This window comes from Desmodus rotundus, chromosome 6 (assembly GCF_022682495.2).
Source record: "Desmodus rotundus isolate HL8 chromosome 6, HLdesRot8A.1, whole genome shotgun sequence".
NCBI lineage: Eukaryota > Metazoa > Chordata > Mammalia > Chiroptera > Phyllostomidae > Desmodus > Desmodus rotundus.
In genome coordinates, this window is record NC_071392.1 from 89,557,724 (window position 1) to 89,665,672 (window position 107,949).

At 56.6% G+C, this 107,949-nt stretch overlaps 6 protein-coding genes, 1 long non-coding RNA gene and 1 other non-coding gene across 36 annotated transcripts; 5 read left to right on the forward strand and 3 right to left on the reverse strand.

Annotated features, from left to right (window-relative positions):
* Positions 1–265: 265 nt before the first annotated feature.
* TRNAC-GCA (transfer RNA cysteine (anticodon GCA)) lies at positions 266–337 on the reverse strand. The gene has a single exon. It is a non-coding gene; the product is annotated as a tRNA-Cys (tRNA).
* A 7,417-nt stretch (positions 338–7,754) lies between these two features.
* On the forward strand, positions 7,755–28,018 carry KRBA1 (KRAB-A domain containing 1). Its single transcript, XM_045198778.3, has 18 exons — positions 7,755–8,028; positions 12,225–12,351; positions 12,825–12,902; positions 13,437–13,571; positions 14,182–14,367; positions 15,275–15,406; positions 15,616–15,795; positions 16,611–16,766; positions 17,431–17,634; positions 18,118–18,291; positions 18,659–18,898; positions 20,580–20,732; positions 21,326–21,499; positions 22,147–22,347; positions 22,429–22,539; positions 23,643–23,747; positions 24,205–24,366; positions 25,828–28,018. The coding sequence occupies exons 1-18, from the start codon at positions 8,017–8,019 to the stop codon at positions 26,748–26,750; spliced, it is 3,453 nt and encodes a 1,150-aa protein (XP_045054713.2). The 5' UTR covers positions 7,755–8,016; the 3' UTR covers positions 26,751–28,018.
* Positions 28,019–32,851: 4,833 nt separating this feature from the next.
* ZNF467 (zinc finger protein 467) lies at positions 32,852–40,991 on the reverse strand. Of its 16 annotated transcripts, none has more exons than XM_045198754.3 (6): positions 40,864–40,987; positions 39,079–39,231; positions 38,752–38,827; positions 38,121–38,237; positions 37,216–37,329; positions 32,852–34,702 (listed from the first exon to the last, which is right to left on the reverse strand). In XM_045198754.3, exons 2-6 carry the CDS (start codon positions 39,109–39,111, stop codon positions 33,195–33,197), a joined length of 1,848 nt encoding a protein of 615 aa, XP_045054689.2. In that variant the 5' UTR covers positions 39,112–39,231; positions 40,864–40,987; the 3' UTR covers positions 32,852–33,194. The 16 variants fall into 16 exon arrangements, with proteins under 16 accessions (XP_045054689.2, XP_053782247.1, XP_053782246.1 ...); XM_053926272.1 differs by lacking the exon at positions 40,864–40,987 and adding an exon at positions 40,767–40,787; XM_053926271.1 differs by lacking the exon at positions 40,864–40,987 and adding an exon at positions 40,411–40,550.
* Positions 40,992–56,437: 15,446 nt separating this feature from the next.
* Positions 56,438–57,006, forward strand: LOC123480203 (uncharacterized). Its single transcript, XR_008427189.1, has 3 exons — positions 56,438–56,463; positions 56,606–56,666; positions 56,888–57,006. It is a non-coding gene; the product is annotated as an uncharacterized lncRNA (long non-coding RNA).
* Positions 57,007–58,591: 1,585 nt separating this feature from the next.
* Positions 58,592–64,641, forward strand: ATP6V0E2 (ATPase H+ transporting V0 subunit e2). Its single transcript, XM_024564542.3, has 4 exons — positions 58,592–58,803; positions 60,144–60,191; positions 62,591–62,704; positions 63,093–64,641. The coding sequence occupies exons 1-3, from the start codon at positions 58,700–58,702 to the stop codon at positions 62,682–62,684; spliced, it is 246 nt and encodes an 81-aa protein (XP_024420310.1). The 5' UTR covers positions 58,592–58,699; the 3' UTR covers positions 62,685–62,704; positions 63,093–64,641.
* Positions 64,642–72,051: 7,410 nt separating this feature from the next.
* Positions 72,052–87,021, forward strand: LRRC61 (leucine rich repeat containing 61). Of its 4 annotated transcripts, XM_045198720.2 has the most exons (5): positions 72,052–72,320; positions 74,642–74,768; positions 75,149–75,322; positions 77,064–78,615; positions 85,493–85,662. In XM_045198720.2, the coding sequence occupies exons 4-5, from the start codon at positions 77,101–77,103 to the stop codon at positions 85,508–85,510; spliced, it is 1,533 nt and encodes a 510-aa protein (XP_045054655.2). In that variant the 5' UTR covers positions 72,052–72,320; positions 74,642–74,768; positions 75,149–75,322; positions 77,064–77,100; the 3' UTR covers positions 85,511–85,662. The 4 variants fall into 4 exon arrangements, with proteins under 4 accessions (XP_045054655.2, XP_024420304.2, XP_045054654.2 ...); XM_024564536.3 differs by lacking the exon at positions 77,064–78,615 and having other exon boundaries at positions 85,493–87,021; XM_045198719.2 differs by lacking the exon at positions 85,493–85,662 and having other exon boundaries at positions 74,622–74,768; positions 77,064–82,441.
* Positions 87,022–87,246: 225 nt separating this feature from the next.
* RARRES2 (retinoic acid receptor responder 2) lies at positions 87,247–90,463 on the reverse strand. 4 transcript variants are annotated; one of them, XM_024564539.3, is made up of 6 exons: positions 90,327–90,463; positions 89,296–89,492; positions 88,948–89,052; positions 87,946–88,041; positions 87,573–87,700; positions 87,247–87,384 (listed from the first exon to the last, which is right to left on the reverse strand). In XM_024564539.3, the coding sequence occupies exons 2-5, from the start codon at positions 89,467–89,469 to the stop codon at positions 87,584–87,586; spliced, it is 492 nt and encodes a 163-aa protein (XP_024420307.2). In that variant the 5' UTR covers positions 89,470–89,492; positions 90,327–90,463; the 3' UTR covers positions 87,247–87,384; positions 87,573–87,583. The 4 variants fall into 4 exon arrangements, with proteins under 4 accessions (XP_024420307.2, XP_024420308.2, XP_045054597.2 ...); XM_024564540.3 differs by having other exon boundaries at positions 89,296–89,501; XM_045198662.2 differs by lacking the exon at positions 90,327–90,463 and adding an exon at positions 90,120–90,219.
* A 7,233-nt stretch (positions 90,464–97,696) lies between these two features.
* Positions 97,697–104,440, forward strand: REPIN1 (replication initiator 1). 8 transcript variants are annotated; one of them, XM_045198731.3, is made up of 3 exons: positions 97,697–97,828; positions 100,192–100,389; positions 101,749–104,440. In XM_045198731.3, the coding sequence occupies exons 2-3, from the start codon at positions 100,233–100,235 to the stop codon at positions 103,449–103,451; spliced, it is 1,860 nt and encodes a 619-aa protein (XP_045054666.2). In that variant the 5' UTR covers positions 97,697–97,828; positions 100,192–100,232; the 3' UTR covers positions 103,452–104,440. The 8 variants fall into 8 exon arrangements, with proteins under 8 accessions (XP_045054666.2, XP_045054669.2, XP_045054667.2 ...); XM_045198734.3 differs by having other exon boundaries at positions 100,263–100,389; XM_045198732.2 differs by lacking the exon at positions 97,697–97,828 and adding an exon at positions 98,959–99,076.
* The last annotated feature ends 3,509 nt before the right edge of the window (positions 104,441–107,949 follow it).

Consider the following 107,949-nt stretch of genomic DNA (forward strand, 5'->3'; position numbering starts at 1 on the left):
GAGACAATTGTGAATTCCCGAAATGGAGTTCAGAGGGTTCAGATGCTGGACAAAAGAAGAATCATTTGTCCACCCCAAACCTAGCAGAACTGACTCAACCTTGGAGAAACTGAATTTATCTACAGAGAAACTAGATTTGTCAGGGGGGCTTTCTGATAAAGCCCAGACCTTCCTATCTTCTCTCTCCCCCTTGCAGGCAGAAATGATGTGGTGGGCAAAGGGTAAGGAGCATATTATGTCCCATGGATAAAAACTGAGTGTGGGCAGGGGGCACCTGGACTTGAACCAGGGACCTCTTGATCTGCAGTCAAATGCTCTACCACTGAGCTATACCCCCACCTGTTTACCTGAGCTTAATAAGTACTCTAAACCTACAAAGCCACACCCTGGCTGTCACCACATCAAGATGTGTTCTTGCTAGTGCTCCATCACCATGTACCCTGCAAGCTGATGCCCTTCCTACTGTGCCCAGCCCATATCCTCCCTCCACCTTCTACACACTTGATTGTCACCTCTACTTATAACCAGTGTCCTTGCTTCCCTCAGTCCCTGAGGGTGTCCCGTGAGATGTGGTGGGACTGAGTGGGGACTGAAGAGCTGGTCTGGAGAGGTCATGGTGGGCTACAGCCGTCTAGGGACAGCGTGACCCACCTTGCCTCTGGATTGGAACCTGGGACCTCGGCATTGTCAGTCGAATGCTTTGCTCAGAAACAACCAGTGCAGGGAGTCGAGTCATTACCTATGAGCCGTCACAACTCTGCCACACCTGTGCCTTTCTCACCTTTCCCGAGTTTTCTACCTCTGCACACATGGCCTCGGTCTAGGCCTACAGCCCAGCATCCTAGCTTCCCTCAGTCCTGGGCTGAAGGCACTAGCTTGAAGACCATGGTGTTGACCTCCAGAATGCTGTTTAGGATTATGTAATGTTGTAAAGTTCAAAATAATTTCCAAGCCACTTAGGGTCACTGGATGGGGGGATCCAGGCTAGCAGAAGAGTGTGCCCCCACTAAAACAAAGTTCCCAGGCCCCTCTTCAGTCCCACTAAGCCAAAATCTGTGTTTTCAGTAAGGTCATGAGTAATTGTGGCACAGGTTGGGTAACTCCTGATTCAGTGAGTTCCTCCACAACATTGGCTTCAAAGAGCACCTAATGAAGAACTTCTGAAACACACAGGTCCTTAACGACAGCATCGTGACTTGTGCCAGAAAACAGAATCACTTGAAAAGCTGACAGACCAAGGAAGAGTGGGCATAGGGCTAACTTTAAGTAGGAAGTTAAATCAGGAAGGTTTTGGTCTTCCCGAAAGCAGCCAGAGGTGACCTCTGAACATAGTCCACTATTCACTTGACTCAGAAAACCTTACAAAATCACACAACTCAAGAGGTTCAAATCTTTGCATTCACCTAAGAACACTCGTGAAACTGCCCAGGCCATCAAGGGTACACATATCCAAAAAGCCACCGAGGATCTGAAGGATGTTACCTTACAGAAGCAAAGTGTGCCACGCCGTCGATACAAGGGTGGCGTCGGTGGGTGAGCCCAGGCCAAAGAGTGGGGCTGGACACAGGGTTGGTGGCCCAAAAAGAATGCTGAATTTCTGCTGCACATGCTTAAAAGTGCAGAGGTAGTGCTGACCTTAAGGGTTTGGATGTAGATTCTCCGAGCGCACCCAGATGAATAAAGCTCCCAAAATGCGGCACAGAACTTACACAGCTTGCGGGTGGATTAACCCACACACAGGCTCTCTCCTCCGCCCTGAAATGATCCTACTGAAAAAGAGCAGGTTGTACCTAACCCAGAAGAGGAGGCTGCACGGAAGACAAAGATATGCCAGAAGAAACTGAAGAAACAAAAACGGATGGCCTGGGAGTAAATTCGGCATAAAATAAATACTAATAAAAGAAAAAAAAAAAAATCAGGACGGTCTTTTAACTGTACTCGGCAATAAAACAAGCCGCCAGCAGAGGGCACCCGTTTTTGAACCAGGGACCTGTTGCTCTGCAGTCAAACGCTCCACCCCTGAGCTATACCCCCACGCCTGAGTCCTCCTCAGCAGATTTCACCTGTGTCACCACACACAAGGATTCCAAAGCATACTGTGAATTCTGTCTATTCCTGACCAGCCTGTGCAAACTGGCAGGCCCATCCCAGACTGACTAGAGACTACTCATCTGGCCCTGAGTTCACCTTCCATTGCCTTGAAACAGCCTACCCCCAACTCTACAAGTTCAAGCACATTTGCCGCCTTCCAGGTTATCAGGAGCCTCTGTTTTTCCTGTTCTTGCTGTTTTCTCAGCTGACAGTCACAGCTTCCTTGCCACCCACTGCTTTGTCATGAAGCCGTTATGTGTATTTTAGGCTTTTGTTACAGCAGGAGCTCCTTCCACATATCAATTTCAGTATTTGTCAGTCTTATTCACAATAACGTTGCATAATAAGCCACCCCCCAACCGGTGGCACACAACGGTAAGTATTTATTCTCATGCCCATGGGTTTGCGGGTTGAATGGAAATCGGCTGGCAAGGATTGGGCTTGGCTGGATGGGCCGGCTGCAGGCTGCAGGGCTAAGTGGCCTTGGCTCCTCTCGGGGAGCTGGGCTCTGGGTGGAGCTGTGTTCCACGCTGGGCCCCAGGCTGAAGGGGAACAGCGTACAAGGTAAGCACATCCCATGGTGATGGTAGGAGTGTCGGAGAGCAAATCCAACCCTGCACCCAGATCCCACGCTCCTGCTCGCATCACGCCTGCTAGCATCCTGTTGGCCAGCACCTGTCACGTAGTATGCGGGTTATCAGTGTGTTGACTCCCAGCTCTAAGCTCGCCCTTTCATTGTGGCCCTGGGATAGGCCTGATTTAGCATTTCTCCTTTAAGCGAACACAATGTTAACAGTTGTCAGTAGAGGGCGATAGAAGAATGTTGCAGGGAAAATGGGGCTTCTCCTCCAGTTCCGGCTGCTTGTTCTTGCCTGTTTTCCTCTGGCTCCTGCTGCATGCTTGGCCAGTGGTGTGGGTGTGTGAGGACACCTGGTGGTGCTCTGTCCCAGGCCCGCACCCAGAGATGAAGCCCCTCTGTGGCCTTGCAGGCACAGCTGGACCTCTGACCACTCCCCTGCTCCCCACCCTAACTACCTCTATGCACCCACCTGCCAGGCTGGGCTTGCCTCTGCCCCGGTCTGGTTCCCACACCCTCCAGGTGTGGACACCACATACTCCAGTCCTCATGCTTCCAAGTGACTCACCTGCGTTTCTGAAGGCCACTTCCTGCTTGCCCAACAATGTGGACAGGTCTGGATGGGACCACTCAATGGGTGGGCTGCAACCATACTTGCCCCCAATGAGGTCTGAATCCTAGCTTTGGGGAAAGGTCCCCCTTCCAAATTTGCTCTTGCTTGGGTCCCTCACCTCAGGGGTACCTTCAGAGTTTTCTTTGAACCTTTGTAATTACTCTCTTCTTATAGCACAATAATTCTTTATATTAAACTTTCCCTGGTTACGGACTGTGTGGCTTCTGTCTTCTGGCCCAGACTGATATGGCCCAGCCCGGAGCAAAGGGGTTCAGAGCACATGAAAACCACCAAAGACATTGCTATTTAGTAGAATGCGGAATCAAGGCCATTTGGCAATACATTCAAGGTATTTGGCAATAAAGCAGGTGACCGCCAGCTCCAAACCAGGGACCCGTTGATCTGCAGTCAAACACTACCCCTGAGCAATATATACTCTCTCCTGTAGTAAAAGCTCCTCCTTACCTTATTTCACCTGTGTAACCCACACATGCCACAGGGTACAGGAAGTTCTGTGTATTCCTGGTTGGCCGATGAAACTGGCAGAGCCATCACAGGCTGACTGGAGACCCATCTCAGGCCAGCAGTTCACCCTTCCACTCTCAGGACCCCTCCGTTGTCTTAATAGGCAAGCCTTCACTCCGTTTCAGGTAGAGCAGCACCAGGCGTGAGATCCCCAATCCCCCCACCCCCCCTCCCTCCTTCCTTCTTTCCTTCCTTCCTCCCCTCCTCCTCAGCTCTGCCCACTCCTCCCTGTAAAATGTGATATTTTAAACGCAGTAATAGTTGTTCCTCAATAGTGAGAGATATTCCACTTGAGCCCTGCCTCTCAGTGTTACAGAAGAAATAGTTTTATCTTCTCGCTGATTTCCACAAAACTAATGCAAACACTCTTAATAGCCAATATACGTAAGCGTGGAAAGTTTTACTCTTATAAAACACACATCTGAAACATAAATATATAGAAAGTTTGAAAGTAAAAAGATGATAAAAATATAGCAAATACTAACCAAAATAATGTGAGTGTAGCCATATCAGTATCAGATAAAGTGGACTACAGAGTGAAAGTATTATTAGGGTAATGAGTATTCATGATAATAAAATAAACCCTTCCCCAGGAAAATACAATTCGAAACCTATACACACAGTCTCAAAATATCTAAAGCAAAAATTATGAGAAATATAGAGAGAAATCTGATTAATGCGCAATCCTGATAGATCTTAGTACATCTTTCTCAGTAACTGATAGATCAAAACGGCAAAAAATGGTAAGATATAGAAGACATAAATCACAGAATCAATAAGCTTGATTCAGTCGACCTAACTAGATCCCCACAATCAACACTAGAATATACTCTTTTGAAGCAAACATGGAACATTTTCAAACATTTTTTGCATACTTGGCCACAAAGCAAGTCTCAGAAAATCTTTAACAAGAAAAAATCAGCATCCCATACTACATTCTCTTACTGCAAGGCAAAACTCAATAACAAAAAGATAACTTTTTAAAAGACCCATACATTTGAAACCTGAAAAGTACTTTTAAATAACCAGTTGAATATAAAAAGAAATAATGAAAATCAGTTACGTATTTTTAAATATTTAGCTACTTTAAGTAATTGACTCAATTGCAGCCGTTTTCACATGGAAGAGTGCATAGTACCAGTTTCTTCAGAGGAAGCTCATCTGGAAAAACTGTAGCTGCCTGGTTCACCGAAAGCCAATTCATAGAATGACCATGATAGCCAAAGCCAAATATAATGAAAGTTAAACCAGTGAATATCAATTGACTGAAAAACCAATTTGAATTATTGAAAAAATTTTAAAAATTTGTTCCATCTGCACTCCTGCCTTTGTCCCTATCTTTGTCCCCAGAACTGCCAAATAAACACTTTAAACTGAATTACAGAGGCGGGGATGGATGCATGAATGGGTCAGAGGTGCCACTAAGTCTTGAGGGGTACAGGAGTAGAAAAGAGGTTTGTCAAAAACTGGGGGGAATTGGTCACTCAGCAAATAGGATGTTTTGCTCTTAGCAACTGCTGACCCAAGTCAATGAATAGACCCCAATCCTGGTCAGGGATGGGGAGGTTGAGTCAAAGAGGTATCAACATGTTGCACATGATAAAATAAAGCTGTGGCTTTCTTGAATAAAGATACTACTTTTTTTTTTTTTTTTTTTTAAGTTAAGGGATCCTGAGGCCAAAGGTGGGGTATGGGGCAGAGCCAGGAGTAGGAACAAATTCAGCAAGGAGGAAGCCCACATCAGTAAGGAAGTGGGACACCGGGGTCAAAGCACAGGCAAGGGACTTACCATGAGGTTCCAGGGCCTTTAGGGATCCTGAGATCAGATGTTGAATTTTAAGTTTTACTTTTCCATGCTGTGAAACTGTTGTGATCTCTTCAAATCGTCCAACAGCTGAGCACGTGTACACACACCCGTCCTGTGTCAGGGATTCCTTAGGCATTGCCAACAAAAGTCCGATGCTACCAATAATCTGGAGTGTGGGAAGAGAAGAAACTTAATTCAGATGAACAGTTAGCAAACTGGGGGAATAGCCTCAGGAAAAATCCACAGACACAAAGGGAGGGCTGTCTTCATAACACAAGTTCCCACCCTGGTACCCAATTTTTCTATTTTTATGCAAATGAGAAATTCAAATTTGCAGTGATTGGTCCAAATAGCACTATCCTGATTGGTTGGTTTCACAGGTTGGACTGACTCTAATGGATGATCAGTACAGATGCAAATAAGAACACAGCAAAAGCAAACAAAGTATAACCAGAGACATTGAAGTTAAGAGCAATCTAACAATAGCCAGAGGGAAGTGGGGAGGGGACAGTGGGGAGAGGGGTTTACAGGAACTACTATAAAGGACAGGTGGACAAAATCAAGGGGGAGGGTGGAGGCGGGGGAGGGAGGTGGGTTCGGCTGGGGTGGGGTGGAGGGATGGGGAGAAAATGCAGACAACTGTAATTGAATAACAATAAAAAAATTTTAATAATAAAATTCTATAGAGATGCAAAAAAAAAAAACCCAAAATAAGAATATAGCAGCACAGATCTGATTGGATGGAGCAGGTCTCAGCCCATTGGTCAGAGAGGATTCCAGGAACTCCTTTATCAGGGACCCACTCAGAGGGCAGGAACACAGTGAAAGAGTTTGGCAGTTCAGTCTATGTAACTTCCCTGAAATGCTAGATGTGAAGGAAGGGGCTTTGCCCAGGTATGGGGCTGGGCAGTGATTGAGAGTAGGCTCCTCTCAGCCTTTGCTGGAGGCCAGGCCAAAGCAATGTCAATATTGTACCCCAGGGTTCTGGGAGGTGACCAGCAGCAAGCCAACAGAGATCCATGGCAGGCCAGAGCTACTACAAGGACCAACACTGGGACTGCTGGGCCAGAAATTCTCTTTCCCAAGTATTCCAGAGGAAAACAACCAGTACCGGAGACGGGGCGGGGAAGAGGGCTCTCTAGACCGCAAGTCGCTTCCTCTGCCCTGGCAAACTTCTGCGTTTCAGAGCAGGTTGAGCCCCTCAGGCCCGCCTTCTCTGGGCTGGGTTCTCCTCCAGACCTGGAATAAGGCTGCCTCTGCTCACCCAGGGTCCTCTCCAACACCCCGCCCCACCCCCACAACTCACCACTCCTCCAGCCCCCGCAGAGTCCTGCCTGACAGAATGACGGAGCCCACACTTAGTCATTCACCACATTTTTAAAAAAAGATTTTTTTTTTTTAATTTCTAGAAAGAGCGGTCGGGAGAAAGATCAATGCGTGGTTTCCTCTCACACGCCCTCTACTGGGGACCTGGCCCATAACCCAGGCATGTGCCCTGACTGGGAATCGAACTGGCAACACTTTAGTTCACAGGCCAGCACTCAACCCACTGAGCTACACCAGCCAGGGGTCATTCCCCACATTTATGTGAGGGCCTACTATGTGCTAGGAACTTCTCAGGATACCACAATCAACCAAATAGGTCAACAGTCACCCATGATACGACACGCGGGTCAATGCTGTGGTGAGCGAGGGAGCGGGCAGCGACTTCCGCCCACCCATGACCTCGGCCCGCGCCGCCGGCCTGCAGTCCCTCTCCACCCCTGGGGCCACTCGCTATCCCCACGCCCTGTCCCCCGGGGGCCTCGGTTACTGTCGGTTTAACAAATGCGCCGTCTGGGAGAGGCCGGTTCCGTTTCATCCGAGCATCCTCACCTTGCATAGAGGATGCGCTCAGTAACTGTTGAATGCAAGAATGGATGGATGCATGGATGGACAGACGGAAGGATGCGTACACTCGGGCAAGCACACCGTAAGCTGGCCACCAGGAGGGTCACAGCGCCCAGCCACTCCTAGCAGCTTCGCGGGGTCAGAGGATAAGGCGGTGAGGAGTGGGATACTCCACGTCTTCAGGGATTCACACAGCCCCCGGCCGGCACCGCGGCGCCCTCTGGGAAGTGTAGTTCGCGCCTGCGCCCCGCAGGCCGCCGAGGCCCAGGGTCTCCAGGCGGAAGCGGGACCACCCTTCTTGGGAAGCGGGGCGTTGGGCTGGCTGCAGTGCGCCCTCCGGTTCTCTGCGACCCACTTATCTGTTCTCCGCGCCCCCGGCCCCGCCTACTCCCGCACCTACCTCTGGATCTCTGCAGCCGGCGTCGCGGAGGGTCGCGCCACAACCTGCGGGCGAGGGAGCGAGGGGACGGGAACCGCGCCGGAAGAAGCTCGGAGCGAAGGCAAGAGTCCGGGATGGAGAACCAGGTGAGGCGCGTCGGGACCCCGCCGTGAGCCAGACGGGGGCTGGGGACGGAAACCATTAATGCATTCCTTGGCCAGTCTGCTCCCCGAGCTCGGCACGGCCCCTGGGGGCAGTGGGTAGAGCCTGGGACCCTCCAACTTTGGAATCGGGGCCGCGCGGGCCGGGTGCGCAGGATGTCGTGCGCTATAGTACAGTCCTCGGGCGACCCCTTCCCACTCCTCGCCCCCAGTAAACCCCTACTAGGAGCGTCTCTCCACCTTTGGAAACTCGGTCCTTTGGGGTAATCATTTTCCCTCGGCTTGGCTTCTTAATTTTAATTAATTGTAAGTTACCCTGGGAGAGGTGGGCAGGAAGGCCTCAGGAGAATGAGTAAATATGATACCTTTATTATTGAACAGACACCTCCCCTCTGCTCGGGGGCGGGGGAGACATATTACTACTAGGTCCATGCCCACCACTCCCAGCTTTTATCCTTTAGGTAAGGTGTGCAGCTCCGGGAGCTGAAGGGAAAGCCCCATCTGTCATGGCCTGGGTACAGTTCGGACAAGTTATGTAAGGGTGCTAGGAAAACAGGGTGATACCAGTGGGGAGTTGCCACACGTTCTTCTTGGTAGGCTCCTGGAGCAAGTTCTGTAATCAGGGTGGTGCCTGAGCTTGGGCCAATCTCAGGCAGCTGTAGCCTCCATGGCTGGGGGTGTACACCCTGCGTGGGGACTGGGTCTGGGGCAGGCTGTGTCCAGGCAGACCAGTCACTGTGCCAGGACCTCAGTGTCATTAATGCCCCACAAACTAGAGAGGAAGGAGCAGCCAGGCATGTTGGGCATTGTGGGAGCAGGGGCCGTCTCCCTTGCAGCTCTAGCGATCCAGGGACACCCCTACTTGGATATGCCCACTGGCCCCATGCTAGGGCCTCCTCATCCCACAGTTTCCTCTTCTATAAAATGAGGGATTGGACCACCCATCTTTCAGATCTGATGTTCTGGGAGCGGTGTGGGCTCACTGCATAGCTCCGTGGAGAAGGTGGTCAGGAGTGGCCTTGGAGAGCAGTAGGGCACAGTCAGATGGAGAGGAACAGGGAGGGCCTCCTAGCGCCACTCCCAAAAGCCCAGGGATGTGTGAGCGGGCCCACAGGTGGGGGGCAGCAGGGTGCAGGGTGTGATCTGGGAGCCCGAGCCTGAGGCATGCTTGGGGAGTGGGTCAGGCTGGGAAGGACAGGTCCTGTGGACATGGAAGCTGCGGTTTTCAGGCTGGGCTAGTAGCCCCATGGAGGGATGTCTTAGGAGGACCAGCATGGCAGCAGTGAGCCAGTAGGCTGCTTAGTTACAGCAATCCTGGATCAGCCCAGAACGCTTCTCTCCCATTGGTTGAGGGAGGACGGTGGTCTGAGAGCCCAGAGGGTGAAGTAGGCCGCAGGGAGGGTGGTGGGCCTAGACTGCAAGTCAGAGGTGGGTTTCTTTTGCATTTTCACCCTCATTCTTGCCCACTCCCTTGCACACACACTCCTCATTTCTCTGCTTTTGGGGGGGCAGAGGGAGGCCACTGATGGGACCGCCTACTCTGGCCACACTCCATTTTCATTCCTATTTTGTAAGAACTTCATCATAGAAGAGTTGGTTTTGAGGCTGAGGTGGTGAAAGGCCTGGGAACCATGCCTTCCGGGTGTCTAGAAGAGCTGGGTATATTAGCTGGGAGATGAAGAGGCACTTGGAGTATGTGGGGGAGAGCCCATGCTGTGTAAGCTGGAGGTGGCAGGCTGTGACCCGCAGCTGGGCGTTAAGCAGGCGGATTTGGCAGCAGTAACACTCATCATAGCACTTACGACATCCCAGCATCTGTTCCGGGCCCTTTTCCTGTATTAACTCATGTAATCTTCACAGCATCCCTGTGATGTAGGTTGTTGTGATCCCAGTCTTAGAGATGAATTTGGTGAGGTGCCACAGCCAATCTGAAGCAGAGCAGGAACTGGAAGGCCTGCAGCCTTGGCTCCTGAGGGTGAGCCCCACCCCTGTGCTGTCCCCTGTCTGTGCCCAGAACTTTGTAACTGCCCGATCATGGCTAGCGATAGCACCAGCAACTAGGAGTGGGATAGGCACCCACTTCTGAAGGCACTGAAGGAGCAATTGACGAGCCACCCTATTTCCGGTGGAAATCGGTATGAAATGTTCACTGCTCCTTCGAGGTCCACAGCAGCCATCTGTGATTTCTAGTTTGCAAACGTGCTGCCTTGGACTGCCGGTGCTTGGGGAGAGGGGAGAGGAGAGGGGCCGAGAGGCCAAGGGGCCAAGGGGCTGGTTCGCCAGGGAAGTTTTCGTTCTCAGGGACTGGGCACGTGCCACCTGGTCTCTAGCCTGTGACTGGATGGCATGTTGGAATCACCTGGGAAGTTTGAAAACGCCTATCCCTAAGTGCAGAAAGCACTAAACCATGGATTAGTGGATCTAGGGTGAGGAGGGAAATCCGAAACGGTGAAGTGCGTCATTGGAACCTCCAAGCCCTTTGTTTTGTCGGTTCTGTTGCAAAGAGCAGCTGATGGGAGAGGCTGAGGGTACGGATTATTTTCCTCCTGGCTCACTGCGCAGGTGCTGTGTGCTGGCTTGAGCTAGCTCTCCAGCAGCACCTCTGCTCCGCCCTGCCCGGCCCTTGCTCCCCGTTCCCACTCCAGCCAGGGCCGTGCCGTGTTGCAGAGGCCACAGGAGCCTTCCTTGTGCTCAGGACTCTTACCCATCACCACCTCGAACAAATCTGTTTAAATATTCAGCTTTTATCAAGAGGGGTGGTGTCAGATTACAGAGGACCCCATGTCTATCCCTTCAGACTTGACCAGAGAATAATCGTTTAGAAAATTGGATGTTAGATGCTTGGTTTCTTGAGGTTTACTGACCTGGTGTTACTGGTTGTGGTCACTGTCACACACAGTGGAAGGGACACCACAGTTTCAGTCCGAAGACCCCAAGCCCTCGTCTTGGCCCCGAGGCTGTCTGCCCACTCAGCTTGCTGCTTCGCCCGTCCGCGCTTCGGACCCTTCGCCCCTCACGCAGGACAAACGTGCCACCAGCGTAGGGCCGCTTTGTTAATCAGATGGGAGATCTGAAGTGCTCTTAAACACGTCAGAATCACGCCTCTGCTGACCTGTGGGCCCCTCGAGGACAGAGCCTGTTTATGACACATGTCGCTTAGTAGCCAGCATGTAGGTGTTAAAGTTAGAGAGGGCAGGGGAGAGAGGCAGCCAGAGCTGAGGGGCTGGCTGGGTGGCTGATGCCCCCGGTACACATGTAAATGGGCGTGTTGGGGAAACCGCATGTGCAGAGAAGCAGCCACGTGCCCACGAGCCCCAGTTCTCGTCCTCAGATAGGGAGGTGTCCAGGCTGGCTGCCATTCAGAGCATGGCCCGCATTGCACAGAGAGGGGCCCAGGAGGGGGACAGCTAATGTCCCTGGTCTGGGAAGTGGTTTTGCTAGAAAGGTGGACCCTGCATAATTCAGTATGTTTTGTGCTATCAGCCTGTTCCCTGGATCAGCTCAGACCTGCTGAGCCAGCTCTGTGTTGAGCTTCAGAAGGTGGAGCAGAACTGAGCCTCCAAGTCCATCCTGAGGGCGGGGCGGGTGTCTTGGGTGGAACTCTTGTTTGGCAGGAGCAGAGCCTGATGTTGGTCCTTACATCCCGGGTTATAGTCCTTATGGGAGTTGACTTATACTAACCACACGCACAGGGGACAGATAGGTTAGTCAGCGTGGCCAATTCCTTCACATACAGTGGTTTCTCCTCATCCCCGGTGTCACGTTTTGCAGATTCAGTTACTCAGCTTCTGGTGGCCCCAGGTGTCCTTGGCTCTCGGCTGCGTCACTCCAGTCTCTGCCTCTGTTGTCATGTCTCTTGTGTCCGTGTGTCTCTGTTTTTCTTACAAGGACACTAGTCATACTGGGTGAAGCCCCCCCCCCCCTCCAGTATGACCTTATTTTAACTACGGACATCTGCGATGACCCTATTTCCAAATAAGACCACATTCACAGGTACTGGGGTGAGGACTCTGGCATCTCATTCCGGGACGCAGCTGACTCCCGTCATTGTCCCGGGAGCGTGAATCTCCCTGTTGCTCCTTCGCCTGGTCCTTTGCATTGGGTGCCCACCCCACATTCGCTGCATGTGCACCTGGCCTCGGGAATGGAGCCAGCCAACTCCCCGGGGATTGTGCCCACAGGTGCCCATCGCCTTCCAGGACCTGGCCGTGCGGTTCTCTGAGGAGGAGTGGCAGCTGCTGGGGGAGGGGCAGCGGGAGCTCTACAGGGACGTGATGCAGGAGAACTACGAGGCGCTGGTCTCCCTGGGTAAGGAGCTGGCAGTGCCCTGTGGGGCCTCTCTGGGGAGGTGTGGTGTGAGCCCCTGCTGAAAGTGGAAGGGGGGCTCGGTCCAGCACCAAGCGCATCCAGAATCTCTGGATGGAGGGGGGGCACCCCTCCACCCCCTGCCCCCAGGCCTTTAGTCTTCATTTACAAAAGGAACATCATTCCAGGTGGCTTTCAGCTGAGCTGGCAGCCTCACTGATCTTTTATGCCATTGCCATCTCTCTGAACTACACTAGGGTTCAGGTTACATTGTGGTAGGCGCACTAAAAAGCTGGGGAGACACTGAGCAAGGTGGCCTTGCAGGCCCTGGCGCTCTGCGGTCCTTGGGGTTTGGGCCACAGGAAGACGTGTAAGCAGGTGCGTGGATATGTGGCACCGGGGCCGCCTGCACACTCACACTTGGGGAACAGAGGTGAGCTTCCGTTCTAGGGGGACTGTCCCTCTTTTATTCTCAGGGACAGCTGAGCTGGTCCCCCTCTCTGCCTTCCTGTCTCCTGTTGAGCCTGGTGGAGCCACGAGCAGCAACAAAGCAGGTGAGGGACAGGTGCTTGCTGGGGGAGGTGTCCTAGGTAAGTAACCTTGTAGACAAAGGCCAGACCCCTCTGAGTGTCCTGGTCCCCCTGGGCAGCCTGGGCCCGGGGGGACTCACTCTTGTCCCTTCCACCATGGGGTCCTTAGCCCCCAGCCCCTCTTCTCACTGGACACTGTAATATCAACCCTCCCCACCTTGCCAAGCTGCTGGCCCCAACCCCACCCTGACCTGTCACCCCTTGTCCCTCTGGGCTGGTACACTTGCCTGTGGCTTGACCTGCTCAGAGAAACATGGGGTCGCTGTTGGACCGTATCACTTCAGGGGGCCCCTCTCTTGCCACCCCCCATGCAGAGTCCTCCTGCAGTCCCTGAAGGTGCCCCCAGGCCTGAGCCCAGGGCCACTTTATCTCCTGGCCACGGGTCTCCCTTTTGCTGCGGCTCACGTGGTAGGAGGACCACATGAGGTGCTGGTGTGAGGACGATGCAGCGTGCTGAGCTGCCGTGGGGCGTGGAGGCTCACTGTGGCCTCTTGGCAGGAGGAGCACCTCAGCACAGCCTGCACCTCACTGCGCTGGTGCAGCTGGTGAAGGAGATCCCGGGGTTCCTGTTTGGGGAAGTCAGCCCTGAGAGTGGGGGAGCCAGCCTGGACGGGGAGCAGCCGAGTCCCGAGGGTAAGTTGGACAGCAGGGCAGCCTCTGCCGTCCGCAAGGTGAAGTTCAAGCTGTGGCAGCACCCTGTGCCCTGTGCCTGCCTGCTGCTGCCAGGCCCCAGGTGGAGTCGCCTCGTTTCGTGGGTGCCCCGGCGGCGTGCCTGACTCTGGCACATGGGTAGGCGGTACGACAGCAGCTTCTGACTTTTCTCTTAGTGGTTTCTACACAGCTTCATCCACGCCCTTGTGGCCCTGTCCCTGTGTGCCCTGTGTAGCCGGTGAGGCCAGTGCCTGTTCTGTAGGTGAGGAGGGGCAAGCTGTGCCTCATCTGAGTGGCCAGTGGGGACAAAGACCCCCCTCCAGGCCTGTGCTCTTCCCGCCTCCCCATTCTGTCTTTCTGGCCCCATGCCCTGCTCACTGGCCCTCTCTTCTCAGGCCTCACCTCCTCAGGGGTCTGTGCCCACCAGCCTGAGCCTCTAGGGTTCCTTCAAGACTGTGAACTGGCCTTTTAGAGCTCCGGGTGATAAGGCGGAGCTTACTGCTGTCCTGGTGGTTGTTGGTGGAACCCTGTGAGGAAGGACTGGAATGGGACAGTTAGGAGCATTTTACCCGCTGCTGGGCTTCCATTTCAGCTTCCGGTGTCCCCTCCCTCCTCCCGGCAGCAGCTGTCACAGTGGAGACTTGTCCTCTCCAAGGCCTGCTCAGCTGCCTTCCAGACCCTCCCTCCAGCCGGCCCAGTCTGGCCAGCACGCCCAGCAGTAGCTCATCATCCAGCGGGTCGCCTGGAGCCAGGGGGCAGGGAAGTCCCCTCCTCATCAGTGAGTATGACCCAGGGGGGCAGGGCCCCAACCCCGAAGTCAGGGTGTCTGGACCCCATGCCCTGTTCATTTTCTCTACGACTCTGTTTCCCTCATTGCTAATGGGTACGAGCTCCCTGGGGAGTAGGACCAATGCTGGGCCCCCTACCGTCTGTCGACCAGAGAGGTGGCGATGCTCAGTGCCCGTGGAGCCCTGCTTGTGGAGCGCCGCACGCGCACGCAGCGGACGTGGGGGCAATGCTGACATGCAGGCCCACCAGCAGATAACACGCCTGTGTGCACCTGGTCAGGTTCTCAGACCTGCCCATCGAGGCAGCCCTAGGAGCAGGGGAGGGCGAGGGTAGCCATTGGACTTTCTCTGGGGTCTCACTTCATTTTGTAAAGTTCTTGCAAAGTTTGCATTTGCTTGAATGTCTGTTTTTATTAAAAAATACTTTAAACTACTGTGGGATAAAATTGGCACTCCTGAAAAACACGCCCCATTTAGCCTGTGGATTTGGGTGTCACCCGGCAGACCCGCTCTGGGGTTCCATGTCCCCACATTTGAGGAGCGTGAGTGCAGGACGAGGGCCTGCACGTTGAGGTTGCTGCTGTCACTTGCTGAGCCCAAGTCCGAGGTTGGAGTTGGGGGAGGGTCCCAGGCATTGAGACCACAGTCTTGGTATTTACAGTCACTGGGAAGAGACAGAGGATGGGCACCCTGCCTCTCCCCACCTTCCCTAGGCAGCACCTGCAGAATAAGCCTCAAAGGAGCTGGCTCTACAACCAGTTGAGGTTCCCATGACTTGGTGCCCCCTGGGGGCTTGGGGGCGGGAGAGGCCTCTCCCTCTGTGGGCACCAGACCTGGGCACCCCCCCAGGGGTCAGGAGCCAGGGCTAGAAAGACCTTCCTGTCTCTCTTGCTGCAGAAACTGCAGGCACACCAGGGTCTGCAGAGCAGGAAGGCCCTGGAGCCCCCAGCGGAGAGCTCAGCGCTTCCACCAGCAGCCCTGGCAGAAGGAAGGGCCACAGGAAACAGCAGAGGGGGACTTCCGGGGCAGGTGAGAGGCTGGAGAGCAGGGCCCGTGCTGGAGCTGAGTGGGCTGGGGAAAGGGAGGCACTCGGAGTCCTCTGCCATCCCGGCTTCCTGACAACCTGACGGCACAGGCACCATCCCTCCCATTCTCAGGGGCAGGTGGGGAATCTCCGATGCCCTGTCCTCCCTTGGCAGCCACCCTCGGGGCTGCGCTGACCCTGGCTGATCTTGCAGGTCCCACGGGAACCTCTCCTGGGAGCAGCCCCTTGCAAGGCCTCATCAACTGCCTGAAGGAAATCCTTGTGCCCAGGCCCCAGCAGCCGGAGGCAGCCCCGCTCCTGCCTCCCGGCCCTGGCCTGGGCCTGGCCCGGCTAACCGGGGTGGGGCCTGGGCCCGGGAGCCTGCCCAGTGGAGGTGAGTCCTGGGGATGCGTCTCAGGCTGAGGTCACCGAAGCCCCTGAAGCCCGAATTGGCTTTCTCTAGATCCTTCCCTCTAAACAAAGCGTCCTCCCGAAGGGTCATCCCCAGCTTGGCTGCTCCTGCACCCACAGGGTCATATTTCTGGGGCCAGGCGGCTTTCTGACAACACCAGTGAAGAAAACTCAAACGCATACCCTGGGCCCTTCTGTGTTCTTTACTCGCCCCAGTGTGGGACCTAGGAGGAGGAGGTGCTGCTTGACACTTCACCTGGACACTGAGTGGGGGCACTTAGTGTGCACTTGGGGGATCGGGGCAGCGTGGGGGGGCCTGCGCACCTGTCCTGGAGTCTGATACCTGTCAGCTGTGTGGACTGAAGGCTCCTGGAGCCTGGCAGCCTCCGTCTCCCCATCTGTAAGATATGGGAGTTACTATTCCCACCTGAGAGGCCTGCGTGAGGCCTAGGCACAGTGTGTGCATGTGTGTGCAAAGCCTGGGCCTCCTCAGTGTTACGTCCCATTTGGGGTCTACAAGCCACAGCCCTGCGGCCCGCCGCTCCCCATTTGCGCTTAGAGTCACACCTTGTGCTCTGCCTTTGTGTCCCATTCCTTCTCTGACCGGTCTGGGAGGCATGGAGACAGGTAGCTTTAAGCCTGCCACCAAGACGACAGTGGCCTGTGCAAGGTGACCCAGCCCTCCAGATTTCTGGCCCTGACCTCTTTAAGCCACCTGCCTGGGTTGTCCGCTTCTTATTTGTCCCCGAGACGGAGGACACCCAGCTCAGGGTGAAAACATGTTGCTGTTTCCCGTAGTGAAGACAGAGGCAGCGTCTGGGGGTTGTCCCATCCAGGGTCTGCTGAACTGCCTGAAGGAGATCCCAGTGGCCCAGGACATGCACCCCAGCCCTTCGGGAGTGGGGGACCCACGGCTGCCAGAGGATCCAGGGGCCTGGAAGAGGACTTCTGGAGGTAAAGGCCACTGGCTGGGCTGCGAGGGCCCCAGACATTGTCCGTTCCTTCCGCTGCTCCAAGCAGGGCTATGGGTGACCCTCCACAGTGCAACACGCAGGCCACACATCTGTGTGTTGCTCAGAGTGGCCAGGTGTTGGGGACTGTCACCATAAATGGAGCTGGTCACACAGGAGGTGCCGCATCAGTTATCATTTCCCAGACTGGCTCTTAAAGTAGGAGCCAGGAATTCCGGGAGGAGGAGGGTGTAGAGGGAGGGAGGTGGGAGACGGAGAGCAGAAGAGGGAGCTCCAGCCTGTCTGGGCGTTAATCCTGACGTTGGGGTTCTCGTCAGTGTGGGCTGGGGCAGGATTTCCACGCATGGCAGCTCACCTGTGCTCAGTGGCTTCTCAAGAGAAAAAGTTGAGTTGAGACAGGTGTGCTGCCTTGGGGGGAGGAGCCTGATTTGGGGCTGCCTGGGGAGTGCTGGCTTGGCTCCTTCTGTGGAAACCTGTGGAAACCTCTGGAGGCGCCTGGGGGTAAGGGGGAGGTGGAAGGCTGGTGGGGGACAGGGAGTAAGAGTTGGTCCATCTGCTGGTGGCTGAGCTGTGACTGCCTCAGAGGTGAGGCTACTGTGGGGACCAGCATCCTAACCCCTGAGGGCTGCGTGTGGGGCTTCCCGCAGGGCCCAGACCCCTGCAGACCCCTCCTCCCTGCCCTGGCCGAGTGCTCTCTGTGAAGATGGAGGACAGCTGGACCCAGAGCCCCCCAGCACCTGCATCCTGTCAGCTTCACAAGCCGCCCCGTAGCCCCTGTGCCACCGGCAGCCAGGGCAGCGATGGAGACACCAGTGGGGTCCAAGTACCTAGCTGGGGCCCTGCAGCTCGAGGTGAGGCCCGATTCGTCTGCTTGAGTCCTGAGGGGGTCCTCAGCCCCCCAACAAGGTTCTGCCCACCTGCAGTGGAAGGAGCAGGTCCAGGGGATGGGGGGAGAACCTGGCTGTCCTCCCCAAACAGTTAACCTAGTCCTTTCACCCACGCCCTCCTCAGCCTGGCCTTGCCCAGGGAGGGAGGCCCCTTCCCTCCATTGGAAGGGCCTTCATCTGCAGAGGTTCCCTTGCTGTCCGGGTGCTGGCCACTGCACACAAGTGGGTCTCCCCACCCACCCCAGGACCTGGGAGTATAGTTGCTGTCGTTCCCCCTGTACAAACAGAGAGCAGATCTGCGTCCCCACAGGAGGGTGTCCTGTCTGGCAGGCTCCCATCCCTGGTGCAGGACTTGTCTCCCCAGTAGGAGGTGGGTGGGGCTGCCAGCCGGGTGCCAAGCCAGGGGACCTGCCAGAGATGGTGAAAGGGCCGTCTCCCCTGTCCCAGCCAGCAGTGCCTCGAGCTCGCCCCTGGAAGCCCTGGAGGCCTGTCTGAAGGGCATTCCCCTGAGTGGGTCGTTGCCTCCCCAGCCGCCGGCCTCCTCTTGGTTCCGGAGCCCCCAGCCGGGAGACGCCAGGTCTCCGAAGCCTGAGCTGCAGCCCCGAGGGTCGCACAGTCAAGGTGGACCTGGCCCTGGGCTAGGGTGGCCTTTATCCCTGCATACGCGTGGGGACGATGCCGAGGACACTGATGGGTCTCCCCTCCTCATCCTGGGCCCCTTAAAGTGCACATCCTTCTCCCTTCCCACCCCTGCCGCCTGTCATGCCTGACCCCAAACAGCTGCTGAGTTGGGTGGAAGCCAGTTAAGCTGTCCCTGCCCATTGCCTCCTCTAAGAGCTCTTCCTCACCCTCCAGCCCCAGGAGACCAGTGGCTGGGTCGGGGTAATGCGCTGTGGTATGTTAATAAGCGCTATGAGTGCCCTAACCAAAGGGGAGGCCCCAGTGGAAGATCCCTGGGGCAGGTCTCAGGGCCCCTGCCTGCCCACAGCTCAGGGCCCAGGGGGCCTCTTCTCTAGCCGCTGTCCCGTGGTGCCAGCTGTGCTGTTTCCTGCAGAAGCTACGGCAGGGCCTCTTCTGCCTCTGGGCCTGCAGGGCTTCGTCAGGGATGGCTCTGCCCTCCCCCCAGGGCCCCGCAGCACCCCCACCAGCTGCTCGTCGTCCAGCAGTACTGACGGGGACCTCGATTTCCAGAGCCCCGACAGCAGCCAGGGGCGCAGGCCTGGAAAAGGTGAGCTGGCTGGCCTGAGGCTCAGGGTTGACCCCGGGGAAGGATGGAGGCAGCCCGTCCACTGTGGCATCCAGCGCACCCTGTTGGGTCCCCCGTGCACAGTGCTGGCAGCAGAGCCGGGGTGCCCAGATAGAAGAGACACAGGACTTGTTTCCGGTGGGGGCACCTGTCTTAGCAACTTGGCTCCAAAGAGGACAACATCTAAGATCTCTTAAAAACAAAAAGCGGTCTTTTTTAGCGTCAAATCCTTCCCCCGGCCACAAAGGAGTAAGTGCCTGTGACATCAGACTGACCTCTGACTTAGGAAAAGAACCACGTGGGGTTCACGTGAAACCACATTAAAGAGCATGTTGGGTGACCCGCGTCTCCCAAGGTCCCTCTGCATTGAGGTACCCATGGTGAGCTGTCACCCTCTAGAATCTTGCAAGATTCTCTCCAGGGTCCCTCCTTGACCCTTTTCTCCCCAAAAGAGTAACACAGGCCTTGGTCTGCCATGTCCACAGAGCCCAGTCCCCCAGGGCTCCTGTGTCCTGGCCTCGCTCCCTGCTGGGGCCCATGGGACAGTCCTGGGGCCCTCCGGTGTCTGGTGGCCTGTATTCCTGCACCCTACCAGGGAGCAGCCCCTTGGGTGTGGGGGCTTTTTCCTCCCGAAATGTAGCTGACCTTTGTTTGAATTTTTTGGTTTTAAATAGGTAATAGAATCACGTGGTCTTGTTCAGAAGCCACAGCAGGTTATGTAGGAAAGGTGACGTCACCCTCCCGCCCTCCCCTGCCCTCCAGCACCTGCGGCCCTCCCTGAGCCACTGCTGCTGTGGGCTCTCACCTCCAGAGTCGTTGCGTGGCCACACTGCTTGTCCCCTCACGCAGGTGGTGGCGTCCTGCACACCGCTTTGCCACCTTGCTCTTTGTCTCAGCATCAGTCTCTGATGTCTTGTTCCGTCTTGGCGCTCCTCGGACGCTAGCAGCGCCCCTGCGTTTCAGCAGCTGCGTGGTCTTCCCTTGTGGGGTTAGCACATCTCTTTCTCGTGCCTCCTCTGTGGATGGGCCTTGTCTTCTAAGCAGCCCAGGCCGCAAGGGGATTTCACGCTGCCTTCCAGAAGCTTCCAGCCCAGCTCCCCAGCTCTCTCTGTTGCCCCAGAACTCAGCAGTGCCCCGTGGGGAGCACCACACTTGGGGTTCCCCTAATTGACACCAGGCTGTCCCAACCCCATGTGCTGGCCAGCGCTCTGTTGCTTCCACAGCCATCACTAAAAATGTGACTTTTACAGCTTGGTTTTGTTTCCTAGTTGAACTGTATTAGTGTTGGTCTTCCTCGACCTCCCCCATCATATCCAAGAGGGTGTCCTTAGCGTTCCCTTTGGTTCTCAGGGCCATTCAAAGTCGGGTGGCAGCATCTGTCACGGGGGTGGCACTGGGTGTCCTGACGCCATGCCCGTGGCCAGTCTCCCTCATCACAGCCCAGTGACCTGACTTCCAAGCAGGCGGTGAGACGGGTTGGCCCAGCCAGAGCAGAACCGACAGGCTGGGCGTCGGGTCTCTGCTCAGGGGCCTGGTACTGCCACCACGGGTCTAGCGCTCTGCCTCCATCCGTGGGCCCAGCTGCCCTGGACACCGTGCAGGCGAGCCCCGGGGTACATAGAGTCCAAGCTCCGACTAAGACTGCAAGCATTGGTTTTCACAGGGATCCCAGTCGGAAGCGCCTCCCTCCAGGGCCTGGAAAATTGTCTCAGAGAGATACCTGTGCCCAGGTCACAATCTGCCTGGTCCTGGTCCTTGGCAGGGGACAGAGAGCCCCGGAGAATGGAGCCCAAGAACTGGATGGCAGACAAGGAAGGTAAGGCATGGTTGGCCCAGGGGTCTGGAAGCAGGAAAAGGTGTCCCATACTGACACCTGGGTGCTGCCACCCCCAGCCGCCAGTGGGCCCACATCCACCCCGGAGATGTAAACAGACTGATTCAGAGTGTACTAGAATCTTGTAGTCCCAACTCCAGACACGTAGGATATGGATGCTGATTGGCTCAGAGTGACCGACACGTTCCCATAGTTGTCCGGGAACAACCTGAGCAGAGGCTAGTGTGCGGCTGGAAAGCCAGGGGCTACCCGCCTCTGCAAGGGCAGGGCCCTCAGCTGCAGAGTCCAGGCCTGAACCTGGCCTTGGCCTGGGAAGAGTGTCTTCCCGTCATGGCTGTGCTGGCCCCATGTGCCTTGGTGTCTGGCGAGTCACGAAGCTGCAGGGCCCCCAGGAATCCAGGGGATGGGTCTGAGGAGATCCCAGAGGGTCTGCAGGGCTGGTGTATGTGCCACTCCCGGTGCTCGCGCGCCCGAGGACGCAGCCAGGGCGGTTCTTTGTCCATTAGCTTCCTTTCCTTGGTGCAGACACAGGGCCCCGTGGGGCTGACGGGCCTCCTGCCCTCTCGTTTAAACAGGACTGCGGAGCGAGGCCTGTGAGCCAGTCCACCTCAGGGGGGACGCGCCCCCCAGGAGCCCATGGCCGGCCAGCCCACAGGCACTCTCCTCCAGCAGCATCCCTGCCTGCTGCCAGCGAGGGCTCAAAGACCATGTGGCCACCCGGCCGGGACCGTGGAGGTGGCTCCAAGACGGTGAGCTGACACCTGCCCCCGGCCCCCGGCCCCCGGCATTTCCTGGCATGTGTCCCTCCAGATAAAGTCTGTGATGAGGAACTAGGTTCCCCTCCCCTCTCTGCCTCTGTTCCTCCCCATCACACACCCTGTACCCTTTCCCCAGGCTGCTGCTGAGCACAGGAGCTGGAGGGGCAGGCAGGGCCCCTGCTGCTCCGGCACTTAATCTAACCTGCTGTGGAACCCTGCCTGCGGCCGGCCGAAGTGCTGGGCGGCTGTGACCTGTGCAGGTCTGAGTGGGGTTTCTAGTGACCCCACTGGGCAAGAGCTACCTTTGGGGGCCTCCTGTGGGCTCACCTGAGCCTTTGCTGTTGGACAGCCCTACCTGGGGGAGCAGGGTAGGAGGGCCTGGGGCCTGGCTGGACCGACTGCTAGCAGCTTCCAGGGCCTTCAGACTTCTGGAAAGTTCCCCAGCTGGCTTTCCAGAGGGGCCAGGGCCTAGCTGGGCTATGGCTTCACTCTGTCCACTATCATGGCAGAGAGCATGTTCTGGGCCACCAGCGATTATCTGTGGCCATTGACTGGGCTGTGCCTGCCTGTTCATTCAGGCAGGGGGTCCTCCTCCCTGTCAGGCTGATCCATGGAAGGGTCTCTTGTCATTTGCCCAGGGGCAGCCACCACGCCCTCCCCACTTCACTGCCTGGAGAACTCTCTGAAGGGGATCCTGCCTGGGCGGCCCCTGCGCTTTGCCTGCTTGGCTGGCCCCAGCCCCAGCCCCAGCACTGGCTCCATCTCCAGCTCCAGCTTCAGCAGCTCAGAAGGAGAAGACCCAAGGCTAGAGCCTGAGCTCTGGCAGCCGCTCCTGCAGGGTAAGCTTTGTAGGGAGGGAAGAAGCAGGGAGCTGTGCCTGAGGCTGGGGCCTCCACCCTGACACCAGCTTTGTGATGCAGAGAGGGACCCTCTTCCCAGCAGCAAGAGCCCTGGTGGCCCCCCAATGGGCAGCAGCCCTGGTGAAGGCCCAAGGACAGCAGAGCCCAGGGAGCGCTTTGGTCTCAGTGCAGGTGAGCCTGGGGTCTCCTGGGAGGGGCCTGTCCCCAAGAGGCTGGGTTCTCTGAGTCTCACCTGTCACTTTGCCCAGCTCTTGCCAGAAAGTTCTCTACTTTTGTCATGCTCAAGTTCCCCATGAGATGAGTCACATCTGAGAGAGCAGGTGGGGCTGTTGAGGCACGGAGGATTCCAGAAGCGTTAAGTGAATGTGTTTAATTAGAAAGCCTTGCAATGAACTTGATGTGTATGGGTTATAATGTTACGTATATAATATGCACACACTGTGTACACTTAACGACGTTTGTACATACAGACACACTCTCTGTTGCATGGCCCTGGCCTCTGGACAGTGGTGATGCTGTCAGCCAGGAAGGCCTGGGCACCCCCCACCCCGACCCTGCCCTCACCCTTCTCAGAGCAAGCCCCACAGACGCTCCCCACCCCAACCCTCCTTCCGGGCAGGTCCGGGCCAGGCCGCCCTCTGCCTCTTCTTACGACCACAGGATGCGCTTCAGCCAACCCCCCAGAGCACTTTGAGGGCAGGACTTGGCACTCACGCTGTGCACTTGCAGGGCGTGCGGCGAGGTCACGGGTGGAGAGAGAAAGTGGGCAAGGACCCGGGCCCCTGTGTCTGTCACCGTCATATGGGGGTGTCCAGGGCTTGGCAGGTTCACTCTTTATTGGCTAATTTAAAATGTAACAGCAGGAATCAGGACACAGGAAGGGAGAAGTGGGGGTCACTCAAGACGGCCAGGTATCTAGGTCACGCAAGGCTTTCTGAATGAGGGACCTCCTCGGGGTTGGGGTGGCCTGGCTCCTTCCCAGCCACTGGCTAGTAGCACTCACACCCTGGCCGTGTGTTTACCCCAGGTGGCTATCTCTGGAAACGGAGGCCTCAGCCATCCAAAGCGTAATGTCAGGGACTTAGTATGTATGTGTATGTACATATGATGATAACAATATAATTGTTGAAGTTTGGCAATAAACAAAGTGTCAAACGTGAGATTCCTCCACCCGGGAGAGCTTAGAAGTTGTCCTGTCAAGAGAGCTGGAAACGCTGCCTGCTACCCAGGCTGCCTCGCTTCTCAGGCCAAACCTGACCTAGCTGTTGACCCAGCAGGAAAAGCAGAGGAGAGGATGGGAGGCGGGGCCCGGCTGTCCAGGAGAGAAGCGTGCTTGGAGACCCCGTGCTGGCCTGATGCCCTGGGCAGCACCCGAGGAGGTAGGGTGGGGTGATTGGTCAGGGAAGGGGTCTCCCTTTGTTTTCAGGCGGGTGGCCCCATGCTGTCCTTGGCCTCTCTGCTGGCCCAGGCTGTACCCACATTCCTCAGGGCCCCATGGGGCTGCTGGGAAAAGGCCCAGTGGGCTGGGCACGGTCCATATAGGCCCCCAGGGCGCTCCCAGCCTGTCCCTGTGGAGCCTCGCTGGCAGGATCTGCACATCACAGCCCTCTCCACCTGCTGTCCCCGGCCCAGCCTGTCACACAGGCCCTCCTGGGCTGTTTGGCCAGAGTCGGGTTCCCCTATGGACCAAGTGTGCCCATCTTGCATCTCATTTAACTGTTATTTGAGAGTTGAAAGTTCCATTTCTTAAAGCCGTGTCCAGATCGTCCTGTATTAGAATGACTCTGTCAAAACAACACATGCATACACCCGACACATTCTGTGCTCTCTCTGCAGGGGCGGCTGGGAGTCTCTGCCCTGCCCCTCGGCCGGAGAAAAGGCCCGGGCCGGGGCCCTGCCCGCCTCCAGGGTCAGCCCCTCAGCCCCCATCCCGGAAGCCCAGGGTTAGCGAAGAATCTGGAGGCCCAGGGCCTGGACACAGAGGATCCAGTGCTGCAGGTGAACTGCTAGGCTCCCCTCAAGCCGTCAGGAGCCCTGCGGGCACAGGGGCGGGCAGGGGTCAGCATCTGCATGGCCACCCAGCCCCTGCCCGCTGCTCAGCCCCTTGCTGTGAGGGCAGAGCTGGGGGAAGGGGGCAGGTTATTCTTCACGCCCTTCCGGCTTGTCTGGGTCACAGGTAGGAAGAGTCTCACCTTGCACTCACCTCAGGTTGCTTATTTTATTTCAGTGTTTTCTTACAGAAATGTCTGGCTTTCTCATAAAAGCAAAGACGCCTTTCAGAGGCAGAACAGATTGAGACTCGTACCAGAACAGATACCCCCAGAATCAGTGTTTGGAGTTTGAGCGGACCTCAGAGAACAGATGAGGACATGGAAGCCTGGTCACGCTGTGTGACCTGGCCAAGGGCGTCCTGAAAGCTGTGAGAGGTGGCTCCACGTGAACCCTGACCTGGAGGAAGCTCCTCCCTAACCGCGTTAGAGACGTGGTCTCGGCCCCCTGGTCCGCTCTGGGACATGCACCAGGACCCTCATACCAGACAGTGAGAGTGGCCCACAGAGGCCCATTCGCTGTAGGTGTGGCTGGTCTATTAAGAGTGAGGCTGGCAGGCGTGTGCCTCTCCCTCAGACGGAAATGTGCCCACCACAGCAGTGAGGTCGCTTGCGCTTAGCCAGGTCCTTTTTGAACGTACCCAGGTGGCAGTGGGCTCCTGCAGCCCCTCCAGCTCCACTGTTTCCTCTGATTGAAGTCCTGAAGGGCGGATGGGAGGAGCCAGGCTTGGGACAGGGGGACAGGGGAACATCGGGTCTGTCCCGCCAGCCTGAGGTGGTCCCAGGATTTTCTCGGGAGATTTGCCTGAGGCGGAGACCAGTTTCAAAAGTACTCAGGGTGAAGGATTAGGTGATTTTTTAAAAAGTAATTTAAGACATAACACCCTCTGGATCTATAGCTGCTGAATATGAAGGACTAAAGTCGGGGTGAGAGGAGCCCTAGTGCTTTGCTTTTGACCAATCGCACCAGGCCCCAGGTCAGACCGGCCCCACCCCCGGGCCGTCTTCCAACCACTGCCCTTGGCCTCATGCCCTCTGCTGAGGCTTCTCCAGGCCCTGCCCACTGACTCCCCAGGGCATGTTTAAGTGCCATTTGGTCCCCAAAATGGCACAAGAACCTACTGACCATTTTCTTAGAAAGTCCAGTGTCCTAGGAAATCTTAGTTACCATGGAGACCAAATCTGTGGTTTATCCTGCCTTGAATTTGGGCAGCAGTGGGGAGACGTGGCCACTATTGACGTTGTGAGCGTTGTCATCAATATTCTGAAGCCTGAGTCGGTTCCTTCCCATGTAATGCCAGGTCTTAGGGAGGCAGGGTGCTGAATGCACTGATTCAGGGGGCCCCCTGGGGGGAGAGAAAGGACCTGGCAGCCTGAGAACGCTCACCTTGCATCCCTACCTTGGTTTTAGCCCGGAAGGAAGAGAGGCCACTTCCCAGAGGCCTGCCTGAGCCACCCCCCATGGCCACCATTTCCCCTGCTTTGCCACCCGCCTTCCCACGACCACCATGTCCCTGCGGGAGTTCCCTTCAGCAGGAGCTCCACAGCCTCAGTGCTGCCCTCTCGGAGAAGCTGGATCGGCTTGCCACGGCTCTGGCAGGCCTGACTCAGGAAGTGGCCATGGTGAGGACCCAAGTGGATCGGCTGGGGAGGCGCCCGCGGGGCCCTGGGCCAAAGAGCCAGACTTCCTGGCCCTGGGCCCTCCCCCGGGGACCTCACTGGGCTCAGGGCCCTGCTCGAAGGCACCTGCTGTACCGGAGGCAGAAGGGCCCCACCAGGCCAAAACCGAAGATCCTGCGCGGCCAGGCGGAAGGCTGCAGGGCTGGCGACGCCTCAGGCCTCTCCCGGGGGACGCTGCACCTGGTGCCTCAGCTGCCTCTAGAGGCCCCCCGGGCAGAACCTTCTGGAACCAGCTCCAGCCCTTCCCAGCAGCCACCATCCTCAGCATGCAGCCGTGCTGGGCTCATTGTGCACCCCCCACTTAGACACACAGGGGGCCCCCAGAGTCCCCCTGTCCCCTCTGTGCCTGCTGCATTCCCTCCGCAGATAGCCTCTCCTGCCTCCAGTGTAGATGCAGAACCGAGGGCTGCAGTGGCTGTGCCGACAGAGACTCAAAACTGGCCCAAGGACCCGAACGGCCCGTTAGCAGGGTTCCAGAGAGCCCTCAAAGAGGAACTGTGGGGTGGAGAACTTAGGGACCCGAAGTGGACAATCCCTAACCGGCTTCTTCATCAGCTCAGCCCTGAGGGCACCCTGTGCCCAGTTGCCTCTCCTAGAGGCCAGCCAGTCCCCACTTGCTGCTCCAGCCACGCCTTCCCCACTTCAGGGCTGTGAACAGCTGGGCGGCCCCCTTGGCCTGACCGCCCCAGACTCCCAAGACGGGCTTGCCCAGTGGGGCCACTGCTTGGGGTGCGTTCCTCAGCCACATCTCTGCCCCACTCGGCTCAGGTTTGTTCAGATGTTGCTTCTGTCCTGTCTTTGCCGCCAGGACTCAGAGACCGGTGGTGGCGTACACACCTGTGCACAGCACGCATGCCTGGCAGGGCCATAAGGGCCCTTCTTCCTAACACCTGCCCTCCCTGCTCTCAGTGCCGGGAAGGGAGCGGCTCTCACCCTCCTGGCAGATATGAGCAGAGATTTCACTTGGGGAGAGCTCCACTCCTCGGTCTAAGTTCGATTCGCCCATGCGGATTCTAAAAATTGCAAAGGTGGTTGCTAAGGGAAGGGCCCTTGGCAAAGAGGGGTTCAGCAGGTCCACACCAGTGTGTAGCCGATCGGTCACCAGTCCTGAAACAAGCTGACGTGGCAGGCAAGGACACTTGGGGCCAGTCCAGTCCCAGTGGTCCAGATCCAATCAGCCTACAGGAAGTTCGGATTTTTTTTTTTTTAAGAATGTAAATTATAAAGTGACGCTTCGTGGTCTGCAGCCACACTCATCCCACAGGTCCAGCGCCACTCGAACCAAAAACGTTGGCGGTTGTTTGCCGAAAGCCTTCCAGAATCACTGGGGTGAAGAATCTGTGCAATTTAGGGATTTGGGGGGTGTCCCACACTTTCACCCACTGTATGAGGAAATGTCACTTTGGTGCGAGAAACTGAGGGCCTTTCTGAACTCAGGAATTCCAAGGGTTTGGAGGTGGAGGGCAGAGAAGGTTCTAGCTCTGCCTGTCACCATCCTGGCTAGTAGCCCAAGGACGGTCCCTGGCTGACCTGGGCACCGGCCTTCCCTCCATCCGCCACCCGCCAGCCTGAGGCCACTAGGCAGGGAAGGGAAGGTCCCGCTTCCATCTGTCAGAATCAGCAGGGTCCCACAGGCTCCAGGCCACTCCTGAGGAGTCCAATGGAAGGGAGTCCGCAATGGGTGTAAGAGGGGTGCAGGGACCACAGTGTGGTGTCTGTGACACCCCATGATGTCACAGCTGCCTCCAAAAGGAGTTGGCTCATCGACTTGACTCAACTTTCTGTGTCTGTGTTTCAGATGTGGCTTCTGTAAACAGCCTGTAGTGGGATTTTATTCTTTAATCCAGCTTGACAAGATTTTTTCTTCCTTACTTAGAGCCCTGAATCCATTTACATGTAATAAAGTTACTGACATACTTGGATTTGAATATGCCATCTTACTTTCTGCAGGTGTTTGTGCCCCTGGTTCTGGGGGGTTTTCCCTTCTTTCTTGCTGTCTCTTGTAGCCACAGCGTCGAGGGTTTTGTTTTCATGCATTCCATTTCCCCCTGCTGACCTCAATGTTTAAAGAACTGAAAGGAAAACACCCAAGTTTACAGTCATATTTGGGAGATTTTAGCACACCATTTCCAGGGATTGATGGGATGACGTTGGGAAGGCTACAGATTTGAACAATCCAACAAAACGGGCGCGATTGGTCAATGTATAAAACACCGTTCCACAGGACTACAGGAAGTATATTCCCTTCAGGTAGATGCAGAATAGTCACAAAAATTGATCACATAGTAAACCCTGGAGTAAGACTGAACAAATTTGAAAGTATTTTACTGACTGTGTTCTCTGACCATACTGTAGCTTTTAAGCTAGAAGCCAATTTTTTTTAAAAAGACGTTTTCATATAAGAATGATGCTCCTGAGTGGCGGGTAGCACCCTGCGGCACCACATTTGCCCACAGATAAACCGGACTAACGGCGGGCAGCGAAGCAGACCACGCAACCCAGGGCTCCAAAAACCTCAAACCTCTGGTTGAAAGCGCCCCTGGGGGTTGGGGCGGCAGCAGGAGAGACTCCCAGCCTCACAGGAGAGGTTGGTGGAGAGACCCACAGGGGCCTAGAGTGTGCACAGGCCCACTTACTCGGGAACCAGCACCAGAGTGGCCCAGTTTGATTGTGGGTATCGGAGTGAAAGATTGAAATCCGGAGGAGAGTGAGGCGGGCGCCATTGCTCCCACTCGGCCCCTCCCCCACGTACAGCATCACAGCGCAGCCACCAGCATTACCCCGCCCCGGTGAACACCTAAGGCTCCGCCCCTTAAAGTAACAGACGCGCCAAGACAAACAAACAAACAAACAAACGAACAAAATGGCCCAAATGACAGAACACTTCAAAGCTCCAGAAAAAATACAACTAAGCGACGAAGAGATAGCCAACCTATCGGATGCACAGTTCAAAGCACTGGTTATCAATATGCTCACAGACTTGGTTGAATCTGTTTGAAAAACAGATGAAAAAATGAAGCCTATGCTAAGAGAAACAAAGGAAAATGTACAGGGAACCAATAGTGACGAGAAGGAAACTGGGACTCAAATCAATGGTGTGGACCAGAAGGAAGAAACAAACATCCAACCAGAAAAGAATGAAGAAACAAGAACTTGGAAAAATGAGGAGAGGCTTAGGAACCTCCCGGACACCTTGAAACGTTCCAACATCCGAATGATAGGGGTGCCAGAAGGAGAAGAGGAAGAACAAAAAATTGAAAACTTATTTGAACAAATAATGGAGAACTTCCCCGATCTGGCAAAGGAAATAGACTTCCGGGAAGTCCAGGAAGCTCAGAGAGTCCCAAAGAAGCTGGACCCAAGGAGGAACACAACAAGGCACATCATAATTACATTACCCAAGATTAAACGCAAGGACCTACATCCAAGATTACTGTATCCAGCAAAGCTATCATTTAGAATGGAAGGGAAGATAAAGTGCTTCTCAGATAAGGTCAAGTTAAAGATGCTCATCATCACCAAGCCCTTATTATATGAAATGTTAAAGGGAGTTACCTAAGAAAGAGAAGATAAAAAATAGGAACAGTAAAAATGACAGCAAACTCACAGTTATTAACGACCACACCTAAAACAAAAACGAGAGCAAACTAGGCAAACAACTAGAACATGAGGGTTGTCAATAGGGGAGTGGGAGGGAGAGGGGGGGAAAGGTACAGAGAATAAGTAGCATAGATGACAGGTAGAAAATAGACAGGGGGAGGGTAAAAATAGTGTAGGAAATGTAGAAGCCAAAGAACTTATAAGTATGACCCATGGACATGAACTATGGGGGAGGAATGTGGGAGGGAGGGGGGTGGGCAGGATGGAGTGGAGTGGGGGGGTAATGGGACAACTGTAATAGCATAATCAATAAATATATTTAAAAAAAAGAATGATGCTCCTAAATAATCCATGTGTCAATGAAGAAAGGAAATAGTTTGAACTGAACTACAAGAAAGTACCACATATCAAACTTGGAGGATAAAGCGAAACCAGTACTTAGAAACGTGTGGGCATAAATGAGTGTGTGAAAAAGAAAGCCACAAGGAGGCACGAAAAGGACAGCAAAGGAAATCCAGAAAAAGTTGAGGGGATGTAAGGATAAGAGCAAAAATTTGTGAGATAGCATCCATATATTAGATATAATCAAGAAAGCCGAAAAGTATTTAACGAAAAATGGAATTGACCCCCTTGTGGTGTAACTCACCAACTTTTTTTGAAAAGCACAAATGATTGATCTCAGGAACAAAGAGGTGACCACGTGCTGCTAAGGACCATATAAAAATTAAAAAGATATTTTGAGCAATTTTGCCCAAAGAAATTGTCTTTATCCTCACCTGGGAACATGCTTATTGATCTCAGAGAGGGGAAGGGATTGGGGGAGAGAGAGAGAGAGACATCAATCAGCTGCCTCTCACATGTGCCCCAAGTGGGACCGAACCGATAGCCCAGGCATGTGCTCTGACCAGGAATCAAACCAGCGACCTTTTGCTCTGGAGGACAACACTCCAACTGAGCCACACCAACCAGGGTATCATTGGTATATTTTTAAGTTTCCAAGAGATTCTGTGCTGAGAACTACTTTTGTTGGCAAAACTGTAAAACAGTTTATTTGGGGGCTTTTCCCCATTTCCCTTCCACCTTTCTCCTTACCACAAAGAGCCTTTCCTGCATCCACCCAGGACCGGCAATATCTCATGTATTTATTTCATTCCACAGAGACATACAGAGTGTGGTGCCCATGCCCGGAGCCGCAGGTGGGCTCCCACACCCTCACGGGCTAACGGAAGTTCACCGTTGAGGGTGGCATGGAGAGGAACAACAGAACCCTAAAGAAAGGGAAGTGGGGCCATCAGCGGAGTCGCAGGAGGCTGCAATTCTAGAATTCTGGTTCGGGAAGGACAAGCTGGGATCTGAGAAGAAAGGAGATTCAGTTCCAGCCTGGGTGCCATATGCAATTACATTTCTAAGCAACACCTGGTATCTTACAGGGGCTGAAAGGAAAGCTGAGAAGCCCTGAACTTGGCCCCTCCCATTCCTCAACACAACTTTAAGGACCTCCTCAAAGGTTCTCGCACATGGAGTCCTTCTGTGAGTGGTTCCTGGATAGGGAATGAATACGTACATGTCTATCACCAGATTTCTCCTCCTCAAGCCGAGCTCGCTGTGGGGAAGGGCGTGGGGGCGGCATCCTTCGGAGATGCACCTGAGACTTCGATGGGCTGGCCTCGGCCTCGCTGAACAGCCTCACCACACACTGCTCTCTCTCACGGCACTTAGGTCACCACACTGGACTTCCCGCTACTGCTGTGCCCACCTGAGCCCATGCATTTTTCTTGCTGTTCCTCCTACCAGAAACACCCTTCCTCAATTTTCACATTTTATTTGACAAAGTCCATTTGAACAGCAAAGTCCAAAGCTGGTGCCTCCTCCCAAATTCCTGCAGTTAGAAGTCGTGAAGTAACAATGACAGCTACTATGTATTAAGCACCTACTATGCCCAGGAACTGTCCAAAAAATTCAAGTGAATGGGAAATCCCGAAAATAGCTGACACACAGTAGGTCTCACTGAGTACACGGCAGGATCTAAAAGCTGTTCTTACACAAGAATTCCAGAACATTTAGAGAAACAGAAACGTTGGTACAACCCCCATCAGTGTTGCTTTTGTGTGAATCGCAAACGGAGTGCTGAAGAGGCCAAGCAGCACCTTCAGAGGGAAACCAAGGGAGCGGCGAGGGCTGTGGGCTCAGGCCCGGCACTCCTGCCCCTACCCCTTAGTCTAATGAGACCAATGTCTGCTCAGCCCAGCTACAAGCTGCCGGATCTTCTGACTTTTCACAAGAGAAGCTGGAAGTCCAGATTTTTATGTGAAATGCCCAAGAATTTAAAATATGGCTGGGGCAACACAGTGGCCCCTGTTTGTGGCCACACTGTCACATTCATTGGGACCACCTACTCATCCGTAGCCAGGAAACTCAGAACTCACTGCATTCACGGCCCCTTCCCACCCCCTCCCTGGCCTCTCATCGACATCAACAATCTTATTGTAATGAGAAAGCACAGGCCTAGGAAATGAATGCCCTGCCCCAAGTCCTCCTCCAAGGGCTCAAACCCAAGACTTCTCACTTCTCACTCCAGGTTCAGCTCAGTCCCCATCACCGCACACGTCCCCTTCACTGCCAGCCAGCGAGCTCTCCCAGCTGCCTGCGCTGAGGAGGCCCATCCACAGAGAAACATCTGGATCAAGCACCCATCGTGAAGATACAACTTATGGGAAAGAAATGTCATATGCCATTAATATCCTCCCTCATGGTGCCAGGCAAAGTGGCAGGTGGGCTGCTTTACCAAGGTCCCCTCAGGAGAGCTACAGAGGTGGAAGCTCTCCAGCTCCAGGGCCCTCCTGTGGCAGGTGGAATGTGTCTCCATGGGAACGGCAAAAGGGTACCTACCTGCCCCCTCCCTGTGCATTCCCCACAGTTCCAGCCTTCAAAACCTGACACAAGAAATGTATATGCTAATGTTTCTTCCTTGTCAAATTTCTGAGCAAGGAGCAGGGAGCAGGGGAGAGGTTGGCAATTCGCTGTATTATATTTTGATTTGGTAGAGTGATTACCAGCCGCTAGCTAAGTGCAACTCACCCAGATAGGAAAGGAAAGGCCCTCTGTGTATGGATCAGAGTCAGGGGTTCCCTTCCCCAGCTCAATGACCAGCCCTAGAGCCTTCAAATGTTTATTTTAATGACACTGTAGGGACACAGATGACCACTGTTCCCCTCCCCCGTAGAGGTTCCTAACTTCTACACCCAGGGAGGGCCCAGGAAACATCTACTTTCCAGTGGGGTTTTCTTGGTAGGAGCCTCCCAAAGACTCAGGCCCAAACAGTCCCAGCAAGGGTGCACTCAGCACTGTCTTTATCACAGAACGTCAAAGCTGGTGTATCCTTCCCAGACTTCTTCCTGGCCAGATGGAGAGGGAAGGACAATGCCCTGCAGAGTCTTGGACCTGGGTCTCTCCAACCAGGGAACAGAAGGCAACGGAAGGGCCAGACGAGAACAAGACTCAGAAGAAGAGTGGGGAAGCTGCCACCTCCGTGGGAGCGCTCCAGGCTGGGGTGGGGAGGTCAGGGCCACAGGCCAGGTGGGCCACTTCGCCGTGGATGCGCTGGTGCCGCACCAGATGGGTCTTGCGGCTAAAGCTCTTGCCGCACTGAGGGCAGGAGAAGGGGCGAGAGCCTGTGTGGATGGCCTGATGGCGGGCCAAGTTGGTTTTGGAGCTGAAGCTGCGGGCGCAGATGGCACAAGCGTGGGGCCGACTGCCCGTGTGCACCGTCTGGTGGCGGCCCAGGTGAGACTTGCGGCTGAAGCGGCGGCCGCACTGCGCACAAGCGAAAGGCCTGGCGCCGCTATGGGCCCTAGAATGGGCGACCAGATTGGGCCGCGAGCCAAAGCGACGGCCACACTGCGGGCAGGCGAAGGGCCGTTCGCCCGTGTGCACCCGCCGATGTCGCGCCAGGTGCTGCCCGTGGGCGAAGCCGCGCCCGCAGTCCGGGCAGGAGTAAGACCGCTCGCTGGCGGGAGCGTTCTGGGGCGCCGCTGTGCTTCGAGGCGCGCATGCCAGGGGCTCGGCGGCTGCGGGGTCCGCGGCGGCGCCCAGTGCGCACTCATCGCATCCAAAGGGGCTCTCCTCGCTGCGGTGCAGACGCTGGTGCGTGGCGAGGTTCTTCTTCCAGCCGAAGCCCAGGCCGCAGTCAGAACAGGCGAAAGGCTTAGGTCCGGGAGGGGACAGGGTCGGGGACGGAGCAGGAGCAGGAGAACCCGGAGAGGACTGAGCGTCGGGGGACAGCCCGGAGCGGCAGGCCGCCTCGTGCACCCTTTGGTGCCGCACCAAGTGCTGCTTGTGCGTGAAGCTGCGTGCGCACTGCGCGCACTGGTAGGGCCTCTCACCCGTGTGGATGCGCTGGTGGCGGATCAGGTGTGTCTTTTTGCGAAAGCGCTTCTCGCACTCGGTGCAGGGGAAGGGCCGCTCGCCGGTGTGCGTCTTCTGGTGCGAGCCCAGGTGTATCTTCTGGCTGAAGCGCTTGCCGCACTCGGCGCACGGGTACGGCCGCTCGCCCGTGTGCGTGCGCAGGTGGCGGGTCAGGTGGGCCTTCTTGCTGAAGCGCTTGTCGCACTCGGAGCACGCGAACGGCCGCTCGCCGCGGTGGCTGCGTTGGTGCAGCAGCATGTGCGCGCGCTGCGAGAAGCTGCGGCCGCAGTCCGGACAGGCGCAGGGACCCTCGCCGCGGTGCAGCCTCTGATGCAGCCGCAAGGTCAGCTGGTCCCGGAACCGCCGCTCGCACTCCCCGCAGCCGTAGGGCTTCTCTGCGGCCTGAGTCCACTCGGCCAGCGCAAGCCCACCCAGTGCTCCTGGGGCTCCCGGTTCCAGCTTATACGCCGCGGCCAGAGGCCCCAGATCAGGTGCGGGAAAGGGGCTGGCGAGTAATGACAGATGCTGCGGCCACTCGACCTCCTCTTCTGCCTCCTGATCCTCCTCCTCCACCTTCACCTTCCGAATCATCCACTCGTCTCCTGCAAAGTCAGAACAAGACGTCTGTTAAGCCCCACGATTATTTCTGCAACGTTTACTTACCAGTGGACCACCCCTTCCTGGAGCCCTGCAGTCTGGCTTCTGCTCTGTCCACTCTACTGGAAGGTTCCTGGAAGTGACCAAATCGGAAGATCACCGCTCAGTCCTCCTCCTTCCCTCTGGGCAGGCAAGATGCTGGGGAGCCGCCCTCCTGGGGGAGCTTTCTCCCAAGCTCACCCTAGTCTCGGAGAGCGTGTTCCCTGCATCTGAATATGAATGTTGCTCAAGTTTCGATCCTCAGGCTTCACTCTGGGTTCCGCGGCCGCCCCAGATCTTTCTGTCCAGCAGGCAGACTCTTTTCTGGAACCACAGCCTCTGATCTTCACTTAGGCAGCCGCCCTCCGGAGTCCTGAAAACTGGCTGCAGCTCAGCCTGCTAATCACCAAACACCTCCCGTTCCCAGACCTCCCTGCTTTCTTTAGTGTGAGGTCCGCAGCCTCCTCCTCCCAACTGCTGGGCTCACTACCTTGGAACCTTGACCCTCACCTTTGAGCTTCCCCTGCTCTCAGGCTTTCCACAAGGGGGCCTTTGTGTTCCTTCCTGCGGTCTCTCCAGCCCCCTCCCCTCCAGCTCTTCCGTCTACAGCCAGGTGAAAAATCCCAGTTCAGAAGGAGGAGGGGATGTCATGTACAGGGAACCAGTGAACAGTGCTCACCTCCAGAGAAGCAGCGGGACCTTTGGGGGAGTGTGTTTGAAGTGGGTTTTCCTGGAGCTTGGCCCCCCTTGGGCACTGGAATGGCCCAGCCGAGAGGAAGGGGCTGAAGGCCCAGACCCAGAGTGTCCCCTTGGGGTGTCCTCTGTCACTAACCAGCAGCCTGACCTTGGTTAACTTACCTCTTTGAGCTAAGTTTGTTAGTTTGCTTAAGTGTAAGGCTTGGGACTAGTTCATGGTTCCCAAACCTGGTGCCACATTGTAATCTCCTGGGGAACTCTACAAAACGCATCGATGGGAGCGGGGCACACGATTCTGTTCTTTCTTTAAAACTCCCTGGGTGGCTCGTTTTTGAGACCCACTGAAACAGATGATCCGAGTTCCTGTCTGGTCCAAAAAGTCTGTAACAGCCTGAGCCTTCGCTGCATGACCCCGGGGCTATCACAATTACAGCTATTCCCAGTCTCTGTCCCCGACCCATCGGTCCCAAACAACTGGAATGGCCCTATTGTGGTACTGCTTTCATTCTTGCCACCCTTCTACTCAAGAACCATCCGTAGCTCCCTATTAACGGGATAAAGTAAGTTCTAGCTGCTTCTGAGGTGCACCCCAACCCGGCCCAACTTTCTTACTGCTCCCAGGCATAAGCCCTTCACTGTCGCCAGGCTGATCTGCTCTGACTCCAGTCACACATCAACTTTCCTGCCTTGAAGTCTTCTCAGCCTAGAATGTCTTCCCATCCTGCACTGCACCCTCGTCAGCGCTGAAGTCTGTATTTTTCTCAAGAGGCAGCACAAAGCAAAATCTTTGACAAATCCAATGCACGACGATCTCTTATATAATGCCTGGAGCGCTTACTGTGAACACTTACTTGTGGCCCGGGCTTTACTATGATTTATGGACTCTTTACTCCGGCTCGTGTTAGTGTGCACTAGAGTTTAGCTTCTGGAGGGCAGACATCTTGTGTTCTATTTCCTTCTGTATCTAATAAAAATGTCTTTACGTGTCTAATAAAAACGAGGACGGCCACCCTGTACTGAGGCCAACTATGGATGACGTCCTGTGTACACGTCACCACCAACCTTCACAGAAGGCAGGACATGGCCATTTCCAGGTGGACAGACTGAAGTTCCTGGAGGTAAGGTGGCATTCAAGATCACTCAGCGAGGGAACGTGGAACCAGGGTTCAAACAGCTCTGTGTCGCTTTAAAGCCCATCTCTTTCCAATCTACCTAACAGACTGGGCCCAGTGTCACCAAAGAAGTCCTTGTGGAATAAATGACATCGCTCAGGCAAAAGATGATAAGGTTGGTGGTAGTGGAAGGAAGTGATGGGCAGGCCTGTGGAGAGAGAATCAACTGCTGGCTGGCCCTGGGGTGGGGGGGAGGAGTCAGAGGACTGACGGGGAACATTTGGGTACCGCTGAGATGGGTGGAGATGTAGGGGAGGGGCATGTCTGGGGAGGGCCAATGAAAAGGTTGATCCAACACCCTGTAATTCAAGCCATGGACAAGTCTGTACTTAGACTGTGGGAGTGGAGGGCAAAGTCAGGACTTCGAGAGGATGTGGCCATGTTGGTGTGATGGTGTTTCTCTGGGTGACCAGCCTCTCTGATTGCAGTCGCCGGTGGATGCAGAATTCCCTCCAGGTACTGAAGCTCCACGAGCAGAAAGTCGCCAGGGCCTGATTCACCTTGTGGTGGAAGGGCCTGGAGTGGCTGCAACATGAGCAGCTCTGGAGCTTGCAGGGCCCCTGTCCCCTCCGCCTGGTCCCCTGCTGGGACAGAGCACTGGGAAGACTCACCTGGGCAGGCACCCGCAGGCTCAACCTTCCCTGGTGGGCAGTCCTGGCTTCCTCTACAGGGGGCCTCAGCCTGTTCCGTGGGGGCACCTTCTTCCAGTCTGGGGGCCTCGTGCCCTGGCAGAGAACAGGCCACTTCAGGCTACTGCAGATGTCACAGATGGACAGAGGCCCCCACTGGTACTAGGAAGCAGGGGAGCTTGAAACCACACTCCCAGCCCCACAAGCAAGGACGGCACCCAGCTCACAGCATACCTGCACAGAGGGAATTCGCAGCCCCCCAGGAAAGCCGCAGGCTCCTTCAAGTAGGGCCCCTACTTAGGCCCTGCACGGTTGCTAAAGCCACAACTGTGAGCAGTTTCTGGAATCTGTGGGCGTAAGCAAGGACAGGCCCTGCCCCTAGGCTTACATGGGGCTCCTTGGAGCAGGGCTGGGGACCATCCAGCCACCAGACTGATTGCAGCTCCACGGCAAGTCCCTGGAGGAGGTCGGGGTGTCAGAAAGCCTGGCACACCCCTCTCTTAGATGTCTTCTCCTGGCATCTGTTTAGCCACCTCCCTGTTTCAAATCTTGCTCAGACCTTACCTTCCCAGCGAGGCTGCTCTCACCGCCCTGTTTAGGCTTATTCTGCTCCATCCTCACCTACAGGAGTCTGAGGCCCCCTCCCTGCCCCAGCAGCATCCTCTTCTAACAGGTTTATAAGTGTACTTCGTTTTTACATTGGTTGCTTGTTGATTCCCTGCCCTCACTAGGATTACGCTGGAAGGCAGGGGTCTTCGCCTGTTCGGTTACTGAGGTATTCCAAATATCTGGAATGGCGCTGGGCACTTAGCAGGTGCTCAATAAACATTGGACAAAGGAAGGAAGACTCTGTCCTGAGCCACCAGGCAGGGTCCCCGCTCACTTACCAGAACAGGAGCCCAGTGCTCTCTCTTGCTTGGGAGGGCACATCTGCTCCTGGGCATTATGGGACCCATCCCCAAGCTCACTTTGGGGGGTCAACTCCCGCTGTGCCACAGAGAAGCCTGTTACAGGAAGAAGCATGGGTCCAAGTAAAGCATCTGGGACAGAAGGGATGATAGAAGGCCGGGGCTCTTCCCCTTCCCAGCCCACCCAAGGGCCTTTTCCCAACCTGCTTAGGAAGGAAGGGTCTCTGGTCAGCATGGACAAGGGACAGCCAGGCTCCCCAGCAGTCTGGCCAGGAGTCAACCTCAGCCCCTCTGTGTTGAGTCAGGGACAGGTAAAGGAAGGATAGAGTGGATTAAATATCCTGGTGCCCCGTGAGTACACATGTGCATGCACAGTCTAGCACAACCTCTGGCGTGGGACAGGCATTCACAAACACCAGGATAAGACCCAAAAGGATGCTGCCTGAGAGGCTCCAGGGGTCTCAGGAGTCTTGAGGCTGGGGTCTCGGGAGTCTTGAGGCTGCAGTCTCTGAAGATGGCTCTGCCTTCTTTATTGCAGAGAATCAACAAGCCCAGCGGGCCCCTGAGTCTCCACACCCCACCCCAGGTTCCTGCAGTTCTGCTGGCTCACCCAGGGAGCTGAGGGCCTCCAGGGTCTCTCTCATGGCACCCCCAGGTAGCTCCTTCTGGGGACCCGGCCACACACCCTAAGGAGAGAACACATCCTTGCTCAAATATGCTTCTCCTGGCACTTTCCCGTGGGCCCTGACCCTGCCCGACCTCTCCCTATCAGCTCTCCCCAGGAGCTCCAAAGGTGATGTCCCCAGGTACAGATGAGGGAAATGAGGAAAGGAGGATTTCAAACAGCAAAGAGATCTTTGCAGGTGGCCCAAGGAGAAGACCTTGAAGCCATTTCTGCAGGCTCTGGTCAGCTCCAGAAGTCAGCAGCTCCCCTCACCTGGCAGGTCTCCCGGAGCCAGCCCCTGCCCATCAGGGCTCCTGCCCTGGGGGTGTCAGGAATGAATCAATTCTCTGGGCAGAGGGTGGAGGGTGGGAGACCAGGGTGGGGAGCAACAGCTTCATCTAGGCCCTCCAGCTGTCACTGCGGGAGCTGGTGAAATAGGAGCCAGCGGAGGGGCGGAGGTGAGTGTCACCATTGGGCAACTGGTGGGGGAGGCTCTCCAAGGAGGGTCCTCGCCGCCGGCAGGAAATGGCTCTTGCTTCCTCTCCCCAAAACCCTACCTCGAAACCAACTCGCTTCCCTCGCGGAGTATCCCCGCCACCACCACCCCCCGCGCAGCGCCATCCAGCCCAATGCTCACCGCCCCCCCCCCCCCCACCGCCTCGATCCTCCTCCAGCGTCCTGCCCCGCCCCTCTCCCAGCGGACTCCCCTCCCCCCAAAATCTCTCTGGCAGCCTTCCCTCTGCCCTCCCTTCTCCCGCTCCCTCTGCCTTCCGCCCTCTCTCCCCGCTGGATCTGGCTGGCTCCCCAGCTCCGCCTCAGCCTCGCCCCTTCAGCTCCGCCCCTGCCCGCAGCCAGCGGGCGCTCCCCGCCCCACCCCCCTGCCCCCCGACCCCCGCTCCCGGCTGCGTCCGCCACAGCCCTCCCCTCCCCCTCCCCAGGCTCCCCGCGCCTTTCCCTCCCCTTCGGTTCCCCCCCCCCCCCCGCTCCGTCCCCTCCCCAGTGCGCACCCTCTCCCTTCCTTTCCCCTCCTCCTTTCCTTCCTCCCCACGCCGGCCCCCTTCCGCTGTTCTCCCCCACTCCGATCTCCTCCCCCCCCCCCCGCCCTCTCCTCCCCCACTCCGTTTTCCCTTCCTTCTCCTCCCTCTCTGCACCTCAGTCCCCTCCCTCCTCGCGTCTCCCCACACCACCCCCGCCCCCTCCCTCCTGCGGCTCTCCTTCCCCTCCGAGGCCCCCGAGTCCCTTCCCCCTCTGCCTCCCCGGCAGGCTCTCGTTTCCCCTCCCTCCGGGTCCCCGGTCCCCAGAACCGCTGTGCCCCTCCCCCTCCCAGTCCGCTCCCGGAGCTCCCCGGAGACCCGGGCCCCTCTAGCCCCTAGCTCTGGTTCTCCTCGGCCCTGCCCACCCCGGCCTCCAACTCACCTCTGTCTCCCCTCCCCTCCCATCCGTGGCTCCCTTCCCCATTTCTGGTCCCCACTGGCTTCTCCACCCCCCTCCCAAGTTTGCCCGTGGGCCCGATCCCTCCGGGCCCACCTCCCCGCCTTGCGCGTCCGGAGTGGCTGCGCCCCGAGCGCACTGCACACCCCCGCCCCTCCCGGCTCCCGGGCTCACCTGTCAACACCCTCTCCCCCCTCCCCACGGGCCGGTCCCCGCGCCGCGTTGTCTTTTCCCCGCTTCCTCCGACACTCCCTTTCCCCTCTCTGGAGCCTCCTCATTCTCGCCCCTCGGAGCTTCTCATCCTTTTCCCACCGGAGTAACCCCCCCCAACCCGCCCCTGTCCCCAGCGCCTGCCCTTTCCTTCAGCTCCCTGTCCGTCACTTCTCGTGACAACCTTACCCCCCCACCCGCCTGGTCCTCCCCCTCCAGTCCCATCCCCTCCTCTCTCCAGCCCGCGCCCCTCATCGGTGCTTTCTTTCCCCTCCACCTCTCCCCACCCCCTTCCTTGCGCCCCCACCCCGGGCTGTCACCTGTGCGGGGCGGGCCTTGACTGAGTGCCGGGGTGGCGGGGGGGGGGGGGGTGAGCGGGCGGGGCTGCCGGCCGCTGGGCGGCTCCGGGGCTCGTACCTGGCGGACGGACGGCTGGGTCTCCCCACTGCTGACGGTACCCCAGCGGTCCCGGACAGTTCTGCTCGCAATGGCGCCCGCAGCCCGCAGCTCCGGTGCGGACGGCCCGAAAGACTGACTGACTGACAGCCCCGAAACTTCGCAGGGAGGGGAGAGGAAAAGACGCCGGGGGAGCAGGAGAGGGGAAGGGCGCCCGGCTGGGGGAGGGGAGCGAGGAAGCGGGAGGGGAACCGCGGAGCGCGGGTGGGGGAGGCCGGGGCAGGGGCGTCCAGGAGTGGGCTCGCAGGCGGGCGCACAGCGGGTGACAGCGGGCAGGTGACGGTCGGGAGGGAAGAGGGCCGGGTAGGTGATGGGAAGGGGGAACTAAGGATCGGGGGAAGGGGCGAGGGGGCAGGGAAGGGAAGACTGTGCGGGGAGGTGGAGGAGGGAGAGTAGGCTGGGAGGGCGAGCACTCGGGCTGCTAAGGGGGTGCTTGCGGGCGCTGTGGGAGGAGCCAGGGGAAAGGTGGAGCGCGGGGCGGGGTAGGGGGTGAGGAGTTGGGGGGACGAAGAGGGGACGTGCTCGGGGAGGGGAGCCAGGGTCTGCGTTGCTGTCTTTGAATCGCGAATACCCGTGGGAGTGTGTCTGCGCCGCGCTCCCGCGGTGGGATCGTCTCCACTGTCGGTTTGGGGGGTCGGTCTGGGGAACTCCGACCCCACCCAGCTCTCCACCTTGATCCCACCGAGATCCACCCGATCCACACCCTTCCGCCTCGAGTCCAGCGATCTGAGACCTGCCTCGGGAGCCGGGTCCCTTGGTGCCCTGCGGTGAAGCAGGGCTGGCCCTTGTGCTGGCCATGAGTGGACTCTCCGAAGTAGAAGTTGGGGGTGGGGTGGGGGCTTTGGGCTCGGTGACCGGAGAGAAGACAGGGCTGGAGAGGAGGCCCCAGGGAGTGAGGTGAGAGTCCAGCTGGGCGGAGACTCTGAGGGCGGGGTCCAGGTGAGGGGGCTGCGGGGAGGAAGAGTTCCCTGCGAGCGGTGGGGGGCGGGTCCTCCTAAGGCGCTGGAAAACTCTTCAAGTCAGGTGTGCGGGGGCGTCCTTAGCCCCCAGATCCGGCTTCTTGTCCCATCAGGGGTTATGATTTTTCTCTTCTGCCTTACCTCCTGGGCAGCCAAACTCGTTCTTGAGAGCTCCCCAGGTCTTGTCTTCCAGAGCTGAAAGGGGGGCTGGTTATTCCAGGCCCCCCACCCTCCCTAATCTCTTCCTCCAATTTCCCCTAGATTCCAGCTTCCTCCCTCCTGCTCCCTTTAGGGGAAAGGGCACTCCTGCCTCGAGTTTCTCCCAGTCCAAGGGCTGCCCTATCAGCAGTGGTTGGGATCCAGTGCTGGGGGGCCACGTGGATGGCCCTGGAGCACACAGCAAGGAGCCCTTCCCTGCCTCATCCCAGAGTGGGTGCCAGGGGACAGAGAAGCATGGCGAACAGGGGTGGGCACCGTCGGCATTGGTTGATGTTTAGGGTAGGAAGAGGGGCTCTGGAGCAGGTGTCCCTAGGAATCAGCTGTGAAAGGCTTTTTTGCCTCCCGGATGGTCTGTTTCAGGGAGTCGGTGCCCAGCCTTCTGGCGCTGGGAGCAGAGTGTGTGGCTGTGCTGGGGTGGGGCGCCCGCTCCTGGGTCTCTCTCTGTGAGACCTGCAGTGGGAGTGGGTGGAGCCGTTGAGGGAGAGAGAGTCTGGTGTGCACGTGATGGCCTGGACACTGTCCCCGCCCTTTCTGAGGACCCCTTTGGAGAACTCCCTGAGGAACTCACAGCACCCTCTGTTGGTCCCAGGACTCGAGGTGGGCCCGGAAGAAATGCCTAGTGAGACTGGTTCCCCACAGCCTCTTCGCCCCAGGTGGGGTGACTATGTGCGATGCTCGGAAGGACATCAGGTTTAGGGGAGGGAGGGTTGTGGAATAGGAGACCCAGGCCACATTCAAACCTGGCTGTCCCAGGAGCTGGTAACCAGGACATAACCAGGATTCCCCTGGGCCATCTGCTGCTGCCCCTCCCAACCAAACGGATGCTGGGGATTATCCCATCCGGCTGCCTGGCCCCCAGGGCCCTTGGTCTCCTGCCACCCCACCCCCCACTTCCCACCCTGGGCACTCCTCCCTGAGGCTTGCTCATTCCCTGGCCAAGTCTTCCTGGTTCTGGACCCCAGGGACCCTAGGAGACTCTCTCAGAAGGAGACCAAGGTGGACCCAGGCAGCTGCACATAATCACCCGTTAGAAGTGGGGCCACAGAGGAAAGGACACAGGCCATTTCTCTGTGTCTACACAGTCCAACCTCCCTGGAAAGGGCTCCGCCTGCACCCTGGCCCTCACCTCCAAGGTGCCTGGTGGCAGAGTGGGCCAGCAGGCAGCAAGAAAGGGAGGGGGAGTGGGGAGAATCGTGAAGTCAGAATTGTAGGGCTGGAAGGCCAGAGCCATCCTTTGGTCCTGTGACTCTTAAACATTTTGTGGGGCCTCGGCCCCCTGGTAACCTAATAAAGGTTATGGAACTGTCAGAAAAATGAGCACGCAATCTCGAACAATATGTGGGGCTCGAGTCTCACCTGTCCGTCCCCGGGAGACCCCTGGAGTTTTTACTGGTGAGGAAATCAAAGCCCAGAGAGGAGGGGGCTTGCCCAGAGGTCGAGTGCAGAAATATCCGAGGCCGAGGCTCCATGTCTGGCTGTGGCCTGAGATGCTCGCACCCCTCCCGATTACATACACCCACACACAGTAGCCCCACAGGAAGGGGACTGTTTCCAGGGAGAGTGGCCTCTGAGGCAGAGGTTCGAGGGGCAGGCAGATCCAATCCAGTTCCGGGCAGCTGGTGCCCCGGGGTATGGGGCTGAGATAAAGCCTCCCAGCTCCAGCTCCAGGCCCTTCAGCTCTGAGGCCGCCTGCACACTTGACTTTGCGGCTGGGCTGCAGTTAACTACCATACAGTGCAGGCAGGCCCCTGCTGGCCTCTGTGCTCACCTGCTGCAATTGCCTCCCCCAAGTCCCCTGTGGGGTGAGCTGTGGGTGCACCATGCTGCTCCCTACTCTCCTCTTTGGGGTGGCATGGGCACTAACCAACGGGTAAGCAGCCCATCCCATGGCTGGGACCCTCTGGGGCAGCTGACTCCCCGCCCAACCTCAGCCGCCTCCTCAGTTCACTCACTTCCCTGGGAGTTGGCTCTTTCAAGAGCAGGGTCACAGGACAGGCTTCTGGGTGACGGGGGACAGTGGCAGCAGCTCTCATTCCCACCCACGGGCAGGCGGTGTTGTGAGCAGATGGAGACCCTCCTGGTGGAGGAGGAAGTGACCCCCTGTCAGGAGGACCTGGGGCCCTGCTTCTACCATTACCTGTCCCCGGGTGGTGTTGCAGGGCTCTGTCATCTACAAGTAAGTGAGGGTCAGAGTCTGGGCTTCTGAGCAAAGGGGCCATGTCCTGAGGGGGGGGGTGACCTGGCAGTGACCTGGACAGTAGGCATTTGGGAGGCAGGTCTGGGTGGACTCTCAAAGGGCAGAGTAGAGATGCCCGTTGCCTCCTGCGTGTGCCTACCTTTCCATTGGCCCCCCAAGCTCATCTCATGGGGAAGTGAAGACCAAGAAGGGAAATTACATGAGAGATTCACTCAGAGAGTAGGTGACCCAATTGAATGACTGTCCCAGGCCATTCCCAGGGATGGGGCTGAGCTGACCACCAGTGTCTTATCCCTTCTCCTGCTCGGTGGACACAGGCCCCCAGCAGCCCAGCCTGTTGCATGGAACCAGACAGTGAGGGCCTGCTGCCCAGGCTGGGGGGCCCCCACTGCACCCTGGGTAAGTGCCTGAGATTAGCCCAGATCTGTGGTTTCACAGAGGAGGCTGCCTGGCAGAGTCTACCCCATTCTCCCCCTGTACCCACCGCAGTCCTTGCAAACGCCAACCCCGAGGGTCACTGCTTTGCCACGTGGCAGGGCCAGCCTCAGGCAAGCTCGGCTAATGGTTCTGCAGGAAGCCTGGATGGAGGAGTGCTGTGCCCAGCCCTGGGGACACAGCTGGCAGGATGGCTGCTCCCAGACCTGCCTCAGCTGCCCCAGCCAACAGCTCCCAGAGGGGTCCCCAGCCTGCCAACAGGCACGACCCCAGCTGTCACCGGCTGCCCCCATAGGCGCCCCCACATGGAGTTCTGGAAACCTGGGCCTTTCCCCACACCCCATGCCCATTCCCCTGTCCTCTCAGAGTCGCCTCCCATCCCCTGCCCAGCAGAGGGACCGTAACTGTCCACCTGCTTCCTCCGTCCTCCCCTCCCACATTCGGAGGCTCACAGTGATACATCTTCCCCAGGGAGCGCCCCCTCTCCAGCCCCCCTGTAGCCCCTGGCAGGGGCTATGGCCCAACTCTGGAGCCAGCGCAGGCAACCCTCGGCCCCCTGTGCCACCTGGTCTGGCTTCCACTGCCGCACCTTTGATGGGTGCCACTACCACTTCCTGGGCCACTGCACTTACCTGCTGACGGGTGCAGCTGACTCTACCTGGGCCGTCCACCTGAGGCCCGGGGGCCATTGTCTCCAGCCTGGGCACTGTCAGCTGGTGAGAGAGGGAGAAGAGGATGGAGACAGGGACGGAGCTGGATGGGGAGGAGGAGGACGCTGACCACCTTACCCACTGCTGTCTCCCCCTAGGCCTGGGTGCTGATGGGCTGGAGGAAGTGCTGATTCAAGGCGGAAACATCTCTGTTAATGGGCAACTGGTACCTGATGGGGAGTCTCAGCTGCTCCCTGGTAAGGGACAGTCTGCTCCCCCCAGGTTGGGACTCAGCAGGGCAGCTGGGGACTGAGCTTGCTGCTCCCTCCTCGACCCCCAGTGCTGCTGGGAGGCATTTGGAAATGAGGGAGCCAGCTGAGGAGCCAGAGGTCCCCTGCCCCACCCTTGCAACTCACCCTCAATAGCCCCCTCACAGGGTGTCCTTGAGCGAGCCCCTGTCCTTAATCACTTAACCTTTCAGAGCCTCAGTTTCCCCACCTGCCTCCCACAGTGCTGTGGAGAAGGGTTTGGTGCTAGTAGATGGGACACTCTGCTATCCTGGTTGGGCTCTACGGAGTGAGGCGGGAGTGGAGCTCTGCGTGCCTGCCCGTCACTCAGGAGGACGTCCAGAGCGGTCACGAGCTTCTCAAGGAGGGCTGTGTTGGGAAACCAGTGAGGGCCCCGTTAAAGGGTGTAAGACACAGAATGTCCATCCCCTCTCCTCCCTTCCCTGGGCGGTCTGAGCCCCAGTGTGCTGCTGGGAGGGGTGGGAGTGTGACCCCACTTCCCCTGCCCAGGGCTAAGCTTGCAGTGGCAAGGGGACTGGCTGGTGCTGTCAGGGGTCCTGGGGGGTCATGGTGTGGCTGGATAGCTCCGGTTTGGTCTCCGTTTCTGTGGACCATGAGCTCCAGGGACAGACTTGAGGCCTCTGTGGAGTCTACAGTGGTCAGCGTGAAGGTAAGTGGGGTGCAGTGGTGGTGGTGGTGTAGGAGGGAAGGGGAAACTGAGATCTCAGACACAGCATCTCCGCCTCCCCCTCCCCCAGATGACTTCTTGGAGCCAGGAGGGGGCCTGGCTGCATTGGCGGCCACCTTTGGGAATTCCTGGAGGCTCCCTGACTCAGAGGTGAGATGCAGCCCCCAGTGCCTGGGCCTGCTTGCTCACCGCCTACACAGCCAACACCTAGCTTCTCTGACACCTTCAAGCCTGTTCCGTCTCCTGCAAGTGACAGGTGCTGTCCCTCTCCCAGATCCTCAGAGGAGGAAAGGCAAGCGCAGGGTCCCACAGGAGCTCACATAGCCCAGCTGCCTGTGTGAACTGACCACTGGGGGGACACACACTGACCTGGTCGCCAACCAGCTTTGGTTAACAAGCTAGTTATCAAAGCTTCTGCCTCCGGGGTGACAGTGACCCCTAACTCCCCTGCGCCCTGCCCCCCCCCAAGCCCCAGGATGATGTCTGGGCTGCTGGTCGTGACAATGGAGCTTTTAGGCAGCTATGAGAGCAGTGGCTATTTTTCTGGTGTCCTTGTTCTTTTTTTTTTAATTTTAATTTTTTATTGTTATTCAGTTACAGTTGTGTGCCTTTTCTCCCCATCCCTCTGGTGTCCTTGTTCATGTACCCCATCCCCACCCCCTGGCCTGACTCCAATTGTCTGCAGCCTGGGTGTCTGGATGCAGTGGAGGCAGCCCAGGGCTGCGAGGAACCCGAGGGGCCTGGAAGCAGGCATGGAGGCTGGCAGGCTGAAGCCCAGGATGTGTGCCACCAGCTGCTGGATGGCCCATTCAGAGATTGCCATGTCCAGGTATGGGTGGGGGTGCAGCTGGTGGTGCCTGGCACCGGAGGGGCCCAAACGAGGGGGTGCTAGGGAGATGCCAATCAGGGAATGTGGTTCTGCCACTAGATTGCTTTGGGCCATTAGTAAAGCCATCTTCCTCTCTGTCCTGGGGTTTTTGGGGGGGAGGGAGAAAGAGAGGGAGAAAAACATCGATGTATGGTTGCCTCTAGCATGCCCCTCCCCCCTCCCCCAGGTGGACCTGGCCAGAAACCCAGGCATGTGCCCTCAGGGGGAATCAAACCAGCAACCCTTTGGTTTGCAGGCCAGCACTCAATCCACTGTCCGGGGTTTTATCTCTGGGAAATGAGGTGGCTCATGTGGATGATCTCTGAGGTCCCTTCCAGCCCTCATCTGTTTGATCATAACCCAGAGCACAAGAAGCAAGAGTAGGAGGTGGGGGTGCTGGAGGTGAAGCAGGGGGCTGGCTGGCTGAGGGGCTGCCCTTTCTCCGAAGGTCTCCCCTGCCAACTACCACGAGGCCTGCCTCTTTGCCTACTGTGCCGCGGTCCCAGCGGGCACTGGCAGGGAGGGCCGCAGGCAGGCTGTATGTGCCACCTTGGCCAACTACGCCCGGACTGTGCCAAGCGGCACACCCATGTGCTCTGGAGGAAGCCGGGCTGCTGTGGCAGGCCTCCTCACCCTGCAGGGTTGGGACTTCAGGGAGGTCCCTCGTGTGACCCCTACTTCTGAGTGCTCTAAGCTCCCAGCGTGGCCTCCGAGCTCCTCCGGGGCAGTGGGGTCCGGCCTGGGGGACAGGGGCGCCCGCGCCTCACAGCTGGCTCCTGCGCCTCGGGGGAGGGGGTACGGGGGCCGGGGAGCGGGGAGCGGAGGTGTCCAGCGGAGAAGAATGCGTGAGCAGCTGCGAGTGCCCGCCCGGCCTCTTCCGGGATGGCGCCCTCCGTGCGCTGGCCGCCTGCTGCCCCTGCTTCCACCGACGCCAGCACTACGCCCGCGGGGACACGGTGCGCCAGAGGTGCAACCCGTGGTGGGTCCCAGGTCCCTGGCGGTCCTCTTGCTGGGGTTAGCGACTGCCAGGTCCCCTCTGACCCCTCCCTTATGCTATCTGCTCAACCTGCCTTCCCTTCTGGGGACCCCTCACGAGTGGTATGTGACCTGTCATGGCTTAACTGGTGGCCCTGCTTGAACATCTAGCAGGTGACCTACACCCACTGATCTCTAACCCTAACCGGAGGAAGGAGTGCCGGGGGAGGCACCAGGGCGTGTTGGGAGGCAGGAGGCCATCTCCAGCTTAGCAGCCCCCTCCCCCAGGGGGCTGACCCAGAGGGCGCCCTCTCACCCCGTGTGCCCACGACGTGTGCCGGGATCGCGGCTGGCTCTGCGCGCAGGCGCCGTGCTCCGCTGAGTGCGCGGTGGGCGGTGACGGGCACTACATCATCTTTGATGGGCGGAGCTGCTTCCGTGGCAGCCCAGGTTGCTGCTCCATCTTGGTGCAGGTGGGCAGAAGACTAACTGGGGGCGGGGGTGGGGGGTGGGGGGTGGGGAGGTTCTTGCCCGAACAGGGGCCCTCCTAGGGCTGCTGTGGGGGAGAAATGACCGTAAAGAAACCACTGAATCAGTGAATAAAACACACACAGTCATCCAGAGAAAAGCCGAGGGAGAAGGGGTTCTGGAGGGAGGATGGCTGGGTTCTCACCTTTTCCTCAGGTTCCGGTGATGTCATCGCCACCCCCGCCCAGGGGCACAAAACAAAGCCCATCCTCACAGTCCTTTCCCACAGAAGGGACAGGTTGGGTGTGTCACAGGTAACTTCGTGCAAAATAATCCCATGGCCAATAAGGGAGCTTCTTGTTCCCCTAGTAAAATTAGGTGACATCCCAAGTTGTGGCCTATGCAGGTTCTTACACACACAAACTCAAACAGGCGTGCGTGTGACATGTGCTCGTGCATGGGTGTGTAGATTTAGCATGTGGGTATGTACAGACACAGGTGTGAGCATACATACTCAGGGGGAGGAGAGAAGGGAGCCATCTCACCCCAACATGTAGACACACATAATATACACACATGTGCACTTACATACACGTGTGAGTCTGGCAGGCTGGAAGGTGGTCAGCACCCACCACGTGGGAGCTGCCTCCAGGTGTGTGCTGCAGGTGTCTCGTAGAACACCTGTTCTCAGGTTTGCCCCGCCCCGTATTCCTCACTTTCTGCCCCAGGACTTGGCCAAGGGGCAGCTGCTGATTGTGCTGCAGCACGGGCCTGCGACTCTGGGAGCTGCCACAACACCACCTCGGTCTCCCTGGGGGACACCCACGTGCAGCTCAGGGACTCAGGTAGCCTTGGCTCTCGGGGTACCTACCTACTAGGCCTTCTGTCCCGGCAGCCCTGGGGACTGTGGCTCAGACCCTAGCAGCCTCCTGTTACCACTCCTCTCCCTGCAGATTCTGTCGTGTTCCAGCACCTTCTGTCCACATGGTCCTGAGGTTGCTGAGCCCCAAACCTCCCCTAAAACCCCCCAAACCAAACTCGCCGCCTCTATTTCCCCAACCTCCCCACCTCTGAAGCAGATGCACAATCCTTTGGAAAACTTCCAAGGCATCCTCTGCCCCATCCTCGGGGGTGGGGGGGGCAAGTTCTAAGCACTCCGATACTGGGCCAGGAAGGCCCCTCCCCATTCTGGGTGCTGAGTCCAGTCCCTTCACCTCTCTTCCCTGCATCTGCTCTTCCTGTACACTGACTTCAAAGGCAAAGTAGATGCAAAGTGTGGTCCTTAGTCCATGGTGGGGGATGCTCGACAGGAATGGGTGACTTCCCAGGGCTCACACTGGCTCCCTTTACTCAGTGTGGGCAGTCCACTGTGACACAGGCCCTCCCAACTCCTTCCCTTCTTGCAGCCCCATCCTGCCATGTGCCATCCTCCTACCCTCCTCAGCCCAGCCCAGCCCAGCCCTGCAGGGCGGCTGCTCACAGGCCCCCTATTCCAGGAGCCGTCCTGCCCAGCTTCAGCATATCCCAAGCCTCCTCCACCTTCCTACTGCTGCTCTGGCCTGGAGCCCAGGTCCTCTGGGGGGGTGTCTGACCCTGCAGCCTACACCACCCTGCACCCCCGCCATGCCCACCAGGTGTGCCAGGAGTCAGGTGAGTGGCTGGGCGAGGCCACAGTAGGCCCAGATTTGACAATTTCATGCCCACTCTGGTGGCCCAGGTGCAGGGGCTATGCGGCACCTTCACCTGGAACCAGCAGGAAGACTTCCTGACACCTGCTAGCGACATGGAGACCAGCATTGCTGCCTTTGCTAGCAAGTTCCAGCTGGCAGGCGAGGGAAGGTGCCCCTCGGAGGACAGCACCCTGCTTTCCCTCTGCAGCACCTACACACAGCACCATGATTTTGCGGAGATGACCTGTGCCATTCTGAATGGGCCGGCCTTCCAGGTAGCCAGTTGGGGCCTCTCCTCTTGTTCACACCCATAAGACGTGGTCAAAACCTGCCCTGCCCTCCACCCAGGCTATTGGGAAGGCCCTGCTCCCTGCTGTGGCGGGGCTGCTGTACAAAGGGAAGTGGCAGCGGGGACAAGAGGAGATGGGGACCCCGTGGGGGAGGAGCTGATTCATTTCCTCATCTTTCCCCGAGGAGTCCCACGGGCTGGTGGACAGGGAGCTGTTCCACCGTCGCTGCTGGGCAGCCGTGTGTGGCTGTGCCCTCGTCAGGGACTGCCTGTGCTCGCTGCTTATGCTTGCCACTGTGCCCAGGAAGGTGCCCCATCTCCCTGGAGGAACCAGACACTCTGCTGAGTCAGCTCAGCCAGGCCCCCAACCCCCTGTCTCCGCCTCCCAGCTTGGAGGGAATCCAAGAACTTTGCAGGGGAGTGGGAGGGGGGGAGGGACCCCAGGAGGACCTCTGATCTTGGCAGATTGTTGGCATAGGGGGTGGGGGTCCAGAGGGATGGGCTGAGCAGCAGTGGCTATACCCGTGACCTGTTTGTGTCTCTGTGCCCAGCTGTCCTGTGTCCTGGGGGCCAGGAGTACGAGGAGCATGCCCCTGTGTGTGGTTGAAACTTCGGGGAGCCAGAAGACTGCGGGGAGCCGGGTGGCTGTGTGGCCCGTTGTAACTTCCCCCCGGGGCTGCTGTGGGACCCCGAGGGCCAGTGTGTGCCCCCCAGCTTGTGCTCCTGCCCACTTGGAACCCATCGCTAAGTGCCTGGCAGTGCCACCATGCAGGACTGCAACCGCTGGTGAGGGCAGCCACCTTTGAGGGGTCAAAGAGCCTGGGGTGAGGAGTGGGACAGGGGTGTCAGCGCGGCATGCACATTGAAGGTGACGAAGCACTGGTAACTCCTCCCCAGCTGTGGAGCACTTCCATTATCTTACTTAATTTTACTTAATTCTTACAATAACCTAGTAAAACAGTAAATGGAAGAGTTGTTCCCATTTTGCAGATGAGGAAACCGAGACTCAGATAGGCTAATTAGCTTGCAGCCACACAGCTTGTTAATGATTAAGGCCTAGAGCCCAGACCTCTCAATTCCAGCTGAGTGTGGTCCAGAGGCTCTTCCAAGGGTTTGGGAAGAGCAAAGGTGAGTTGCAGAACTGTGGAGGCGGGGCCTGGGGCCAGGGGGCAAGGCTGGATGGGCGAATGTGAGACTTCAATGAAATCGCCCACCTACCTGCGCTGGGAGTGGGGTGGCTCACTATCTCTGCCCCTCCCCAGAGCCCAGAGAATGGCCCCCTTGGGGCTGGGGTAGGAAGGGGTGACAAAGGTACTTCTTTTCTTTTATCACCACCAATCATCCCCCCAACCAAAAAAAAAAAAAAGAGGTAAGCCAGCGCCCCCTACTGGATGAATACCCACGCTGATGGCCAGGCACCCACTCAATAGCGCCCTTGGTCTTCTTGGGCGATGACGAAGGCTAGCAGATCATTTCTCCACAGAATCCGACCCCTGCTGCCCTCTCTGCAGGCACTCGGGTGCTGGTGCACCTGTCCCCGCAGTTCCGTGGCCGTGGTGCTGGGTTGTGTGGAGACTTTGATTGGGGATGCCAGTAACGACCTGCGGAGCCGCCAGGGAGTCCTGGAGCCCACGGCTGAGCTGGCGGCCCACTCCTGGCGCCTCAGCCCTCTCTGCCCCAAGCCCGGGGACCTGCCACATCCCTGCACCTTGAGCAAGGGCGGGAAATGGGCAAGGGAGTGTGGGGCAGCTGCAAAAACCTGCGGGGGTGGGGAGGCCTGGTGCTGCGGAGGGATCTGGCTGGTCCGTGGTCACGTGCCTACAGGTGAACGCCCACCAGGCCGCCTGGCCTCGCACCCGCTTCGGGGTGCTGCTGCAGCAGCTCCTTGCCCAGTGCCACGCCGAGGTGCTCCCGCAGCAGCACTACGAGTGGTGCGTGTACGACGCCTGCGGGGGAGAGGGGCAGGCCTGGGGACAGGGTGGAGGGATGTGTGGTGGTGGAGAAGGGCTATGGGGGCTGACTGAAGCCTCCCACAGCTGTGACTCAGGGGGCGACTGCGAGTGTATCTGCTCCGCCATTGCCACTTACGCAGCCGAATGTTCCCGGCATGGGCTCCACTTGCGCTGGCGCAGCCAGGGACTCTGCCGTGAGTGTCCCCTGCCCTCGATCTTCGATGCCCCATCCCACCACGCTCAGCTAAACATGCCAAGTGTGCCGCCCTGCAGAACTTGCACGTTGCAAACAGCCTTGGGAAGGGCTCAGCAGGAGTTTCCTCTTTGCCTCCCGTGACCTTCAGGCGTGTCACCTCAGGTTGGCTCACCTGCCCTTTTGCATCCTGATGCCCTTGCACCTTGGGTGACCCAAGCCTCTCTCCTCTCCACCTAACTCTGCAATGTGAAGGGGGCCAGGTGTATGAGGCCTGTGGCCCCACGTGTCCCCCCACCTGCCATGACCATGGTCTTGAAGCCAGGTGGCACTGCCAGGCTGTCACCTGTGTGAAGGGCTGCTTCTGCCCTGAGGGCACCCTGCTGCATGGTGGGTAGGGTCAGAATGGGCAGGAGGGGGCACTGGGGAAGGGACCACAAGGCCACAGTGACAGGCTGGCGTGAGGGCCACTCTGTCCTTTGCTTCAAGCCCTGCCCTCTGTGATCTCAGGAGGAGTCTATTCTCTAACCCTGCCCCTGTGAATGGTGGGGGCAGCTTCTTCCCACCAGACACAGAGCTAAAAAGGACTGTGGGAACTGGTGAGTAGAGGACTTTGGGGGAGCCCCAGGCCCCCTGGGCTGGCCCAGAGCTGTGGCTGATCCCAGGACACCATGTGTTCAGCATGTGCCAGGACAGCCAGTGGCTTTGTGGGGGTGACAGTGCCCGCTGTGAGGAGCCCGGGGCCTGACTGTGCAGAAGGAGAGGCCCCATGCCAGGAGAGTGGGTACTGTGTACCCCACAAGTGGCTTTGTGACAACCAGGACAACTGTGGCAATGGCTCAGATGAGGAGGGTGAGTGTCCTCTCCTGTGGGGGGCAGTGGCTAAGGGACAGGTCAGTCCTCACATATGTCCTAGGGCCGTGTCCCAAGCGGCTGCTTCCATTACCAGCAGCAATGACATGTAGGCAGGGGTGTCCTGGTCTTTCTGGGGTGAGGGACTTCTCCGGGGCTTTTGTTGGCATCCTGAGCCTGCCTACCTGCCCCACACCAGGCTGAGCCACTCCGGGCTGTGGGGAGGGGCAGATGTCTTGCAGCTCTGGCCGCTGCCTATTCCTCACCCTGCTCTGTGACGGACACCCTGACTGCCCAGACGCTGCTGACAAGGAGTCCTGTCTGGGTGGGTGATCCCCGCCAGGCCTCCTGCCCACCAGGCCTGTCTTGTGAGCCCCAAGCTGCCTGCCTCCCCTCCTTTCCCAAGCCAGGCTCCCCCTGGGAAGTTGGCACACATGGGTGTGTGAGCGGGAGCACCCCAAACAGTGGGGATAAGGCACAGCGCCCTGGGGCCAGCTCCTCCTTTCTCCAGCTGCAGGGCCTATAAGCTGCACCCCTGGGGAGGTGCCCTGCATCAATGGCACCTGTGTGGGAGCCATCCAGCTGTGTGATGGGATCTGGGACCGCCCAGATGGAGCAGATGAGGAGCCCAGCACTGCCCCCTCCCCTCCCTGCCCACGCCCCCTGCTGGCACCTTGCCCAGCCCCTCTGCTGGCTCCCTGGCCTCTGCTCCCGCTCCCCTGGCCAGCACCAGCCCTGGTGAGGCTCCTGGGGGAACAGAGGTCAGAAACCTGGGGTGTGGCGGCTGGAGCAGGGGGCAGGAGGGCGTATCCGAGGACTTGGGGCAGGTGCTGGGGCAGGGAGGAGCAGGGCACGGACCCCAGCTTCCTGAAGACAGCAGAATGCAAGGAGTGGTGGGGTTTGAGGGGGTCTGGGAGAGTCCAAACCTTATTTCCTGACGTTCAGGGCCCCTCTGAGCTGAGGGGAGGCTAATGGAAAGTCCTGGACGAGGGGGACGGCTTTTGGAAAACCAACAGGGCGGCAAAATGCAGAGCGACTGGTCTTGGGGTGGGGTCGAAGGTGGGGCAGGGCCGGGTTCAGGTCAGGGACAGGACGGGCCTGGCACTGGAGCTGAGCGGTGGCGGAGAAAGAAGGGCTAAGCCGGCCGGAGATCCCAGTCTACCCCCGGGGTCTAGCGCGGTGCCCACGGCGCTGCAGCGCCGCCCTGCAGGATCTTGGAATTCCCGTCCGGCAGCGGCGAGCGCACCCCGCGGGGCTGGCGCTGCTACGGCGAGGAAGACTTCGCAGACGGCTGCGACGAGCGAGGCTGCGGCGCGCCCTGTGCGCACCCCCACGTGCACTGCGCCCCGCGGCCCGCACTGCGTGGCCCCCAAGCAGCTGGGCGACGGCGTGCCCCACTGCCCCGATGGCTTGGACGAGGGCCCAGGCACCTGCGGTGAGCCGGACCGCCTGTGCAGCCCCGCCTGCGCTGTCTCTTCCACCTCCATCCCCCACCCCTAGTGGACCTTCGCTCCCAGCGGCTGGGGTGGTGCGCGAGCTAGAGAGTGACTTAGGTCTGGGGCATCAGAGTATCCTTTGATCTTTTTCCTGAAGCTGCCTTTGAAGAGTCTTGCCCTTCCGCTCAGGCCCAGGAGAGGGAAGAAAAGGGCTTTTGTCTTTGCTTACATTTGGGAAAGAAAGGATAAGGGGGGGGCGGCTCTCTGGGCAAGGGAAGTGGGCCTTTTTGGAGGGCTAACCCCCCAAGTCCCCACCAGACTTGGGGGTTCCCTTTGTGCCCCTGAAAATCAGCCCTTCATGTCCAGCCGCCTCCTCGGGGGGCGGGGCAGTGGCTGTCCACAGGCCCTTCCCCTCTTGGGCCCCTCTCCAAAGCATCTCTGAGCCAGGTTCGGGTCCCACGTTGCTCTGCCTCCTTCTCACCCCACTTACCTCCCAGTTCCTGCCAGTCCCTCGCAGGGAAAGGGCGGGCGCGGTAGGTAGGAGCACCGCAGGACACTTACTGTGCCTGCAGGCTCCACCCAGCTGCCCCCTTGTGGGGACCTCTTCTGTCGTTTGGCTCCCCAGCTGTGCCTGAACCTTGAGCGGCTCTGTGATGGGGTCTCCGACTGTTCCTAGGCCAAGGACGAGCTGGCCTGTGGTATGGAACTTGGTTTCCCTGATGGAGCCCAAGGCTGATGGGGGCGGCTGGGCAGGTGGTGGCCTTCATTCCCCACCTGACTGTGTTTTCTCTCCACTTCCCCTCAGAGGAGCTGCCAGCCCCGGGAGTCCCCAATAGGACAGGGGTTCCCTGCCCTGAATACTCCTGCCCGGATGGCCTCTGCATCAGTTTCCAGCTGGTGAGGGTGGGGGGTGGTAGTGCAGGGGACAGAGCCATTGTGCCACCCAACAAGAAAGGGGCCCTGACCCATTCCTTCCCCAGGTGTGCGATGGGAAGCCTCCCTGTGAAGTGTCAGGAGAGGCCGCGGTCTCCCTGGAGAGGCCAGGATGGGCAGCCCCAGAGCTGCCAGCCCAACCCAGACTGTGCCGGTGAGGCCTCATCCTTGGCCTTGCCTGAGGAGTTCCCCCTAGCCAGACACCCACCTCTCCTCTGGCCCCTGACTCTTGGTTCTTTCTCAGTGAACTGTGGCTGGTCATCCTGGTCCCCCTGGGCTGAGTGCCTGGGTCCCTGGCTAGGCCCCCAGGCCGGGTTGAAGGATGGGTAGTGTTACAGAAAAGTCTACAAGCTGAGAGATGGAGATCGAGGGAGCATGTCCGCCCCTCTCTCCAGCCTGGAGCCAAATGGCAGGAGGCCTGTGAGAGCTGTCGCTGCCTCAGTGTGGGGAACGTCTGCACCCGGCTCTGGCCCTCCTCATCTGTTCCCAGGTACCTGCTGGTAGCTGTAGCCTGCCTACCCTCTCAAAGTGGCCCTCCGGGCTTCTCCCCGGCTCTCTCCCCAGGGGCTGGTCTCAGGGCTCACACAGGCAGGGCCAAGCTCCTGAGTGGACTGGGGCCTCTCCTTCTGCAGGGCGAGGTGACCATGCAGGAGCCAGGGAGCTGCTGTCCCACATGCCACCGGGAGACTCTGGGTATGGAGGGAACTGGGGCACTGCCAGCTGCTCCTCTCCCTGTTCTGGGCCCTTCTCCCAAACTTCCCCTGTGCCCCACCCTGGCCACACGGGAATGAGCAGAGCGAGGACCCCAGTGCGGCACCGTAGCACCAGGCCCCCACCTGGACATGCCCCACTCAGATCCACGCTTGCCTTGCACACAGTCCCAGAGTCCTTTTCTGTCTGCCTCGACCCCCCAGAGGAGCAGTCAGCTTCCAGCCAGCACCTCATTGAGCTTCGGAACCTCACCGAGAGTACCTGCTACCTGGTGGAAGCGAGGTACTGAGGTGGGCACTGCCCACCCAGCACCAGCGTCCTGCCTGAGGTCAGCAAGGGGGCCACACATTCTCACCCCACCCTCCCGTATCCCCTGCCAACCACACCTGCTTTCTAAGGTTAATTTTATTGGGACCTCTACAATAATGACTTCTTCACTTTCTGTAGTTTTACCTCTAAGTATGCATGCTGGGAGGGCCACGGCAGAGCTTTCTGGAGCCCTGGAAATTACGGGTCTGATCCGTGTGGCAGCTACATGGCACACGTGTAAAGACACATCGAGTTGCACACTTAAGAGTTCTGCATGATATCGTACATTATTTGTACTATTACTATTGTACACATTACATCCATATATAAACAACTAAACAATGCATTGTTATAAGTATTACTTTATATAATTTTAAAGAACAGGAGAGAAGAAAGCAGAGCAACTATATATTTATAAAGTTCGGTCTTCTCTCTTCTAGTCTTTTCCTCTCTAAATTCACCTTTTACTCTGCAATAGGACTGATCCAACTAAAGTGCAAATTTCCCTACACCGTTCACCAGCCTGAAACTCATTTCAAACTCCTAATGTAGCCAGCCTCCCCTCAGCCTCTACTGCCGCTGCCCTCCTCCTCAGGTGTTTGGCACCGCTGGCCTGTGAGAGTGTTACTTTGTGTATCTCAGGCAGTAACTTGTTGGCTAGTGGCTACTGCTCATACTTCTGTGCCTCCCTTCTTTCGGAGGCTCACGAGCACGGATGGGTGTTTAACCTCATTTCAGTGTGGTGCCTCGGAAGAGGATTAAAGCCACAGCTTTGTCCAGTAGCATCTCTAGCCAAGGTGGTTAACTGAGCTTATGAGTAGCTGGTGTCACATGACCCCGGGGCACTGTGCGGGTATAGGAGGAAGCTGAAGAACCCACAGGGATTAGCCAACAGCTCTTAGGGAGCCAGATGGACTTCCACAGATAATAACAGGGAAGCCACCAGTGATTTCTGGAAAGGGGGATCACATTCGTTACCTCCACTTCGCGCACCAGGGCTGCTTCTGGAATCGAGGTGTCTTAGCTGATAGGAGATGGCTGAGTTCTGGGCAGCGAGAACAAGCACAGTTTGACTTGCTCCCAAGGGAAAAAGAAGGTGGTGGGTGTGGGGGAGGCAGACACAGGGGCCTTGGCTGTGGAATCTGCGTTGTTTCCAGCTCCTGCTGAGCCATAGCTTCTCTCTCAAGCCCAGGTTGGGCTTCTGGCCTGTGTGTTTAGCAGGACAGTGTGAAGATTGGTCAGGTCCCTCCTCCAGGTGTCTGTCAGCCGAGGACACTCGGGAAGCGGGGAGGGGTGGCCCAGGATGTCCTCTCCACTTCTGGTTTCAAAGATGTGCACATCAGGTTTATAAAACCACGACTGACGCTCAGCGTTTTGCTATTTGAATAAAGCAGATTTTATCTCGATACATGCCTCTGCCCTGTAAATTATTTTAGTCAAAACTAGGAAACTGGAGAAGCTGACCAAAGCTAACTACGCCTGGATCCCCGGAAAACTCCTCCTTAGCCCCTCGCCCCTGCCCCTGCCCCCTGAGGACGCGCGTGCGCGCGCGCGCGCGCGCCTGCGCCGATCGGACACGGAACGCGCTCCCGCGGGCGGCCCGCTTCTGCTGCGCATGCTCGGCGCCCACTGCCCGGCCAGGACCCGCGCGTCCCCAAACATCTGCCTCTGGTCCTGCACCCAGGTCTGGGCGCCCGCGCCCCGCCATGACGGCGCACTCCTTCGCCCTCCCGGTCATCATCTTCACCACGTTCTGGGGCCTCATCGGCATCGCCGGGCCCTGGTTCGTGCCGAAAGGACCCAACCGCGGGTAAGGGACACGCGCGCGGGCCCAGCCTCCCTGCGGACCCCTCCCGGGGCGAGCGCATGAGATGCCCAGCGCCCGCTTCTCCTCCGGTTCGCCGGGAAACTGGCCAGCAGTAGGGGCCAAAGGCAGAGAGGCCTTTAGAAAGGCCGAGAGCTGACCGATGCGGGCGACGGTCGAGGGTCACCCCCTCCGGCCAGTCACGGCTGTAGCTAGCCACTGGGTGCAATTGGTTCACACTGCACCGGCTGTGGCCTAGAGCGAATGTGACCCCACTCCAGCCTCCCTTTCTTCATAGATAAAATGGGGATGATGATGATGATGATGATGGCCGCCTTTAAGGGTGCCGTGAGAATTACGTGAAATAACACATATAAAACTCTTAATGGTGTGGGACTCGTGTTAGGTGTTGGACCATGTTCTAGGCGGTGTCACTGGCCTGTGGAGGTCCCCAAGCGGATTTCTGCGCCTGCTGCACCCTCGACCAGTTTGCGCTTCACATTATCCCCAGTTGTCAGGTGCTTTCTCCCCTTGATTGCAAGTTCCTGCAGGCCCCAGAGGGGTTTGTTGTAGACGCCAGTGGCCAGCACAGGACGGGCCCACCGTGCTTGGTAATGTTGAACGAATGGATCAGGTGCTAATTTCTCTGGTGCATTCCTCAAGTGCGGTTGGTCAGAAGTCCTAGGGCCTGGTTTGGATTCAGTTTAGCTCTGGCTGCAGCCCTTCAAGATCTGCAGGGCCCAGGACCCCCGCTGCACCGTGTAAATCATGTTAGTGTCTCAGCTCTCCTGCAAACCATGGTGAGTTCTTCCTCCTGTCTAACTGAAGTCTCCCCTGCTGCATTGTAACATTCTGTCTCCAGTCGCCTGAGTGGACACGAGGTAGCCAGTCCCTGTGCTCTCTGCAGCCACTCGCTCTGCCCCAGAGATGGCTCACAGTCTCCTGCTTCTTGCCCTGTCATCCGGGCCTCTGTGTTCCTTCCCCTTGCCCAATGAATTTTGAATTCTAGAGACCCCTCCAGGGTGGGCTGCTGCAAATGCATTTCCGTGAGTGTCTTTTCCCTACATGGCTGCCTTAGATGGAGACCAGAGGGTGATAGAGGAAGGAGGTGGAGGGAGTGGATCGTAGTGTGACTTGGATATGGTCAAGGTCAGCCTCCCCATGAGGTGACACTGAGCATTTTTATTTTTCATCCGACGACAACTCGGCCTCCTGTGCTCTGATGGCACGGGGTAGGCCAACAGGAAAGGGACTGACCCCGGGAGCTCCTTCTGCGGCCCCGGCCGGGCCTCCTGAGGGTGCCAGTTCCACCTGTGACCCTGACCCGACACCCTCTCCCATTGCAGGGTGATCATCACCATGCTGGTGGCCACTGCTGTGTGCTGTTACCTCTTGTAAGTACCTCTCTCCCAGCGCAAAACCAGCCAGCGCCCGTCCTCTCCTCCCTTCCTCCCTCCACTCCCTCGCCCTGCCCTCGCACCTGTCCCTGTGGTGACAGGTCGGTTCCCGAAAGGCTGAGTCTGTAAAATGCAGGAGAGGAGGTGGTTTGGAATGGCAGAGAGAGTGATGGGCTGGAAGTCAGCAACTCCCGGTTCTGGTTCTAAAGGGGTCACTGGACGTGCTTCGTGACGTCCACAGGCTGCCGCTTGCTCATCTGTGACATGAGCGAGTGTGGCTGGCTCAGTGCTTTTTGTGCCCAACTTGGCATCAGAATCACCTGGAGGGACTGAGCCACATCTCTGAGGGCTGTGCCTTCCACCCGCTAAATCACGGTGCACTTGGGAATCTGTATTTATAACACACACCAGTGAGAGCCGCCCGATGGGCGGTCTTTAAACTTGAAAAGGGACCCTGGGGACATCGGAGAGTGTTCTGAGGGATTCGAGAACCTGGACAAGACGAGGGCATCCATTTCCAGGTCCTCAGAGTCTAGATGGTCTCTTTTCTAAAAGTGCCATTCAGGATAGCCCTCCCCCTTTACAGAAGAAGGCAGCCCACCCCTCCGCCCATCCCCAGTCCTTCTGTGTCTCATCGCTCCATGTGGGAATCATCCTGCCGGCCAAACCGAGGAGCAGGTCCTCGTTCTGGTGTTAGGGAGGCCCCCCTCCTGATTATTGAAGCCCATGTGAGGCCTGTCTGGTTTCGCATCTTCCTGGGTCTCAGACACCATTTTTATGGGTTGAGTTGGGTGTAGGTGGGTGTTCTGAATTCAGAACAATCAAGATAGGACAGGTAACATGATGAAATACTGATTATTTGAAAAGAAGATTTTATTTATTTAGAGAGAGGGGAAGAGAGGGAGAAAGAGAGGAAGAGAAACACCAATGTGTGAGAGATACATCGATCAGTTGCCTCTTGCACGTCCCCTTTTGGGGACCTGTCGTGTAACCCAGGCATGTGCCCTGACTGGGAATTGAACCAGCAACCTTTGGGTTGGCAGGCCCGTGCTCATTCCACCGAGCGACACCAGCCAGGGCAAAATGCTGATATTTTAAAAAGTAACAGAGTCTTTTGAAAGTAACTGGAATAATTCTCAGGGCTGCCAAATTTTTCAAATACATAGGCTAATACCCACTTTTTTAAAAAAATTCATGATTGATTTCAGATTTGGTGCCTGTTATGTAGTTAATACCGGTTTTACTTAATTAGACCGTGAACTATTTATTCCTATTAGTCAATCCTAATTTTACTTTCTATAATGTTTAATATTTCTACCTCCTACTGACCAAAAAATAAAACTTGTTAAAAATAATGATGATGCCCAGAATTCTCCCTGGACAGAGCATCTTCAGGGCCCTTCCTCTGTGCTGTTTCTCGGTCTTTCGGGGCTTGACAGATGTCCTTGTCTCTCCCAGGGAAAGGCTGCGAGGGGCTGTGGTTGGAAGGCCGAGAGACCGGGACAGAGGGTGGTGTCTGGGACCATGGTGGAGACAGAGCAGGATGCGGGGGATTACAAACACCAACTATGGGAAGGGAACCTGGGCTGCAGATCAGATGCAGGCAGAAAGGTGGGGCAACTTAAGCAAATGCCATGCCTAGAAATTATAATTACAGAACATAAACGTGGGGTAAGGCTGGTGATCAGCAGGCAGCGGTTTCCGGCGGCGTCCGGGGCGTCAGGCTGGGGACTGGCTGCTGTGGGGATTCGGAGGCAGGAGAGCTGGGTCCCTCCTGCCAAACCACACCAGGCACCATTGCTACCGTCATTGGGGCATGCAAAGCTGTGCCCCTCCAGGGTTCTGGGGGCCTGCTCTGTGGGCAGGCAAAGTCGTGATGACGGGGCCTGACATCCCCCGCACATGTGCAGCCTGCCAGTGGTCCCTGGAGAGCCCGCTGGCCTGAGGGATGGCCCTGTCCTATCCCCAGCAGGCCTGGGAGTACAGCATTTTCATCATCAGATCTTCCTACTGGGGCAGTTCCTTCATCTCGCTCCTAAAAGGGGGTGATTCTGACATGCCTGTCTCCAATCGGCGCTGTCCTGCTCCCAGATGCAGATTGGGGTGGCCCAGACCAGGGATGTATGTGAGCTCAGCTGGGGGTTGCTCCCAACGGGCCCTAGGAGGCTGTCTCACCTCTTCCCTCATCCCAGGGTCCAGCCTCCGCTCAGGGATCTTACAGATCTACAGAACATCCAGTCAGACCTCGCCTAAACCAAAACCCACAAACCCCAGACCCAGCCCACCTGCGGGCTAGGGGGGTGGGGGTTGGTCACGGGGCCACACACCTTGCATGAGTCACGCCTGGTAGGTTCCTGCTGTGTGCAGGCTCACCCTCACTGTGCTGTCCCCGGCAGCTGGCTCATCGCCATCCTGGCCCAGTTGAACCCCCTGTTTGGGCCACAACTGAAGAACGAAACCATTTGGTACGTGCGCTTCCTCTGGGAGTGACCGCTGCCGCTTCAGCCCAGGTACGGGGGCTCGGGCCGGGTGTGGGGCAGGGGCATGGCAAGGAGTCAGGGAACAGGCAGGGCTGTGGTAACAGTTTGCGGTTGGATTCAGTGTTCATTTATTCAGCCAAAAAAATCCCACCCCAAAACTGCTGAGCACCCACTGCCTGCCTGCCTGGTGCTGTGCTGGGCACCAGAATGGATGGCAAACCAAGGCCTTGAGGTGTGTCCCGGGAGGGCCCAGAGGGCATGGTGGGTGCAGAGCCTGTCCTTAGAGAGGAAGCCCTGGGCCCAGGAGTGTGGAGGCAGTGACTGGGCTGAGGGGGACTGGGGCAGAGGTTGGTGGTGGGAGGTACAGTGGGGGTCTCCACAGCGAGGAGATGACCCTTTCATGTGATATACTTTTCAGGTGCTCCCACTCTCTGGATGACCTCGGCTCAACTGTCCCTGAAGACCCCTTTGTCCCCAGCCCCACAGCTGTGTCCTGGTCCCTCTGTGCTCCCTCCCCAGGGCCTGCCTGGCTGCTGCAGGTACCCCCATCCCCAGCCAATCCAGCCTGAGCTGTATTTGGCTGAAGCCAAGAGATCCCACCCTCACACTCCCACCGCCCCTTCCCAAGCAGGACCTGGCCAGGAGTTGACAGGGGGATCTGCCCAGGGAAGGCCGTGTCCTTCGGAGAAGGGGGCCAGGCCGAGCGGAAGCCCTGGGTGGGAGTCGGGGAGCAGTCACCAGCTCTGCCCTTTTCTGCTGCGTGGCCCCAGGAAGCCCCTCTGCCTCCCGGGCCTCCTCATCTGGGAAGTGGAGGGCGGAGCTCCTTCCTGGTGTGACAAAGGTCTTTCTTGGAATTCTTTAATTTTCTGAAGATGTTGAAGTAATGGGAAAACATTCACACCAAAAAACATACTAATTTGGGTCCAGACAGAAACGTGTATGTTTAGTAGTCCTTTATACTTATACAGTCACTGGCCTACTCAGCACATGGTACCCTCTCAGACTATCCTGTTCCTCTCTCCTCCCGGACCTGCTGCTGCGCCCCGTCCCCCACCCAAGGCAGCTCCCGCCCACGCCCACGGTCTGGACTCGGTGACGGCAGGTTTCCAGGCCCCTCACAGCAGCACGTAGGTCACCTGAGCTGAGGAGAGTGAAGGGAGGCAGGTGTAGGCAAGGTTTGGGTGGCTCTGTGGGCTCCTGAGGCCGGCACCAGACTGGCTGTGAGGGATCCCGGGACCCCCAGCCCATGCCCTCACCTCCCAGAAGAGCAGAGGCTGAGGTCTCAGACACTTGCCCTTGGCCCCAGAGCTAATTGGGGTCCCCTCTCTGCCACGAGGCCTCCCTGGAGGAAGAAGCCATTCCCACCTATTTATTGACTATTTATTTGATTGGCCTTCCTCCCACTTAGTAGGCACTGTTTTTGGACTGGTGCTAGAGTGTGAGGCGTCTCACCCGGATTTCTTGGTTTGGGCTTGGCCTGTTGCTCAGAGCTCAGGCCGGGGCCTCCCCTCGACATCCCACCGTCTCCCTTTAGGACTCCCTGCCTGTCCTGGCCTCCATGACCCTGCTGGCGTGGGGGTGTTGTGTGGGGATTGTACAGGAAACCCGATCCATGTCTAGCGGCTCCGGAGTGGCAGGAAATCACTGCTCGGGGGCAGAGTCCTGGCTGCAGCCAAGTGTGCTGGCCACCCCTCCCCTGCCCACCTGATTCCCATGTCCTCAGTGCGGAGGCTGGGGACACGAACGGGGACTGGCAGCTGCTCAGAGCTGCAGCTCTGGGACATGGACATGGAACCACATTTTCCTGAGACCTGAAGGAAAGGACAGCTGTCCCGGATTCTGCCAGAACCAGGAGGAAGAGGAGGCAGAGGACTGGCTCAGGTGGAACTTCGACCACCACTCACCTGTGCCCCCAATTACAGAGTGAACAGCTCCTGGGCTGGGCAATAAAGCAGGTCCCCAACCTCTCTGTAGCATAGCCTGCCTCATTCCCAAATACCCAAGGGCCCGAGTCTGCCTGCTCCGCACCTGGCCTTGGCGAGGGTCCACGGCCTGCCTGGGGTGGGGACAGCGAGCAGAAGGTAGTGGTACTTCAAGGCCAGGGAGCAGCCAGCCGCACGAAGTTTGGGGTGGGGAGGTGCACAGAGGGCCTGCTGAGGGCCTGGCAAGGAGCTTGGGTCCACCCAAAGGGTGACATGAAGCCACAAAAAGGTTTGCAAACCTGAGAGAGGGACATACCCCAATTTGATTTCTAGGTTTATCTCTGCACGGTGCATAATGGACAGGAGCCTGGTGATAGGGCCCCAGGTGACAGATGGTGAGGATGAGTGGGCAGATTGAAGGAGCTAAGATGACCAGCAGGTTGGCCCTTGGAGAGGAGGCTGGGAGCGATGGACCCTGGAGAAGACTGGTCACACGTGTAAGCTGAGCTGCACACACACAGGGTGGCCAACAGAGGGCAGCACCTGCACGCAGAATGGAAACCAGAGACCAGTTCTGGCCACCAGGGAAGCATATTACAGGTCCTGTGGCCTTAGTGACCTTAGAGCGTGGCTGTTAGCGGGGAGCAGGGACAGTTCCACAGCCTGGATGAAATTTCCTTCAAGGGTGTGTAGCAACAGCAACCAGAGCTGCTGTTTACTGAGCAGTTTGCCTGCAGAAGCCAAAGACAGAGCCAAGGCACCTTGCCAGCTTGGTGCTCTGATGCCAGGCTTCCCAACAGCCTTCTCTGACCTTTCCCACCTCAGCGTCCTGATAGATCTGGCAAGTCCCCATCTGTAACAGGGACACCCACCAGCCCAGATCCTCAATGGCTTGGGAAACGTGTGTACAGATTACGCCACGGCGTCACCCTCCTTGATGAAGCCCCTGACCAAGGCCCCTTGATGAATTTTGGATCAGAAATAGGGTCATTGATAACAGTGGGGTTGTGGAGGGGAGTTGAATTGGGGGCGGTTACTGTCGCTCCGATAATGACCTCTGTGTGCTGGAAGCAACCTTTGTTTATAAACCTCAGGGTTTCCAGGAATGAAGTCAGTTGACAACGCCCCTCCACCCCCCACCAACACAGTTTTGCTTGACCTGTGACACCAGAAAAGTGAGGGCAGGTGACCAAAGTCTATGCTCACAGCCCACACTGCATGTTAACAAACCTGTGTGAGAATCACTCAGAACAAAACAAGCCCATTGAATGCTGGGACCAGGTCGATTAGGACAGAATCTCCTCCGAGGGTGGAGAATCCCAGGCTGTGCCAAAACGCCCTGGGGGCATTGTTAGGCCCACCCCGTCCTGGAACCAGCCTTCTGGGATCAGGCAGTAGCATTTCTCAGGGTGGAGTATGGCCCACCTATACTAGAATCACCTGGGCTGCTTGAAAATGCAGATTCCTGGCACCAACTCCAGACCCTGTGGACTAGAATGTCAAGTCCAGAATTGAGATTTTGCAGTTAAATTTCACAAGGGTTCCTGTACTAGTTGAAACCCCCCAGGCAGGGTTTCCCAGCCTTGGCACTATTGACAGTGGGGGCTGGACAATTCTTCATGGGAGGTCAGGGGCACTGTCCCGAGCATTGCAGGATGGTTAGCAGCACCCTGAGCTCTACCCAGCAGGTGCCCGTGGAACCCTTCTCCCTGCTCCCAGTTGTGACAACCATATAGGTCTCTGGTCATTGAAAAATGTTCCCTGATGGGCCAGGTCTCCCCCACCATGGGGAACTACTACTCTAGATGTGACTCCTTGATTACTAAAAACGTATTCAGTTTATCAGCCCAGAGCCCCTATGAAAGAGGTTGGGAAAGCCTGATGACAGCTGGGACCCTGAGTACCAGGTGCCCTGTGTGCCTTTGCCAGAAGGCTTGGAGCTTCTGACCCTGACCATGCCCTGGGGAGATGGAAGCATCCCAGGTTTAGGGGATTGCTGGCTGTTAGAACAGACTCTAATCCCAGCACCAGTGGCCCAGCAAGCAGCTGGAGGCTCATTGGAGGCCTGGTGAAGAAGGGAGCGCTGGCGTCACACCTAACCGGGTAGAACCTTGAACTTACCCTATAGGTATCTTCCCTGAAAGGGGGTGGTGGATATGGTTGCTATGGATATTCTCAGAAATCCACAGGACCACCCCCACCCCAACTGCCTCAGCTCCCTACCCTCAGGATCAAGGGCCATGATGGCAGCAAAGCTTCTCCCTACTGAAAAGGTCAGTCTTCCGCCCCCCCTGCCGACCTGGTGGGCATGAAGACCTGGTGGGTTTCTTTTCTTTTTTTAAGATTTAATTTTTTATTTTAGAGAGGGGAAAGGAGTGAGAAAGAGAGGGAGAGAAACTTTAATGTGTGGTTGCCTCTTGTGTACCCCCTACTGGGGACCTGGCCCGCAACCCACCCAAGTGGGAATCGAACCAGCAACCCTGTGATTTGCAGCCCAGCACTCAATCCACTGAGCCACACCAGCCAGGGTGGATGGTGCCTATTCTCTGCCTCAGGCAACGGGGGTTGTTGGACCTGGAAGGGCCACTGAAGAGGCTGCAACCTTGATCCATTGCGATACCAGGAGCAATAGCCGTGCTCTTGGTCCACAGCCATTGATTCGGCAAACATATTTGTCTCTTTTTTCTTTCTGCCCAGGTCATATCTGTCTCTTTTGTCTCTTTCCCTGATCATTCCGCTCATCAGCAGCTCAGCTCAGCTTTGAGGTTGGGAGTGCAGACTTAAGAACTGGGCTGCCTGGGTTCAAGTTTCAGCTCCACTGATCAGCAGTTGAGTGAAAGTTACTTAATCTTTCTGAGCTTCAGTTTTATTGCCGAGTTGGAATAAAATACTACTAATAATAATTCCCGCCTTACAGAGGTTGTGTATATGAGCTGAGAGAATGGACTCAAGTGCCTAGCTTGTCAATAAATGCCTGCTATTAATCACATTCCTTTTACATATTAACTCTTGAGCTCCATTTTGCTCCACGCCCCATTTTGTTCTGCTAGGATCTTGGCGTCCTTTGCCTTTTCTTGTTCCCATCACTGGACACCACGCTGGTCCAGCTTGCCGAAAAGACGACCAGCCTGAATGCTTTGTTATTTGCCATGGGACCTGGGAAATAAGTGCCACAGGAAAAGCCTGGGGCCCATTTATGTATCTGTATTCCTGCTGGGTGTCAGATGCTCCTAGCGGTAGTGTCCTCTCAGTAAAAACACTAAGCTTTGGGGTGGGGGTGGGGGCAGGGAGAAGAGGAGGTGGGGGGTGGGGGCATGGGTACTAGAAGACATATGCTGGTTCTAAAGTTCTCAGGGTAAAGTAAACGTGAAAAAATTTTGAAATTGCAGTTTGGGTAGAGTTGTACATTCCTGTGAAATAAAATTCAAAGGGTATAAATGAGTTGGGAGTGAACCTCCTTGGGCCCCTCAACAGGCCAGCTCCTTCCCGGAGTGAGCTGCTGTTACCGTCCTTGTTTGTCTTTCCACGGAAGTTCTGGGTGTGTAGGAGCAAACACAGTAAGGGACCCTTTCTCCAGGAAGACGTAATCATGCTTATCATGTATGTGCCTAACAACGGCGCAGCAAAATATGTGAGGAAAAAACTGTGAAGAGAAATAATCACCTGCATAGTTGGAGACTTCAACATTCCTCCATGAGAAACAGGAGCAAGCACATACATTCTCATATATGTGTTTCAATCAACAATATACCAATTACTCTTATATATACTTAGATAGATGTGTATTCTTTCGTATTTTAAGCACATAAAACCTGCACTGTTCTCTACCTTGTTTTTCTTTCTTTTTTTGTACTGGATGATATATCTTGAAAATTCAGTTAATATCAGTGCATTAAGTTTATTATTCATAATATTATTCATATATTGTGTCCTATGGATTACCATGATTTTTTAAAGACACTGGGCTTGTTTTTATGCCTCTTATTGCATTCCGTTAATCTAGTCTTTGGTACAATGCACCAGTACACGGTGTTTCAATTGTAGTAGCTTTACATATATTTTTATATCTTGTAGGATTTCTCCCTACCTGCCTCTAACCATTACTACTCTTGGTTCAAATTTTTTTTTTGAAGACTCCCAAACTCATTTTATTTTATTTATTCAGAAGAATTGTTTAAATATATTTATTGATTATGCTATTACAGTTGTCCCATCTCCCCCCCCTCACTCCACTCCATCCTGCCCACCCCCTCCCTCCCACATTCCCCCCTATAGTTCATGTCCATGGGTCATATTTATAAGTTCTTTGGCTTCTACATTTCCTACACTATTCTTACCCTCCCCCTGTCTGTTTTCCACCTATCATCTATGCTACTTATTCTCTGTACCTTTCCCCCCCTCTCCCCCTCCCCCTCCCCTATTGACAACCCTCCATGTGATCTCTATCTCTATGGTTCTGTTCCTGTTCTAGTTGTTTGCCTAGTTTGCTCTTGTTTTTGTTTTAGGTGTGGTCGTTAATAACTGTGAGTTTGCTGTCATTTTAACTGTTCATATTTTTATCTTCTTTTTCTTAGGTAAGTCCCTTTAACATTTCATATAATAAGGGCTTGGTGATGATGAACTTCTTTAACTTGACCTTATCTGAGAAGCACTTTATCTTCCCTTCCATTCTAAATGACAGCTTTGCTGGATACAGTAATCTTGGATGTAGGTCCTTGCCTTTCATGACTTGGAATACTTCTTGCCAGCCCCTTCTTGCCTGTAAGGTCTCTTTGGAGAAATCAGCTGACAGTCTTATGGGAAGTCCTTTGTAGGTAACTGTCTCCTTTTCTCTTGCTGCTTTTAAGATTCTCTCCTTCTGTTTCATCTTAGGTAATGTAATTATGATGTGCCTTGGTGTGTTCCTCCTTGGGTCCAGCTTCTTTGGGACTCTCTGAGCTTCCTGGACTTCCTGGAAGTCTATTTCCTTTGACAGATGAGGGAAGTTCTCCTTCATTATTTGTTCAAATAAGTTTTCAGTTTTTTGTTCTTCCTCTTCTCCTTCTGGCACCCCTATCATTCGGATGTTGGAATGTTTCAAGATGTCCTGGAGGTTCCTTAGCCTCTCCTCATTTTTCTGAATTCTGATTTCTTCATTCTTTTCTGGTTGGATGTTTCTTCCTTCCTTGTGGTCCACACCATTGATTTGAGCCCCAGTTTCCTTCGCATCACTATTGGTTCCCTGTACATTTTCCTTTGTTTCTCTTAGCATAGGCTTCATTTTTTCATCTGGTTTTCGAACAGATTCAACCAATTCTGTGAGCGTCTTGATAACCAGTGTTTTGAACTGTTACTTAAAGGGGCGGAGCCTTAGGTGTTCACCGGGCGGGGTAATGCTGGTTGCTGCGCTGTGACGCTATACGTGGGGGAGGGGCTGAGAGGGAGCAATGGCACCCGCTCCCCTCTCCACCGGATTTCAGTCTTTCACTCCGCTACCCACAATCAAACTGGGCCCCTCTGGTGCTGGTTCCCGAGTGGGTGGGCCTGTACACGCCCTAGGCCCCTGTGGGTCTCTCCAACGACCTCTCCTGTGAGGCTGGGAGTCTCTCCTGCTGCCACCCCAACCCCCAGGGGCGCTTTCAATCAGGGGTCTGAGGCTTTATTTCCCCGAGCTGGAGCCCTGGGTTACGCGGTCCACTTCGCTCCCTGCCGTTTGTCTGGTTATCTGTGCATGAATGTGGAGCCACGCGGTGCTACCCGCCGCTCTGCCTGCCCCGTTCTCCGCTACTCTGAGTCTGGCCCTCTCGGTCTATCTGTGCGCGAATGTGGGGCCGCAGGGTCTGCTAGTGGTCAGACCACCTGCCCCGTTTGTCCCACACTCCGCCAGTCTCGGTCCCGCCACGGCCACACGAGTCCTCTCCACCCCTCCTACCGGTCTGAATGAATGCTCATTTTTTATTTCCTTGGTGTTGGTCCCCCTTGCCGTTTGATTTTCTGTCAGTTCTGGTTGTGCGAGGAGGTGCAGTGTGTCTACCTACGCCGCCATCTTGGTTCTCTCGGTTCAAATTTTTCTAAGCTATTATTATTCCTCCTGAATTTCTGTTCAGAAAAACTTGTTAGAATTTTTATTGGGATTTAATTCAATTTGTAGATTATTTTATAGAGATAACTAATATCTTTAAGATATTAAGTCTTCCTAACCCTGAACGTGATATGTCTTTTTATTTGTTCAGGTATTCTTGTAGTCCTTAGTGATATTTACAGGTTCACATTTTTTTACATTAATTTTGTACATCTCTTGTAAAGCTTTTCCCATGATGTTTAATCTTTTTTATTTCTAGTAAAATGTAAACTTTCCTCCCTTTATATTTCTAAATGGTGGTTGTTTGCGTATGTAGAGGATTTTGATTTCTATATATTAATATTAACCCCAGCTACTTTACTGAATTCTCGTTTTGTTGTTTATTATCTTGTGTCTCCTAGTTTTGCAATCAAATCACCTCTGGATCTAGAGCGCCTCTGGGTTAATAGTGCGAAGGGACCAGCTCTGAGTCCACTATATAGGGACCCTATGTACCAGTCCAACTTTAAAATCATCTGCGGCCCCTCTCATCTCCTTTAACACGCTGCGCAACTAAGTCTGTGTCCTCATCTGTGTAATGGAAAAACCAATACCTCACCTCTGAGGCATGGAGAAGAGTCAAACACGATTTAAAATAACGCTGACAAAGCGTAAAGATGTATACTTTCGTTGCAGGTATTCTAGTTTTAGCTCAAGCTGGTGAATTGGGCCCAGAGCCGATTTGCTTGAAGCAGGGGAGGTGCGCAGGAAGGAGATGGAAGCAGCAGACCACCCCTGGAATAGCAGGGAGCTCAGGGTAGCCTGTGAGACGGGCCCAGGTGGGATCAACGTGGGAGAGGGAGGCACTCCGCTCAGCCCAGGAGACGCAGCCCCTTTGGCACCCCGGACGATTCAGTGTGGGTAGGTGCCGGAGCGCCCAGTGGACATGGTCACAGACGTTTACGAACGTCCGACCTTCGGGGCGTCACCGGGCAGCGGAAATTTATCCCCGGGGGACACCCCGAGTGAGTTTGCTGAAATGCTGGGTGAGTCCTCAAGCCAGGATGAGACCCCCGACAAGTGGATCACCATCGTTACAGCAGTCACTTCTGCCTGCACGTGCGCAGGAGACCCGGGTCGCACTCGGGCAGACGCTCACGGTGCAGAGCCCAGAGTGGAAGGAGCCTCGGGGACCGCTTAGTGGAGGAGGAAGACTAGGCCATCGTCGGCCGCGAACGCGCGCAACCGCGTCCCTCAAGCCACACCACTAACTAGCAGCAGTAAACTGTATATGACCTGAGGAACCCAGGTCACGGTGAGAACAGGGCGCGACCTCTGGCGAGGAGGCGGTGCGACCCCATCACTTCCGGCCCCGGCCGCCCGCACCTGCGCACTCGGTACTGGCTGTCGGCGGGGAAAGGTCCAACTGCCGGCGAAGGTGTTGGTGGGCCGTCGCTCCCGGAAGTAGTCCCTAACGCACCCCGGAAGCTGAAGCCCTCTCAAGCCCTGCCCGGCCGTGCTGGTGGCTTCTCCCGTGGTCAAGGAGCGGGTGGGCGCGGGCGGCTGCTCCTCACTGCGGGCCGCGGTGGCGCGGTCGGCTGCGTCGGGAGTTGCGCCCGGCTTCGCAGCTTCACCAGACCGGTCTTAGTGGGCGGCTGGCCAAATCCTGAACCCCTGGCCTGAGGTAAGCCGGGGACACGGCCTCGGGGTCCCGGCCTCGGACCCCCGCTTTACAGACCGACGCTGGGGCGGGGGAAGGGGCGAAGGCACCTTGCCCAGACCTGCCCCGCCCACCGGGCCGCCCAAGCGACCGCCTCCGAGGCTGGCCTCCCTTCTCCGGTGACTAAAACACGCCAGGTGGGGCCAGAATGGACAGGACATCGGTCCGTGTCCATCCCTCACTCTTATTATGTATCATTAACTCAGTCCCCAACAGGCCTGTGGGGTGGGTGCTATTACCCATCTTGTGTAGTCGAGGAAACCAAAGCGCACGGTCACGGCTGGTGGCCGAAGACCCACCTAGACTAGCTCTGGACTTCAGTCTCGCAAAGGATTCTACTTCCAGCTGGTGTGTAGTTTAAAACGGATCTCGTTTTATGTCACTCTTGCATAATGTGAAATCTAATGATGCACGATTATTATTTAAAACATCTTTCTGAGGATTTGCACGTAGCCAAGTTTGCATATGCGGCAGACCCGCAAAATACATAGTGGATCGCTCTGGTCTGCCTTCCACACACTCCTCCCATCCTTTTCCTCACCACCTGCCCTTCGCCTCACGGGTGCGTGGCGGGGGGATGAGAAGCCAGGACTGGAGGGCTCAGTAAGTGCTTTGAAATCCCCTGGGGCTGGGGAATCGACACCCGCCTCTCCCCCAGTGCGGGAGCTGTCAGGAGAGGGGCCCCGTGGGTCTGGGCAGAGTGAAAGCTCAGGGAAAGGTCTAGCGTGTTTGCTAGATGCCCAGGGTGGGCTGAGCTCTGCACAAGGCGCTGGGGGGCAGCAGGCACAAGAGAAAAGGAAAAGCGGCCCCTCTCCTTCTGACCGTGCACGTGGGAACGGGCCAGAAGCGTGGTCAGGAGAGTCTCTAATCCATGGAGCCTCCCCTGCCGACGCCCTGCCAATCCCAGGCTTACCCGCAGGTCGTTGCTTCTAGGAGGACAGGCTTCCCCTTGGGGAATCTAGACTCCTGCGCATGCGCTGCCTTAGCGCCTTCTCCTACCCACACTCAAGGACTTGCTGCCACCGCATACGTCCTTCCATCTTTGCTCTGCCAGGAGAAGTAGCTTCTGGTCTCCAGGGGTGAACCTACCTGCCACTGGTGCTCTGGATCCCGTGCCTTGGGAAGTTCCTACCATCGTTCTTCCTGTCTCCTCTCTTCCCACTGTACCGTTTCTCTGTTCAGAGACATAGCTAAGCCTTTTCCCTCCCTTCCCACCTACCCCTGACTTGGCAAGTACTTGCCTCCCCCACTTTTCATGGCACAGCCCTGGGCTTCACCATATTTATCCACTGAAGTGAACTTTGACCCTGCCTGTCCTTTCTGGAAAAATCTCTTGGCTTTCCTAACATCACTTCATGTTTTTCTGTCTCCTTCCTTTGCTTGTCAGTCATCTTTGAAGTCAGCTCATCCTCCTCCCTCTCCACAGTGTTGGCGTTGCCTGGGCAACCACCCTTCACTCCCCTCCCTCTGGCATTTCCCCTCAGTTTCTAAGGACACTTTTACCTGGATCTGTGTCTTTTGGCTGAGACCTCTATCCCCTGACCCATGTGTCTGTCACTTCTGAAGATTCATTACAGAAGAACCTTAAAATCAACATCTCTAAAACTGAAGTCCATTAGGAAGTGGAATCACTAGGGCATCCCTCTGTGTCCCTTCCTCATCCTCCACATCTCAACTCCAGGAGAACCTGCCTCCTGAATATCTCTGTAAACTGCCCCCTCCCCTCCTGCCCCTGCGCCATTACCTGCTCCGGCCCTCCTCACCACCTGCTTCTCAGGGTTGTGCCTGCCCGCTGGGCCCCATGCAGCGCCCGTCTGACGGCTGCACGTGTGCAGCCTGTGGGTCTCCATCGTGTACTTGTCCTCAGATACGCGTTTGTCGTGTTTTGAGAAATACCGCAGTAACTTCTTACTAAAAAGTATGGGGTTTTCTCTTTTAAATTTTATATGTGTGTGTGTGTATATATATATATATATACACACACACACACACACACACACACATATATGTATGTATATATATATACACATGTATATGTATGTATATATATATGTTTTAATCCTCACCTTAGGATGTTTATTGATTTTAAAAAATGGGAAAGGGAAAGAGAGAAAGATTGATGTGAGGGAGGAACAGCAATAGGTTACCTTTTGCATGCACCCTGACCTGGGATCGAACCTGCAACCTTTTGGTGCAAGGGACGATGCCCCAACCAACTGGGCTGCCCGGCCATGGCTCCATATTGTATTTTATATTCATTTAAAGTCAACACTGGCTCTCCACAGCACCAGCCTTGCGGCCATCCTGATGTGCTTCGCTGGGAGAGAGGGGTGATCACTGCCGGAGCCAGTGACTGCACAAGGTCCCAGACCCACCTGGGCAGCTTTAAGGACCTCAGAGCAGTGGCCTCAGGTAAGTGACCCCTTACAAAACAGAAACCAAACTCTACTGTCATAGACACGATTGACCTCGAGGGCAACCTGAGGCCCGGCATCCACAGGACCTCCTGCTGCCTGCCTTGCTCCACTGCCATGAGCCTGTTGCCAGGGTGTCTTCTGGTCCTGAGCTCCGAGTGCTGGCTGGGCAGTTACTGTATCTGCATCCCCAGGGCACAGTGCTGACTCATGGCAGATACTTAATGAATTTTTCTTAAATGATTGGATATATAAGGAGTATCTGCAGGATACAGACATACTGAGGGGACACAGTTAATGGGGGAACAGAACAGGATTGGTGTGACCCAGGCTGCAGCCCTAACGCCCGTTTTCTTCCCTTTTCTCTACCATCGTCAGTGAGGGCATGTCGTGCAGGCCTGGCTTCAGTATGTGGTTCTGTCTTCTCGGTAGTGAGGACGCCTGCAGGCTGCTTCTGTAGACCTGGTGCCGGCTCTGGTCTTCCGCTCTGCCACTGACCATCACGTTACCACTCTGGGTTTCTATTTCTTCGGTCATAAAATAAGAACTGAGGTAAGTCCCTTCTAGTTCTGCTATCATAGAGCACTTCTGGGCCCAGGACCGTGTCTTGCATTTCGTTTCTGCCTTTATTCAGCCCCTCTACAGTGTGGTGGTGACTGACCAAGTTCTCGCACGGTGGGCGTGAGGTCATTGCTTCTCGGTCCTTCCAAGGACCTTCTGCTGGAAGGAGCCCATCAGTATCGTGCTGCCCACACTCCTCCCTGGGCAGAGTCTCACGTGAGCCTCCTCAGAGGGCTTGTCACCTGCAGGGGCAGACCTGCCATCCCTGGTGGTCCTTCTTAACATTTACTGTCACTCGGTGTCAGAGCATATGGCTTAAATATAAAGTCTTGTTTAGCCACCATCTTGTTCTGGTCTGAAGAGAGGATGACTACTCCCTTCCTGAAGTCTGTGTTGGGATTCCTAAGCCATGTTCCTTGGAACCTTCTCTTTCCTTAGGAAACACATCCTGGGTTACTGGGCCCTTTCATTTTCTTCTCTCTACACACTTCTCTTACTTCCTTATGTCTCTTTCCTTATGAGAGCCCTGAATTTGACCTAATCTCCAGGAGACTGAATGAATTAAGGATTATGCCTAGGTTAGGGGTCTGAGCATCTGGGCGAACAGATGTCCATTTGAGTTGGCTGTAGAAAGGACAGGTGAGCCAGAGAGAGGCCGGGCAGTTGGCAGGGTGTAAGTGCAGTCCCAGTCGGGGAGATGGTGCAACCGTCCTGGGAGACGATGTCGAATGAGAGGAGAGATTACAAAGAAACCCCAGGGAATGTCATTAAGGAACAGGCAGAGGAAGAAGGACAGACAGACTGGAGAGGAGGTGCAAGTAAAAGGAAAACCGAGAAAATGTGGCGTCCCAGGGCCACGAGGAAACAGCCTTCCAAATGGAGGCTGTGGGCAGGTGCTTCAGGTGTGGCCCCAAACTCCATTGGAGTCTCTGGGGGCCTTGGCAAGAGCAGTGACTGGGAGCATTGGGAGCCAGAGCCAGAGAGGATAGGGTTTCGAGGGGAATGGGCAATGACAAAGTATAACCAGCCCTTCGGGAGGGTCTGTGACAGAAAGGAGGACGAAGGGACACTGTGGGGCTGGAGTCACTGGCAGTAGGAGCTACCTCATCCTGTATTCTCTGCTGGAGGCTAACTTCTAGAGAAGGAAAGTCAAAGGGTCTAGGCCAGGCCTCTGACCCAGGAAGCCTCAGGCTGTATCACTTCTGAACACTGAGCTATGTGACCTGTTCCTGGTACCCCACGGTGTGCCAGGTATAGCCAGGTACTCTGGATGCAGGCTGGCAGGCTCTGCCCCCTCCTGGCTTATACTTACAGTGTCTAGTGCCTGCATGACTTCCAGAGTAAACCTGCCTGACTCCGTGGTGAGGCCAGTCTCCTCCCTGGGGTCTCCAAGCCTTCCGCCTCCTCTTTCATACTTTCACCGCTGCTCTGGTTCTACCCGTCTGAGTGACACTTATTCATGTCATTCGGCAAAGAAGGTGGACATAGAAAGCGCTAATGTGTGCGGGCTGTGGGGATTTCTGCTGAGGGCTGCTCCTTTGGGTCTGGGGGTTGAATGGCAGACTTCATCAAGGAGGTCTTGAGAGTTTTGTCTTGGGACAGTTTCATGTAAACTCTCTGCACCTCTTGTTCTCTGCTATCTTCTCTCCCCTCTGGGCCTCGCCTTCCCCCTCAGTGTACCCCAAAATCAAGTAGGGCAGCTGAGAGCCATTCTTTTTGTCTTGCTTTGCAGCCTGGGCCCATCTTCTCGTTGCCCCAAGTTCCTAAGCATGTTGGAAGTAGAAAAAATCAAAAAGCTCCCCAAGAGACATGCACCCTCAGGATCTGTCTCCCCAGTGACCAGACCCCAGAGTCCAACTGCCACAGTGACTTCTCCTGGCTCCAGCTTCAACACCAGAGCTACCAGTACCTCTTGTGGACATAGCAGGGGTGCCCAGGGAGACCTGCCAGAGACTGAGGTCAAAGTTGAGTTTGTAGACATAGAAGAGAAGGCCAGCAGTGGCCACAGGAAGATCACACCCTCTGGCTCCCAAAAGGGGAGTGAGAGGGATCTCTTCCCTCAAAGGAAGAGACCCTGCCCACTCCTCAGGGGCTCTTCCATCCCCTCGCCTGACCAAGTTTTCCTGGAGGAGAAGGAGGAAGGTGCCCTGGGCCTACGCGTCTGTAGCAGGAAGAGAAGAGCCTGCTCTCTCTGGAGGCCTGGTTTTTACTCAGCTGCCTCCCATGCAAAGAGCCAGGCCATCCCGGGGCAGAATAAGCCAAAGGGAGACTCTGAACCATGTGTCCTGACATCTGTGCTTGGGCAGGAGCCCTCTGTGCAGCCTGAGAAGAAGCTGTCCAAGCAGAAGGCACGTGGACGGAGAGAGGTGAGGCAGCCAGCAAGAAAGAAGTCAAGAGACCCAGTGCTTAGCTCTGGTCCGGCCCCTCCCACCCCAGTGCTGGTGCAGGCAACCAGCCTGGACAGGTCAGAGGTGGGCCAGCCTAGCGAGAGTGAGGAGACAAGGCAAGCTGACATCCTCATAGCCCGTCTGGACAGAGAGATGCGACGCCTCAAGAAGTGGAAGAAGAGGCATTTGCTTCCTCGTGTGGGGGAGAAGTCATCCCTGCTGAGCTCCCAGAAGCCACCCTGCCTGAAGAAGCTGGTCAGAACTATAAAAGAGACCAAGGGCTGGGCTTCTCGAGGGCGTTCCCCAGGCCCTCAGGACGCCACAGGTCAGAAGCTCACACTAGATGTCAGACAGTTCTTTACCACGGACTCTGAGAACATGTGCCATGTCACCTGTACTCTGTGTCACACAAGCATTAAGCATGGGCTGGAGAGGGAAAGAAGGCCAGTTACAGCCAGCTCAGGCAGGGAAGGGGCGGGGGCAGTGGGGAAGCATAAGTGCCTGCGCGCAGGTGCCCCCAGCCTCGTCCAGGAGGGCGTCTCATCTTCAGGACACTGCCTGAGTGGCTTGCCATCAGAAGGTAATGACGGGCAGTTGGCCCCGGGGAGGTGTGAGCAGCTGTTACTGGCTCCACCACCTCTGCCTACTCCCATCAAAGACGAACCCACTGCTTCCCCAGTGGCTGTCAGGGGGGATCAAGAGGGCCAACCCCGCTCCCAGGCCTGGAACCGAAGCATTGCGGAGTTACTCTGCAGTTTGGCATTGCCACTCTCCTTCCTTTCGTCCCTGCCCTTCAGAAGGTTTATGGCCCAGGTTGACCCTGACTACTACCTGCCGTCTCCAGCCTTCTTCTCCGATGAAGCCTTGCCTCTGCTCCACGAGGTGATGGGTGAGCAGGTGCGTCAGGAGATGCAGCGGGCCAAGGGCAGCCGTGTCCACCTCACCATGTCCACGGCAGCCCAGGAGGTGGTCATGGAGGACTATGTGGCCGTCACTGCCCACTGGGGGGTGATACAGCGTGGTAGCTGGCAGGTGGTATCAGGGAGCCCGAGGAAGCAAGCAGTGCTCTGGGTCCGAGGCCTGCCCCTGGAGAGCACTGCGGAGGACAGGCAGCGGGAGCTGCAGCAGCAGGTCAGCCTGTGGCTGGGCCATGGCTCTCTGCGACCAGGCTTCCTGGTTTCGAGCAGCTGCCCCAGCCTGGAGCCCGCAGTGACGATGGAGGGCTATACCCACATCCCTTGCTTTGCCCACTGCCTCAACTCTGTAGTGAGAAACTTTCTGTGTCACCATCACAGTGTCCAGATCATCTTGAGCACAGCCAGGGCCATCTGCAGCCACTTCCAAGGCTCTGCAGAGGCCCGGCGGCTCCTCATGCAGCTGCAGCGGCAGTGCGGCCTCCCAACCCATCAGCCCTTCTGGGAGCTCTCAGACCACTGGGTCTCTGCCTACCACCTGATGGAGTGGCTGGGGGAGCAGCAGCAGCCGCTGCGGGAGTATGAGGAGAAGCACCATCTGGGGAAGGCTGGGATGGGCCTGTCAGCCACGTTTTGGAGCCTGACAGACAGTCTGGTCATGCTTCTGCGGCCCTTCCAGATGGTGGTCCAGGAGGCGAGCGCACCGCAGGCTTCTTTAAGCCAGGTGCTGCCGCAGCTGCGCTATCTGCACATCTTCTTAGAGCAGGTTCACGCGCACTTTGAGGAGCAGGGCAGCGGGGAGACGGGTGCGGCCGTCCGGCTGGCCAGGGGCTTGGCCCTGCAGCTCTCCACAGACTGCCAGCTCAGTGAGCTTTTCCACCAGGAGGAGTTTGTGCTCGCAACTCTGTTGGACCCCCGCTTTAAGGGCCAGCTTGAGGCCATCCTGCCTGTGGGGGCTGACATTGACCACTGGAAGCAAGTTCTCGTTTATAAGGTGAAGGAGATTATGGTGTCTGAATATTCCTTGCCTCCCTCACCCTTCCTGCAGAGCCCCAAGGCTATGAGTGTGGACACCACCCAGAGTGGCAGAATAGCCAAGGGCCCCGGGGCCAAGGGGAGGGGCCACAAGGACCCTGTGCAGAGAAGCAGCAGCCCTGGCTGTTCTCTCCTAGGCCAGAGGGAGAAGAGCTTGCTGGAGCAGCTGGAGAGTGTAGGGCTGCTGGCGTCCCAGAGGAGTGGAGCCTCGCTCTCTACCGAGAACCACCTGGCCACAGTCATCGTCAGGAAGTACCTGCATGAGAACAAGACAGTTGGTGCCCGGGAGGACCCCCTGGTGTACTGGGAGAAGAGGTGTGAAGTCTGGCCAGCCCTGGCAAAACTGGCCACCATCTATCTGTCCTGTCCCGCTACCAGTGCCGCCTCTGGGAGTGTCTTGGCCTCCCTGGATAGCCCCACCATCACGGAGAACAGCTCCCCTCTCGCAGTGGAAACAGTTGAGCATCTCCTCTTCTTGAAGACCAATCTGGAAAATTTCCCCAACTATACCCCCTCTCCCCTCACACTCCCCAGTGGAGACATGGCTGAGGGGGAGCAGACCAGGGAGCCTGGCCCCAGGGTCTGATGCCCTCAGTCTTCCTGGAGGAACTTTGCCATAGGTGGAAGGAGAGAGCAGAGTGTCACAGCTGGGGTATCAGACAAGAGGCGGCCAGAATCCTAGACCTTTTGGGGAAGAATGGGGACCGTTTCTCAACTCTTACAGATTGCCTTATTTTTTTTAGGGAGGTGGCATTTTCCATCTACCCATTGCTTAATTTATTTTTTAAAAAATATTTTTGAATTTATTTTTAATTGACTTTAGACAGAGAAACATTGATTTGTTGTTCTTATTTATGCATTCATTGGTTGCTTCTTGCATGTGTCCTAACTGGGCCTTGAACCTGTAACCTTGGTGTAATGGGACAGTGCTCTTAAACACTGAGCTGCTTGGCCAGGGCTGCTTAATTTATCTCTAGCACTATGTGCATAGAAAAGGTTTATTTTGCTCATATGTGAGTGAGTTGTACTATAAAGTTTTATAAGCAGTAATGCTCTTTTGACATGTTGTTGGGTGTTAAGGGCCCTACATGCTGCTTGTCCATGTGCATCGGGGTATTTATGCCCTTAGAGATCTGCTTTCTCCTGGGGCAGGGACTAGAGAAGGCGTGGCTGCCGGCATATATACTCAGTGGGATGTATACTCAGTCACCTAGAACTTGGGTGAGCTATGAAAGCCCTTTCTGAAGTTGTGTTCACTGTGGAAAGAGAAACCCTAAGCTAGAGGAGCCATTTCAAGAGGAAGTGTATGCACACACACACAGGTGCACATCAGTCGTCTTAGGGTCTGTGGTTCTCCGTGGATCCCAGTCCCAGAGTGGCCGGAGAACTTGTGATTAATAGGACTGCCCAGCTAGCGAGGGAGAGGGACACTGAGATACTCAGTCTCCAGACTGTTCTTACCTCTAGTTTGTTTGCAGACTGCTGGAGACCTGGGGTTCCTTCCTTTCCACAGTAATGGCAGTCTCGGGAAGAGGTCCCACACTCCCCCAGGCTCTTGGTGGCTGAGTATGCATTCCACCTGCAGCGCCTGCACCTCCCCTCCTCCCTGGCCCCTTTTAAAGGGCAAATCCCCTATCTGGAAGCGAGAAAGGCTGTGTATCAGACCGATGAGTAACTGATCGCCAGAGTTCCTGTAGCACAGTGCACGGGGTCCAGGACTGGTGACTCCGGGTGGGAGAAGGCCTGTTGCCCCCACAGGACCCGAATCTGGCTCTCCCGAGGTGCTGGGTCACCACAACAGGCAGCTCTGAGAGGGAAAATAGGTGGAGGCCGGGTGAGGCACTCAAGGCCTGACTTGTACTTTGGCTTTTGGGGTGAACCTGGAGGCCTGTCCCCACCACCTCCCCTGGAGGGGTTGTCAGTCATGTGTCACTAAGACTGTTCACTACAGGACATTTGGAAGTTAGTGAGAATGTCAGGAAGCAGGAATGACTAGCCATAATCCTCTCACTCAGCCTCTGTTACTACGTTGACATACTTATCTTGAGATTATACCCGCTGGACTAGTGTGCTGAATTTTCTTTCTTTTTTTTTTAAATTCTCACCTTAGGATATGTTTTTACTACTTTTAGAGAGAGGAAGGGAAAGGGGGAGGGAGAGAGAGAAACATCAACGTTAGAGAGAAACCTTGTTCACATGCCCCTCTACATGCCCCAGCTTGGGACAGAACCCGCAGCCTGGGTCTGTGCTCTGACTGCAGATTGGACCCACAACCTTCTGGTGTATGGGACAGCACTCCGAACAACTGAGCCACCTGACCAGCGCTGTGTTCTCATTTTAATAGTGTAGTAACTGCATCTTTTTAAGTAAAACTTTGTAAAGATCATATTGAATGGTCGCAGTAACGACTCGAATTAGAGTCTGACCCCCAAAATGCTTAGGCCCCGTGTCTTCCCCCCACAGCTGTTGGGCGGGGGGTGCTCACAGGCTTCGCTGTGATTGGAAGTGAGATTTGTCTGGGTGAGCGGCCTGGACTGTGGACTCACCATCCTCACTCTAAATCAAGGGCATTTGGGTAGTAAGGTCAGGGCATGGCCTTGGACCCAGCCCTTAACCTCTGCCTCCTTCCCTTCCTTAAATGTACGTGTGGCTCAGCCTTTAATGAGAACCACCTGAGTGTCTTAAGACCCTGGGTCCTCCCAAGTTGTGATTCAGGGGGCAGGGGGCAGGCAGGAATGTGATGTGCATTAAAGTTACCCTAGCTGTTCTCCAGAGACGCGCTGTCCTGTGCTGTTCGGCGTCTGCGAACTGGTTGTGTTCTCGGAGAGGGGGAGGCTGGCATGGAGGGGCAGTGGGGTGGGGGGTGGGGGTGAAAGAGGCTGAGACAGAAGCATGGCAGTCGAAAGCGTGGGGGCAGCAGTGGTTCTCAACGGGGGGCATTTTTGTCCCCAGGGGACGTTGAGCAACGTTTGGAGACTTGCTGCTGGTTGTCACAGCTTGTGGGTAGAATGGGTGCTGCTCAACCCCTGTGATGCACGAGGCAGCCCCCACAGCGAAGGCTTATCGGGCCCTGAGAGTCAGTAGTGCCAGGATTGAAGAGCCCTGCTCTAGACTGGGACCTGGAGGACATGAGGCAGAAGAAGGGCCCCCAGTCCACTGACGTAGCCCGGTGACTGTCACTGCGGCTGCTGGGTGCCGAACTGTCTCCCCTGCACTGAGGTCTGTCCCGGCTGACTGCTGGGCATTGTTTCTTGGCCCATTTCCCACGTAGATAGACTGACACAGCAAACGCTGGTGCACAGGGCAGGTGGGCCTCCCCCAGCCTCGAGTGTCAACTGTGTCTTAGTCGCTGTCTCGTCTATGACCAAGCCCTCGGTGCAGACTTATGCATTGGGCCTAGAGCCTCTTGGCTCATTTGCACAACAGGACTGGGATGACTCCCGTTATTCAGAGAAGTGTTGACCTGTGGGTGAGAATGGGCCATTGCCCCCTTGTGTAGAGCCTGCCGCTGGCCTGCGCTTTACAGCTGGTAGGCTTGTGCGGGCGAACCCAGGTGTCCTCAGCCCCTCCCAGACCTGCCTGGACAAAGAGTGCAGGTTTGCAGTAAGATGGGACTGTGGAATGGCAGAGGTTGTCACCCCAGGAGGAGCAGGTGTCATCTTTCACGTAACTGCCGCAGGATGGCACAGGACCTGGGAGCTGAAGGCCCGATTTCCGGCTGCCTCAGCATGGTCTTTCTGCTCCACTGCTCCCTCTCCTGCGAAGGGCATTGCTCCCAGCTTTAAGGCCGGGAGCACGCAGTTCTGTCCATCTCTCTGCCTTGCTCTGCCCGCTCCTCTCCATCTTTCCCACCCTTTGCAGCCACCATGTCCATCTAAGCAGTGACCCAGTTCCTTGGGGCATCGTGCCCTCACCCTCGTGGGCTGCTGTGGCCTTAGCTCCACCTGAGAGTGCCCGTGAGCCCAGCGGGGCTTTGGAATGCAGTCTTGATCTTGAAAGTCACAGATTCCCTCCCTCTGGCTGCTCAGCCATAGCCTCATGCAGCCTCATGAAGGGTGCTTTTCTCCTGATTTCCACCCTTGACCACTCCACAGTACACCACTTGGATAGTGCGAGTCTGGGAGCACATGTGTGTTCCTGCAGAGAAGCCTACAGGTAATGAAAGAGGTGTTTGTCCCCAAAAAGCTGTCCTGCTGTGCCACACACTCACACCAGGCACCTCTGCAGGTCATGCCTGGATGCTTTCAGCTTAGAGCATCAGCTGTCGCCTAGGCCTGATGCTGGTGCCTTTTTGGAGGTGTCTGGTGCCCCTGAGCGCCCACCCTCTGGGCCAGAGCAGTTTTCACCCGATGACGGGCGGTGGCCTCATTCCCTGCTAACTAACAGGTCCCGTTCGCAATGAGTGAACCAGACTTCTTAGTAGATGCCTCCAGTCCATTTTGGAAAGAAATGAGGTCAAAATGAGAACTTGCTGGAGTGTTGCAGGCCAGAGGGGGGCTAGAGAGAAATGAAGGGATATTCTTCTCAGAGATGGGGGTGTCAGCTCTGTTAGGAGGCTCCCCAGCTCCCTGGTGAGGGGTGTGGGAGGAGCTCTGGGCCTGGTCTCCTTGGAGAGGGAGAAATACAAAGTGGCCTTGATTACGAAACGTAGACTCGGGACCGCAGACACTCTGGAGTCCCAGGTTTTGTCCACAGGAGTGAATGGTCCCATAGTTCTTTGCAGGCATCACCCTGCCTGGCCTGGGCCTGAGTGGAGTTGGGAAGCTGCCACTAGGAGCAGAGGTCCCTTCTTGTTTTCCTCTCTGCTAAAACTTTGACCCCTCTGTGGGTGGCAGCGTCCCTCCCCCAGGCCACCTCCTCGTGCTCATCCTGCACTGGCACCTGGGCTCCTGCAGTCCCACAGCCACTGGTGACTTGAAAGGCCCTCCCCTGCCTTTCCGGAGGCCCTCCCTGAGGGACGGCCCCCACCTCTCCAGCCCTCCTGCTTTCTTTGGAAATGATGTCATGTTTGCAGCTGGAACAGTGGTGGATGCTGTTCTGTTGACAGCAGAGGAGAGAGCTAATTGGATGGATGGGAGAGGTGGGCTGTGGAGAGCAGTGGCCCAGGAAGGGGGAGTCAGAAGGGGGAGTTGGTGGCTTTGCTGCCTCTTAACCCCAGACTTCCCTGTCCCTGCCTGCCTCCAACCTCATTTTCCTTGTCTGGGACAGAAAGCTGGTCCTCTGAAGGACCAGAGGTTACAAATTGTCCAGCATGATCTAGAAAACATTTTGAATTTACTGTAGCATTTTTAAAATTCTGTCAACATTTTTTTGAGGGAGTGAAGCCAGGCCCAGGTACCCCTGTTTGTGGCTGGGAATGCAAGGCTCTCAGTGGTTGGGAAGGGGGCGCAGCACAGCAGACTGCTGAGGCTGGTGACATGTTACCTACTCAGAAATATATTTACGTGGGTAAGAATAAACCCCCCAAAATCTCAAAACTAATAAGGAGAGATCATGAGTGGTTATGGAAAAAAAGTTACGGGGTTTTGCCCCCAGGGCAGATTTGGAAAATGAGAGGAATTGGGAACACTGGCCTGAACACTGACCAGCAGGGCACAGGAGCTGAGGGAGGCGGGTCCTCTTGGGTGGGGGCTGGGCCCAGTGCACCTCCCTCAGGGGGCCTTTTGTGCTCCAGCAGCTGGGCCTGGGGTCCTCAGGTCTTGCTGGGCTACCATGGTTTCTGGCCCTGGTGGTAGGGGCTGGGTAGCACTTTGCTCTGTCACCTGCTTTGGGGTCGCAGAGGTGTGTAGGAGAGGCCTGCTTACTGTTTAACTGTCTCTCCCTAGGGACACGCTGGCCCTTGAGCAAGGATGGTGGAAACAGGTGTCTGGCACTGGTGCAGTCAGGACTGCTAGTGCCTTTGTTGGGTTGGACAGCCAGCTGACCCCAGTGGTGCCTGTGTCCCTGTGACAGACTCTTGGGGCCCAGGCCACCTGGACCACCTTCGCCTCATGGAGCCTCAGGGTGAGAAGCCAGGAGAGGCCGAAGGGCTGCGCATCACGCCCCAGCTGCTCAAGTCGCGCTCGGGAGAGTTCGCCCTGGAGTCCATCCTGCTGCTGAGGCTGCGCGGCTTGGGGCTGGCGGACCTGGGCTGCCTGGGCGAGTGCCTGGGTCTCGAGTGGCTGGACCTGTCGGGCAACGTGCTCACCCAGCTGGGCCCCCTGGCCTCCTTGAGCCAGTTGGCCGTCCTCAATGTTGCCAACAACCGGCTGACAGGGCTGGAGCCACTGGCTGCCTGCGAGAACCTGCAGAGCCTCAATGCCTCTGGCAACCTGCTGGCCACCCCTAGCCAGCTGCAGTGTCTGACCGGGCTGCGGGGCCTCGAGTGCCTTCGGCTACGGGACCCTTTGGCCCGGCTCAGCAACCCGCTCTGTGCCAGCCCCTCCTACCCGGCCGTGGTCCGAGAGCTGCTGCCAGGCCTGAAGGTCGTCGATGGCGAGCGTGTGACTGGGCGCGGCAGTGAATTCTACCAGCTGTGCCGGGACCTGGACAGTTCCTTGCGGCCCAGCTCCAGCCCAGGCCCCGGCACCACGGAGGCCCAGCCCTGGGTGCAGCCAGGGTACTGGGAGTCCCAGCCACCCCGCAGCAGCTCCATCCTGGAGGAGGCCTGCCGGCAGTTCCAGGACACCCTGCAGGAGTGCCACGACCTGGACCGCCAGGCCGAGGACAGCCTGGCTCAGGCTGAGCAGGCACTCAGCTCTGCAGGCACAGCCTCGTCCTTTGTCTTCTGAATGTGCCCCACGGCCATGGGGCCAGCTCAGTGTGGCCTAGCTGCCCACATCTCCCCTCCTCCCTCTGCACTTGTCTTCATGGTTTCATCACGCTGGTCACTGTCCCTGCAGACTGGGCCATTCGTTTACCCCTTTCCCTAAGGGTAGACCCCCGCCCTCCCACTCCTACCTCAAGACAATTCTGCTGTGTTCTTTAGGGACTCGCCTCCCCAGTGCGTCGGGCAGGTGTGGGGGCCCCCTGTGAGCAGTGGCACCGTGTAAGCCATCCTGCCACCTGTGCCGTGGGCCTGGGCATGAGGCCCCAGGCCTTCGTCTGCTGCTCCTGGCTGCTCGGGCCTGAGACTTAGTGGAAGAAAACTGCTTCTTCCTCAGGTTAAAGGTGGCAGAAGCAGGGGTGGCCTGCCTCCCATCGCAGAGGTCCCGGAAGAGGACATGAGCAGTGCACGGAACATGGAAGCTGGCATTTCCCCCCTCCCAGCCTGCCTGTCCAAACAACCCTCTGCCCCAGCCCCAGGGCGTATCTCCCTGGAGCCTTCCTTGCCCGCTTTCACCCACGCTAATGCCTATTAAAGATTTCTGTCTTAATCTGCATCATCACCTGTCATTTCATGTGGGCATGAGCTCTGAAAGCAAGACGGGGTCCCCGCCACCTCTGGTCTCTCCTGCAGGAAGACGGAGCACACTAAAGGCCCCCTGTCCCCATCCTGGGTGTCCTGCTTCCCTGGAGCTTTGCTTCCTCCTGCAGGAGTTCCCCAGCCTTCCCTCCCTTGAGGTCCCACCAGTCAGAAGAGAGGAGGAGAGAGCACAAATTCAGGGGAGGAGAGAACAGGGCTCCGAGAGAGCAGTTTATTAGCTCAGGGGTCGGGATTGCCCTCCCAGGGCACAGGGAGGGAGGGCTGGCTTTTACTGGCTACCTCCCACCGCTGTCCAGAAAACAGGATGAAGTGCTAGAGAAAAGGACAGAGACAAGATTTGGGTGTGAGGGAGGCTGTTTTGGTTCTGGTCCCAGCTTTCTCCCAGGCTCCCGGGTCCCTGCCCTTGCTCCTCTGGCAGTCCAGCACCAGCCATTTCTTCTTCCCAAACCCCACCCGGGCTGTCCCCATGCCACAGTCCTCCCACCATCCTGGCCACCTACCGGGCAGGGCCTCAGCTTGGGGGAGAGGCCTTGAGGAAGGCAAATTGTCCTGGGAAGTAGAAGCTGTGGGGGTCCTCACCGATCTGCTCCACCCTGCTGCACTGGGCCTCCTGGGCCTCCTTGGACTCCTGCCAGCGCCAGTCCGCTCAGCCCTGAGTGGGCCGGGCCTGCCCACCCTCCCAGCCCCTTCTTCCCCACTTCCCCTCTCCTCACCTTTCCCACCCCCTGTTCACCCCTCTTCACCCTCCGCTCGTTGTCCTTCCCACACCTCCAGCCAGGCTTCTGCCTCTTGACCTCCCCCACAGGCCCAGGTTCTATTCATCCCACTAGCCACTTCCCCAACCTCTCCGCTTCGTCCTCTGCCCACTCTCACCCGTTGAACCTGCATCTCCATGGGGCAGTGGACCATCCGGCCCAGGACATTAAACTCACGGTCCAGTTTGACGCAGGCCAGGCATGTCCGCTTCCTCTGGGGAGAGGGGCACGGGGCCAGGAGAGGAACGGGGTGAGGGGAGGCCTGTGGCCTCGGGGCGGGGGGGGGGGGTGGAGGCTGGGGACTGCAGGCTGCCTGCAACGGGGTCCTGTCCCCTGCAGGCCTTAGAGCAAAGGGGCAAGGGTCCTGTGAGCCGACTGGTTTCAGGCGCAGCCCACCCTTTGACTGGGGAATTAGTGAAACCATTCTGCAGTTTTCAAAACTTCAGCGAGTGAGTGAGTGTGCATGGGAGTGTGCAGGCAGGAAGCCTCCTCAGATGGGAGTCCCCCAGACTTCCCCCAGACCCACCCTGCTGTCTGCTAGTGCATTTATTTGCATTTTCGTGTAAGGTAGGGTTTGAGCACAAGGATCGGGTGCAGAAGTCTGGAAACCCACAGGTATAACCCATCCCTCCTTCAACAGCTGCTGGCAACTGAGGCCTTCAGAGAGCCTGAGAAGCCACAGTGCTGGAGCTGCGCAGAGGCAGGGCTAGAACCCCGAGGCCTGCCCCCTAGCCCAGCATCTCCCTTGTGGTGGGAGTCGCCCCCAAGGTAATGGACTACAGTCAAACCCTGTTAGGGATCAGCCTAGGTCGGGCCGTCTCCACTGGAAGACTCACAGAGAACGGAATTCACCAGGCCTGGGGCCAGCCCCACCCCACACCAAGGGCCTCTGCCAGTGCCCTGAGCCCCGGGGGGGGGGGGGGGGGGGGGGGAGGAACCCAGATGAAAATGAACTCCATCCCAGTAGCCCACCTCTTCCTCCCGCCCCACCAGGCTCAGGCCACCCACACTGTCACCACCTTGGGCTCCACAGGGCGTCTCCAAAGAAACCCAGTTACACATAGCTGCACCCAAGCAAGCGCCCCATCACACGCATGCACAGCCATGTGTCTCTGCTCACCCCAGTGGGCTTGACCGTGCACCCGGGTTTCTTCCAGTCCTTCTTCCAGCAGCCCGTCTGCTGGAGCTTAAATTCTAGCCTCACAAAGGTCCCCACCGGATAGGGCTGCCGACAGGACAGACAGAGGAAGGCCAGCAGCCAGTTGAGCGGGCAGAGCAATTCCTGGATGTGACCTATCCCTCCTCCCCACAGTGAAACAGCATGACTGCAATGGTGGCTGGTGGTGGCCTTTCTCCTGAGGGCTGCGTGCACACAGAGCCCAAGCATTCTTGCACCTGCTCCCCGGGAATGAGCTGGCCTCTTGGGGTGCGGCCTTGACCCCCCCCTTCCACGGGTCACACTGCTCACCGTGTCAGTGGCGCTGTCCACACTGGTCTTCTGGAAGGCCCATTGCACTCGTGGGTGCTTGTGGAACTCCTCCAGGGCCACCTGCAGGCCCTGCTGCTGGGCTGCTGAGAGCTCTGCCCTGCCCAAGCCCACGGCGCCCAGCCCCAGGGCCAACAGGGTCAGCAGCCGCCACATGACTTCACCTCAGTCACCTGGTCCTGCAAAGCCTGCGAGTGACACTCAGCTCCTTATAACAGCCGCCAACCCCCTGGCCCTACACTCGGGGGGCCATGCCTAGCAGAGCTCTGGACAGAGGTGGAGGGACAGGACATGGCCCTGTGCGGAAATCCCCCTGGTATTCCCCGTCCTTCACCCTTCACTCTCCCCATTCTGCCTCCCACTGTTCCGGGGGGCCAGCTCAGCCCAGGTTTGGCCCTGTCCTGGGTAGATGCTGAGTCGGCTTTTGTCCCTGGCCAGCAGCCAGGGAAGCACTCCGGTTGCCCCCCTCCCTCCTGCCCTCCCCACCTTTGCTGGCCTGTTGTCCCACCCCACTGGCCTGTTGCCCCTAGAGACCCTCTCTGCTTCCCCTCCCTTCCCAGGGTCTGCTGGCTTCCAGGTTCACTCTAGCCCTCACCCCTTTCCCCCTACCCCCGCCCCCGCACCCCACCATAACTGCAGGGGAGAGACTGGGGTGTAGAAAGGAGGCTGAATATTTCTGATAGGATGTAAACACTTGGAGGGGCCAGAGCAGGGTGGGGACCAAGGAGGGGATACTTAACCCTCCTTGTGCTGGGGCCGCCTGTTGCCATGGCCCTACCCCTAAACCGGGAAAAAGGGGGTCTCACCTGGGCCACACCCTTGGCTGGCCTCTTCAGGCAGACCCTCCTTCCCTTGCCGTTCTTTCTGGGCCTCCCACACCGCCCCTGGCGTGCTGCGTGAGGGCTCCTGGATAAGTCGGCTAGTTTGGCCCTTGGACCGGCTCCCTCTGCCTGCCCCTCTCCTCTCCATACCACCCCTTGTCCAGCTGCCCCGAGCCAGCTGTCCCTCCTCACCTCTCTGGTGCCTCAGGGTCTCTCCTAACTTCCTGCGGCAACTTTGCTAGGCTGTCAGCCTCTTCCTGGTCCCCGGCCCCCCCTCCTGCTGCCCTCCCTCCTTCGGTTGGCCCCATCTCCTCCCACCCCCACCTCCTGGGCTCCCTCCAGCGCCCAGAGCCGCCCCAGGCTCCTCCCAACCCCATTAGGACCCGCCTCCCGGGCAGCAGGCCCCCCTGGGCCTTTCCTTCCAGTCCCACCCTCCCGCCAACTGCCTGACCCTGACCCTGACCCTGGTTGCTTGTCCAGGCAGGGTGGGGGAGCAGGGTGTCCAGGGGGCCTGGGAGAAGTGAGGTGAGGCGGAGGAGCCTGAGCTCTGGGAGGTCTTAGCCAGGTGTCTTCTCTCTCTCCTCCTCGGATACGGGACTGCCCTGCCCCCACCCTGCCTCCAGGTAGGGCCGCCCCTTTCTCAGGCCCCTTAGGGTGACTAGTCTTCAAGACATTCATTTCCGGACATTCTTCCCAGAAACACAGGCATCCTCAAACCAGATGAGACCCAGAGGAGTCATTCCTTCGCTCTTCCGCCTCCCGGGTCCTGAAGCCACACTCAGATGGAGGCCTCTTCTTTTGAGACCACGCCGGTGTCCACAGCCTCTCTCACTGGCACATGAGGCCAGTCCGGAGCCTGTGTGTCCACCCTTAGTGGCAATAGAGTCAGGGGCCCCTCACGGGGTGTGGGAGCCTGGCGGGGTGGTGTGGTGGAATTCCCAGGGCCTGCGGGGAGTCCGGGAAAGTGGCCCACTGTCGGTTGGTTCAGCTCCTGCGCATCTGAGCGAGTCTGAAGCAGCTCTGGCACTCTGCGTGCCAGTGGCCAGGGTGACCATCTCTCTGCTCCCAGGCCCTGTCCTACCAACCGGACACAGAGAATCTCCTTTGACTCCATCCCCTCAAACTCCTGCTTCTTGTCTGTGGTATGGGATCTGAAACCCTACCTGCGGGGTTGTCGTGAGGAGGAAATGAGAAAAATATGTGGAAAGTGGCCGATTGTGGTCTGGGTGCCAAGTGGGGTCAGAGGCTGAGAGCTGTGTTAGCTCAGGGACCGTGACCGTCCCCTCCTGCCTTCATTTGGGCTATCGCCCTTCCATCAGGCAAAGCCTCTCTGGTCTCCAGCATGGTGGAGGGCTGGGAGGTTCCTCCGATGCCCCGGCCTCATCCCTGTCTCCGGGGAAGCTGGTGCCTTCCGGTAGAGGGCCTCCTCACGGTCAGAGGGTGAGCCTCTTGCTCCCACAGATCAGCCTCGCCCTGGGAGGAGCCCTTTGCAGTTACCACGGTGCCTTTCCCACCATCCTGTAAAACAGGTCCTGTGTCTCGTCCTCTGTTGTCTTCTTTCCCATCTTCTTTCTCCTTATGAATCTAAACCTCTCATTCTTTTCACTGTTGTTTTAATGGAGTTTTGGAAGGAGGGAGGGATAACCTCATTGTAACTGAACACAGGTCCGGCTGCCCGCTGCTTGAAAGCCAGTGCCTGAGAGACAGAGGCTGATGCGAAGGAAAGAGGTTTATTCAGGTGCCGGCCCCCTGGGAGATGGCGCACTCTCCTCTCAGAGCCCCTCTCCGCATCTCTGTCCTGGCTAGTTTGCATAGGGGACAGCGGGAAGAGGAGAGCTGAGCAATTTCTGGTGACGCGCAGTTTCTTGGCCCTGCTCTCAGTGGTGTCGAAGTCGTCTCCTGCTAGCGTCACCGTGCAGTTTCACTGCTGCTGGCGTCTGGGAGCAGGACGTGCGGGCAGCATCTCTGCTGTGCTGACACCAGTCGGTGACACCTGTCCAACTTCTTGTGGTCAGGGCCGTTCCTTGGTGAAGCAGCAACTGCAACTGCTGACGTCTGTACAGCACTCACAAGGAAACTTTTAAGACACGAATCTCTAACGAGTCTGTTAGTGCAGCCTGTTCTGTAACTACTGCCTGATCGGTGTGTTTACTTCAGTCACTGTTACAACATGATAAACACATGTGTGTACTCACCTGTGTTTGGCCAGAATCTATGAGTTACTGAAAAAGAAAACTTCACTTGTTGAAGCCTACCCCCCAGTACCTCCGAATGTGACTGTTTTTGGAGCTACGGGCTTAACAGAGGCAATGAAGGGGAAATGAGGTCCTCTGGATGGGCGCCCACCCAGTAAGACTGGTGGAAGAGATCTGGACACAGAGGAAAGGCCCTGAGCGGTCACAGGCAGAACTCTCCCCACAGCAAGCCAAGGAGAGCGGGCTCGGAGCCAACCCCTCCGACACCTTTGTCTCAGACTTCTGGCCTCCAGAACCGTCAGAGAATAAATCCCCGTTGTTGAAGCCGCCCCGTGCGTGCTCCTTTGTAACGGCAGCCCTGGCAAACTCACACACACACACGAAGTCTTTCCCCAACACCTGGAGCTCTGCACTCAACCTGATTGTTGGAAAAGCCAGGTCTTTGTCCACATGACACAATAATCAGGTGCTTTGTGAGCAAAAGAACAAGGTTAAAGTGACTAACAGTAAGCCCCAACAACATGGCCTTACTGAGAGAATGAGCATATAAATTTTATCATTTATCTTCAAAAAGCGAAGAAATCCAGATGCCATTTTTAACGTTTTAGTGTGGCAGGAACTGAAACTTGGATAGCAGGTGCACCTTAACGGTAGCATACCGTTAACGTTTTAAAACTTGTAATTAGCCGTGGCTCAATGGGTTGAGTGCCAGCCTGTGAACCAAAGAGTCGTAGTTTCAATTCCCAGTCAGGGCACATGCCTGGGTTACAGGTCAGGTCCCCAGTAGGGGGCGCTCAAGAGGCAACCACACATTGATGTTTCTCTCCCTCTCTTTCTCCCTCCCTTCCCCTCTAAAAATAAATAAATGAGATCTTTAAAAAAAACCCTTGTAATTACTTTTTCAAGAAAATTCAGCAAACTAATCAAAGAAACATGCACACTTAAGTACATTTAAAAACTTACTTTCATGAGTGAAAAATATTTTCCCAAATCAAGGTGACCAGGAGGCAAATACCCGAGCTGAAAGTCTCTGGTAGACCTCATCAAACCTCCCTCAAGTACCTACCACTAGATGGAGACGGGGAGCAGGAGTAAGGTCCTTGAAAATTCAGAGTTCCCTATTTTTTCCCCCCACATTACAAGGCTGTGGAATTATTTTTCTCACATAGTTGTGGTCACCTGTGATGACTTTTTGATTCCTGGTTTAACCCTAAGAACTTCCTTCAACTCCATCTGACTGGAGAATCATGTCAATTTGTTGCCACGGTTTTACGACCCAGATGCACGCTTGTTTGAACTGAAAACCAGCATGGGTTCAGATAATGAGGACATCTCAGCCAGGGGGAGAAGACACTGAGGGCAGTTTATCGTTTTTTATTTTTTATTCTCATATGAGGACACGCTTATTGATTTTAGACGGGGGGGAGGGAGGGAGTGAAGCATCGATGCGAGAGAGACATATCAATTGGTTGTCTCTTACATGCACCACGACCAGAGATTGAACCTGCCCACAGCCTTGGCATGTGCCCTGACTGGGAATCGAACCTGAGACCTTTTGGTTTACAAGATGATGCTCTAACCAACTGAACCACACTGGCCAGGGCCACGCCGAGGGCAATTTAAGTGCTAAGAAATGAAATACTTTTCAAGTTTTTTTAAAAAATTAATTTAATTTAGTATTAATATATTATTTGTTGAATGTAGTAATTTAATAAACTGTTACTATGTAATCAACATGCTATCTTCTTGTAATTTCTAATAACATTCACGAAATGAACCTTAAATCCTGGTAGGAGGGAATTCCTGTTTTAAGACAGTGAAGGCAAACTATGTTCTGAGAACATATACTCACTGGCCAACTCCGAAGGTGCCAAATTTAACCGTGGCCCAGGTTTGTTCTTAGATCCTGTCAGAGAGACAGACTCATAGATGGAGAACAGCTGACAGCTAGTTGGGGCGGGGTGGGGGGAGGCTAGCGGGTAGAGAGATCGAGCAAAAAAAGAAAAAGGACTCACGGACACAGATAACAGGGTGGTGATTGCTAGGGGGCAGGAAGTATAAGGGGACTAAATGGTAATGGAAAAAAATAATAAAGATTATATTAAAAAAAAAAGAAGAATCTGTTGGAAGGCATCGAGTTGAAGCCAGGCTTACATTCTGATTCCTCCAAGTCACCAAGTGGTTGTATGGGCGAGGAGTCGGGGTAGACAAAGCCAAGGGGACAGGAAGCGTTTTGGTTGGTGGCGAGGAAGCACAGATGGCTTTCACAAACGATAACACACGTGTGCACAGGAAACAAAACACTCGGAAATACACCTGCTCCTGTAAACTGCAAAGACTGCAGAGAGCCTGTTCAGAGTGTCCTTGTGTTCCCAAATCAAGCTTGGCTTTTTGGAGCTTTTACACCAAGAATGGACGCACACTGGCGTCCAGATTCATCTTTTGAATTAAGTTGAAGAAGGCATCCTCCGATCCCAGTCTGGAGTAGAAGAGACACAGCATGGTAACAATAGGCGGGATTTAACCCTGAAAGGGTAGAAATGTAGATTTCTAGGTAAAGTCAAGTTCTTTGTTTCCTGGCTGAGACACTAAAATGATTTATTCCAGTGTTTTCTGGCAATGTCTGGTCCTCCGATCAAATCACCGTGGGGTGGTTAAATGTGGTGGCCAGGGAGAGGAGTGCCCTCCTGCCCCAGAGGGGCCGTGGGTTCCCTAAAGGGTCCTGCATTCCAGTTATTCGGGAATCATGCTCCAGGTAAGAGAAGACATTTAGGGCACTGCCTCCAACGGTGAGTCCTTCCATGAGAGCGTTGCAGATGCGAGTTTTGAGTTGCTTGTTCTTTACCTCACTCACATACTGGTTTGAATTTTTCTATAAGAAAAAAGTGGAATTTTCTTTCACTAGAAGTTCTGCTGGGCTCCCAACACTTGCTCAAGAGGCAGTAGCCAAGGCGAGAGCTTGAAGTTAGGTGGGTCAGTATGATCTAATTGGATTTGCTTAACCAAGGGGTTGAGCTCTTACATTTCCTCATTCGTTTGGTCCACAAACACTGAATACCTACCATGGGCCCAACGCCGTTCTGGGGGCTGGCTATGAGGTGATTAAAAAGACATGACAGCCCTGGCTGGGGTAGCTCAGTGCATTGAGTGCTGGCCTGCAGACCAAAGGGTCGCCAGTTCGATTCCCAGTCAGGGCACATACCTGGGTTGTGGGCCAGGTCTCCAGTGGGGGACATGTGAGAGGCAACCACACATTGCTGTTTTTCTCCCTCTCTTCCTCCCTCCCTCCCTTTCCTCTCTAAAAACAAATAAATAAAATCTTTAAAAAAAAAAAAAGGACAAATCCCTGGCTTCATGCGACTTACGTCATGGTAGATAACTAGACAAAAACCATCTAAGTGAATAAATACCTAAATGATTTTAAGTAGGTGGTAAGTGCTATGAAGAACCTGTGAATGTTACCTTATATGGCAGAAGGGACTGCAGATGTGATTCAGCTAAGAATTTTGGGGTGGGGAGATTACACTGGGGAAATAGAGTTAAAAAAACAAAACCTCCTGCCAACCCGGGAAAGCCGCCCACAAAGGTAGGAGGGAAAGGGGACAGTGTCGTTACTGAGTGAGCCTCACACCAGAAGGGGACACACCCGACAGGCAGTATGCCCAGAAAGGAAGCTCACCTGTTACACGGCCCTGCAGGTGCGACCGTCACACACACGTGCTCGGGCCAGAGGCCTGGACCACCTGTCACACAGAGTTCGTCCTGAATTCACCTGGCAGTCGGGGAGCCACCTGTGCTTGTGAATTGCCTTTATCCAGAGGAAAAACACACTTGTCCTATCTTTATGGCAGGAGGCAGTTTTGGGGCTTGGAGCCAGGTGTCCCCCCAGGTGAGGCTCCTCCTCCTGTGGGGACTGGGAGCCAGGGCCCTGTCTCCCTTGCTGTTTCCATCCAAAGTGATGGCTCCCAGGAAGTCCGGGGTTGTAAAGCTGGCAAAAGGCTTCTTTATACATGCATCTCACAGAGATGGAGAAAATTTCACAGTGACAGATTTTCTGAGGAAAGGGTGGTGGTTGTGGGGAAGGTGCCTCCCCCCTTTGGCACTGGGAGGAATGAAGACTTGTCTTTCTTAGGTTTCCTTTGTATTTGCCGTTACAACGTCCTGGATTCCCTGGGCGGCTCCTGGGTGTAATCACACGCGCCCTGATAAGAGGGAGGCAGCAGGAGATCTGACCACAGCAGAGACAGAAGGCAGTGTGACCAGGGACAAGAGAATGCTACACCACTGGCTTTGAAGAGGGGGGCGGGGCGCCAAGTCACCCATGACCTCAGCTCTAGGAGCTGGAAAAGGCAGGCAAACCGTCTCCGGTACAGGCTCTGGAGTGAGCCGGCCCTGCCGACACCTTGGCCCAGTGACACTGATTCTGGACGCCTGACCTCCGAACTGCAAGGGAACACGTGTGTTGTCTTCAGTGACCAAGCATGTGGATATTTGTCACAGCAGCCACGGGAATGAGTAGATGAGTATACTGGCGGGAGGTGCAGAGAGGTCCATTGAGAAGCGGGCTCTGAACAGAGGATACCTGGGCTCCAATCTGACTAGAGGGAGCGATTGACCCAGTAAAGTTCTGGAGGGAGCAGCCTAGGCAGACAGAACGGCAGAGTTGCTGGGGTGGGGCAGAGAGTCCAGCAGGACCCTGGCTGGCACGGAGCTAGAGAGGCAGGCGCGGCCAGTCCAGACAGAGCTACGAGGCTGTGGCAGTGGTTTGCAATGGCTCGCAAAGGTGCCATAAGCCACGTGATCTATGTTTAGAAGGGTCAGTCTGGCTCTGGAGCCTGGGCTACACAGCGGCTGTGCGGGCCCAGGAAGCGGTGGCTGTCGGGAGAGATAAGTGCTGAGCAGGGCCTCATAGCCCTGGTGCTCCCAAGCCCTGATGCCCGCCCCGTGCAGGAAATCTGAGATCTCTCCCTGGGTTCCTTCTGACCTGTTCTGTTCTTTTTCTTTTAGAAGAATGAACTCCCGGGACTAGATACGCAGCAGCCAAGTGTCCGGGGCTGCAGGGTAGGGGTGACATTTGATCCCAGGCTGGGGCTGCTGTTACAGCATCTGTCCTTGCCAGGCACCATGCATGTGTTGTGCCTTTAAGGATATTTTTAGAACTGCAGCAGTCGGAGCAGCTGATCTTTTCCTGAAGAGTTTCCACATGACCTAGCGAGACTGCTCTCACCTGAGATGCTAGCCTTGGGCAGTGGGGCCTTGCTCCCTCCGGGTGAACCTTGGCTGCTGTCTCCCCAGGTCCCGGTGCCGAGAGAGAGAGCTCCTGGGATGGCAGTGACTGTGCCAGTGTGAGTCCCTCCCAGCAGACGTGGCCTCCATCGCTGCGAGCGTGGTGTGTGCTTTCTGCCTCCTTCCCACACGGCCCACAAACACTTGGAAGAAGCTCGGTGAGTTTCCAGCCCCATCTTCAGGATGCTGTCTGCAGCAGGAGTTCACAATCAAGTAAGTTCCATGAGGGTGAAGTTTTCCTGTCTCTGCTCCCTAGTCTCCTCCAGCTTTTCAACAGCCGTCCACTCATAAACTGCCAACAAGCATTTGGTTTAGCTTCGTATTAAATACTAGCTGAAGGGGTAGTGCTATTGCGAAACCAGGGGGATAAGGCATCCTGGAAAAACAGCAGGGACCATTTCTGCCTGGCTCGTCATCAGCCAGCACCTGGCACAGCGGCAGAGGGCGGACACCAATTAAATATTTGCTGGGTGGATGAGTGGGGCCTGGGATGGTCTATCTGCAAGAGGTGGATGGAGCTTTTTCCCTCTTGCAGATAACCGGCTGCTGCTAGACAGTATGTGGGCGTCTTCATAGAGGGTTTCTGGAGATAGGAAAGATGACGTTATAATGATACAGAAAGAGAGAAACATGTTGAGCAATTTATTTATACATTTATGCTGCCGTCAACAATCACGTTATAAAAGAATATCTAAAAAATGGGGGAAAGTTCACAGTAGTGGTAAGTGAAAAGGGAAGAATACACCTCTGCAAGGTACTACATCCCATTTATGTCCACTGTGCACAGATACGGTCCACTGTGCACAGATACGCGCAGAAGAAACAGTGGAGGACACTTACCGAAATGTTAAATGTAATTCATTCTAGGAGGGAAGAGTATGACAGATTTTATATTCTATTTCCTACTGTTGGAATAGATTTTGAAAATGTTTCTAAAATATTTGTATAATTAAAAAATGGCCTTTGCTGGAAAGCATAAAAGCACATGAAACTGTACTCTCCTGGAAGCCCAGGAAGTGTTCCATTTGGAAAACTAAGGGCCACCTGCTAACCGGTGAGTCACCTGCGCAGGCTCACACCTGCCTCCGCACTGGCCAACCGGAGGTGGAGCGTTTTCAAGAGAAATGGCCCCGAGCAAGAACGGCCCCACACCCCGCAGCCACAGACGCCAGAACTCCAATCTTGGCTAATTTCTGGAATAGAGGGCATTCCCTTTTCAAAGTTCACGTAATGGGGCCTTTCTGTCTCCACTTTTGAACAAATCAGAAGCCAGACTCTCGGGGCAGACCCGCCTCCCCCGGCCCGCGAATGTCAGCGCTGCTCAGATCCCCGGGTACTGAAATTCCGCGGCGCGGCCAAGGTCAAGGTGGCCGGAGAGTGGGGGGGCGCGGCCCAGGGGCAGGAGCGTCCTGTCCGGAGGCTCAGGCAAGCCTGGAGCCTTTAGAGAGCCCAAGAGGCCGGGTATGGCTGAGTGACAAGCCTGGCCACGCGGTCGCCCAGGGACGCCCGTCCTCCATAGGGACAAAGGGTCGGGAAACTTGAGCCGGGCCTGTCCCGGAAGAGCCGGGCTGTGGTCGCCATGGCAACAGAGTCGGGCTCTCGGCGGTTTCCAACAGCCCGGCCCAAGAGGAGGCTTTAGGGGTGGCGAGGGACCCCGCTCTGCCGGCTCCACTGCCCGGCCCACCCCGCCCTCCGGCCGTGGCTGCAGGCCGGAGCCCAGGACTGACCCTCAGCAGCTCCTGTAGTCACGTGGCGCTGGGAACCGGCGGGGGGGCTGGGCACAGGCCTGGCAGTGGTGAACTCGAACCTGCTGCTGTCGCCGTGGTGGGGTGGGGAGCTCGGCCGCTGGCACCAGCTTTGCGGCCTCATGGACGCGCGAAGCGCCTCCGCGCGCCCCGCCAGAGAGGTTCGTCCCGGGAGGGCGCGGGGTTCCACGCGGGCCCGTGGCAGGGGCGGCCCTACCTGCCGGGCGCGTGACCGTGTGCTCACTGTGTGGGGGGCACATGCCGATCGAAGTAGGGGGCGAGCCCGCGCACCTGCGCACAGGCTCCGCGAGGTGCGCTCTGCGCTGGGACCTGAAAGGGTCCACTCTGGTAGCGCGGAGCAGTGCGTCGGAGAACTGGGAGGGCATATGGGCACGAATACAAAAGGGTGTTGGGGGTTCTCCACGCCCCTTTGCCATCCAGGAAGCAAGGGGCTTCAGACCCAGTCCTGGTCACACTAGCTCGCCTGCCCAGCCCCCTGGGAAACGGGCGTGGAATTCCCGTTGGGAGGAGGGTGGGGGGAGGGGAGCCAGCAGGGATTCCAGAGTTGCTGCCATAGTCCGGCTTTTGGCCATCAGCGTGGAGAATTTGTGCTACGACCTTACCAGTGGAGGAAGTGACTCCCAAACGCAGATGGGTGCTTTCTTGGCGCCGGGGACGCATTCATTTATTAATGCACTGTCCATTAAGGTCACTCTGCCGGCCGGGTGTGGGGCAGGGATGGGGGAGGGGGACGTGGCTGGCGAGGACACAAAGATGACTGCCCTGGAGGAGCGCAGAGCCTCACGCTTGTTTTCTCTCCCCTCCCCGCAGGTAAGGCTGGCCTCTCTGCAGCCGGAGGCCTGAGCTCTGCCATGGGGGTAGGGGTGTCTTTACTCCTGCAGTTTTCTCTGACATCTGGGGGCTACCAGAGTTTGGGCCGGAGCAGGCGGGACAGCCGCAGAAGTATCCCCAGGAGCGTCCCCAGCAGAAGCTGGAAAAAGCCTCGTCTCCAGCTCCACAGTCTCCAGGGTAGAGTCTGACCTTCTTTGTTGGGTTCCCACAGCCTTGGTGCTCAGGCCTCCCTCCAGTGGAAGGCAGGCAGGAGCCTGTGGGGGAAGGATCCCATTCTCAAATCCTGGAGCCTTCCCCACGCTCAGTCTGGCTGTTGGGAGTGAGTCATGTCTGTGCGCCTCGGAGGAGTGCGGACTCTAGGGAATTTAGAGGATGTGTCTGGAGCTTTTGAGAAGGGAGTGAGGGTCCCTTAGGAGTTTAACCGTCCCCCCACCCCCTGCCACTTTAGTGGGCTTAGGAGGCTCCCCTGCAGAAATCTGGGCTCCCTGGAGCTTTGGAGTTGCAGAATGTGGGGCAGCCCCTGGCAGGGTTGGGGCAGGACTAGGCAGGGGACAGAGACATAATCTATTCTTCCTCCCCCTCCCTTGCCTCAATAATCCCTTTCACCCTGAGGGAGGTAGCACCAGGGCCCTGGGCCCCAAGGGCAGCAGCTGTGCTGTTCCTTGGATTCAGGAAAACTTTCCTTCCCGCAATGTCCTAATAGTGTGTGTGGGTGGGTGGAGGTGGGCAGGCAAGCAGAATGTGGGCACAGTCTGGACAGGCAGTGGCCTGGCCTTGTTCTGGGAGGAGCAGCCAGCTCCCGCACTGTTCCCAGTGGGGCTGTTCTCACTGGCTCTTGTGGCTTTACCTTGAGAGACAGAAAGAGATAGGGAGGCCGAAAGAGCCTCCTGTGCCGCATTTAGTGCCAGAGAGAAGATAATAGGAATGGAAGGTTATAGAAGTTTCTGTGAGAGCTTTACAAACCCAGTTGTTTCAGAGGAAGGATCACTGGCCTGGGAGTTGAGAATAGTTCCCTAGTCCTGGTTCTGCTGTTGGTTTACTATGTCCCCCCCCCCCCGGGGGTGGGGGTGCCCATCACCTTTGATGCCTCATGGTGGCTTCATCTGTCAGTCAGGGTAATGTTTGCTCACCCAGCCTCCCAGTTTGCCGTGAAACTCAGGTGTGGTGACAGGAAACAGTAGGGGCAGGGGAGGGCAGCAGGGCTGCGCTTGGGAGAAGCAGGAAGCTCCCCAGGGAGACGTGATATGTTTTCTGGTGAGGCAGGAATGTTTATGCAATCAACACCGGAGTGCTTGCTCCACGCCAGAAGTATGGCGGCCGTGGGGGGGTTCCGGGAAGCGTCACGGTCAGTAAGACTCATGGCAAATGCACTTGAAATGTATGTTCAGGAGCCCAAGGTTGAATTAGTATAGAAGAGTAGCCTAGACTCAAGGGCTCTAGGAGTCCAGAGGGGCGAGTGCCCTCGGGCCGGGGGTGGCGGGAGGACCGGGGCAGGGCGAGTGGGCCTCTAGTGTGACTGTGCTTTTCCACCCGCAGCAGAGGAAGGACCGATGCTGGAACGTCGCTGCCGGGGCCCAGCCCGGCCCCAGCTCCTTTCTGGGCCCTCCCAGGAGTCGCCCCAGACCCTGGAGAAGGAGCCCCGCGGGCTGAGGTTACAAGGCACCTCAGTGGCCCAGCCAGGCAGCCAAGCTCCAGGTCGGGTCCATCGCTGTGCCCACTGTCAGAGGCACTTCCCAGGCTGGGTGGCCCTGTGGCTTCACGCCCGGCACTGCCAGGCCCGGCTGCCCCTGGCCTGCCCAGAATGCAGCTGTCGCTTCCGACATGCCCCCTTCTTGGCCCTGCACTGCCAGGTGCATGCCGCTGCCACCCCAGACCTGGGCTTTGCCTGCCACCTCTGTGGGCAGAGCTTCCGAGGCTGGGTGGCCCTCGTTCTGCATCTGCGGGCCCACTCGGCTGCCAAGCGGCCCATTGCTTGCCCTGAGTGTGAGAGACGCTTCTGGCGACGAAAGCAGCTTCGAGTGCATGTGCGGCGGTGCCACCCCCCTGCCCCTGAGGCCCGGCCCTTCATATGCGGCAACTGCGGCCGGAGCTTTGCCCAGTGGGACCAGCTGGTTGCGCACAAGCGGGTTCACGTGGCTGAGGCCCTGGAGGAGGCAGCAGCCAAGGCGCTTGGGCCTCGGCCCAGGGGCCGCCCGGCAGTGACCGCGCCCCGGCCCGGTGGCGATGCCGTGGACCGGCCCTTCCAGTGTGCCTGCTGTGGCAAACGCTTCCGGCACAAACCCAACCTCATCGCCCACCGCCGCGTGCACACAGGCGAGCGGCCCCACCAGTGCCCCGAGTGCGGGAAGCGCTTCACCAACAAGCCCTACCTGACCTCACACCGGCGCATCCACACTGGCGAGAAGCCCTACCCGTGCACTGAGTGCGGGCGCCGCTTCCGCCACAAACCCAACCTCCTGTCTCACAGCAAGATTCACAAGCGATCCGAAGGGTCTGCCCAGGGGGCCCCTGGCTCGGGGAGCCCCCAGCTTTCAGTGGGGCTCCCGGAGCCCTTGGCAGAGCCCACCCCAGAGGCCCCACTGAGATCTGCCCAGGAGCCTTCCACTGAGCCTCTGCCAGAGGGTCCCCAGAACCAGGGGGACGCCCCCCCATCTCTCTACAGCTGTGAGGACTGTGGCAGGAGCTTCCGGCTGGAGCGCTTCCTGCGGGCGCACCAGCGGCAGCACACAGGGGAGCGGCCCTTCGCCTGCCCTGAGTGTGGGAAGAACTTCACCAAGAAGACCCACCTGGTGGCCCACTCACGGGTCCACTCAGGGGAGCGGCCCTTTGCCTGCGAGGAGTGCGGGCGCCGCTTCTCCCAGGGCAGCCACCTGGCAGCCCACCGGCGTGACCACGCGCCTGAGCGGCCCTTCGTCTGCCCGGACTGTGGCAAGGCTTTCCGCCACAAGCCCTACCTGGCCGCCCACCGGCGCATCCACACTGGCGAGAAGCCCTACGTCTGCCCCGACTGCGGCAAAGCTTTCAGCCAGAAGTCCAACCTGGTGTCCCACCGGCGCATCCACACCGGCGAGCGCCCCTACACCTGCCCCGACTGTGACAGGAGCTTCAGCCAGAAGTCCAACCTCATCACCCACCGCAAGAGCCACATCAGGGACGGCGCCTTCTGTTGTGCCATCTGTGGCCAAACCTTTGACGATGAGGAGAAGCTCCTGACCCATCAGAAGAAGCATGATGTCTGAGAGCAGGGGCATAGTTCAGCGGGAGTGGGGTGGTGGGGCCCTGGCCCGTGCTGCTGCCCACGAAGCAGGGACTGGGCAGGTGGGGAGTGAGCAGTCCCTGTGAGAAATGGGGGACTGCTGCAGACTGCGGGGACCCAGCCTCAAGCTGGTGGTGGCCAAGGTTCCCTCCTCACTGTCCCGTGCCCTGGAAAAGTAGCAATAGCACCTGCACCTACCCCTAGTGTCTGTCCTCCGCTGGAGGGGTCACCAGTGGACAGATGACCCCTTTCTGGTGGTAACGCCTTAACGTCCCTGTCCATCGTGAGCTCGCTCCTTCAGCTCGGTTATGGAAGCAGGTGTGGTACAGTCCTCAGTGAAGAGCACTCAGGAGGCAAAACGAACCAGTGGGGACACCCGGGGGAACCTGCTGGCTGAGTTCAGCAGCCCTGGGGGTGAAGCTGAGCAACTCTTGAGCTGTCCCAGCCTGGCCCCTGCACTGGCACCCAGACCCAGAGATACCTGTCTGTTGTGTGGCTTCCTCTTCCTCCCTGAAATCAGCCCCAGGGAGAGGGGGTTCCCCACCTGTCCAACTTGCTTCATCCACCTCCTCCCTGCTTAGAGCATCGCCTGGCTGTCCGCAGCCCCCTGTCTAGGCCTTTGTCTGAACATCCCACCCTCCTCACACTTCCCAGACCCCACGTGGTGGCAGGGACTACCCACAGATGACGGGGGTCAGCTGCCGGAAAGGGAGGGGTGAGTTTCCCTTTCAACATTTATAGTGTCGGGATGCCCAGCCTCCGCCTGAACACGTAGGTGACAGGGAGTCCCCACCTCCTGAGGCCCTGGTTCTATTGTAGGACAGTTCTAATTGTTAGAGGTTCTTCCTTATAATGAATGAAATCTGCTTTCCTATAATTTCTACCTATTGGGCCTTGTTCTGTTTTCTGGGACTAAACAGAACCACCACTTACCCTTCTTTTCAAACTAGAGAATAAAGATTTGGTTTTAGAGCTGGTGGCTGAGATGTGTTCCTTTCTCCCAGGGAGTGGGGCGCTGCAGGGAGGAGAAGCACTGTCCTCTCCGAGGAAGGGGGCACTGTGCAGGGTGGGGGACTTGGTAACAGGCCATGTGCCCCAACTGGAGCCCTCTGTCCCTGCTTCCAGTCCTTCCTCAGGCAAGGCCAGGCATGACCAGCAAGTGGGGCAGGTTCTCCATGGATTCAGCCTTCTGTGCTGTCAAGTCAGGGGAGAAGTTCTGATTTGATTCTGTCTTGCAGTGCCCGCCTGGCTGGGCTGTGTACAGTCCCCACACCTCTGACCGGACGCTTCCCGCACTGTTGTCTCATACTAACGGGAGGCCTATTTTTGACAGGTATCCATAGGCCCTTTTCTTGCCAGTCTGAGTAATTTCTGAAGAGGTCACCCACACCTGGCACGGTCTGGTGCACAAAAATAAGCCACAAATTGTTTGGGAGGCACCTTGCAAAGAAATTTTCCTAAATTATCTTGCGTAACCCTTGTGCGGCAGGCACTCTTCTTTTACAGGTGAACGCATTTGCTCAAGGTCACGTGACTGGTAACTGCCCGAGGTCTGTCTGACTCCTGGAACCTGTGCTTTTGACCTCTGCTGTGGAGTGCCCTGCTGCTTTTGGTGAAGATAAGTATTCAGTGCCTCCTGAGTTTTATGCTGGGGTGGGAACTGGGGGATTACAAAGATAAGCCCCAATCCTTTCCCTTGGGAGGCCTAAGTCTGGGGTGGACATATGTGAGTACATAAATAACGAGAGAGAGGGGGATGGGGATGCATGGGGGCTCCAAGTGTGCAGGAAGGAAGCAGGCAGCTTCAAAGCTCCATATTGGCTTATGGGGTTATGGGCCATGTGAAACTGGTGCAGTTGACGGCACATTCGCTTTCAGAGCCTGGGGGCCTTGTGTCAAGAAAGCCTTGCTTAAACGAGTCTAAGGGAGCCAGCTGGGGGCTTCAGGGGAAGGGGGCAGTGCTTTATGGGGGCTGGGGGACATCAGGAAAGTAGGTTGATGTTGGGGTGATGGTCAGGGAGCAGGAGACAGGTCCTCAGGCATCTAGGGTTACTATTGGGGGTGGGCGTTGGGGAACATGGTGAGGGAGAGGGAACCTGACCCAGGTCCTGTTTGAAAAACCACCTTGGAAGGACATGCCAGGTGGTGGGGAAGGCAGGTGTGGAGCGTGCTGTAGTGCTACGCTGCCCGCTGCTTTTGGGTAGAGATGATGGGGAGAGGGCTGAGGGTCAGAGAAAGCCGCAGAAGAGTGAAATAGCTCATGGTTTCCGAGTCCCACAGGGGGTCTAGGGGGTCCCAGCCCTCGCTCAGCACGGCTCCAGCAGACTTGGAGGAGTAACTGCTGGGGCCGGATGGGTCAGCGCCCTGCTGACAGGAGCTGCCCCTCTGTTCTGAAGAGCCCTGGGCTTTGTTCTTTTTTCTTCTACAATTACAGAAGTATTAAATAATCTTGTCAAAATTAAACGATGCAGGCCGCCCCGGCCGGGTGGCTCAGTTGGCTGGAGCGTTGTCCTGTGCACCAAAAGGTTGCAGGTTCTCTCTCTGGTCAGGGCACATACCTAAGTTGTGGGTTCGATACCCGGTTGGAGTGTGTGCAGGATGCAACTGATCAATGTTTCTCTCTCAGGTTGATGTTTTTCTCTCTCTCCCTTCCTCTCTGTCCAAAAATCAATAAAAACATATCCTTGGATGAGGATAAAAAAAAGCAGATATACTTTTTTTTGTTTGTTTGAGAGTGGGGAAGAGAGGGAGAAAGAAAGGGAGAGAACCATTGATGTGAGAGAGAAACATTGATTGGGTGCCTCTCATATACTCCCTGACTGGGGACCGAACCCACAACCCAGGAATGTGCCCCAGCCAGTGACCCTTTGCCTTGTTGAATGATGCCCAACTGAGCCACAACGGTCAGGGCTCAGATGTATTTTTTAATGTGGAAGTCCTTCATTTTTCCCCTTCCCCTCTGCATATGTTTCTCTTTACTCCATGTAGGGAATTGGGGGGGGGGTTCCAGAAATGTTTTCTGTGCATTTGCAGATACACATATATAGCCTCCCCCTTTTTTACTTTATGGAAATAGGATCCCATCTAGGCTTCATTCTTCCTACCCTTGAGATAACCTTGGTTGTGAAATGGCAATCTGGAGAAAGCCTTTCACTCCGTAGAGGAAGAAACAGGTCCGGAGAGTGACAGTGACTTTCCCACTTGAAGCCAGTGGCAGATCTGGGACTAGAACGCAAACCCACCAACTTTGGCTAGGTGCTCTAGAAAAATAAGAGATGAATGAGACTTTAAAGAGTTGATGGCTTAGGGGTGCCTGGCTTCTGTGTAGGGTGCTTTTACAAAAGCTTCATAGACAAAAGAACCAATTAGCGTTCCGCTAAAATCCAGTAAGCTATGTGTAACTCTTACAGATGAACAAGTCAAAGTCCAGAGACAGCCAGGAACTTTGTAAAAAGTGCACACCGTGTGTGTGGTCAAACTGCTAGAATCTCGGTTACCAATTTCTATTGTGTGAAGAGGCTAAACAGCAGCTGGGCCCGTGGCAAATGCTTCCTAGGCAGCTGCGGACATTAATTAGGATAGGGTCCACCGGCTGAACAGTAAGGTTTGTAGGCGGTCTCTCAGAGAGCTCAGCTTCTGTTTGTATGAACTGCCTGTCCCAAAGGCGGTTTCTAAGCAGCTGCAGGGAGCATCCTGCCAGTGGGAGTTGACGTAGCTGGCTCCCTTTGAGGTGGTAGTGTGAGGAATTTTGTTGACACAAAGGAACACTTCCCTCCAATCAGGGTCAGTTAGAAGAGAAAATTGTTCCTGAAGGTTTCTGGGAAGAGAAGCCCCTCCTTGGCCATCTGGACCTTGCCTCTGAATCAGCAGTGACACGCGATTTAGGAGACACGTAACCTCCAGCCAGATCGCTGTTTCCCCCACGAGAAGGCAAGGGTTGGGTTGAATGATGTCTGAATCTCAGAGAGACCCTGGGGTCCCTTGTCACGCGCCCACGACGTGCAGGGCCATGCGGGTGCAGAGGGCGATTTCTCTCCTGTCACACGAGCCACGGACATCTCACTCGAACACCTGGTGTGCCCTAGTGCTAAACACCACCGTGACGTCACATGTACACTTGAGTGAGCATCGGAGCGGGGTTCCTGCATCTTTCCCCGGATCCTGGCACCAGCAGGCGTGGGACGGGCTAGAAGGGTTGCAGAGCGCGGGTCTGCGGAGTCGGGGCCAGGAGGCAGAGCCTGGTGGAGGTGTGCCTGGGCTCGTCTCCGCTTCTCCTACCCTTGAATCCCGGGACCGGGTTCGGCGCCCTGCGGCCAACGCATTAACAGCACGCTGGGCCTCGCGAGGCCCAGTGGGAGGCGAGGTCAGCCCGCCTACCCCGGCTATTGGCTCTGGAGAACAAAGGGGGCCGCCCCGAGGGCTTCTTCAATAGGGCCTGGCTGGTCATCTGAGCGGCGCAGCCAATCAAGTGGTGGGGCGGC

Excerpts from the sequence above, each read along its gene's own strand:
- KRBA1 (XM_045198778.3), top strand. Across the intron at positions 12,352-12,824 it reads CGAGGCGCTGGTCTCCCTGG|GGACAGCTGAGCTGGTCCCC; the intron begins GTAAGGAGCTGG and ends TTTTATTCTCAG. Across the intron at positions 16,767-17,430 it reads CTGGAAGAGGACTTCTGGAG|GGCCCAGACCCCTGCAGACC; the intron begins GTAAAGGCCACT and ends GGCTTCCCGCAG.
- ZNF467 (XM_045198754.3), bottom strand. The coding sequence starts at position 39,111 with ATGGGCAGGGGCTGGCTCCGGGAGACCTGCCAG. Across the intron at positions 38,238-38,751 it reads GGAGGCCCTCAGCTCCCTGG|GCTTCTCTGTGGCACAGCGG; the intron begins GTGAGCCAGCAG and ends TTCCTGTAACAG. Across the intron at positions 37,330-38,120 it reads AGCACTGGGCTCCTGTTCTG|GGCACGAGGCCCCCAGACTG; the intron begins GTAAGTGAGCGG and ends GTTCTCTGCCAG.
- ATP6V0E2 (XM_024564542.3), top strand. The coding sequence starts at position 58,700 with ATGACGGCGCACTCCTTCGCCCTCCCGGTCATCATCTTCACCACGTTC. Across the intron at positions 58,804-60,143 it reads CCGAAAGGACCCAACCGCGG|GGTGATCATCACCATGCTGG; the intron begins GTAAGGGACACG and ends CTCCCATTGCAG. Across the intron at positions 60,192-62,590 it reads GCTGTGTGCTGTTACCTCTT|CTGGCTCATCGCCATCCTGG; the intron begins GTAAGTACCTCT and ends TGTCCCCGGCAG.
- LRRC61 (XM_045198719.2), top strand. The coding sequence starts at position 77,101 with ATGTTGGAAGTAGAAAAAATCAAAAAGCTCCCCAAGAGACATGCACCC.
- RARRES2 (XM_024564539.3), bottom strand. The coding sequence starts at position 89,469 with ATGTGGCGGCTGCTGACCCTGTTGGCCCTGGGGCTGGGCGCCGTGGGC. Across the intron at positions 89,053-89,295 it reads TGGACAGCGCCACTGACACG|CCCTATCCGGTGGGGACCTT; the intron begins GTGAGCAGTGTG and ends TCCTGTCGGCAG. Across the intron at positions 88,042-88,947 it reads GCACGGTCAAGCCCACTGGG|AGGAAGCGGACATGCCTGGC; the intron begins GTGAGCAGAGAC and ends CCCTCTCCCCAG.
- REPIN1 (XM_045198727.2), top strand. The coding sequence starts at position 99,619 with ATGCCGATCGAAGTAGGGGGCGAGCCCGCGCACCTGCGCACAGGCTCC. Across the intron at positions 100,069-100,262 it reads TTAATGCACTGTCCATTAAG|TTTTCTCTGACATCTGGGGG; the intron begins GTCACTCTGCCG and ends TTACTCCTGCAG. Across the intron at positions 100,390-101,751 it reads CCAGCTCCACAGTCTCCAGG|AGGAAGGACCGATGCTGGAA; the intron begins GTAGAGTCTGAC and ends CACCCGCAGCAG.